This window comes from Oncorhynchus clarkii, chromosome 10 (assembly GCF_045791955.1).
Source record: "Oncorhynchus clarkii lewisi isolate Uvic-CL-2024 chromosome 10, UVic_Ocla_1.0, whole genome shotgun sequence".
Classification (NCBI taxonomy): domain Eukaryota; kingdom Metazoa; phylum Chordata; class Actinopteri; order Salmoniformes; family Salmonidae; genus Oncorhynchus; species Oncorhynchus clarkii.
Genome location: NC_092156.1, coordinates 41040770 through 41184948, shown reverse-complemented (window position 1 = coordinate 41184948; position 144179 = coordinate 41040770). Strand labels below are relative to the sequence as shown.

At 42.7% G+C, this 144179-nt stretch overlaps 1 protein-coding gene across 1 annotated transcript; it reads left to right on the top strand.

Moving 5' to 3' along the window:
• The first annotated feature begins 58831 nt into the window (after window positions 1–58831).
• On the top strand, window positions 58832–140138 carry LOC139419232 (protocadherin-1-like). Its single transcript, XM_071169203.1, has 5 exons — window positions 58832–58895; window positions 60215–61032; window positions 61620–63803; window positions 124484–124703; window positions 139558–140138. Exons 1-5 carry the CDS (start codon window positions 58832–58834, stop codon window positions 139926–139928), a joined length of 3657 nt encoding a protein of 1218 aa, XP_071025304.1. The 3' UTR covers window positions 139929–140138.
• Window positions 140139–144179: the final 4041 nt, after the last annotated feature.

The window sequence follows — 144179 nt, the reverse complement described above, 5'->3', positions numbered from 1 at the left end:
TAAACAATTACATTCTACATAAAATACATGATACTTTACAGAATACACAGAGTAGATGACTATCCCCTAAATAAGACTTAACGTGGTCACACGTGTCTTCAGTTCAGAATAATCTAAGAGAAAATAATGTGAGTCTGATACACACAGGAGCTTGGAAGCAAGATCTGATAGTATGAGCGAATTCATTGCCCTTTTCAACCCAATTTGAGCACAAAATCTCCCACAACCTGAATTAAAATGTATTTTCACTTTGCTAGTTAAAACAAAAGGCAGGAGAAACACACCCAGATTCCAATCGAATCACCACATCTTGAAACTGTATAATAGGAGTGTACCCTTGTGTCGCTCCTCTTTGAACTGTCCGCCGTCCGACAAACAGAATAACACAGTTTCCGTGTAACAATACATCCAAAGCACTTACAGTACAGTAGAATATATCAACATTCATAACTCTCTATGAACTCTTGAAACAATCCAAACATGACAGTTTAATTCACACAGTTGCATTAATTCAGTTGATAAAAATGTTCATCAGTTTTCACACCTCTCCTGGCGTCAGTGACACCAGGACTTCCGTGGAAACGTCTCGTCCCAGGAGATTGCCACAGCGAAGGTGTGTCTCTCTTCTGTGAGATGCAAATATACGGCCATCCATCTAAACAATGTATTGAGTCCTCATGCTGGGCCTCGTCACCTGTAAGTCGCTAGTCGTGAGTATCACCTTCTCTCTACACGAGTGGTCACTCAATGGTTTGATGAGCATGAAAACAATGTAAACCATATGCCATGGCCATCTCAGTCACCAGATCTCAACCCAATTGAACACTTATGGGAGATTCTGGAGCAGCGCCTGAGACAGCGTTTTCAACCACCATCAACAAAAAAACGAATTATGGAATTTCTTATGGAAGAATGGTGTTGTTTCCCTCCAATAGAGTTCCAGACACTAGTAGAATCTATACCGAGGTTCATTGAAGCTGTTCTGGCTAGAGGTGGACCAACACCCTATTAAGACACTTTATGTTGGTGTTACCTGTACATTACAGATCTATATATATTCTACCCTGCCTTTGAAAGCCAAGTTAACAAACAGATTACCGACCATTTCGAATCTCACTGTACCTTCTCCTCTATGCAATCTGGTTTTAGAGCTGGTCATTGGTGCACCTCAGCCACGCTCAAGTTCTTAAACGATATCATAACCGCCATCGATAAGAAACATTACTGTGCAGCCGTATTCATCGACCTGGGCAAGGCTTTCGACTCTGTCAATCACAACATTCTTATTGGCAGACTCAACAGCCTTGGTTTCTCAAATGATTGCCTTGCTTGGTTCACCAACTACTTCTCCGATAGAGTTCAGTATGTCAAATCGGTGGGCCTGTTGTCCGGACCTCTGGCATTCTCTATGGGGGTGCCACAGGGTTCAATTCTTGGGCCGTAGCTCTCGCTGCTGGTGATTCTTTGATCCACCTCTACGCAGACGACACCTTTCTGTATACCTCTGGCCCTTCTTTGGTCACTGTGTTAACAAACCTCCAGATGAGCTTCAATGCCATACAACTCTCCTTCCGTGGCCTCCAACTGCTCTTAAATGCAAGTGAAACTAAATGCATGCTCTTCAACCGATCGATGCCGCACCTGCCCGCCCATCCAGCATCACTACTCTGGACGGTTCTGACATAGAATATGTGGACAACTACAAATACCTAGGTGTCTGGTTAGACTGTGAACTCTCCTTCCAGACTCACATTAAACATCTCCAATCCAAAATTAAATCTAGAATCGGCTTCCTGTTTCATAACAAAGCATCCTTCACTCATGCTGCCAAACATACTCTCGTAAAACTGACCATCCTACCGATCCTCAACTTCGGCGATGTCATTTACAAAATAGTCTCCAACACTCTACACAACAAATTAGATGCAGTCTATCACTTTGCCATCCGTTTTGTCACCAAAGCCCCATATACCACCCACCACTGCGACCTGTATGCTCTAGTTGGCTGGCCCTCGCGTCATACTCGTCGCCAAACCCACTGGCTCCAGGTCATCTACAAGTCTCTGCTAGGTAAAGCCCCGCCTTATCTCAGCTGACTGGTCACCATAGCAGCACCCACCCGTAGCCCGCCCTCCAGCAGGTATATCTCACTGGTCACCCCCAAAGCCGTCTCTCCTTCCAGTTCTCTGCTGCCAATGACGGGAACGAATTGCAAAAATCTCTGAAGCTGGAGACTCCTTACCTCCCTCACTAGCTTTAAGCACCACCTGTCAGAGCAACTCACATATCACTGCACCTGTACATAGCTCATCTGTAAATAGCCCATCCAAACTCCCAAATCCCCATACTGTATTTATTTATTTTACTTGCTCCTTTGCACCCCAGTATCTCTACTTGCACATTCATCTTCTGCACACCCTACCATTCCAGTATTTAATTGCTATATTGTAATTACTTTGCAACCATGGCATATTTATTGCCTTACCTCTCTTATCCTATCTCATTTGCACATGCTGTAGATTTTTCTACTGTATTATTGATTGTATGTTTGTTTATTCCATGTGTAACTCTGTGTTGTTGTATGTGTCGAACTGCTTTGCTTTATCTTGGCCAGGTCGCAGTTGCAAATGAGAACTTGTTCTCAACTAGCCTACCTGGTTAAATAAGGTGAAATAAAATTTAAAAAGAAAACATTCCGTTTAGTAACTGGAGACGAACATTTCATTTACAGGATTACTCAAACTTGATCTATGAGGAAGCGCTAATGTGGAAGTATACAATGTTAACATTGGACACTAGCCTGGTCTTAGATGTGTATGTACTTAAGCCAAGTCATCTAGCTAATGCCAAAGAGGATAGTTGGCTAATCATTGTCAGAAGAGTTGGCTAAAGCACTTACAGGTCTAGAACCAAGCTGATTTGACAGATGCAGACTCCTCTCAGTGTTGTCTATTCTACTAGTAAATATAAACTATTTTCTCCATAATTTAACTTCTTTAATGCTCTTACAATTGTCTTGGATATTGTGGCCAGATAACAGGACTGTTGGGATAAAGTAACACTAATGCTGGCTTCTTCACACTGTTTCTTTCAGGCTTGTTTCAATTCATCAAAAGGCCAATAAGAAGCCAACTATATTAACAGCAACAGTAACCATAATTTCAATTGCACAATGCTATTCTGCAACATTTGGAAAATAATTTAGCTGTTGAGAATACAGAACTGTGCAACAAAGGACAAGGTAATTGGATGCACAGCAACCCTTCCATAGCTTTAATTAATGCTCTTAGTACACCAACATCAATGAAGACGTGGATTTCTGAGAAAAATACTGCTAATATCCCCTTGCTGCAGAGGCGAGAGCTGAGCTGCAGTTGGGCAGGCAGTGGCTTCCTTGGGCTCCACCCAGAAAGTCACAGGAAGATAAAGGCTCAGTGTTCTGCCTGAGTGGAATCATCTCCTCTAGGCCTCCACATCTGCCCCCCAGGCTCACAGTTTCTCATTAAAGGCAGACATAGAGGAAATATTTTTCAGTGTTTGATGGGTGCCAGACGGACAACATGAGAGCAGAAACAGACTCTCATTCCATCAGCAGCCAGCACACAAAGGGCAATGTGACTGAACATAAAATCAGAGAGAGAGGCAATAAAATAACATAAATAATCTGGGGTTTATCACTGATGCTCTGAATGTAAAGACTGAAATCAGGCCGTAATAGGTAATAATAGACATAGGCTACGGAACACAGTACAAACTCCCGCAGACACACACACGCGATGCCAATTTATCAAAGGGGTACCCGTCTGATATGGATTTGTGATTTACAGTGTCCTTCACACCTTTGTTGTGAAAAACAGCAAGATTTCATGTGTTCCTGTTGTTTTCTCACATTTTCAATTATTTTTTCATAGTGTTGCTTCAGAGTCACATAGAGAGAGACTGAAGCAACATGAGGGAGCGCTGCTCCATTGGAGTTTATGGACCATGACATAGAACATTAGCCTTTTATCTTTCCTACCAACCCAACTGTGCTGTGCTGGCTCAGATATTTTATTTCCACATTGTCCTTTTTAGCACGGATCCAGCAACTATGGTGGATTCGTAGCCAGTTCAACACCATTTAGCAAAGTTTGGCTTGGGTCAGTGGTGGGAACAGGGTATATGTATGTCAATCTTCAAATTGCAATGGATAGATTGGAATGCTTTACAAATATACACAGACAGGAAGTGACCCTAATCTGTATGTGTATTGCCTCTGTCCTCTTCAGCCCCACTGACTACAGAACCACTGTCAGACACTGAGTTTGTTCTAGACTGGAATGAGTTTGGCCTCAGGCTAAACTAGAGCTAAAATCAGTTAGATACTTCTTTAGTCTTTGAAAGGTTGACAATGTGTGGTTTCCACTTCTTTGGGCACTGGGTACTTCAGGAATTGTATTCTGATTATACTGTGATCGAAAGTCTTTAAGTTGAAGGAAAGACATGAAAAAGAAAAAGGAAGCATTTAGAGCGCTTGAGCCAATGACTTCTCCATATTATCAATACATTATAATTACAACATGGGCCCCTATCTGGGTCTGCTGTTGAAAAGAGGGAAGATACCCATGTGTCTAACTAACACCTGACTGTAGTTATAATGTAAAACACCTATGTGTAATACCCATCTATCTATTCTAGGTAGTCTATCATAGGGATTTAAACAAATGTGGAAGCATGCCCGACACACGGTGGGCCTTGATCTCAGTTCACTCTCATCTGGAGCCAGTCAGGTGGTTATCAAGGCCAAGATGTCCCAGACTAATGGCACATTTCCATATAGGATTTTCCCTGGTGTTTTACCCAAAAGGCTCAGGATCTACGTTGGCCGGCACCTGTGTCACACTGGGCTGCGGCTCCGGCAGACCTGCTCTCACTTGGGGCCAACTAAATGTGAACTTTAACACCTTCTCACAAAGAAACAGTTTTGATTATGCAGAGGCTGTTGATTCTGCTCTTCACAAGTCCTCGCTGTCAGCCCTAGCTATGGAAACACAATTTCCATAGTATATTTCCCTAGTGTAACACTGGTGTTCGAGTCGAAAAGCAGCATAACAGAACAAGCAAAACCCGCCTGTGAGCCAAGTCTAATTAAAAATGGGAGGCCAGATGTTTTGCCTCTACTGTGCCTTTTCCCAAATGCTTCCCCTTGGCAGCTAAAGCTTCCCTGCCAACCTGAGACACATTTTGAAGTTCATTAAAGCAATATTATATGCTTTTACTCTCGGGCAAGCAGAGACGCGGATGCTTCCAATTTTGTTGAGGACATAGTGTTCATGTTTCAAATAGAGCAGTTGATAAAACAGGTCTAGACTTAATCCCTTGATAAGATAATTCTGAAAGTTATTCACCATGGGAAAAGATGTGTTTCTTCCTCTTGGAATGTGTAGTGTCTGACAACAAGTGTGTAGTTCACCTGCTGACAAAAGTGGGAGAAAAGCCTAATATTATTCAACATTGTTCAACAAAGTTCCGTTACCTTTACTTGATGTCATAACCATGTCATAATATGTCATAACAGCTGATATATCTTGTCATGACCCATGTATGACCCACCTGTTGTGACATATATTGTGTTAAATCTTTGTTGTTGTAATTGATCATTTACAATCATGTTCTTTCATGATTTTAAATAACTTGTAGAAAATACACTTTATGACACTGTCATGAAGCGTTATGACCATCATAATCAGACCTATCACGTACAGGCCCTTATACCAGTCAAAGAGGATGTTTTGTCCTGCTCCTGGAATCTGCTCCTGCATTCATCCCAGTCATCAGCAGCAGTGCAATGGGGTAGGTGCATGTCTGACATCCATGTGTGCACAATTACAATGCTAATTGAATATGGCCAAAATATTTTTTTATTGTACTATGGTATTTTATTAAGGCTATTGTCGTGTCTTTGGCTATGCCGGATTAAGTGATATGACATGCTATTCTATAAAAATAATTTCTTCGTAATTAATATTACCTGATTGAGCTAATCATGTAAATGTAATTAACTAGAGAGTCGGGGCAACACAAAATAATATTTATAGAGCTGTTATCTTCCGAATAAACTCTTAAAGACCTAGTAATATTTTACATCAATAGCAGTCAATATTAATCGTCACCTTAATTCAGTCTCATCTGAAAGTTGTAAATTCTTGGTTATCTGCACGAACCCTGGCTAACAAGTTGAATCAGCAATACGAAATTGGGTTTAATTATTTATTTACTAAATACCTAACTAATCACACAGAATTACATATACACAAAATTAATCAACTTGATTACAAATTACGTCATAAAAGAAAACGTCCCTAGCGGGAGGAACAGATATGACAGTTTGTTACACAAAAGAAAAGGGGCTGGGCTTGAGTGAAAGAGCTGGAAGACTGAGGAACTAAGGGCGAAGCTGTGCTATTGTAAATACAGTATCTTATGCAATCTAAATTACCGCCCATTTGGAAAAGGAAAATGCAATAAATATTTACTCTGAGCTGCGCTTCGGTAGGTTGGTGGTAGATGGAAGGCCGTGTTACCCAACTGAATCCTTTGAAGAATGTATCTGCTGGTAAATTGGATACGCTGTAGTAACGTCGTTGTGTGGTAGACTGAATACTCTGTCTGTTCCTTCCTAACCTGCGTTTGCAGCTGATGTTGCTAACTCAACGGCTAGGAGGTATCACTTCTGTAGTGAATAAGAGTTCAAAGTTCATACCATTCGCAACCAAAGCTCACGCTGATGTTGGCTTCGTTCTGTAGTTATTATCTGAACCATTCTGACATCGGACCGTCGTCCTCACATCCTCATCCTCATATTGTCGTCAAGACTTTATATAGGAAGGGAGAGGAGGGCGTGTTTGAAAAGTTTTATAGCCCATGTCCCTTCACAGGGGCAGGCACTGATTGAGAAGAGCCCTTACCTTATGAAAACCCAAATCTAACATTTTAGAAGCTAAAATCAAATTTCATCCCATCTCGAATAATTTCATATTCAAATTCCATGTGAATCCGATAACTCTGATGTGTAGACTTTCCACTGTAGAGTTTATGTCATCATTGATGAGAATGTCTCAGATGACAACCGAACTGACATCATATTCATTAAGTACCACCGCATATGTTCAATTGGTCGGATTACCAGAATATAGTTAATTTCCCCGCACCTTCTGATGTTCCCAGAATCTCTATGTTAACCAAGAGTTTTGCAAATGTTACATCAGTAGGGTAGAGTGAGGAAAAAAGGGGGGAAGATGTATTTATGACTGTCATAAACCTACCACCAGGCCAACGTCATGACAGTCCCCCCATGTTGGGTTCAATCTTGCGATTAACCTCCATCTTGCAAACCAACATAAAAATGACCGTGGGTTGTCCTGGTTGTGGACCATCGTTGTGGTCCCTACAGTGCCTTGCGAAAGTATTCGGCCCCCTTGAACTTTGTGACCTTTTGCCACATTTCAGGCTTCAAACATAAAGATATAAAACTGTATTTTTTTGTGAAGAATCAACAACAAGTGAGACACAATCATGAAGTGGAACGACATTTATTGGATATTTCAAACTTTTTTAACAAATCAAAAACTGAAAAATTGGGCGTGCAAAATTATTCAGCCCCTTATTCAGTGAGGATCTCTGAATGATCCAATGTTGACCTAAATGACTAATGATGATAAATACAATCCACCTGTGTGTAATCAAGTCTCCGTATAAATGCACCTGCACTGTGATAGTCTCAGAGGTCTGTTAAAAGCGCAGAGAGCATCATGAAGAACAAGGAACACACCAGGCAGGTCCGAGATACTGTTGTGAAGAAGTTTAAAGCCGGATTTGGATACAAAAAGGTTTCCCAAGCTTTAAACATCCCAAGGAGCACTGTGCAAGCGATAATATTGAAATGGAAGGAGTATCAGACCACTGCAAATCTACCAAGACCTGGCCGTCCCTCTAAACTTTCAGCTCATACAAGGAGAAGACTGATCAGAGATGCAGCCAAGAGGCCCATGATCACTCTGGATGAACTGCAGAGATCTACAGCTGAGGTGGGAGACTCTGTCCATAGGACAACAATCAGTCGTATATTGCACAAATCTGGCCTTTATGGAAGAGTGGCAAGAAGAAAGCCATTTCTTAAAGATATCCATAAAAAGTGTCGTTTAAAGTTTGCCACAAGCCACCTGGGAGACACACCAAACATGTGGAAGAAGGTGCTCTGGTCAGATGAAACCAAAATTGAACTTTTTGGCAACAATGCAAAACGTTATGTTTGGCGTAAAAGAAACACAGCTCATCACCATGAACACACCATCCCCACTGTCAAACATGGTGGTGGCAGCATCATGGTTTGGGCCTGCTTTTCTTCAGCAGGGACAGGGAAGATGGTTAAAATTGATGGGAAGATGGATGGAGCCAAATACAGGACCATTCTGGAAGAAAACCTGATGGAGTCTGCAAAAGACCTGAGACTGGGACGGAGATTTGTCTTCCAACAAGACAATGATCCAAAACATAAAGCAAAATCTACAATGGAATGGTTCAAAAATAAACATATCCAGGTGTTAGAATGGCCAAGTCAAAGTCCAGACCTGAATCCAATCGAGAATCTGTGGGAAGAACTGAAAACTGCTGTTCGCAAATGCTCTCCATCCAACCTCACTGAGCTCGAGCTGTTTTGCAAGGAGGAATGGGAAAAAATGTCAGTCTCTCGATGTGCAAAACTGATAGAGACATACCCCAAGCGACTTACAGCTGTAATCGCAGCAAAAGGTGGCGCTACAAAGTATTAACTTAAGGGGGCTGAATAATTTTGCACGCCCAATTTTTCAGTTTTTGATTTGTTAAAAAAGTTTGAAATATCCAATAAATGTCATTCCACTTCATGATTGTGTCCCACTTGTTGTTGATTCTTCACAAAAAAATACAGTTTTATATCTTTATGTTTGAAGCCTGAAATGTGGCCAAAGGTCGCAAAGTTCAAGGGGGCCGAATACTTTCGCAAGGCACTGTATCTGGTGGTCGACCCGGGTAGGGTTTCTGCAAATTAAGAAGTCCGCTCCATGGCTGGGCAGCAGATGTCCAGTTGGTGATCGCTGTTGCAGTCCCCCCTCTGGTGGTCGACCCGGGTAGGGTGTCTGCAAATGAAGAAGTCCGCTCCATGGCTGGGCAGCGATGTCCGGATTGGGATCGCCGTTCCGGACCCGTCGTCTGGTCGTCCAGACTGGAAGATCTGAGCAGTAACTTAGGCAGATGTTAACAACGCACACACACACTCATGAAATATATCATTAAATTTCCTCCCAAATGAGCGGCGTTGTGGCACTAACTGATGGTTGTATGGGGAAGTTGTTTATGGCTCTATCACTTTCTACGTGCCGAAGAAAATTAAACAAAATGAATGAAAGCATAAACAAAACAAATATAGTTATGCCCCCTTAATCATCTAATTGGACTGTATTCAGTCCATGGTCTTGGCAAAATTACCCTATCCTGTCATTGTCTAATGTCATATCTATGGTTTTCCTAAGTTGATAACTATATGATAAGTCTACAGCTGTAAGGCACTAGTTTTAGGCAGTCTACAGGGATGACCTATAGACTTCTGGGAAGAAAACTGGTGAGTGCTATAGCTGTAGAGTTAAAGGCCTCAAAATAAATGTTCAACTTTACTAAGGCTGGAATTTTGCTTTGACTCTTAAGTGATCCTAGCATGAATCCTAATTGGATGTTCCGTTGAGCATGTGCGTTTATGCTTACGCAAGCTCACATGTCAAGGGAAGGAAACCAAGTATCCTGGCAGATTACAATTTGCTCAGAATGAGTCTGACGTAGTCAGGTAATTTTCAGGTCAATGCCTGGAGGTCAGTCAGAATTGGTGTCGAGAGAGTCTAGTGGTTTTACTACCAGTCACTGTCTTCCACTATTGTAGTGGCGGTAGGTATTCAGAAGTCTACTTCATAGCTATGTGATCCACGGAGGAGCTAACCTCATGACGGAAGTACTCTTTAAGTATTAGACCATTCGTACGTGGTGTGATCGTGGTTCATGACATCTAATAACTTTTCTCCTGAACGGAGGGTTCTATTTATTAGTGGCGTGTGTTAACCATTGGAAGAATGTAATGGAGATTCCCTTCCCCGTGTTGCACTCTGAGGGACTCCTATGTTGCTATTATCAATAGCAATTTAACTTGTGAGGTTACTAATCCTCTTACTGAGTGTTGCTGGACTGATTGTGGTATTGGTACTGGTACTCAAGGGGTCCAGTTGTCCTACTGATTTATTCTGAAATGTTATCCTACAGGTATACATGATTAGAGCATTTTACTAGTTGTCTTGTAGTGACTACTACACATGGCAAGGAATGATTATTGTTGCCATTTGTTTTGGAGGTGGACAAGTCCACTGGACTTCCTTTATGACCAGTGTGGTACACCTCAGTACTATCTTAGATGTGTTCTAAGATAATCCCCGTCTAGGGGCCTGTCTGCTCCTCACTGTTCTCATAGGGGAGTTTACAACTAGATTTGATTAATGCTCTGGCGGCCTCTTACGGTGTTTTCCGTAGTCTCGACCCCCCCACCGGCCTCGATAAGGCTCATCATTGGTCTGGGCTACTATTCCCCCTTTGTGTCTCGGGACCCCTCCACCAGCGGGTGGTGTTTGTATCCGAGGCGCAAACGAAAAGTTCTGACCCTATGTACGAGTTGTCAGTGACCGCGTTATTATGAGAGTGGCTGTAACCTTTCAACCAAATCTCCTGGTGTTTGTGCTTCAACACCCTCAGTGGCTGTAAAGGTCTGTCAGTCACCACCGCGTCCGCGTGTGGCAACCTCTTCAGTACCTCCGAACTGAGACGAGGATATCGGTCTGTGATATCGCAAAGTGTTTCACCAGTGGGAGACATCGGGTCAGTTGCTGGACTGACTCCATTAGTGTCATTGTAAGGGTTGACAGTCCCTCACAGAGCGTAAGGTGTGTCATCGGAAGCAGAGTATACTCTGCGCATCAATGTTTTTCTTGCTGAGACGGCCGCAGTGTTTGTGGAAGTGTCCGAAGGGCAAGAGAAGTCCATCTCAACTACCGTATTGCACGACTGCAAGGAGGAGGGAAGTTGCTCATTCACAGAGACAGCTGGCTTGAAATCTTGACAAGGATGGTCAATCAGATTGGCTGATGGAATGTGTCGAGATATCGAAATATCTCCTTGGATCAGATTCCGCCCCAAGAGGTTTCTAAACGTCTTTTTCCCAAGGGGTGTTTTCGACAGATACCCCTCGTGAATGACTGCGTTGCAGCTAGCGTTAGGGGAAGACAGTGTGGTCGGTGGAGAAGGCACTGTAGCCTGTGACCATACCTGAATGTTTTTCCAATCCATCAATGGGACTTACCGATCCAAGTCTGCTTCAAGTAAGGGGTACAGTTTTGAGGCTGGTAACATACACAGGGTAGATGAGCGATATGTCCTTGAAGTGTAGTTTCAGCATGACTCTCAATGTGAGAGGTGAGGTAGTCTGAGTGACCCCTCGAAGTGTAGTGTCGCATCGCTCCACTTTTAACCAACGTTTAATTGGCTTCAAAACCCTTTTTAGATCATCAAACAATGTTTGAGAGATGAGTGATATTGTCGCACCCGAATCAATTAGCGCATGACAAGTTAAGCAGTCCTCCAGGACTGTTTCCAGGTATGGTCGTTTCGATTCGTGTTTAGTGGCCATATTCCCCACAAAGTGGAGTGACCGTTCGCAACAACGTCAATTCTGTTCAAGGTGGAAGCAGATCGACTTTTCAGAATTTGAGTGGGCTTGACTTTAACTAAGCGTTTTACCTTTTTCTTCGCAACCTTTGTATCAGAGACTTTAGACAAAGCCCGTGGGCTTGTTTCTTGATCAAGCGGGCCCTGGAAAGGGTCTTGAATGAGAGCGGGAGAGATTTGATGGGTGTTATGGGTGTCCTGCGGAACTTGTGTCCGGTAATTCCCTGTCTAGTCCTTGTGACTTATCTTTTACCCCTTTCTCAAATGTTTCTCGCTTTAGTTCTTCACGTAGTGGAACTTCCGGAGAACATTGGTCTAAGTTTGATCATCCTTCAACCCTTTGTGACCCTTGTGCTCTGACACTTTGTGTGGGTTGGGTGCAGGAAAGTAGTGAACAGGTCGATTGTAGCGGTAGTCGTTTTGATGGCGACGTACTTTACAGTTATTTCGACCACAGAGGTTATTGGAATCATGGTTTCCTGGTAGAAACTGTTGTTGTGCGATAATGCACCCTCTAACTGGAGTGAGTGCTCCTGGTCAAACTTCAAAACCGAGTGGTCAGGGCTCTTAGCGTTGCGAGCTTTTGATGCCTCAAAAGCTGTGCTTGCAAACTCTCTAAGTTGTAAGATAGGCAAGCCAACGTGGGCTGCAGGGCCCAAGTAGGTAATGAAGGTGGGATACATGTTTGACAGGAACATTTGTTTAAATGGTAACAGGTCTTCCATACCTGTTTCAGTGATTAGGCCAAAGTAAGCTGAACGAAGCCTATGATAGTAAGCTTGTGGGTGTTCATTCCGAGCTTGTTTGAATGTGTTAGCTAGTGAGCTTTCGTGTTTACGAGTTGCAGAACCACTGAATTCTCATTTCAAAGCTGTGGCAAGTTTAGCGTAGTCATTTAGCACGTGTTGCTGTTGTAGGCGAATGAACCTTGTCACGTGCCTATTCGGCGTTCGCTTCAACAGGTAAACACTGTCAGAACCCGTAGCGTTCAGGTAGCCATCCAACACGTCCTCTATGTCAGCTAGGAACGTCTCAGTATCGTTTGGCTGACCTGGAACGGGGTCAAAGGTGGGGAAATTATTGACGAGTTTGTCAAGGTATTCTGCGTCAAGCGGGCGGAGAGGGTTGGCTTCATCCTGTGGGGAAAGTGGGGCCGAAAGGCCAAGAGGAGAAACCAAGCTTTGGCTTTGTTGGCCAAGAGGCGCCATATTACTCAGTGCCGAATGGCCGAGAGGAGAAGACTGAGGGACACTTAATTGTGACTCCCAAACCCGCATGCGGGAGCGTAATCATCGCCTGAAACGAATTAGCATAATGCAACGGACATAAATATCCCTAGAAAATATTCTTATTCATGAAAATCACAAATGAAATATATTGAGACACAGCTTAGCCTTCACCCTGTAATGTCAGATTTTCTAAATATGCTTTATAGCCAAAGCTAGACAAGCATTTGTGTAAATATATTGATAGCCTAGCATAGCATTATGCCTTGCTAGCAGCAGGCAACCCTGTCACGAAAATCAGAAAAGCAATCTAATTAAATTGTTTACCTTTGATGAACTTCAGATGTTTTCAATCACGAGACTCCCAGGTAGATAGCCAAAGTTCATTTTTTCCCAAAATATTATTTTTGTAGGCGAAATAGCTCCGTTTGTTCTTCACGTTTAGCTGAGGAATCGCCCGGAAATTGCAGTCACGAAAACGGCAAAAAATATTCAAAATTAGCTCCATAATATCGACAAAAACATGGCAAACGTTGTTTATAATCAATACTCAAGGTGTTTTTCTAATATCTATTCGATAATATATCCGTCGGGACAATTTGTTTTTCAGTAGGACCGATTGGAGTAATGGCTACCTCTGTCACGTAAAATACAATCTCTCTCGGAGCCACCATGTGACCACTTACGCAATGTAGCCGCCTACGGCTATTCTTCAACATAAATGCGTAAAACTACGTCACAATGCTGTAGACACCTTGGGGAATACGTAGAAAGCGTAAGCTCGTTGATGGCACATTCACAGCTCAACAGGGACTCCTGGGGCACTTCCAGATTGGATTTTTCTCAGGCTTTCGCCTGCAACATCAGTTCTGTTATACTCACAGACAATATCTTTACAGTTTTGGAAACGTTAGAGTGTTTTCTATCCAAAGCTGTTATTTATATGCATATTCTAGCATCTTGTCCTGACAAAATATCCCGTTTAAAACGGGAACGTTTTTTTCCCAAAAAGTTGCAACAGGTTAATGGAGGCAATGTCTGAAACCTATCATCTTCACTCCTTTGAGTGCAGGGCTCCGGTTGCTTGGATGGGTAGTCACGCTGTGGAGCGTGACCATCCTGGATTTCCTCCAGATGGTACCTAAGGGTGGTATTCTGCTGCATTGCAGAGTCCACTTGAGCGCTTAGAGTACTGATTTTGGACACGTGATTGTTTCGGTCTCAAACTTATCTGTCTTAGTTTGCAGATAGAGGTCTTGAGTATGGAGCGAGAGACTCAGTGATAAGATTTCTTCCTCTTGCTTAGAAATCAAGATTTCCATCTTCATCACCCAAGTTCTCTCATCATTCATTTGGTCAGCGACTTCAATGAGTTCTGCTGATTTGTCATCCAACTTAGTCATTGTGTTCATCAATTGATTGTCTTTGGTCTGCAGAATTTTGAGTAGAACCGTGTTACTCTGAGTAACGTTCAACAAAACTGCCTGCATGTTATCAAATTGCGTGCACCTGTTTGTAGATAACTCAACATATTTATCTAGTTTGGAGTGGACTACATCGTATTTAGTTTTGGCTAAATCGAGTTGTTCCTGGAGACAACGATTTTGTTGAAGAGTTTGTGCTCGTTCATCGTCATAAGTATTTGCAATTACTTTTAATTGTTCAGATTTCAAACGCAGTTCCTCGACTAGCGGAATGTTTTCATTTGCTGCTTTTGTCAATAGTTGCTCAGTTCTCTCCACCTGTCCCCTCATGTTAGCCATGTCTGGCATGTGCTTCCGCTGTGCACTGTGGTATTGGACTGATGCCACATTTGTATGGCGATACATCAGTGCAAAAGTGGGGAGAACCGTCACAAAGCCTGTGTTTGATGGTTGATTTTGGAGAGCGTTCGCAATTTCGGCTGTTTTTCGCTAATGGCATAATTAGGGTTGGTATCGCTGCTGAGGTCAGAGATCAATCCTTTTATGGGTGGAGGTTCACTCATTAGCGGAGGAGTAGTGACCACCTCCTTTGATAGCTTGCACATTATTAGAAAAATTTAGAGGAAAAATGTTCCTATTTTTCTTTTCAAAGTTTGGGTTTGGAATTCATTGGAAGCTGCAAAGACAAGTTTAATCTATTTATAGACGTTGACAAACCATCAGTACCGTACCAGTAATGTGGAAGTTGGACGTGAATGAATTTGCAAAAGCAAATAGAATTAATTAAACAATGCCAATGATTAATCCTACCTGGGTAGGCTATCTGGGTATTAAACTTTAACCTGAGAAGTTGCTTCATCTAGGTTAGTTTGGAAAAAGTTTACAATGTCTTATTTAGAAAACTCATCAATTTGGATATTATTTAAAATATATATTTCAGAATGTAAATTGCCAGATTTACACTTATTAGTTCAATTGGATAAGACGTTGATATCCATCTGGATATCATAAGGAATGACTTGAGTGTGGGCACACGTCAGCGGTCAATGATTTCACACACTGAATTCAAACGGAACTACCCGGGGCGGGACTTCCGTTCCGCAAGGCGGGGGAATTTCAACGTAAGACAAAGGAAACAAAATGGCTATTTTCCCTTGTTAGCTTTAGCATGCAATCAAAGGCACATAGGATTCCCTTGACAAGGGAAAGGTTTTACTTATAACGTATTATGTTCAAACGCTTTTCGGCGTTTTATGACGATGTTTTAACCGGAACACGCGGCAACACGAAATCTGCTGTGGTCTACTCGCGAGGAAGCGCAAGAGAGACAGATATATATATCGCTGGTCAAGCTTATATCTCCTGAATTTCAATCGGCTGGCTCTTTGTCGTCACTCGAGAAATGAATAATGACCGAGCCTACCCGCGTCTGAAACGCGCAAGGCCCTGCGTTTGGTCAAACGCTCTATTTCTCAGATTTCTATAATTGGCTTTCTCAGCCCTCATACAGAAATGTATTCGCTTACGTTACCCACTGATTACGTCAGCGAACAACACGGAGGCGGGGAATCTTCAGCACACACACACACACAAAATGCTTGTCATTAACACTCCAAAAATGTGTACAATAACTTGGTATATTATGTAATCTGTTTTTCAATTTTATACAGGCTGAAACAATCAATGTCACACATTTATCTTCATTCAGGCAATGAATACAGTAGCGTAGTGGGAGAGTTATGATTGGATATTGCAAGTGATGGTTGAACACATTGTCAGAAATTCACCTCTTGAACTGTGTTACAAAACATTTCAGAATTTCAGAACATTACAATCCCACTAATACTAGGATGAAAGTGAAGGAGCGTTATCCCGTTTCTTCTGCCCAATATGACAAATGAGCATGTTTGTGGTGGTGTGCTGTAAGTAACCCATGCCATCTGCCATCCCCACAGTCTCCTGTGGAGAGATCATTAATTACCCCCTCCTCTCAGTAGGGAGGTGGGAGGTAAACACTTACTTAAATAGCTTAAATGCTCGCCAAGATATCAAGAGTTATTTAATTCATTCACTCATTAATTATTATCAAAAGTATTGTTACAGTACTGAATTAAGTCCACATCCAAAGTAAGGCTATGCCCCATACTTAAATGTGTCATTTACATACTGAATGAGACGTTTACAATGTCTTGTCTTCTTTCATTATGCATTACAACTATTGCATTATAAGGCACTGTCTGTCTCGCCCAAAAAAACACACAAGGTAAAACTGCCATGCCATTCTGTCTGGTGGATCCTCTGTGACCCTGTTCTCCTCAGTAATAAAGTAGGCTATGCATACCATTAACTGGTTCATGTTGAACTGTGGAGACACAGTCCCAGTCAATGACAGCTACCAGTCTGTGGTGGAGTTCTACTCTGATCTGTTCCATGAGCATATTGAAATCTTATTGCCTGGAACGCTGGCTGAGGCTGATGGGAGTGTAATACATTGCATACCTCTGCACTCTGCAGTTCATTGTCTTAATTAGAGGCAGAGTTAGTGTCTCCATAACACAGCTCATCTTTCTTTCTAACACTCTTTTTTTTCTTCTTCATCTCTTTCTCTCTTTTTCTCCCAGAGAGGGGGGCCGGGCAGTGATGTCAGAGCAGGGCTGTTTCCGTGGCAATGAGTTGTCAGGGATATGAAGCAGGGCGCTCTTTTTTTCCCTCCACATATCCCTGCTTCCTAAATAAGGGCCGGAGACCAGAGAGAGCTTCTCTGGCACTAGTGTCTGTGGAGACAGTGCCCTGGGGACTCCGGAGTCACAGAGCCAGTGTAAAACCCAGCGAGTGGAGAGGTTCTCCCTAACTGCAGGCTGGGGGACTGGCGTAATTAGCCCTTTAGATGTCGTCTGTTGAATAAGAATGGGGCTCCGATGCGCTCAGAAGGCACTGGTCTGAAGGGTTTATTTAATTTGCCATGCACTAACGAGAAAAATAAATGCTCAACTCTCTGCTGTTGTGGGTGTGCCGATTTGTTTCCCTCTGATTGCTGTGTGCAGTTAATACCCTCTTTCATCATGCATTTCAGCAGGCCACAAAGCGGCTCTCTCTTTCTCCAGTAATGTGCAACGCTATTGAGCTTTTCCTACCAAGATCTCCCAGTTGTTTTCCCTCTAATCAAATACATTTTCTAAAAACAAGAGTAGATATAAGTCATAATTTGCCTTTCTGATGCTTTTCTCTCTCTCTCTCTCTCACTCTCTCTCTCTCACCCACACACACTTACTTTCTGTCAGGCGTACACACCTCTTTGCTGCCCATGCTTTATGAACTGTATGAAGGTTTGTCTGCTGTTCTTTGTGCGGAATTGAAGAGTAGTTCAAAGTAGCTCTCCATGGTGCTGAACTAACTGCTTGTATTGACCAAGGAGCTCTTTTAGTGTTCATTAAATTATGGTTGCTACTTGTATGTTAAAGAAACATCGCAATGCATCCATTGTGCATCAACAAAACATCCATAATCTAACTTTGGCGAAAGAGACTTCTACTTCTGTATTTTTGCCTGAACTACAGTAATACCAATTAAATTAATTTAAATAGCTAATGTTATCTATTGTCCCTGAATTTGTAAAAAAGGACAAAGCTGAGATATTTGTCATTTTGTTCCCCTGCTGTTAATTATGAACTGAAAATGTCACATTTTCTTTCTATTGATTTACGAAGAGTTTAATTGGTTTCTGTTCTAATTATCTGGTTCCATGTTGTGTTATTTCAGAAGCTAATTTACAGATAAGCCTGGGTTTGGGTGGGGAAAGGAGAATGTACCTGACTTAAGGAAAGAGAAGCTAATTACCAGTATTGTGTTAAGACTCTAACCCTTCTCCCACACATAAGTCTTCCTAGCCGCCCTATCAGCCTGTCTCACAGCCCTTTCTCATTACCCCCAACCCCCCTTTCCCCCACCCCTTACCTCCACCCCAACTCACTGCATTGTTTTCCCATTTAGACAACAAATCCGACTCATCAGACAGGATTTTACTGCCCAGTGCTGTGCTCCAGAGTCAGGACCCCAAATCAGCTCTTCACAAAGGAACCCAACACGTTCCATTTGAGTTCTCCATCACTCTCAGCTAAAGAAAATAAAACGGCAATATAATTATTAGGGGGGGCAGCTATATTGTTTTTACTCTCCAAGGTTGACTGCATGATTTCCCTTTTGGAGCTCTGGAGATGCACCACTTGCCATTTCCTACATAATGGCTTTAAAAAAAAATCAAAATGCAGCTTAAACAACGGATTCTGTCATTGTGTCATGATTTCATGCCTCCTCTGACAGGAGAGATGGCTCTTTGATGGTGTCTGTGCTCTCATGTGAGCATAATTGTTGGGATTATAGAGGCCTGTATATGTCACATGCAAAGTACACTCTACAGCCTGGGAGACGTGCAGCCTTTTTTCAGCTGGGAAGCAATATTGATTGTGCCAGATATCTGGGTAAAGAAAATTATATTCAACCCACCTAAGAAATGTGGCTAATAAACGTACATGCGTGTTGACAGGCCTCATTTTGACATTCATGTGGAATGAAAACTAAAAGCTGAAAACCTTCATCCACAGACTGTGGAATACTATCAAAGACGTTAACATGTACACAACGCAGGAATGAACTTTTCTCTCTGTGTCTCTCTGTTAATGTTTGTGTGTGTGTGTGTTGTCTCTCTTTCGTGCACACACATGCACGCAAACAAACAAAAGCACACACACACAAGCACGATACAACAGCCCACTCACCCACAAATTGTCATGAATCTCCATAGACACCCATGTTTGCAGATATTATACATTTAATTAAATGGCTCTTTTGCAGCGGAGATTAATTTAATGATCTGTTCATGTTTATTATAGGCGACTAATGGACCCTCATCCCACACACTTTAAATTAGATTCAACTGTTGGTTATACTTTCAAATGAATTCTGTGGTCAGTGTGGCTCTAATGATGTGTTTTTACAGCTCTCCATAGTGCCACAGTGTTTTGACAAAACTGCACTAGATAAAGGCGGCATACTCTGTAAGTGGGACTGTTCATCCCTGCGGATACAGTCAATCTTTCCCGTATTGGTTAACAGTGAGTGCTGACAAATAACCCCGAATGGGCAGTCCTACATCAAACCTTACACAGGCAGCACAAACAGACAGATAAGGGAAGGTATACCGTTTCATCCCAGAAATTGGGCAGTCCTGGCATTGTGATCATGAATATTGACAGAAAATACAGAAAATGTTCCTGCTGCTCATTTTACGATGTCCGTCTGCATTGGAAATCTAATTCATTCCTCCACCCTGGATAAACATCTCACCAGCCTGACAAGAGTGATGGATTGCACTTGATATTCATTTTCCCTCATGTTATGCAATCTTCTATTCCTTAAAAAATATATTTCTGCTTTGTTTTTGGGCACATTCTGTCTACCTTATAGTGGCACCACAAGGGCAGAAACATACACTGAACAAAAATATAAACGCAACATCCAACAATTTCAAAAGTTTTACTGAGTTACAGTTCATACCGTGTAAGGAAATCAGTCAATTTAAATAAATAAATTAGGCCCTAATCTATGGATTTTACATGGCTGGGTTGGAGTGCAGGGTACATCCAACCGGCCTCACAACCACAGACCATGTGTAACCATGCCAGCCCAGGACCTCCACATCTGGCTTCTTCACCTGGTGGATCAGAGCTGCTGTTGCCAGAGAATTGAGTGTTCATTTCTCTGCCACAAGACACCTTCAACATCATTTAGAGAATGGGGAATGCTGGAAAACTAATTATGAATGGCTGGGCCTACACCCACCCACTGGGCCTGGCTAATTAGTTTTTCCCCCCAAAAAAGGCTTTATTGCAAACAGAAATACCAGTCAGTTTCATCAGCTGTCCGGGTGGCTGGTCTCAGACGATCCCCCAGGTGAAGAAGCCAGATATGGAGGTCCTGGGCTGGTATGGCCAAATTCTCTAAACGACGTTGGAGGCATCTTATGGTAGAGAAATGAACACTCAATTATCTGGCAACAGCTCTGGTGGACATTCCTGCAGTCAGCATGCCAATTGCACACTCCCTCAAAACTTGAGACGTCTGTGTCATTGTGTTGTGTTACACAACTGCACATTTTAGAGTGGCCTTCTCTTGTCCCCAGCACAAGATGTAACAATCATGGTCTTTAATCAGCTATTGGATATCCCCACCTGTCAGGTGGCTAGATTATCTTGGCAAAGGACAAATGTTCACTAACAGGGATGTAAACAAATGTGTGCACAAAATTTGAGATAAATACAATTTTGTACATATGGAAAAATAATTTGATATTTAATTTCAGCTCATGAAACATGGGACCAACGCTTTACATGTTGCGTTTATATTTTTATTCAGTATAGTTATCATTATAGTCAGTATAACCATTCTCATTTACACAGAGACTAGATGTAGTACGTCATTCCTTATATTTTATTATTGTAATTTTTTTAATCCTTTTTCTCCCCAATTTCATGAAATCCAATTGGTAGTTACAGTCTTGTCACATCCCTGCAACTCCAATACAGACTTGGGAGAGGCGAATGTCAAGAGCCATTTGTCGTCCGAAACACGACCCTGTCACACCCTGAACTGTTTCACCTGTCCGCGTGCTTGTCTCCACCCCCCACCAGATGTCGCCCATCTTCCCACTCTGGGTATTTATACCTGTGTTTTCTGACTGTCTGTGCCAGTTCGTCTTGTTTGTCAAGCTTAGCCGCGGTTGTCCTGTGAGCTCATGTCTTTTCCCTGCCTCTCTTTTTTCGTTCTCCTGGTTTTTGACCCTTGCCTGTCCTGACCCTGTACTCGCCCGCCTGACCACTCTGCCTGTCCCTGAGCCTGCCTGCCGTCCTGTACCTTTGCTCCACCTCTGGATTACTGAACTCTGCCTGTCCCTGTCCCTGACCCTGAGCCTGCCTGCCGTCCTGTACCTTTGATCCACCTCTGGATTACTGAACTCTGCCTGTCCCTGTCCCTGAGCCTGCCTGCCATCCTGTACCTTTGAAAGGAAACAGCGTCCAACTGGCGACTGTGTCAGCGTGCATGAGTCTGGCCCACCACAGGAGTCGCTAGAGCACGATGGGACAAGGACATCCCGGCCGGCCAAACCCTCCTTTAACCCGGATGATGCTGGGCCAATTACACGCCACCTCATGGGTCTCCCGGTCGCGGCCGGCTACGACACAGCCCAGGATCAGTCCCCGGATCTGTAGTGATGCCTCTAGCACTGCGTTAGACCGCTGCCACACTCGGGAGGCCCTAACTTTTTTTAATGACTGGGAACCAAACTCATATATTTTATGTGGTCAGGTGAGTGATGATAAATGTCTCTACATATTTAATTGACATTGATTTTAGTTGGAAGGAGAGAGAGAGAGCAAGAGAGAGGCAGATAGACAAAGAGACGGACAGACAGACAGGTAGACAGACCCACGCACTCCTAGGTGGAGACGGGGTGTATTTTTCTGCAGGTGGAGTTTAGCAGGGTCATGGCTACATTAAGCTAGCTAATATACCCTTGGCTGGCTGTTGGTGAGTGCTGTTTTTTATGCTGACCAAACAAATTTCACCCCAGCCTGGAGAGAGGCAATCAGCAGTGAGGTCGACAGCACTAATCGATTACTAGACCCGAGTGGTTTTGGGTGATTATATATAATTTGTATGTATTGTGTTTACTTACTTAAGTGTATGAGACTCTAATCAAAGCCATTCTACTGATACACAATGCAGATGTTGCTGAGCTGAATGCTATGCCTTTTTTCCCCGAGTCACTGATTTTATGATCACAGATAACACTTCATCATTATTCTGACAAAACACTGACAGAACCGAAATGACTGGAGTGGAAACTTGATTCAATCTTGATATCATTTAGGCTAGTTGTCATATCAATCAAATGAAAGGGGTAATTTCATTCACTGTGCTCAGCTAACCGTCAGAAACATTATGAGTTCTAAGGGAAACAAAAGCAAATTCATTTCAGTTTAACTGAAAGCAGAATCCAATTTCAAACCCTGCAACTTTTTATTGATTTATAAACAATGTGATATACAAAAACATATTTTCCTATTTCCCATTCTCAGAGAGCATGAAAGACACGCCCACGTGTCCGGACAACAGTCTCACCCTGTAGGAGCTTTGTGTGAATGTTGGGGTCTGAGGTGTATCTGTTTGTGGGTAAGGGTGTGTGTATGTTGGGGTCTGAGGTGAGTCTGTATGTGGGTAAGGGTGTGTGGATGTTGGGGTCTGAGGTGAGTATGTATGTGGGTAAGGGTGTGTGGATGTTGGGGTCTGAGGTGAGTCTGTATGTGGGTAAGGGTGTGTGGATGTTGGGGTCTGAGGTGAGTCTGTATATGAGTAAGGGTGTGTGGATGTTGGGGTCTGAGGTGAGTCTGTATGTGGGTAAGGGTGTGTGGATGTTGGGGTCTGAGGTGAGTCTGTATGTGGGTAAGGGTGTGTGGATGTTGGGGTCTGAGGTGAGTCTGTATATGAGTAAGGGTGTGTGAATGTTGGGGTCTGAGGTGAGTCTGTATGTGGGTAAGGGTGTGTGGATGTTGGGGTCTGAGGTGAGTCTGTATGTGGGTAAGAGTGTGTGGATGTTGGGGTCTGAGGTGAGTCTGTATGTGGGTAAGAGTGTGTGGATGTTGGGGTCTGAGGTGAGTCTGTATGTGGGTAAGGGTGTGTGGATGTTGGGGTCTGAGGTGAGTCTGTATGTGGGTAAGGGTGTGTGGATGTTGGGGTCTGAGGTGAGTCTGTATGTGGGTAAGAGTGTGAGGATGTTGGGGTCTGAGGTGAGTCTGTATGTGGGTAAGGGTGTGTGGATGTTGGGGACTGAGGTGAGTCTGTATGTGGGTAAGAGTGTGTGAATGTTGGGGTCTGAGGTGAGTCTGTATGTGGGTAAGAGTGTGTGAATGTTGGGGTCTGAGGTGAGTCTGTATGTGGGTAAGAGTGTGTGGATGTTGGGGTCTGAGGTGAGTCTGTATGTGGGTAAGGGTGTGTGGATGTTGGGGTCTGAGGTGAGTCTGTATGTGGGTAAGGGTGTGTGGATGTTGGGGTCTGAGGTGAGTCTGTATGTGGGTAAGAGTGTGAGGATGTTGGGGTCTGAGGTGAGTCTGTATGTGGGTAAGGGTGTGTGGATGTTGGGGTCTGAGGTGAGTCTGTATGTGGGTAAGAGTGTGTGGATGTTGGGGTCTGAGGTGAGTCTGTATGTGGGTAAGAGTGTGTGAATGTTGGGGTCTGAGGTGAGTCTGTATGTGGGTAAGGGTGTGTGGATGTTGGGGTCTGAGGTGAGTCTGTATGTGGGTAAGAGTGTGTGGATGTTGGGGTCTGAGGTGAGTCTGTATGTGGGTAAGGGTGTGTGGATGTTGGGGTCTGAGGTGAGTCTGTATGTGGGTAAGGGTGTGTGGATGTTGGGGTCTGAGGTGAGTCTGTATGTGGGTAAGGGTGTGTGGATGTTGGGGTCTGAGGTGAGTCTGTATGTGGGTAAGAGTGTGTGTATGTTGGGGTCTGAGGTAAGTCTGTATGTGGGTAAGAGTGTGTGAATGTTGGGGTCTGAGGTGAGTCTGTATGTGGGTAAGAGTGTGTGGATGTTGGGGTCTGAGGTGAGTCTGTATGTGGGTAAGGGTGTGTGGATGTTGGGGTCTGAGGTGAGTCTGTATGTGGGTAAGAGTGTGTGAATGTTGGGGTCTAAGGTGAGTCTGTATGTGGGTAAGAGTGTGTGAGGGCATGGTGAAAAGATATGTTGTGATGGTGGTAAATACACTGAGTGAATAAAACATTAAGAACATCTGCTCTTTCCGTGACATACACTTTTGACACTTTGTAGAGTCCATGCCCTGATGAATTGAGGTTGTTCTGAGGGCAAAAAGTGTGGGGGTTGGGGGGGGGGTCTTCCTAATGTTTGGTATCCTCAGTGTATATAGACATTCACACTTGTCTAACACTGTTTGAGGGCGTGAAGGATTAATGCTACCCATGTACCAACTCTCTTCTGGTGGTTTTTAGTTAAAGGATCATACATTTATTTACTTGGCTTGCTCAACTAGATGAGTGCCATCCATTGATTCAACCATTAAGTCTTGGGGATATTCAAAGGCATATATGGCTATCATGAGTTGATGCATGCATGCATGCTTATGTATAGAAATGAGGTACTCCGAGCGTCAGTAGTGTTAAGGACGTTAACGGAAACTCCTTTCTGTGAATTCTATGTCTCGCTGTCGCTCATTGTCCCTGTGCCTTCATGCAGATTAATGTTAGGGTGAAATCAAGGTACAAAAGACAGGAAGAAGTGCGCTGCAGGCAGGTACTTGACTGTTCAACACTTGAGTCATTTTCCTCTAAAGTGGTGTTCCTGTTCATGGAGAGTCGCGGGGGAATGGAGATGGTCTTGTTTAGGATTATGGGAAAACGTGTAAATGAATTAAACAGCTGCCTAATGCATCTCTCATCTCTCTCCCTAATGGAGATGTATTGCATCTTAGTGGAGAGAATATCAGAGGGGCCGGGGCTCGGCGGTAGGAGACTGGGGTGTTTGGGCTGGTGTTGCTGTAAGGCATGTGGCTGTGAAGTGGGCAAGCAGAGCTGTCAGGTCAGCTGAGTTGGAATGTATGTACTGGGTGGATGAAATGTCAGGGAAGTGGCATCTAATGGGTGTTTCAACCTTAAGGCTGTGAAGTTTTCTCATGACGTGTTGGTGTGGAGGTGTTGTAGAGGTTTTGGATGATGTCCGTGTGTGAAGTGTTACTGAAGGTCCAGGAAGGGGTAAGAGATTGTGGCTGGTTGATTGGTATTCTTCACATGGAAGATTAACTCAGAAATCCTGCAAATAACAACAACAGCACCACAGAAAAGGACACTGTGTGTTGACTTCAGGAATTAGGCTGTCATGGACACAAATATGTGGCAAAACGAAGGCTCAATATATCATTACCCTATTGTGGTAATTGAATGCAGTGTTGTTATCACATGTTGGTATCCCAATAATTGTTTTTGCCCACTGCAAATGCAGTCCATGCACTCATAAATAAATCTATGCATAATGTGGAAAAATAGCCTTGCTTTTCAGCCAATTCCTTTCTTAATTAGCTGTATTACACTACTGTTTCTCAGCTTGAGGGTGTCCTGTTGTTATCAAAGCATGGAATTATTTCTTCACACATAACTAACACCTCTGTTTATTTTTAAGCTCCTCACTGAGAGACGCTAATTATCAAAGGATAAACTCTCCTTTCCCAGAATGCCTCAAAAATGGGGATAAATAGTGGACCTATTATTTTGTGATGTATGGAATTAATTATTTTCTGGTAAGGTCAGAATCAGCTTTGAGGTTTAACACTTCATAAAAAAGGCTATATTTTGTGGTAAAAAGTAATGCAGTTACACATTCGTTGGTTATAAAGGTTCAGTGAGTTTTCAACATTTTGTTATTATAAGCTCCCCTGATATTCTGTGAGTTTTCTCCATACAAAATGTTGAATTCCTCTGTCTTTTAATAATTCCTGAAGATCTGATCATATTTTGTAAAATAGTCTGGTTTTGAAGAGACCACAGACCACTTCTGGCTGTGACACTGTTTGATGGGATATACATTATTACACATTACAAAACATTTTTAGTGACAAAGACAGCTCACTTCACTTCTATGTGATAGGTGATTTTGTGGCTGCTTTACATGATCTGAGATGGAGATAGATATCACGTCAATGAATATAGGAATGATAAATGCTGTGTTATACTTCATAGGTATGGCGTAGAGGAGAGTAAGTCATGGAGAGACTGGAGGAGAGGATGATTGATACATCTTTGAGCGAGCGAGGGACACACTGGCAGAGAAAGACAGTGATTAAGATAGTCTTTGAGTGTTAGAGCATACAGTGGAAAGTGAAACGGAGTGATTTAAATTGAGTTAGAGTGTTGTTCCTAATGACGGCAAGACAAGTCAAGTGAGAGAGAGAGTGTACCAGAGAGATAGTATAGCTGCACCCCTAAACTAATCCTAACACTGGCCCTATCACCAGACTTAGTTCAGGTAGCGCCCTACCTCTTGTTGACGCTCTGACTGTAAGCCACGGGTAGGTAATCCTGAAAGGAGAGATACAGTATAATTAATGCTATTTAATTATGCATGCAAATCATTTTATTGGAAGGACCTGGGCACATCTGAAAGCTGTTTGCACTTTACATTACTGCATGCTTCATAAAAGTGCATTTGAGAGTAAAATAACTGCTGTTGAATATCTTAAATTATTCTCGTACAGTACTAAATCAAACATGGAAATATATGTACTGTATGACGAACATGTAAATAGCACCTCACTGTGCACTAGTCTGTCTCAAATAGGTTTACAACTTACTATGTACGAGAAGGAGGTTCCATTTGACAGAGGTTAATGGTCTGTAATGACCAGACGCTGGAATACTGTAGGTATGTCAGACCATTTGAGAATCCATCTGTCTTTACCTCGTGAATCACGAGAAGAATGTTCTGTCATTAAGTCAGACAACTCTAATCAACGATGTGCTTGACAATAAACAGGGAGCCAAAGTGGAAAACATTCATGTGGTTGTTGATGCGATAGAGCCCGTTGATTAAGATGGAACACACATCTCAGCAGTCAGACTGCTCAGTGTAGAACTTTCTTCTCACCTCCCTCGCATCTCCCCAAAGGCGCCCGCCCTCTCAGCACCAAGAGTAAGCCATCAACACACAGTTCACTACAGACCTAGAGACTCTCTGTACCCTTAGTGAACACTAGACAGCCACATAACGACACATATTCGCTCTACAGTGCCATAACATCGAAATGCTTATAAACTCAATCTTTCATTTCCCATGTTCTTCAATTCCAAGTAACAGAAGTATACCCTGTGTGATGCAATGAAAGCAGCTCTGTTCACAGCCTGTGTCTCTACAGGCTGCTGCTTATTGTGAAGTCTGAGAGGTCAATAGCATGGAGAGGATGAATGGGCCTATATGTTGACATAGCTTATGCAGAGGCATTGTCTTTTTCCCCAAGTAGAGTGTATCAGAATATCTGTTGGCTGAAAATGAAAGCAGGTTGTGTTGCTTTATTGTGCATCCAAATACATCTCTCACTGACTGAGAAGCTGTAGGCTGCCAAGGGGAAGCATTTGGGAAATGACACAGAGAAGGCAAAACATCTGGCCTCCACATTTTAATTAGAGCTGGCTCACCTTTGGGATCTCTTGTCCTTGAGGACCACCTGACAACAATGTGTTAAAATAACTGCTAATGTGTGCGTGTGTGTTTTGTGTAAAACTGCTTTACTCCTTTGCAAGAGTTTCATTCCGAAAGGTCAATTTGTGTTAAGTCATAAAAAATGCAAATCCCTGCCAGCAGCAAGCCTATCGACATTTTACTCACTGAAAGTGCTTTGCTGATCAATTTAAACAATCTTTGAAATTTCAACCAACCAGTATGGTGTGAGTTGTCATTTCCGAGCTCCTCAGATCCAACAAATGTCTCAAGAATGCTGCATAGGGCTCATGTGATGATAGGCTCACAGCAGCAAGCTGGTTTGGTAGAAGACAGGAATGGGAAATGCCAACGCACATCCCAGGCAGGGAGAGCAAGTACTGTAGATGGCAATATATATTTTTTTCACTTAGCTCTGTCCGGTTCAAAGATGAGGCCTGAGATGTCTGTATCAGCACTGACATCAGCTGGACCCAAGTCAAGCCAACTTGCAACTTCCAGAAGACAAATCAAATCCAAGTGCCAGGCTATATTGCCAAGTGCCAGGCTATACTGCCAAGTGCCAGGCTACAGTGTTCTCCCTCAGTGTGCTGAACTGGTTCAACACTTCTATATGCTTCACAAGTTACAGAAAAGTGGAATTAGAGAGGCTTTATTGAGATTGGATGAGGATGATGGCACTTCACAATTTGACTGAAAGTGAATAATTGTGGATTTCAGAGCTGTCCTCAGTAAACCCTTGGGCTATAAACCAGCACTCCTTTGACTGCCAGTCTTTTGTGATCCACTGCTGGAGTCCCAGACCACCTATTGGGATATTTTGTTGGTGGATGTTGTACAGTTAGAGTTTAAAATGGTTGCTCCCAATCTAACGTTGCCTTGGTTATACTGACAATGGGAGTCACACTGTTAAATAGTTATAGCTAAATTCATTTTTTGATCAATTCACAACTCCATGTAGTCTTTGAGGCATGATAACATGCCTTGTTTGAGGGTGAGTTTCAACGGTGCTCCAGTGAGAGCTGTCACTCAGTGCCGTTCTGAAGCAGACACAGACGTAGAGAGGGAATGAGGAACTTTTCATGTTTAATTAATAATGCTAATGAAACTTAATTAGCACAGCTTATGAAAAATGCATTCAAATGAGAGATGCGCTTTATCCTTAAATAACAAGCCTCCTGTGCTGGATTTGGTGTCCTATTTCATGCTAATTAGACTGCACTAGGGACCGTTAATTTAACGAGCGAAGATCATTTTAATCTCTGGCACAGTGGAGGGGCCTAAGACCTGTGATTGTGCTTGTGTGTCAATGTCTCTGTGAATGTCTCTGTTCATGTGTGTATGTCTCTATGCGTGTGTGTGTATGCATGTGTGTGTATGTCTCTGTGCATGTGTGTGTATGTCTCTGTGCATGTGTGTGAATGTCTCTATGCATGTGTGTGAAGGTGTGGGTAAGTGGTCGTGCATATGTATTATGTGTGACTAGTTTGGCAGGGAGCTGTATTTGCAGATATCATGATTCACACTGCCGTTCACAATTCTGACACTAACTTGGCACAATTCCGGCTATTTCTAGAAGGTCTAGAATATTTTCAATGACAGCCAATGTCTTGTACTCCAGTTGATTATGGACTATTTATGAAGTCAACAAAACAACAAAAGAAGCATATATCAGAATCATTACAAAACAATCGTATATGTGTGCATAAATGTCTAGCATTTGCTTTACTCTACTAAGCATGTACAAGTGGAATCATCTGCAAAAAATTTTTTTTTAAAGTTGTTTTTGTTTCACACTCCAATTAGTATTTTCATTAGTGAGCTAGGTCATCGGAGAGCTCTTTCAATGTGTGAATGAGACAAAAGCTGTCTTGAGCTCAAGTGAATTGGAAAACTGCTAAAATGGACCCGGAAGGCATTATATGCCCTAATGCTGCATAAATACTGTGGCTGTATTCAATTGTTCATATTTTAAAAAAAAAATCTTTATAGATGCAACTGCTTCTACTGCCATCATCAGTCTAATTATGGCAAATTACTGTCACACATGAAAAACTTTCTTTTGCAACTTAATCTACCCAGAAATTATAATTGATAGTCACCGACATTTTCACTTTCTAAGCATCCGTTGTGCAGAATCTTTATGCAGGGGTCATTTGAACATCTCCTAAGAAGTGGTTGGCAGGCAGGATGGCAGTTCACAATTTGTAGACCTACTGCAGAAGGTGGTAGACTGTCACATTGAGTGTGTCGTTGTCTCAAGTTTCCTAAAAGCGCAGCGACAGCCCAGCTCATCCGTGGAAAATGCCGTTACGCCCCGTAGGGAAGGGCTTGTGATCGGCTTCCTCTCTGTGTGATCCTACCCCCAAGGCCTGATTCTATCTCAACATAAAGCCATTAGCCAGATCTGCATCGCAAGATGTGCATTGCCTACGGCCATTTACGTCTCTAGAATTATTGCAAATTAGCCCTGGTTTAAGAATATAGCAAATACTGGCTTTATTACAAATATATGACAAATCCCAAAGCTGATGTGCTATCACTAAAATAACTTCACATAAAACTGCACAATTAAAGATATCAACTATCGATCGACTACACGACTATATGAGGGTGTGTGTACATGTGTGGGTGTGTGCATGGTGCACGCAAGTGTGTGCGTGTGTACTTCTGTGTGTGTGGGTGGATGGGTTGGTGGGTGAATTGGTGTGTGTGCGCTCTCTGTTACATGGACTGTCAGTTTGGCAGACGCCTGCAGGGGTTGGTGTGTTGCCATGGTGACATGAGGAAGGCATGAAAGAGCAGCAAGGTTTGCCCAACAGGACCAATTTCTATTGGACTGAAGAAATTAGAGGCTTTTCATTTACATCTCCTCAACTTCTTTGTTAATAATAATCCTCAGCTTTAGAGAAACTCTGCAGGATTTAAAAACAAGCAGTAGGCACGATACAGTACAATGGAATATAGCCTACCTTTGCTGAAATAAGTAATTAAAATGGCTTTACGGACCAGGATAACACATTATTCTGTTGCTGAATTATTCAATAACATCTTTATGTTACTGATGGACTTGCCCCTACCATGTTGCATAACATTGAGTAGATTCTCGCTCACGGGTGTAACAAATAGCCTCTTGCAAGGCACACCTCAAAATATGTTAATGAGCAAGGAACAGCAATACCATGCACCCACTAGTGGTCAAAAAGTTTTTGGCGCTCCAAAGATACGGTACGGCACTGTATTTTGTGGAGTGTAATTACTCTGTCCAGTGTCTGTGTTCTTTTGCCCATCTTAATCTTTTTTTTAATCGGCCAGTCTGAGATATGGCTTTTTCTTTGCAACTCTGCCTAGAAGGCCAGCATCCCGGAGTCGGCTCTTCACAGTTGACATTGAGACTGGTGTTTTGCAGGTACTATTTAATGAAGCTGCCAGTTGAGGACTTATGAGGCATCTGTTTCTCAAACTAGACACTCTAATTGACTTGTCCTCTTGCTCAGTTGTGCACCGGGGCCTCCCATTCTTCTTTCAATCCTGGTTAGAGCCAGTTTTCGTACTGTGAAGGGAGTAGTACACAGCGTTGTATGAGATCTTAAGTTTCTTGGCAATTTCTCACATGGAATAGCCTTAATTTCTCAGAACAAGAATAGACTGACGAGTTTCAGAAGAAAGCTCTTTGTTTCTGGCCATTTTGAGCCTGTAATTGAACCCACAAATGCTGATGCTCCAGATACTCAACTAGTCTAAAGAAGGCCAGTTTCATTGCTTCTTTAATCAGAACAACAGTTTTCAGCTGGGCTAACATGTTTGCAAAAGCATTTTCTAATGATCAATTAGCCTTTTAAAATGATCAACTTGGATTAGCTAACACAACGTGCCATTGGAACACATTAGTAATGTTTGCTGATAATGGGCCTCTGCCTCTGGCCTCCGTTTCCAGCTACAATAGTCATTTACAATGTCTACACTGTATTTCTGATCAATTTGATGTTATTTTAATGGAAATAAATTGCTTTTCTTTCAAAAACAAGGACATTTCTAAGTGACCCCAAACTTTTGAATGGTTGTGTAAGTTTACTGTTGATAATACCTCAAATTACCATATACATTACAGTTTTTGGTTACAGTGTATGTAAAAAATGTGCATTTAACTTTTATTGTCATTTAGCAGATGCTCTTATGCAGAATGACTTACAGTAAATGCATCCATCTTAAGATAGCAAGGTAAGACAACCACATATCACAGTCAAATATACAGGACACAAACATTCCATTCCAGCTAAACAATGTATATATAGCATTAAGCAAAAAACGTGTTTTCATACACATCTAAAACCTATGAATAAAACATTTGAAGGTCCCGCACCCGCCCCCTTAAGTAATTATTTCATTTGAAAAAAAATAATCAATATATTGTTTTAGAAAAAAAAAAAACTCTTAATTTACAGGGAGAAGCCATCATGTATGACAAATTCAATAATTGGTTTGCCATTTTGAATTTCTTGGGTAGGTGTCTGAAAGTGAGATTCATAATCAGGATTAATTAGGATGACGGGGAAAAAAGCAACACTTTTCTACCCTGTGTTGTTTTTTTTCCTTCCTGACAGGTCTCAGCTGTCTTTTCACAGCACCGCTGCACTTTTCTTTCTCTACCTAACACTTACCCAGCAGGCAGTACAATGGCCCTCGGTCTGGGGGCCGCAATTCCACATGCTTTTTAATAGGTGTTCTAATCTAAACTATGGAGAAAGTACAGTATCACAATGATGCTTCCGGGAAGTCCAACCATGCCATTATTTAGTCACCTTATTTAATTTGTTTTTTTTTCATGTAAGGATGGCGATGACAGCGTTTTACATTTACATTACATATGACATTTTAGTCATTTAGCAGACGCTCTTATCCAGAGCCACTTACAATTAGTGCATTTATGGGAGCGTCGTGAGAGTTATTTTAAGATACTCCTATTTTCTAGAGGTTATCATATGACTCCTCTGTGCCTCCTAATCAACAGGCTTTTCAGGACTTGATAAGGATGCCCATTGTCTACAGGGCTTGGGTAAGAAGCAGGCACAGAGGCAGAAGAACAGTCAGGGTTATTTATAGTCTTCCAAGACGATACATGAATAAAGGCTGCATGGTCTGATATAAATAAGACATAAATACTTCCAAAACCGAGACGTTCTCTTAGTGGATGTGGATGTGATGTCTGCGACAAGTAAGCATTCATACTTTATAATGCTTTTATTGACACATGCATTTGGTCACAGTGTGATTGGCGGCTAAAACTCATTTTTAGTAAGCCGGTAGCCAGGTGCAGGTCTGTGGATGGTGCTTCGGCACAGATCCTTGTGCAATTGCATCATTTCCTTGTTGCGGACCCTTGCGGCTATGCAGACACAGCACCCCTCCTCTCCCCACCTCTATCCCCACCACTCCATTGCTATAGGGCAGCCATGTGTGTCTGGACAGGGGGTAGCGAGGGCCCAGCACACCTGGCCATCTTCTCCATCAGCTGCCATGTTTACGGAAAGGTGAGAATAAGGACATTATCTCACATGACGTGACTACATTTATCAGGATTACTGGAGTGGAATTTGATAGCTTTGACCCTTTTCTCCTTTTACAGTGGAAATGAAGGCCTAAGACACAACTTTGGATGTGTTTGTGTATTCATTAACCTGTAAGTGTAAGGATGACTTTTTTTAGTCTGACAGGGGATTTCTTTTAGGTAAACAACCGTTTTTTAAAATAGGAGTGGTCTTGTTCAGATTGATACTCTCTCTGTTAGTGTGTATGAGGTACATCCCTAAGCAGTAGGTAATACACTGACAGCCCGCTCCAGACTGTTCGCATTATGAGATCAAAGCGGTATTGCGCAGAGCACACAACATCAAAGCAGTAGCTTCCATGTACTTTACCCCCGTTATCGCCAAGCACGCATTACCCTTCTGTGTTCACACCTCTTTATTTCACACACAAATATCTGGGTCTGCCGTACCAATCTTTCCAACGACACATTGTAAGTGAAGGGTTATCGGTCTGAAATTAGACATGGCACCATATTGGTATTCTCATAGGCAAAATCAACACGCATAGAGGGGTATACGTTATGAACATGAACCAGGCATGCTATTGTGTACCCCAAAAATGGGTTATTATGGCATTGTGATCTTGTTATTGTTGATGTGCCACAGAGACCACTTGACGGCCAGAAAAGTTTACAGTTGAACAAAGTTCTCCGTCCTGAGTCACTACATTCAGGAGATTAACAGCGAAGCATAGAAGTTCATAGATGTATGTGGTAGCTGTAAAGCTTTCTGCAAGCTTATGAGTGATAATGCAGAAGCAGGCTGGCATGATGCTATTTTGGAATCTGTCAGTGATAAGGTGTGGCATATGTCAGAGACAGGGATGTGTGGGAAAATGATAGACCCCTGCTGATGCGGAAATACACATAGGTGAGAAATTAATTGTTAGAGTTTCATCTGTGCCTAGCTTATATGGTTGTTGTTTTTTTGCCAAGTTTATACTGCATGGAGTTTAGTTCACTTGTAAAACACCACAAGAGGACATTACCCAGTATTCAATACAGAGACCTATTTGTTTCTCTGCAGTTAGCCATCTACAGTATTTATCAATATATAACTACCAGCACCCAAGGATGATACACACTCCATAAATTAATAGGGTTTCCAAGGGGCAGTATTAATCCAAGGCAAAAAATAGGCTTAGTAAGACTAATGATATCCAGAACTACAAGAATGTTATGAAAGACACTGTATTTACTAATCCATTCAAATCTGTGCTATTGATATAAGGGTTCTGCTGGCAAACCATTTTGAAAAGGAGGACCAAAACGTTAAGCGGCTTAATTTGCTGTTCCTTTTTTCTGGGTTTGCGCAATGTTTGGTGTATGAGAGTAAATGAGTGCAGGAAACAAAAGAGCCCCACTGGTTCACTATCAGTCATGTTTCTCTTTTCGCTGTGCATCAGTTGCTGTGGGGATCATGGAGATTTAATCCTACTAAACAGCCCGGTGGCAGATAGCCCGGCAGCTAAAGAACAAACGTCTGTGAGACGAGTAAACACATAGCTAAAAAAGGAAGGGGAGAATTAGCTTGCAGCATGTTCACACACTTACAATACATTATTGCACAACACTAACCCGAAAAGAGAGTTATGTATGCATTATATATAGTATGCAGCACAGAGGCCTACTGACAAAATTAAAGTTGGTGAGAGCAGAGAAGAATACGAGAGGAGAGAGGAGAGGGGAGGCATCACACAAAGGTTTCAGGGGCTGTAAAGTGCGGCCTTATCATCTCCCATGTCTTTGGGTTTTAAGTAGCATTTTTCCGATCACTGAAGGACATACCTGATGGAAATGTGTCTTCTGCATTAATCCAATACACACACACACACACACACACGCACGCACGCTGAACTAAACGCTCTGCGTGTGTGTGTTTCCCCTCTTTGGGTGTTCTGTTTAGCATAGGGTCTCTGAAAAACCCACTGATCACAATGGGACTGCTGCTTTGTGTCTCTCAGAGATGCCTTGTGTTATGTCATATGTACATATTTCTTTTTTGGGCTCCCGAGTGACGCAGTCTAAGACACTGCGTCTCAGTGCAAGAGGCGTCACTGCAGTACCTGGTTCAAATCCAGGCTGCATCACATCCGGCCGTGATTGGGAGTCCCATAGGGTGGCGCACAATTGGCCCAGCGTCCTCCGGGTTTGGCCGGGGTAGGTCGTCATTGTAAGTAAGACTTTGTTCTTAACTGACTTGCCTGGTTAAATAAAGGTTAAATACATTTTTAAAAAATTAAAATGTTCAGATCCTTTCCATAAGCCTCAGGACTTCATTCTCTGTGCCCCCCCCTCCTCTCCAGTTTCTTATCCACATTTAACCCTGTTTAGTAATATGTGGTCTTAGTGGTCTAATGCCCCTCTCACACCCTTTTAATGAGCCACTTATCTGACTACCCAAAGTGGCATTCCACCGAGCCTTTATAGGTGTCTTCGATTGGTCTAAGATCTCCCCCTACTCTCCACCAACATGGTCCTATTAAACCACTCCTCTTCCTGTTCAAACTCCTTCCAACAGCAAGTCCACATTAACTAGGCTATTTTTCATCAATTCTGATGTTCTTCCCAGATTCTCCAGATTTTCTCCTGTTCCTGGCAGAGGAAATGCCCAGTGCTCATTAAAGCTTAATACATTTTTAAATACTCAATCAGAGGTTGGGTGGAGGAGCAGCACAGTGTTTTATCCATTCCAGTGTCCTAGTGCCTATGTTAGTACCACAGCATCACACTCCTGATTAAAGTCCCGTAGATCACTGCATTGTTCCCTTTTGGTTTTCAAAGCTCCACAACACAAGGTTCCAACTTTCCTAACTGTTAGCCCCCTAGAGTCGATGTCCGCGCCCCTCTGAACTCTAATCAGCATAATAATACAAATCCCTATAAACATCTGTCAGTTTAAGCAAGAGATATCTGCATTGGATGTGTCTCAATCCACCGCATCCACCGATGTCGCACCTCCGCATCTGCAGTGAAAGGTGACAGAGCGAGAGTGGTGTTTGGCAGACCATGAAACATCCAGAAAATCGCTCTTCTTACAAAATCGCCTGTAGAAAAACATGAAAACTCGTTCACGAGGTTGGTTAACTCTTGAGGTTCCTCGGGTCTCCACCAAACTAGGTAAATCCGCTTTTAGTTTTGAAGTACCTCATTGCTGGAACAAATGACACAAAACATTTACATTTGGATGTTATGGTGTTGCTCAGGCAATTTAAAAATATTGATTGGGGACCTACTTATTGAGGAAGGTAACTGTTTTTCTTGAATATTTCTGTTGTGCTGTATTTGACTGGTTTATATTGTATTACATTTTTAATGTTGTGTATGCAAGGCTCCCTTGTGAAAGAGATCCCTGGTCTCAATGGTGACTCCCTGCTTAAATAAAGGTGAAATACAAATAAATAAACTGGCCACACCACGACAAGGCCAAACCTGCCCCCCTGTTTTTATCAAGTTTATATTCTGGCCCCATAAAGGAAAGCAGCCGGAAGCAGAAGCCGTAAATAAAATAAATGGCTATAGGATGCCATAACACGAGGCCATTTGAAATAGAGGAGGACGTGACAGTCATTTAAAACCTCATCTGGCTGCCCTGACATGACATTTCTCAGCAAGAGTAATGGTCAGGGGATGCTGCCTGCTGGTAAAGGTATCACCCCTGTCTAGGGAAACCTGTTTCAGATATTAGAGGAAAAATCCCATACACATCTATCTCCCTGCTATAGACTAACACACGCTCATTGAGTCTGTTGGCTCCTCCTCCTTATTGTTTTCCACCCCTGTCTTCTCCCATCCTTCCTCCATTCTTTACCCCATTGTCTTTTATTCACTACCAAGCTTCTCTCACCAAGGCTCTGTGCTTTTCTCTGGAAAAAGGGAGGCACATGTGTGAGTGGGCAAGCGTATGTGAGGAAAGGTGATTACTGATCGACAGCTACTGAACAGATTAGAGGGTAGCCTAAATCCTTCAACCCTTGAAGCTGTCAATCAGGGATTTCCCTGCCAAGTCCCCGTCTGTAGCTCTGCCTAAGCTTGATCTGGCCAAAGAATCTCTGCATCTAATCAGATAATAAGGTGTCATATGAGGAAATAAATCTATAGAACATTCACACATTGCATTTGTTTCTTCATGACATCACAGGGTGTATGATTACCAGTAGCAACTCCTACATTGATAATCAACCTGGTATTGTCGTGCATGATCCATAAGGAGGATTGGCATGCAAGACATTTAATCAGTGTGCTGAGTGCTGACAGCCCGCTCATGTAATGATGCTATTGATTTTTACAGACCCTCCATGGTTGGCTGCTTGTAAATCATCTCTTGTAAATCATCTTGTACATTTGCACAAAAATGAAAGCAATATAATCATCACTAAGAAACATCAGTGTCTCCACACCTTCAGAGCTCTAACCACCGCTAGCAACTCCCGGTCCCCCACATCATAGTTACGCTCCGCTGGGCTGAGCTTCCTTGAGAAGAAAGCGCAGGGTCGGAGTTTTGGTGGCGTACCCGAGCGCTGTGATAGCACGGCACCCACCCCAGCCTCGGACGCGTCCACCTCCACTATGAATGCTAGAGAGGGGTCCGGATGCGCCAACACGGGCGCATCAGTAAACAGCGCCTTCAACTTGTTGAATGCTCCGTCCGCCTCTGCTGACCACTGCAAACGCACCGGGCCCCCCTTCAGCAGTGAGGTGATGGGAGCCGCTACCTGGCCAAAACCCCGGATAAACCTCCGGTAGTAGTTGGCAAAACCCAGAAAACGCTGCACCTCCTTTACCGTGGTCGGAGTCGGCCAATTACGCACGGCCCTAATGCGGTCACCCTCCATCACTACCCCCGAGGTGGAAATGCGATATCCCAGAAAAGAGACGGCTCGTTTAGAGAACACGCATTTCTCAGCCTTGACGTATAGGTCATGCTCCAGCAGTCTACCAAGCACCTTGCGCACCAGAGACACATGCGCGGTGTGAGTGGCCGAGTAGATCAGAATGTCATCGATATAAACCACCACTCCCTGCCCGCACAGGTCCCTGAGAATCTCGTCTACAAAGGATTGGAAAACGGCTGGGGCATTCTTTAACCCATGCTGTTTCTGTTTCCTATTCTTATTATGCCGGATGACAATGAAGGGTTCGTTTTCTAATTGATCAGACTATAAACAATATAGCTTGTAGTCATCCAAACACAATATAGTTGGTGTCTGATGTCTCTCACCTGCCAAAACCAATGAGCATTATAGACTGGCATGTGTACTGGGTATAATAAAGAGTGCCATTTTCAGTGATAATCAACGGATGCCCTCTCTCCTCTTCCTCTCCTGTTTCAACAACAACCTTGTTTTTTTTACCCAGGCTGTTCGACACTACTTGGAGCACAACAACATGACTGTTTGGGCATGAGACATAACACAACCTTACGCCAGTAGTCCTGAGGTAAACAGAAACACCAACAATAACACCCAGCTCTACTGACTCCTACCATACATAACTTGACATAAGACAACCCCTGCATCCCATCTCCATTTCCCTCTAACCATTTAGCAGGAATCAAGGATAGTCTTTCTTTGCATTTAAACTACACAGGTATTTAAGCACACAGATTTGTGAAGGCTATTCGTTGGCTTACATACAGTGCTTTCGGAAAGTATCCTGGCCCTTTGACCGTTTCCACATTTTGTTACGTTACAGCCTTATTCTAAAATTGATGAAAGAAAACATGTTCCTAGTCAATCTACACACAATATCCCATAATGACAAAGCAAAAACAGGTTTTTAGAAATGTTTCCAAAAAGCGAACTACCTTGTTTGCATAAGTATTCAGACCCTTTGAAATGGAGCTCAGGTGGATCCTGTTTCCATTGATCATCCTTGAGTTATTACTACAATTTGATTGGAGTCCAGCTGTGGTATATTCAATTGATTGGACATGATTTGGCAAGGCACACACCTGTCTATATAAGGTCCCACAGTTGACAGTGCATGTCAGAGCAAAAACCAAGCCATAAGGTTGAAGGAATTGTCCGTAGAGCTCAGAGACAGGATTGTGTCGAGGCACAGATCTGGGGAAGGGTTCCAAAACATTTCTGCAGAATTGAAGGTCCCCAAGAACACAGTGGCCTCCATCATTCTTAAATGGAAGAACCAAGACCACGACTTGTCTGCCTAGAGCTGGCCGGCGGCCAAACTGAGCAATAGGGGAGAAGGACCTTGGTCAGGGAGGTGACCAAGATCCCGATGGTTACTCTGACAGAGCTCCAGAGTTTCTCTGTGGAGATGGGTGAACCTTCCAGAAGGACAACCATCTCTGCAGCACTCCACCAATCAGGCCTTTATGGTAGAGTGTACAGACAGAAGCCACTGCTCAGTAAAAGGCATATGGCAGCCCACTTGGAGTTTTCCAAAAGGCATCTAAAAGACTCTCAGACCATGAGAAACACGATTCTCTGGTCTGATGAAACCAAGATTGAACTCTTTGGCCTGAATGCCAAACGCCACATCGGGAGGAAACCTGGCCCCTATCCCTACGGTAAAGCATGGTGGTGGTAGCATCATGCTGTTTTTTAGTGGCAGGGAATGGGAGACTTGTCAGGATCGAGGCGAAGATGAACGGTAAAGTACAGCGAGTTCCTAGATGAAAACCTGCTCCAGAGCGTTCAGGACCTCAGACTGGGGCGAAGATTCACCTTCCAACAGGACAACGACCCTAAGAAGACAGCGCAGGAGTGGCTTCAGGACAAGACCCTGAATGTCATTGAGTGGCCCAGTCAGAGCCCGAACTTGAACCCAATCGAACCTGACAGAGCTTGAGAGGATCTGCAGAGAAGAATGTGAAAAACTCTCCAAATACAGGTGTGCCAAGCTTGTAGCGTCATACCCAAGAACACTCGATTCTGTAATCACTGCCAAAGGTGCGTCAACAAAGTACTGAGTAACGTGTCTGAATACTTATGTAAATGTGATATTTCAGTTATTTAAATAAAATACATTTGCAAAAAATTATAAAAACCCGGTTTTGCTATGTAATTATGGGGTTTTGTGTTGTGTGTAGATTGATGAGGGGAAAATAACTATTTATCTGTTTGAGAATAAGGCTGTAATGTAAGAAAATGTAGAAAAAGTCAAGGGGTCTGAATCATTTCCGAATGCATTGTAGCTCTGGTGAGTGTATGCTGGTTGAATGCTGAGGTCAAACTCATCTGGAAAATCACAATTTCTGTTTTAATGTCATGCCCTCTTTCTTTCCTTTGGGCCTTCTCTTATAATATGCAGATACTGTTTGGGCCGTCAGGAGAGCTGTGTGGAGAATCAAACAGCACTGTAGTCTTTCAGCTGGCTAATCAAGAGATCAAACCAGCCACTGTCTCATCCCACGTCCTGTCAGACCCAATTCTGCCTGGACCGTCGGCTTTGGTTTCCATTTCTGCACTCATCTCTCTCCACCTCCTTTTGTCAATCCAAAACAATATCTTCATTTCAGCTGCGATCACTAATGCCAAGAGGGATTGCACAAATTGACGTTGAATGACTAGAATCAGCAAAAAGTGCACTTTCAAATCAAATCAAATTGTATTTGTCACATACATGTGTTAATCAGATTTGATTGCAGGCATAGCATAATGCTTGTGTTTCTAGCTCTAGTAAAGGAATGGAATTAAGAATATATACGTATTTGGGCTGCTCAAAGGCGGTCAAAACATGCAGACGAATACATCCTAATAATACCGGTAAAGTTTGTCAAAACATGTCAAACGATGTTTATAATTAATCCTCAGGTTGTCAATTGTCTAAATAATCAATAATATTTCAACCGGACAATAGCGTATTCAATAGAAAGGAAAAACAATGAAGGGTGTGCACTCGGTCACACGCGCAAACCAGCACTGCGTGATTCTACAGTCCACTGACAGAAAGGTCTCATTCTTCTTATTTTTTCAGAAAACAAGCCTGAAACAATGTAAAGACGGTTGACATCTAGTGGAAGCCATAGGAACTGCAATCTGGGTCCTAACCCATTAGATACTCTATAGGCATTCAATTGAAAATACATTTTAAAAAATCCCACTTCCTGGATGGATTTTCCTCAGGTTTTCGCCTGCCATATCAGTTATGTTATGAGCACAGACATTATTTTAACAGTTTTGGAATCTTTAGAGTGCCTTCTATCAGAATCTACCAATTATATGCATATCCCAGGCTTCTGGGCCTGAGTAACAGGCAGTTTACTTTGGGCATGCCTCTCATCCAGATGTCGAAATACTGCCCCCAAGCCATAAGAAGTTAAACAAATCATGAAATAGCCCTTTGTGATAAAGACACATTGCAGAAGACCATCAGACATTTTGTCATGCAGAAAATCCATCCTCCTTTTCTATAGTACAAAGTTAGTGTGCTGAAATGGCAAACTCATGTCCTCTCTCCTAACAAAGGCATAATCAAACACCTTTGTTTGTGATTCACAGAATATTACTGTACAATGTTCCCCTCCTCTCTTCCTCATGCACACGAGGAATGTTTCCCCTCCCATATACACACCCACACATGCGTGCACACACACACACACACACACAGACACACACACTTTACAGTACATCATTAGAAAGTATTTTTAAGTAATAAGGCCCGAGGGGTTGTGGTATTTGGCCACGGCTAAGGGTTGTTCTTATGCACAACGTGGTATATTGGCCATATACCACGAATCCCTGAGGTGCCTTATTGCTATTATAAACTGGTTACCAACGTAATTAGAGCAGTAAAAATAAATGTTTTGTCATGCCAGTGGTATACGGTCTGATATGCCACTGCTTTAAGCCATTCAGTATTCACCCATTTTATAATTACATTTAAAGGCTTAACTACAAGTGATTGACAGTGGGGTTGGCTGCCATTACCACACACATTGTACTGAGAATGAGTCACCAGTGAAGCACAATCAGGAAACAAAAACTTCCTGATTCTAAGAAAGTGTCACGCGGTGGAGTAATTTGTGTTCAGACATTATCACAACCATTAATTCATCTGTTAAGTGGCTGCTCTAAACCAAAGAGACGTCCACTACAGTAGATCTTGAAGAAATCAACACCTGGCCAAAGAGTGGGATTGTATATTTTACATACGTAGGAGCTCAAAATCTTTGAACGTCTCGGGGCTGTAATCAGTGAGCATTGTCACCAAATGATTGTACATACTGTGCCTTCAGAAAGTATTCATACCACTTGACTTATTCCACATTTTGTTGTGTTGCAGACTGAATTCAAAATGTATTATAACTATTTGTCTTTCACCCACACACACTACGCTATACGGGCAAAGTGAAAACAGGTTTTTGGAATCTTTTTTGAAAATGAAATACAGAAATATCAGATTTACACAAGAGTTCACAGCCTTGAGTCAATGCATGTTGGTAGCTATTACAGCTGTGCGTCTTTCTGGGTAAGTCTCTAAGACCTTTGCACACCTGGATTGTACAATATTTGCCCATTATTTTATTCTAAATTCTTCCAGCTCTGTCAAATTGGTTGTCGATCATTGCTAGATGATCAAGCAGATTTAAGGCAAAACTGTAACTCAGCCACTCAAGAACATTCAGTGTCTTCTTGGTTATTTAGGTTATGGTCCCGCTGAAAGGTGAATTAATCTCCTAGTGTCTGGTTGAATGCAGACTAAACTAGGTTTTCCTCTAGGATTTTGCCTGTGCCATTCCATTTATTTTTTATCCTGAAAAACTCCCCATTACTTAACGATTATAAGCATACCCATAGCATGATGTCGCCCTCACTATGCTTGAAAATATGGAGAGTGGTACTCAGTAATGTGTTCTATTGGATTTGCCCCAAATATAACACTTTGTATTGAGGACAAAAAGTTTTGCTTTCCAAAATGTTTTTGCAGTACTACTTTAGTGCCTTGTTGCAAACATGATGGATGTTTTGGAATAGTTTTATTCTGTACAGGCTTCCTTTTCACTATTTAAATTGGGTTAGTATTGTTGAGTAACTACAATGTTGTTGATCCATCCTCAGTTTTCTCCTATCACAGCCATTAAACGTTATAACGGTTTTAAAGTCACCAATGGCCTCGTGAAATCCCTGAGAAGTTTCCTTACTCTCCGGCAACCAAGTTAGGAAGGACACCTGTGTCTTTGTAGTGATTTGGGTGTATTGGTACACCATCTAAAGTGTAATTAATAACTGCAACTTGCTCAAAGGGATATTTTATTTAATCTTTATTTAACTAGGCAAGTCAGTTAAGAACAAATTCTTATTTACAATGACGGCCTACCCCAGACAACGCTGGGCCAATTGTGCATCACCCTATGGGACTCCCAATCACAGCCGGATGTAATGCAGCCTGGATTCAAACAAGGGACTGTAGTGACGCCTCTTGCACTGAGATGCAGTGCCTTAGACTGCTGCACCAAATCTAATTAAACAATAGTTTTGCACACAGAGATAATCCAATTCAATTTATGTGACTTGTTAAGCACATTTTTACTCCTGAATTTATTTAGGCTTGCCATGGCTTTTCAGCTTTTCATATTTTATTAAACAAAAATATTGAAAAACATAATTCCACTTTGACATTATGGGGTATTGTGTGACAAAAATCTAAATGTAATCAATTTTAAATTCAGGCTGTAAAACCAAAAAATGTAGAAAAAGTAGCGGGGTGTGAATACTTTCTGAAGGCACTGTAAATGTCCACCTAACCATAAAAGCTCAGGTGTTTAATTGCTTTAACACTGAACACAACCGGCACAGAACCAGTTGTCTATTTCCTTAATATGGATGGAAACTATTGTGAAGTACTTGGGAAAGTGAGAGATCGCCAGGCAGGACCTACTGTATCATGTCCACACACAGGTCTTCCTGCTCATCAACGCAGTCTACATTGCTTTCGGAAAGTATTCAGACACCTTGACTTTTGACACATTTTGTTTCTTTACAGCCTAATTCAAAAATTGATTAAATTGTTCGGGTTTTTTTCAGCAATCTACACACAATACCCCATAATAACAAATCACAAACAGTGTTTTAGACATTTTTGATCATTTATAAATATATATATATATATATATACAGTATATCACAACATTTTGTGTTAATGTTAATGTTAATATTTGAGTATATCTTTTCATGTGACAACACTGAAGAAATTACACTTTGCTACAATGTAAAGTAGTGAGTGTACAGCTTGTATAACAGTGTAAATTTGCTGTCCCCTCAAAATAACTCAACACACAGCCATTAATGTCTAAACAGCTGGCAACAAAAGTGAGTACACCCCTAAGTGAAAATGTCCAAATTGGGCCCAATTAGCCATTTTCCCTCCCCGGTGTCATGTGACTCGTTAGTGTTACAAGGTCTCAGGTGTGAATGGGGAGCAGGTGTGTTAAATTTGGTGTCATCGCTCTCACACTCCCTCATACTGACTGGTCACTGGAAGTTCAACATGGCACCTCATGGCAAAGAACTCTCTGAGGATCTGAAAAAAATAATTGTTGCTCTACATAAAGATGGCCTGGGCTATAAGAAGATTGCCAAGACCCTGAAACTGAGCTGCAGCACGGTGGCCAAGACCATACAGCGGTTTAACTGGACAGGTTCCACTCAGAACAGGCCTCGCCATGGTCGACCAAAGAAGTTGAGTGCACGTGCTCAGCGTCATATCCAGAGGTTGTCTTTGGGAAATAGACGTATGAGTGCTGCCAGCATTGCTGCAGAGGTTGAAGGGGTGGGGGTTAGCCTGTCAGTGCTCAGACCATACGCCGTACACTGCATCAAATTGGTCTGCATGGCTGTCGTCCCAGAAGGAAGCCTCTTCTAAAGATGATGCACAAGAAATCCCGCAAAAAAGTTTGCTGCAGACAAGTAGACTAAGGACATGGATTACTGGAACCATGTCCTGTGGTCTGATGAGACCAAGATGCTTATTTGGTTCAGATGGTGTCAAGCGTGTGTGGCAGCAACCAGGTGAGGAGTACAAAGACAAGTGTGTCTTGCCTACAGTCAAGCATGGTGGTGGGAGTGTCATGGTCTGGGGCTGCATGAGTGCTGCCGGCACTGGGGAGCTACAGTTCATTGAGGGAACCATGAATGCCAACATATACTGTGACATACTGAAGCAGAGCATGATCCCCTCCCTTCGGAGACTGGGCCGCAGGGCAGTATTCCAACATGATAACGAACCCAAACACACCTCCAAGACGACCACTGCCTTGCTAAAGAAGCTGAGGGTAAAGGTGATGGACTCGCCAAGCATGTCTCCAGACCTAAACCCTATTGAGCATCTGTGGGGCATCCTAAAACGGAAGGTGGAGGAGTGCAAGGTCTCTAACATCCACCAGCTCCGTGATGTCATCATGGAAGAGTACTCCAGTGGCAACCTGTGAAGCCCTTGTGAACTCCATGCCCAAGAGGGTTAAGGCAGTACTGGAAAATGATGGTGGCCACACAAAATATTGACACTTTGGGCCCAATTTGGACATTTTTACTTAGGGGTGTACTCACTTTTGTTGCCAGCGGTTTAGACATTAATGGCTGTGTGTTGAGTTATTTTGAGGGGACAGCAAATTTACACTGTTATACAAGCTGTACACTCACTACTTTACATTGTAGCAAAGTGTCATTTCTTCAGTGTTGTCACATGAAAAGATATACTCAAATATTAACAAAAATGTGAGTGGTGTACTCACTTTTGTGATATACTGTATATATACACACACAGCTGAAGTTGGAAGTTTACATACACCTTAGCCAAATACATTTAAACTCAGTTTTCACAATTCCTGACATTTAATCATAGTACAAATTCCCTGTCTTAGGTCAGTTAGGATCACCACTTCATTTTAAGAATGTGAAATGTCAGAATAATAGTAGAGAGAATTATTTATTTCAGCTTTTATTTATTTCATCACATTCCCAGTGGGTCAGAAGTTTATATACACTCAATTAGTATTTGTTAGCATTGCCTTTAAATTGTTTAACTTGGGTCAAAGGTTTCGGGTAGGCCTCCACAAGCTTCCCGCAATAAGTTGGGTGATTTTTGGCCCATTCCTCCTGAGAAGGCTGGTGTAACTGAGTCAGGTTTGCAGGACTCCTTGCTCGCACACACTTTTTCAGTTCTGCCCACAGATTTTCTTTAGGATTGAGGTCAGGGCTTTGTGATTGCCACTCCAATACCTTGACTTTGTTGTCCTTAAGCCATTTTGCCACAACTTTGGAAGCATGCTTGGGGTCATTGTCCATTTGGAAGACCCATTTGCGACCAAGCTTTAACTTCCTGACTGATGTCTTGAGATGCTGCTTCAATATATCAAAATATTTGTCCTACCTCATGACGCCATTTATTTTGTGAAGTGCACCAGTCCCTCCTGCAGCAAAGTACCCGCACAACATGATGCTGCCACCCCCGTGCTTCACGGTTGGGATGGTATTCTTCAGCTTGCAAGCCTCCCCCTTTTCCCTCCAAACAAAACGATGGTCATTATGGCCAAACAATTCTATTTTTGTTTCATCAGACCAGAGGACATTTCTCCAAAAAGTACGATATTTGTCCCCATGTGTAGTTCCAAACCATAGTCTGGCTTTTTTATGGCGTTTTTTGAGGAATGGCTTATTCCTTTTCTGAGCGGCCTTTCAGGTTATGACGATATAGGACTTGTTTTACTGTGGACATACATACTTTTGTACCTGTTTTCTCCAGCATCTTCACAAGGTCCTTTGCTGTTGTTCTGGGATTAATTTGATATTTTTACACCAAAGTACTTTCCTCTCTAGGAGACAGAACACATCTCCTTCCTGAGCAGTATGATGGCTGCGTGGTCCCATGGTGTTTATACTTGGGTACTGTTGTTTGCACAGATGAACGTGGTACCTTCGGGCTTTTAGAAATTGCTCCCAAGGATGAACCAGACTTGTGGAGGTCTGCAATTTTTTTTCTGAGGTCTTGGCTGATTTATTTTAGTTTCCCATGATGTCAAGCAAAGAGGTGTTGAGTTTTGAAGGTAGGCCTTGAAATACATCCACAGGTACACCTCCAATTGACTCAAATGATGTCAATTAACCTATCAATAGCTTCTAAAGCCATGACATACATTTCAGGAATTTTCCAAGCTGTTTAAAGGCACAGTCAACTTAGTGTATGTAAACTTCTGACCCAGTGGAATTGTGATACAGTGAATTATAAGTGAACTAATGTCACGTCCTGATCCTTTTTTATGTCTCTATTTTGGTTTGGTCAGGGCGTGAGTTGGGGTGGGCATTCTATGTCAATTCATAAATAAAGATGAACACGTACAACGCTGCACCTTGGTCCTCACCTTTTTCCACCAACAGCCGTTATAACTAATCTGTCTGTAAACAATTGTTGGAGAAATTACTTGTGTTATGCACAAAGTAGATGTCCCAAACCGACTTGCCAAATCTGTGGTTTGTTAACAAGGAATTTTTGGAGTGTTTGAAAAACATGTTTTAATGACTTCAAACATCCAACTTCAACTGTATATATATATATATATATATATCTATATATCTATTTATATATCACATTTACATAAATATTCAGACCCGTTACTCAGTACTTTGTTGAAGCCCATTTGGCAGCGGTTACAGACTGGAGTCTTCTTGGGTATGACTCTAAAAGCTTGGCACACCTGTATTTGGGGAGGTTCTCCCATTCTTCTCTGCAGATTCTCTTAAGCTCTGTCAGGTTGAGTGGGGAGCATTGCTGCACAGCTATTTCCAGGTCTTTCCAGAGATGTTCAATCTGGTTCAAGTCCGGGCTCTGGCTGGGCCACTCAAGGACATTCAGAGACTTGTCCCGAAGCTACTCCTGCATTGTCTTGGCTGAGTGTTTAGGGTCGTTGTCCTGTTGCAAGGTGAACCTTACCCCAATTTGAGGTCCAGAGCTCTCTGGAGCAAGTTTTCATCAAGGATTACCATCTTTGCCTCGATCCTGACTAGTCTCATAGTCCCTGCCGCTGAAAAATATCCCCACAGCATGATGCTGCCACCACCATGTTTCACCGTAGGGATGGTGCCAGGTTTCCTCCAGATGTGATGCTTGGCATTCAGACCAGTGTTCAACCTTGATTTGATCAGACCAGAAATTCTTGATTCTCATGGTCAGAGTCTTTAGTTGGCTTTTGGCAAAATCCACGAGGGCTGTCTTTTACTGAGCAGTGGCTTCCATCTGGCTACTCTACCATAAAGGCCTGATTGGTGGAGTGCTGCTGAGATGGCTGTCATTCTGGAAGGTTCTCCCATCTCCACAGAGGAACTCTAGAGCTCTATTAGAGTGACCGTCAGGTTCTTGGTCACCTCCCTGACCAAGGTTCTTCTCCCTCGATTGCTTAGTTTGTCCGGACTGCCAGCTCTAGGAAACGTCTTGGTGGTTCAAAACTTTGATGGAGATTGATGGAGGCCACTGTGTTCTTGGGAACCTTCAATGCTGCAGATATGTGTTGGTACCCTTCCCCAGATCTGTGCCTCGACACAATTCTGTCTCGGAGCTCTACAAACAATTGCTTCCAACTCATGGCTTGGTTTTTGCTCTGACATGCACTGTCAACTGTGGGACCTTATGTAGACAGGCGTGAGCCTTTCCGAATCATGTTCAATCAATTGAATTTACCACAGATGGACCCCAATCAAGTTGTAGAAACATCTGAAGGATGATCAATGGAAACAGGATGCATCTGAGCTCAATTTCGAGTCTCATAGCAAAGGGTCTAAATACTTAGGTAAATAAGGTATTTCTGTTTTTAAATGTTAATACATTTGCAAACATTTATAAAAAACAGTTTTCACTTTGTCATTATGGGGTTTTGTGTGTAGATTGCTGAGGAAATTATTTAATTTGATCTATTTTAGAATAAGGCTTTAACGTTACAAAATGTGGAAAAAGTCAAAGGGTCTGAATACTTCCTGACTTCCCTATGTGTCTCTCCTCCTCGAGATGTCTTCACCACCAGCCAATCATTAGAGGCTTGGAGTAACACATGCAAATGTTTAAAGAAGAATAGTGTGAGAGCCACAGGCATTGTTGAAGACCTGCATCTTGGCGACGTGTCACTTTTGACCCCTCAGGTGTGTGTGGGCGGGAGCTCCGCCGTGATTGGCTACGGGCTGCTTTGCGTTTGAGTGGCAGCCCCTAATGAGAACCCTGGAGAGGTAACCCGACAGCTGTTTGTTTGCAGCTAATGAGAGACTGGAGGAGGAGTGTGGATCAGAGATGGGAACTCTCTGATAAAGGCTACCTTTACCAGGGCTGGAAAGAGGGGAAATAATGTTTCCTCTAGAGGAAGATGTTCGGGGCTCTCCTTTGTGTCAGAGCAGTATGTTTGAGTCATTGCTCCTGGGCCATTGCTTATGCTCAGCAGCTGCTGTCGGGGTTGGGGGGGTGGGACACGGAGGCTGGTTCGTGGAGAGGGACATGGTGTTCCCAGTTGGGTAATGATGATTTATAGCCCAAAGCTATGCCATGTTATATAACTAAACCCACCTGCATCTTCTAATTGATGACACACATTATTAGGAGTTTGTGAGGTGCAGCACTGCAATGCCTTGGTCAATAAGCTGTTGCTAGATGCCTGTTCACAGAGGCCACTGATGTCCACCCCCTTAATCAAATGGGGAATAGGATACACATGAGTAGGCAACTATAGATATACTTCGCCAACAAATCATCACATCAAATAAAGATTTCACGTTTACAGTAGCCTACAGTACAGTAGCCTAGCCTATTATTTCAGACGAGATGTCAGACTGGTTTATTCATATTATTTTTTTTTTTACAGTGACAGAGATGTTTCCCCCTGTAAACTAGTCGCCTGAGGGTGGCGCCAAAAGAGCAAATAGTGCCCCTTGTGCTTTCCTCTGTTGAATTGGATTCCATTACAATCAAACGAATGCCCAAATATGATACATTGAATATATCAACAACTAAATAATCACCTATGTGAGTAGATGGTTTTAGAAGTTTGAGAGATAAAAAAATATCATGAGGTTAGGGTACTGACACATAAAACCACACCTGAAACCTCTCCATAGAAACTCCCATCGGGAGATCGACTAACACGTTTGTGTATGAGCTCAAGTAGCCTAAAATCAATATTAATTTCAGTCACCCTCGGTTTTAACATAAATTGTCTAAGTCCCACCGTTCTGATTTAGGTAGTAAAACCGTGTTTACGTCTCGAGTGTTCAGCCTGTGGCATCCAGTGATGTGGATGAGAAGTTGCTGAGGCTGAGACAGAGAGCGGAGTTCGGTGGAGCCCCACCTCCTACCACGCTCTTGTGCGCGGTCTGGAGAGCAGAGCAAGTGCTGAAAAATTATCCTCACTTGATTTCTCATAACAAATACGTGCTTCGTTTACTCTACGCGGTGACATATTCCGTTTTGTGATTAAGACACGTGTGACATTTTAAATACTTTTTAAAATATCGTTCAATCTGTATTTCGTGGTGTGTGGGTTTTACGCACGACATTCGCAAAGCTTGAGAAACTTGGACTAAAGGGATAGATAGATAGGTTGAAGATGAGTGCATATCTTCGCTAAGGTGCAGTTGCAACAGGATTTTAGAGTGGAGAAAAGCAATTGAACGTCGTGGCCAGAAGCATAGAGTTCATAACTACTGGTTATTATCTGTAAAAACGAAATGAATTAATTCAAGCTTGATTTGTGTTATTTTTCGTGGTCAGAAAAATAGCGTTTTTTTTTACAGCGGTAGAATGGAAGGCTGCACAATGACATGGGAATGGATTCATCGAATTTGAGGGTAAAGTTATCAATGGTACTAATGGATTTGCTCTCAACTGGTGATTTTTTTCGTCGTCGTGATACAGTATTTGGATTGAGTCATTGATACTGAGGTTTGAGGGTTATATACCTGCCTCTGGGACGACAGAAGGAAAAAACCCCGAGACAATCGCACCCTAAGAAGTCTTTGGCAAAGGTAAATTAAATATATTGACATACAACCAGAATAGTGCTTTCCAAGATAAACGCATGTGCAGTATGTCATGTTTAAAAGTCAAACGTTTCTTAGTAAAGGTTAATTGCCTCTTTCTAAATAGGAAAGTATGTCTGATAATATATTTTGTTGCTGTATGTATAATTTCTAATACAATATACACTCATTCATTAAATAGCCTTGTGTACATTTAAACACATTTAAAAGACGGGTAATTCAAACCACTCCCCAATAGTTCGTTTTCCTGCGAATCCGATTAACCAGGTGCAATAGCTTGAATCGGACACTTGTTTGACTAAAAGCCCTTAAACGTCTGGAGTCGTCACTCTCTCTTTCTCTCTCCCTCCCCGCAGTGAAAGCAAGAGATGCTCTTATCGACCAACTATGCATACTGACCAGCCATACAGGCTATATTCGTTTAGCATCGTCTATCAATATTTCGTTCCCACTTCCCACATATTAAACGTCAGTTTGACAGTCTATATGACTCCAGACGCAGCTCTTTTCAGTGTATATTTACATTTTTCAGAGACTGAGCGCATTTCTTTAGTGATACACGCCTATGCTTTGTCCATACCCTCCCAAATATTGACAAGCAGTACACATGGGCAGGGTATGGATAAATATTGCTCATCATGGTGATTAGTATTATTGTTGTCTTGTCATAAAAAGTAACTATGCATCTAACTTCATATAGATTATTAGAGACTACTGAGAGGCAAGGGAGCAGTATGTTATGCAGCCTATTGCCTTGCTACTCAAATCAATGTGAAGTGTATAGACTAGCTCTTCTGGAGATAGATTCTCAGACTAAACTATGACAGGGTTCCCTTTTCAAGAATTGTGTTTTAATAATTATATTTGTGTTTATTGGTGAGCTGCTTCTTGTATGTTTTAGAGTCGGCCTAAAGTGATGTATTTCTGCACATATTAGATGTTAAGCATGGGTATGGCTTGAAGCTAAAGCCAGTGCTAGGGAAAGGATTTTCATCTTGGGCCATTCACACACATTGATTCAAACAGACCGCCATGTCTCTGATGTGCAATCTTCAGACATTGATTTATCAAATTACTTCGAATTTCCATCCATTCCCAAAAACGCCACTCAACTACAATGCATACTTCTAAGTTAGACAGTTAACGTATGTTTGAAACACTTTGCGGGATGAAGGCCTACTGTACGTACACATGCTTATTCATGACTTAGCTCAAGCTTTCAATGTATGATATACACAAGCCTTTGAGCTACACTCACATTCCTCAAATTCAGCTCTGTGTGTTTGTGACAAAGTGATTTCAGCCCTTATACTCCTACGGTAACAAGGTGATTTAAAGAGACATGTGTTGCCATATGGCATGAACCCAAGGAATGAAACCATTAGTGGCATAGCAATATAGGCCTACTGTACTGTGTTTGAAATGGAATCATTGTGAGACAGAGGAATGATGAGTCAGTTAATGATGAATTGCTGCTGAGGCTTATCCCAGAACCTGTTGCAGTCTGATGACCATGATCTGTCAGTGACCAGGCTGTGGGGAAGAGAAAAGGTCACTGCCACACGGAAGGCTGATGTCACCAGGATGCCTTGTAAAAGCTGTTGATAAAAACTGCTTGTGCTGCAGCTGATAATGACAATGGCGGACAAACATCAGGATTAGATCATTCTTATGTCTATAATTGTTCAATGCATGCCAAAGGTTATATTCTCTATGGCATTTTGATGAATGGAGAGCCATGATTCTAGGGCACTTCAACACACAGAATCCCTGGGCTGCAATTATGACCCAGTAATGGCTTGTGCTATGGTTCTTCATACATCTGAACTGGGTTCTTTATACATCTAGGAATTAGAATACTAGAATGGACATTAACCTTCTTATGATGGTTCAAAGGTCAGCCATGTTGGTCTGGGAGTTGGTCAACCATGGGTTGCCAGTGCTGTAGTAAGATATTGTGTAAAACAATGAATGTGAAGAATGCATCTGCAATGTACATGTAAGTATGTTAGCTAGCCAGCCAGTTTTAGAGGAATGATTCCAGAATGTTAAAAAAAATTCTGCCAACATTCCATTCAAATAATGCAGTCAATCCACAGCCATATACTGGCTCAAATCAGTTCATGTAAAGACAAATTGTAAATGCAACAACAAGTACTGATATTGTATCATATAATAGCACTCACAGCTTTCCAAGAAAACACAATCTGAGACATTTATGGTCTGTTTGTAAATATTTGAGAAGCTATTTGTACAGAAAATGTGTATTAAAACCCATATTAACTGTATTTATAGTTAAATGGCTATGCTAGGTGCACAATAATTCAATTAGACCATTTCTGATACATCACATGCCTTACTTTTATTTGCCTGCATATGTAATGCAGGAAATGCATCAGCTATGCCTCTACTGCCATTCATTTCAATAAAACTACTTTTGGACTTGTCACTGACCATGATGGCTGCTATTTCGCCCCATTGTGGAACTTTGAGGGTTTTTGACGTAGTAATTTAATAGGATCTCTATGGAGTACTTGATATTCTTCTTCACATATTTTGTCTCACTCAATACGATAGCAATCCAAAATTATGCATATTCTGAACTCTTGGATTATGTTTTATTAACGTTTACTTAGAAATATGCTGGAACTGCATGATTCATTTAATATCACAATTACATCAGAATTATTATTATTATATTATGTTTTTGGTGGTGAAAATAACACAAGCCATTGACCTCATTACTCGTTCTGGCTTTTCCAAAACCCCAGTGCTGTTGAACTCACCCTCTGTTGAGGAGATACACACAACTTGCAGTGCTGCAGCCCTCAAAAGCACACGTTATTACAGTCCAGGTTGAGTTGTAATTGTGTATCTGCTCTTATCCGTTACCTGAAAGTATACGGACTCTTATCTCAAATGGAAACTGGGCTTAGACTCTTCAGTGGAGTAGTCCACTCATAGGTATGAATAAGCTATGTATGTTACTCTGTATATTACTTCTGTTATTGAGGCTTCCATAGACTCTTATCTGACGATGAACGTGTGACTATAATCTGAGTTGTGTATGTGTGTACCTGATCTGGAGACTGTTGAAAGAATATTGTTGCAATTATCTCCCTGGAAGTGATTATGTGATCACTTCTAAATGAGTGTTTGGAGTCTCTTATCTAGAGGAAAGTGTGGTTATGGCTTTATTAAGGAGACATTTTAAAGAACCTCTGAGAGACATTCATTCACTGTATGGAGACTCCTGAAGGTCCATATGACACTTACTGGGAGTGAGTTTTATATGATTAGCCTAACTGGGTGAGTGGTATCTTTTTTCCCCTTTAGTATTTAGAATCTCTTGGGATCTTTTTTAGATACTGTATGTCATCTGAGAAGCTTTTGAATTGTTTTCATGCAAGTCAATACAGTTCTGCAGTCCAATGCTGCTTTAATCATGCTCCTTTGTAAAGCAACACTTTCAAAGGAGATCTTGTTTATGGGTCATTGCTGTTGAACTTGATGACTGTCTTCCTCAGCAATGGTGGACATGGAGGATGAGGATGATAATGTGCTCTGGGTTAACTAGCTGTCATTGAGTTTATTTGTCTCCATATGTTTGTCACCACAAGCTCATCACATTAACAGGACTATAGGCTGGAAAAGTAATGTATTCTCTGATCTCCTCCAATTGAGTTTATTTATAAAAACTTAATAGATGGCAACATGTTTAGTTTCTATGTAGCTGTAGTCTTAGGTTTTTTTTTTTTAAAACGGTGCTTTACGATGTACTCTTTAAACATGCTTTTACTCTACGTGCTATCATTCAAGCCACATCGACTGGAGGCTGCCCTGCAAATGTAAAAAGGACACATCAATAACTAAGCAATTAGTGCATCAATAACGTGCACTTCCAATCTTAACGGATTCAAAGGAATTGGATTTCTAATTGGTATTCTAGACATGCTCATGTTTTGCTGTTTAGTTTTAACATGTATTTGCTTTGCAACATTGTTGCATGCAAAGAGGGGCAGAAAAATACTGGCTTACGGCCAAAAATATATGCAGCTATAGGATCGCTAAATTTGTTCACCGATGCTTTTTGGCACACACTCACCCACATACTGTACACACAGTTTTTCTATTCTTGTTGGGTCACAGTGTAACATTTATTTCCATTCAAAATCCAATTTTAACCCTAACCTTGACCCCTAAACCTAACCCAAACCCCTAATTCTAACTCTAACCCAACCGCTAAGCTTAAAGCCTTGTCCTCGTGGGGACATGGGAAATGTCTCCATGAGGAAAAAATGTCCTCCATGAGGAAAAAATGTGACTAACAGAAATGGAATAATGTGAACAAAGGGGGGCCAAAATCAAAAGTAACAGTCAGTATCTGGTGTGGCCACCAGCTGCATTAAGTACTGCAGTGCATCTCCTCATGGACTGCACCAGATTTGCCAGTTCTTGCTGTGAGATGTTACCTCACTCTTCCAAGGCACCTACAAGTTCCCGGACATGTCTGGGGGGAATGGCCCTAGCCCTCACCCTCCGATCCAACAGGTCCCAGACGTGCTCAATGGGATTGAGATCCGGGCTCTTCGCTGGCCATGGCAAAACACTGACATTCCTGTCTTGCAGGAAATCACGCACAGAACGAGCAGTATGGTTGGTGGTATTGTCATGCTGGAGGGTCATGTCAGGATGAGCCTGCAGGAAGGGTACCACATGAGGGAGGATGATGTTTTCCCTGGAATGCACAGTGTTGAGATTGCCTGCAATGGCAACAAGCTCAGTCCGATGATGCTGTGACACATCGCCCCAGACCATGACGGATCCTCCACCTCCAAATCGATCCCGTTCTAGATTACAGGCCTCTGTGTAATACTCATTCCTTCGACGATAAACGTGAATCCGACCATCACCACTGGTGAGACAAAACCGCCACTCGTCAGTGAAGAGCACTTTTTTGCCAGTCCTGTCTGGTCCAGCGATGGTGGGTTTGTGCCCATAGGCAACATTGTTGCCGGTGATGTCTGGTGAGGACCTGCCTTACAACAGGCCTACAAGCCCTCAGTCCAGCCTCTCTCAGCCTATTGCGGACAGTCTGAGACTGATGGAGGGATTGTGCATTCCTAGTGTAACTCAGACAGTTGTTGTTGCCATCCTATACCTGTACCGCAGGTGTGATGTCCAGATGTACCAATCCTGTGCAGGTGTTGTTACACGTGGTCTGCCACTGTGAGGACGATCAGCTGTCTATCCTGTCTCCCTGTAGCGCTGTCTTAGGCAACTCACAGTACGGACATTGCAATTTATTGCCCGGCCACATCTGCAGTCCTCATGCCTCCTTGCAGCATGCCTAGGCACTTTCACGCAGATGAGCTCGAACCCTGGGCATCTTTCTTTTGATATTTTTCATAGTCAGTAGAAAGGCCTCATTAGTGTCCTAAGTTTTCATAACTGTGACCTTAATTGCCTACTGTCTGTAAGCTGTTAGTGTCTTAACGACCGCTCCACAGGTCGTTCCACATTGAACAAGCATGGGAAACAGTGTTTAAACCCTTTACAATGAAGATCTGTGAAGTTATTTGGATTTTTACGAATTATCTTTGAAAGACAAGGTACTGAAAAAGGGATGTTTCTCTTTTTTCTGAGTTTACATACTAACATACAATAGCAGTCAAACGTTTGGACACACCTACTCATTCAGGGGTTTTTTCTTTAGTTTTACTATTTTCTACATTGTAGAATAATAGTGAAGACATCAAAACTATGAAATAACACATGGAATCATGTAGTAATCCAACAAAAATCGATTTTAGATTCTTCAAAGTAGCCACCCTTTGCTTTGATGACAGCTTTGCATTCTCTCAACCAGCTTCACCTGGAATGCTTTTCCAACAGTCTTGTAGTTGTAGAGTCTTGTAGAGTTCCCACATATGCTGAGCACTTGTTGGCTGCGTTTCCTTCACCCTGTGGTCCAACTCATCCCAAACCATCTCTATTGTGTTGAGGTCGGGTGATTGTGGCGGCTAAGTCATCTGATGCAGCACTCCATCACTCTCCTACACAGCCTGGAGGTGTGTTTAGGGTCATTGTCCTTTTGAAAAGCAAATGATAGTCCCACTAAACACAAACCAGATGGGTTGGCATATCGCTGCAAAATGCTGTGGTAGCCAAGCTGGTTATGTGTGTCTTGAATTCTAAATAAATCACCAGCAAAGCACCCCCACACCATAACACCTCTTCCTCCATGCATCACGGTGGAATCCACACAAGCGGAGATAATACGTTCACCTGCTCTGCATCTCACAAAGGCACGGCGGTTGGAACCAAAAATGTCAAATTTGGACTCATTTGACTGAAGGGTAGATTTCCACCGGTCTAATGTCCATTGCTCGTGTTTCTTGACCCAAACAAGTCTCTTTTTCTTATTGGTTTCCTTTAGTATTGGTTTCTTTGCAGCAATTCAACCATGAAGTCCTGATTCACACAGTCTCCTCTGAACAGTTGATGTTGAAATGTGTCTGTTACTTGAACTCTGTGAAGCATTTATTTGGGCAGCAATCTAAGGTGCAGTTAACTTTAATGAACTTATCCTCTGCAGCAGAGGCAGCTCTGTCTTCCTTTCCTGTGTCGGTCCTCATGAGAGCCAGTTTCATCATGGCGCTTAATGTTTTTTTTGACTGCACTTGAAGAAACGTTCAAAGTTCTGTACATTTCCCAGAATGACTGACTTTCATGTCTTACAGTAATGCTGGACTGTCGTTTCTCTTTGTATATTTGAGCTGTTCTTGCCATAATCTGGACTTGGTCTTTTACCGAATTGGGCTATCTTCTGTATACCACCCCTACCTTGTCACAACACAGCTGATTGGCTCAAATGCATTAAGAAGGAAAGACATTCCACAAATTAACTTTTAACAAGGCACACCTTTTAATTGAAATGCATTCCATGTGAGCACCTCATGAGAGAATGCCGAGAGTGTGCAAAGCTGTCATCAAGGCAAAGGGTGGCTACTTTGAAGAATCTAAAATCTATTTGAATTTGTTGAACACTTTCTTTGGTTACTACATGTATTATTTCATAGTTTTGATGTCTTCACCATTATTCTACAATGTATAAAATTGTAAAAAATTTAGAAAAACCCTTGAATGAGTAAGTGTGTTCCAACTTTTGACTGGTGCTGTACATACATACATACATACATACTTAATTACATCAGCATGCAAAGGCTATAAGGACCTGTGCTGGAGCACTACAACTATATAAACCACCCCAATGAACTGTCTCATCCTCTTTCAAGTTACAGCGAGAACTCTTCTCACACATGAAATAATTCAAGTCTAAAATCATTTGCAGTCTGAAAAATAGTGTATTCTTTAGCTTGCGGAATATGGATCAAAGCAGAAGCTAAACTAGCGGGGTAGTGATTAATGGGGTGGCGTAGCAGGTTAGAAATCAAACATGAACATTACAGTGTGTAAATTAGCCCAACAGCAGAGTAGGATGGAGATCTCATCTGCTCAAAAGTAAAGCTGCATTTTGTGATAAGGCGCAGGCCAGGTTACAGATCAGCAACATGTTCCACATGAAGCCAAACACTGACGTGCTGCTGCCTCTGGGTGCTGCAGCTGGAGCCTTAGGTGGGTCAGACCTCTCTCGTATTAGATCAGTCAGATTATGCATTTTCAGTCTTGTCTTTATATCATATCGTCAAGGTTTCGTAAACATACTGTATGGTTTGTTCAACAGTGTTATTTTTTTTGTGGCGTTGCATTCACAAGCTGCTTCTATACACATTTAATGATGTCTAGGAGGCTCAACCTTGAACCGTGGCACTGTACCCTGTCTTTGAGGCTCTGCATTGGATTATACAGCTGCCGTAATGCACACTGGGCCGCTCTCACTTTATCTTCTGTGTAAATTCTGTCTGGAAATCAATTCTTTAAAATATATATATATATTTATGTAGCGCTTAAACAAGTTTTCAATACTGGCTGTTGCTGTTTTCAATATCCTCAGCACTGTGCTGAAGATCTGATTTAGTGAATGAAAACAGTTACAAACTGTCTGCAAAAGCTCAATTTGGTTTAATTAATGTAGCAAAAATAAGGAGGGGAAATCACCCAACATGTCGAACTGTTGTTACACGATTCCACATTTAGATGAATGACATTATCATCCCTATTTGTTAAATTGTTCCTTTCAAATAGAAGATTGGGTGCTTATTGCTTTATAAATTCCCTGTAAGTCACTAAGTCAGTGGAGACATTCTCCAACATCTGAACCATTATTTTTCAAGCATGGCAAAAATGGTCCTTTTGAGAAACATGTTATGCACATTGTTCATGTTTCCTGGGTTTTGTCCCGTTGACAGGGGAAAGATAATCCTTGCTCTCTTAACAAGGATATTATCTATTCCAATGTGGAGAGCTTGTTTTTGGTAAATATGCCACATATGATGAATCGTTCCTTGTATTGTCATTGCAGAAGAAACATTATTTTCACATACCTGGGAGAATAATTTTTTTTCACTAACGTTAAAACCCCTAGAATTATAAAATCTTAATTAAACCCCAATGAAGATACTATATATATATAGTATCAACGGTTTCCCGTGTGTATCAAGAATAGTCCACCACCCAAAGGACACCCAGCCAACTTGACACAACTGTGGGAAGCAGTGGAGTTTAAATGGGCCAGCATCACTGTGGAATCCTTTCGACACCTTGTAGAGTCCATGCCATGATTAATTGAGGCTGTTCTGAGGGCAAAAGGGCGGAGAGTGCAACACAATATTACAAAAATATTCTTAATGTTTTGTACACTCAGTGTATATACATACCGTAGATTAACTATGTTGTTTCAGAGCACATTCAACATAACCAATAAACCTTAAGCCCAAGTATAGTTTTTCATCTTTAATGTGTTATTATTATATTTTTATTTTTTTTGCTGGCAGGTAATCTGGTGACGGACTTCATGGAACTGCACTTGGGAGCAGTTCTGTTGTGGGTCCTGGTGTTGGACTGCTGTGGTTGGGCTGAGGCTGGTATCCTCTACCGGGTCCAGGAGGAGCAGCCCCCCAGCACGCTGATTGGCAGCCTGGCATCAGACCAGGGCCTGCCAGACTCTGGTCACTTGTACAAGCTGGAGGTGGGCTCTCCGTACCTGCGAGTGGATGGGAAGACAGGGGACATCTTCACCACAGAGATCCCCATAGACAGGGAGACACTGAGGGACTGCCGCAGTATTGTCAGGGGCAAGCCCTGCTTCCTGGAGTTTGAAGTGTCCGTCACAGACCTAATCCACAACCAGAGCCCCAGGCTCATTGAGGGCCGCATCGAGGTCCAGGACATCAACGACAACACGCCGCAGTTTCCCTCCCCCGTTCTCACCATCTCTGTCCCAGAAAACACCCACTTGGGAGCTCTGTTCTCCATTCCCCTGGCCACAGACAGGGACTCGGAGAGGAACGGGGTGGCCGACTACGCCCTCACAGCTGGGCCAGACGCGGTGACGCTCTTCGGCCTGCAGGTGGCGGAAGACAGGGGGGAGAAGCTGCCCCAGCTCATCGTCCTGGGCAGTCTGGACCGGGAGCTCAAGGACTCGTACGACCTGACAATCAAAGCTGTGGACGGAGGTAACCCCCAGCGCTATAGCAGTGCCTTGCTGAGAGTGGTGGTTGCTGATGCTAACGACAATGCTCCGAAGTTTGAGAAGGCCACGTACGAGGCAGAGGTTTCAGAAAACAGCCCTGTGGGACACTCTGTTTTGCAGGTAAAACATTATTTTAATATTGCAGAGTGATCAAGGTGTTGTGTACGCTACCGTATAGATTGGATACAACTTTGACTGTGAGAAGACTAAGTGTTTTATATCCACAACTCATTAGGGTCCAACATGCGGTGCTGGGTTTCTAGGTTTTTACCATGATGAAATGCCTGAATGAAGTTACTGAATTTGCAATTTCACAGTGTAGTCTTATTGAACTGCTGCCAGAAGCAGCAAAGCTTAGCCAATTTATTGAATGTTTTTTGAACAATTAGCCCACTCAATAAAGTTTCTTCCCGAGCGGGTATTTTGGTTGACAGTTTCTAAGTCAAATAAACCCTCAGTGTACATTTATTTTCATTTCACATGTGTCTCTCTGAAGCTAGGATGGTGTGTTTTCATATTATTGCAAGATATGTTTATAATATTCACATTTAGACTCCCTTGCTTATCGCCCTCTTGCTGTAAACTAACTTCAATGACATCGGGCTGTAAACCTAAACCCCTTACCCATACCTCCATATGCTAACATTTATCCCTGAATTCTTACCCTGATTCCAACCTCTAACCTAATCCCTTGTCTCTGATTTCAGGTGAAAGCCAATGACTCTGACATGGGCCCCAATGGAGAGATAGAATACACACTACACCAGGCATTAGACCCAGTGCCAAAACTCCTGCGAATTGATCGCTCCACTGGCATCATCTATGTCAAAGGGCCCTTGGATCGGGAAGAAATCAGCGATTTGACATTCTACGTAGTGGCCAGGGACAAAGGTCCCCAACCCAAAAGCTCCAAGACCTTTGTGACAATCCAGGTGACTGACCAGAATGACAATTCCCCTGCTGTGGAGATCCGTGGGATCGGCCTGGTGACCCACAGTGACGGGGTGGCCAACATATCAGAGGACATGCCAGTGGGCACGGCGGTGGCCCTTGTCCAGGTGTCTGACAGGGATGAGGGGGAGAATGCAGTGGTCACCTGTGTGGTGGCGGGGGACGTGCCGTTCCAGCTGCGCCCGGCTAGTGACTCGTCCACTAACAAGAGGAAGTATTTTCTGCAGACTACAACCCCCTTGGACTATGAGAGGGTCAGGGAATACCGTGTGGAGATTGTGGCTGTTGACTCTGGCAACCCAGCTCTTTCAAGTACTAACTCATTGAAGGTGCAGGTGACTGATGTTAATGACAACTCCCCAGTGTTTTCCCCAAACCTGTTTGAGGTTGCCTTTGCAGAGGAGAACCAGCCAGGGGACAAGGTTGTGGACGTGGTTGCCACGGATGCTGATAGCGGAACTAACGCCGAGCTGGTCTACAGCATCGTAGCAGACACATCTACCAGGGGCCTGTTTGAGATTGACCCCGATTCAGGGGAGGTGAGGGCACGGAGCTCACTGGACAGAGAGCATAAAGAACGCTATGAGTTCCGGGTCACTGCGTCTGATAAAGGTTCTCCCAGTCACAGAGGAACAGCCACGGTCGTGGTCAAGGTGCTGGACCGCAATGACAATGACCCCAAGTTCATGCTAAGTGGCTACAGCTTCTCTGTTCTGGAGAACATGCCCCCACTCAGCGCCGTTGGCATGGTGACTGTGCTGGACATGGACCAGGGAGAGAACGCCAGAGTGCAGCTCTCTGTGGAGCCAGACGGAGGGAAGTTTGTGATTCAGAATGGAACAGGAACCATCCTGTCCAGCATCTCCTTTGACCGGGAGAAGGAGAGCAGCTACACCTTCCGTCTGAAGGCCGTAGACGGGGGAGAGCCTCCCAGGTCCTCCTATGTAGGCGTTACCATCAATGTCCTGGATGAAAACGACAATGATCCTGTGGTCACCAAGCCCTCCAACTCCTCCTTCAGACTCCTGTCCCCTCTAGCTGCCCCAGAAAGCCGTGTGGAGCTAGTGGAGGCTGAGGACCTGGACACTGGGCCCAATGCAGAGCTGGTCTTCAGCATCACTGGAGGAAACCCTTATGAGCTCTTCAGCATCTCCTCCACTACTGGGGAGATCACCCTGGCCAAGGAGCTGACCCGGAAACATGGTGGGCTCCATCGCCTGGTGGTGAGGGTGAGTGATGCGGGCAAACCCGCACGCCACGCCACTGCCATGGTACACATCTACGTCAATGAGACCATTGCTAACGTCAGCCTGGTGGAAGCACTGGTGGGACACAGTCTCTACACCCCTCTGGAGACAGACATTGCTGGTGACCCTGACTACGGCCTGGCGGCCCAGCGCAGTAACATTGTCTACGGAAGCCTGGCGGGAGTGGCGGGCGTTGTCATGGTGATCGTAGTGGTGGTGTTTATCCGCCACCGCATTCAGCGGGAGACGAAGAGCGGCTACCAGGCTGGCAAGAAGGAGACCAAGGACCTTTACGCCCCTAAGCAGGGGCCAAAGAATGGCAAAGGCAAGAGGGGAAGGAAAGGAAAGCCCTCCAAGTCCCCCAAGCCCTTGGGAGAGGAGGAGGAGGTCAGTCTCCAGAAGAGTCTCAAGTTCAACCTGGATGGGGTCAACGACAGCCCCAGGATCCACCTGCCCCTGACATACCCCCCAGGCAGCCCTGACCTTGGCAGACACTACCGCTCCAACTCTCCCCTACCATCCATCCAGCTGCAGGCCCAGTCTCCGTCGGCCTCCCAGAAGCACCAGGCAGTCCAGGACCTCCCTGCAACCAACACCTTCGTAGGGACTGGAGGAGATGACAATTCAACAGGCTCAGACCAGTACTCGGATTATAGCTACAAGGCCAGCCAGCCAAAGTACAACAGCAAGCAGGTAAGAGCCAGAGCTTCGAAAGCAAAACAATAATTTGTTTAAATTGCCTGTGACAAAGGTAGGAGGTGGTGTGTTATTAGTGGAGTGGCTGTGATATTTAAGGATATGGATGGGGGCCATTAACGTTGGAAATTCCACCCCAAAAACAATCAAGCAGCCATTTCAGAATGCTGTTGGCTACCTGCTTTTCATCACCTGATTTAAACACACAATCAGTAACTAAAAAAGGCTTTAGTAATTAGGAAAACTTCCATCCACTTGGGGGGGAAAGGGCACATGGGAGTAATAAGAAACTGCTTTTGGTCTCCACTTTTACCGGGGTGGAGACGAGTCTCCTTCCCCTTCTCCCCCCCCTCTTCCCCCTCTTCCCATGGGTTCATTAATCTAGCTGGTGAACGGAGGAGGTGAGGTAGAGGGCGAGGTTCATGTCTGAGTGACTTACTCTTACACTTCTGCTTGACCTCACGCCCTGTGGTCCATACAGGTCACATGCTCTTATCTTCTCACTGCACTGCACTCCACTTCACTTGGCTTGGCTCTGACCCTTCTACCATTGCCATGGAAACAGAAATATTAATAGGCTCAGAGAGGATTAGAATGCAAAAATAAATTAGGGAGAGTATGTCTGTATGTCTCTGTGCATATATGCGTGCTTGCTTGAATGACTGATTGTGTGCCCGTGTGTGTGTGTGTGTATCTACAAGTGTCTATTAGCTTAACCTGACCTGCGCGGTACAATATGTTCAAGAAATTATCCTATTCTTCAAGGGAAATGGGTGACTGGGCTCTGAATATGTGTGGGACACTTTGAGGATAAGAAAGCCTATCTCCAGAACCCAGTCAGTCACCACTGGTTGGCTAGTGGCTGGTGGGTAATTTCAGCAGATGTTGCCTGACAGCTTGGACAATTGCGAGCCCCTGTGGGTTAAGAGAGTCAGTAGTGTGTACAGTCACCACTGTCTCAGTGATGGACAGCATATACGAGCAAAGTGACAATGAACTGTAGCCCTGCAGTGGGTTTGCATGTTTGGGTCTATGTGAGTAAGTCTGTGTTTCCAGGTGGGCTTTGTGCTTGGGTTGTATTTGAGGACATACATGTCTAATCTAGCTATATGCTACTGCTAGTGTCTGTGCTGTGTGCACCTGTACATCAAGCTAGCCTCCTCACCTCTCTCTGTTTGCGTGTCTCTGCATGAGTGTGTAAAGTGTTTCAAAACATGTGTGAGTTGATGGAAAGGTGCCGCAAAAACGTGGACAGATGTTAAAACTCATGTGACATACCTCAGCAGATGTTACCTCATGTATGGCATCCCCTCTCACATCAGGAAGAACAGATTGACCAAAATAAATAATAAAGTTGCTGCCTATTGGAGTGACAGATGTGGAGTGGAGAGCTTACTCTAGTCAACCATGCTGGTCTAAACAATGACTCACATTTTCAGTGGGGATGTGCTCAGGTGTCTGTGACTAGAACTGAGCTTCTCAATGATTCTTGGCAGTGCTGAATGTAAACACACTGGTGCTACCATTCGCTGTCAGCACATATTCATGTCTCTGGCAGTTTCACCTCTTCTCTTTTTAGACCTAGCTCCAATAACTGGATGTAGGAGGGTGTTTCTCAATATGCATACTACCATGTTCTGAGCATGAAAATTGGAGCACGGGAGTGTCGTAGTATGTCCAAATCAAGGTACAGTATGCGAAACGGAGCACGGCTAGCACTTTAATGCGTACTCCGTTTCTACATATTTTGCAGCATGCATCAATTCAAGCTTCAACAGAAAGTATGCACAGAAAAATGACGCAACCAAGTAAAAAAGGCCGGACATTATTTGAGCTGAAGTGAGAGACTTCGGAATGAAATGTTGTCTATTCACATCTCATATGATGCCTGACTACAATATTTTATCTTGATACATTATCTTGATACCTGCCTACAATAGCTATGGACTTGCGTAAATTGCAAGCCCATAGTAAGTCAATAGGGCTAACTGACTAGCTACTACTGTTAGCTAGCCAAATAGCCACAAATAATTATTAGCTAGCTAGCTACCCATGAAGAATCTACCCATTCATTTTAGGTCCTGTTTGCCTGTTAAACTATATGGTTAGCTACATTATTATGATTCACATATAGCTAGCTGATAGTTAAACTTTTGCTTTGTGTATATCTTGTTTCGTCTCTATTGCGATTTTCCTGGCTGGAGGAAGGTTCAGGGAATGGGTAAGTCCATAGTAAATCAATAGGGCTAGCTAACTAGCCACTAAGATGTGGCAGCTAGCTACCCACAAAGAATGTACATCTAACTTGCATGACATAAGTTTTAGGTAATTTGTGACGGTTTAAATAGCTGGCTAGCTAGATTATTGCGATTCACATAGAGCTAGCAGATAATTATGAAGTAAAACATTTGCTTTGTGATATGTTGTTTTTTCCCTATTGTTGCCATTGTCCTGGCTGGAAGAAGGTTCAGTGAATGGGGAGATGCAGCGAGAGTGTGAGTGCTTTACAAATGTAATGTTTTATGCATTCTCCACACTCTTATCCTCACAAGAACGTGCTCAAGAGAACATCCTTGGAGAATGCACTTACAGCATGAGAATGTGGAGCAGGGTAGTATGCATATTGAAAAACACCCTTAGTGCAAAAATCATTAGGAACGTAGACTGACCAGGTGAAAGCTATCATCCCTTATTGATGTCATTTGTTAAATCCACTTCAATCAACATAGATGAAGGGGAGGAGAGAGGTTAAAGAAGGATTTTGAAGCCTTAAGAGAATTGAGACAGTTTCCTGTGTGTATCAAGAATGGTCCACCACCCAAAGGACATCCAGCCAACTTGACACACCTGTGGGAAGCATTGGAGTCAACATGGGCAAGCATCTCTGTGGAATGCTTCCAGCACTGTGTAGAGTCCATGCCCCGACAAATTGAGGCTGTTCTGAGGGCAAAAGGGGGTGCTCAATATATAGGAAGGTGTTCCTAATGTTTGTACAATCAGTGATCAAGTAAACAACCACTTAAATTCCCAGTGGCGTGATCTGGTCTGGACAGAGCTGTGTGAAGCCTATGGCTATGTCCCAATCCAAATGCCTACCTGCCTCACCTACCTTTGTAGGTTGCCCTTTTCCAGTAGGCAACTGCTGATTGGGATGGGATTCTAAGGCAGCATCCGCGAGACATTTAGTTACATTGTAGCCACTGTAGCACCGTGAGCAACTAGTGCTGGCAATTCAGTGAACAACTATCCCAAAATGGAAATATCTGACACAAATAAAAAGTAAACAAGTTACAAAATTGATCTCCTCAGTACCAGTTCATGAATTAAGTTGACACTGACGAGAATACTTAGCCTACAGTATAGGGTCCTCCTCTAGCATATTGCTTGGTCTGCAGCTCCATCTTTGTGGAATGTGGACATGACAGGTAAGCTTGCATGCATGATACAAACTACAGTTTTTTGAGATAGCCAAGCTATTTTACTGACTGTTTAAGAATGATTATTAGCCAGAATAGTAGTGTTTCACTGTGAAGCTATTACTGCATTAGAACTGCTAATGTTTTATTCTAATGAGTAGGCTTGCATTGTGATTCCTAAACTATCACACCCACACATATTATTAAATGACTCTAATCTCAAGAACATCATTTTATATTTGTTGATAACTAATATTGAAAGGTGATATGATGCAATCTAACTAGATTAGAAAGCTACTTCATCCTAATGTTAGCTAAATGCATTGGATACCAAAAATAAAATAATTATATAAATGCATATCAAACATTGCATTTGGAAAGTATTCAGACCCCTTGACTTTTTCCACCTTTTGTTACATTACAGCCTTATTGGAAAATTGATTATATTGTTTTTTTCCCCTCACCAATCTACAAAAAATACCCCATAATAACAAAGCAAAAACTGTTTTTTTAGAAATGCTTTCAAATATATTACAAATAAAAAACTGAAGTATCACATTTACATAAGTTTTCAGACCCTTTACTCAGTACTTTGTTGAAGCACCTTTGGCAGCGATTACAGCCTTGAGTCTTCTTGGGTATGATACCACAAGCTTGGCACACTTGTATTTGGGGAGTTTCTTCCATTCTTCTCTGCAGATCCTCGCAAGCTCTGTCAGGTTGGATGGGGACCGTCGCTGCACATTTGGAGACTTGTCCCGAAGCCACTCCTGCATTGTCATGGCTGTGTGCTTAGGGTCGTTGTCCTGTTGGAAGGTGAACCATCACCCCAGTCTGAGTTCCTGAGCGCTCTGGTTCAGGTTTTCATCAGGATCTCTATACTTTGCTCTATTCATCTTTCCCTCGATCCTGACTAGTCTCCCAGTCCTTGCCGCTGAAAAACATCCCCACAGCATTGTGCTGCAACCACCATGTTTCACTGTAGGGATGGTGCCAGGTTTCCTCCAGACGTGGCGCTTGGCATTCAGGCCAAAGAGTTCCATCTTGGTTTCATCAGACCAGACAATGTTGTTTCTCATGGACTGAGAGTCTTTAGGTGCCTTTTGGCAAACTCCAAGCGGGCTGTCGTTCCTTTTACTGATGAGTGGCTTCCATCTGGACACTCTCCCATAAAGGCCTGATTGGTGGAGTGCTGCAGAGATGGTTTTCCTTCTGGAAGGTTCTCCCATCTCCACAGAGGAACTCTGGAGCTCTGTCAGAGTGACTGTCATGTTCTTGGTCAACTCCCTGACCAAGGCCCTTCTGCACTGATTGCTCAGTTTGGCCTAGGAAGAGCTGGCCTTCCTAGAACTTTTTCTGTTTAAGAATGATGGAGTTCAATGTGTTCTTGGGACCTTCAATGCTTCAGAAATGTTTTGGTACACTTCCCCAGATCTGTGCCTCCAACACGATCCTGTCTCAGAGCTCTACGCACAATTCCTTCGACCTCATGGCTTGGTTTTTGCTCTGACGTGCATTGTCAACTGTGGGGACCTTATATAGACAGGTGTGTGCCTTTCCAAATCATGTCCAATCAATTGAATTTACCCCAGGTAAACCCCAATCAAGTTGTAGAAACATATCAAGGTAAATATGAACAGTGTAACGTAAACAGGATGCACCTGAGCTCAATTTCAATTCTCATAGCAAAGAGTCTGAATACTTATGTAAATAAAGTATTTCTGTTTAATACATTTGGTAAATGTTCAAAAACGGTATTTTCACTTTGTCATTATTAGGTATTGTGTGTAGATTGATGATACTTTTTTATTTATTTAATCAGTTTTAGAATAAGTTTTAAAAAAGTCAAGGGGTCTGAATACTTTCCGAATGCGCAGTATATTCAATTAAATGAATGCAGCATTGTAATATTATTGATGTCTTTCTCTTGCAGAGGATTAGTCAGATGAACTGCAGTCACCAGATGCCCAAGACTCAAAACATGTGGAGACATCAGCACTTGTCATTTTCAATAAATGTTAACATTTGTATTGGTTTTCCTGTATCTGTGCATGAGTCCTTAAAACACATGCCATTGTACAAAATAAGCAATTCCCAAGTGAGGGACATCAATGAGATTAACTTCCAACATGCATAAGCTTGTTCAATACATGAGGGCACATTTTGTCATGACAACCATAGGTTTTTGTTTTTATAGACAGGCCAGGAGTTTACAGTTTTTTTTGTTTTTATAGACAGACAAGGAGTTTTCAGGTTTTTGTTCCCTAGCCCTTCACTAACCTATGTCATCTAATTGTGGTCTACATTGGAAACTTGCACACAGTGCATTCCCCTGGGACAGAAAATCACATCTGTATTTTAGAATGAGCTTCAAAAGTTACAATTTCCTGACAAATCTGCATGATAAACCATAACATGGGTGAATCTATTTATCTCTAACATTGTGATGGTGCACACTCCTGAATAAAATCCTGGAATATGGTGATTATCCTGTTTGCTGATAGGTTCCCGACAAATTATTTACATCTGTAGGGTGTCAGGGTGGGATGTCCTTCAAACCCGGAACAAGCAGAGACGAGAGGGGAGAAATTAACCTCACTGCTCAAATATCAGTGCTGGTTCAAGTTGCTGAAGCAACAACTACCTTTATTAATGTGCAATAGTTTTGTTAACAGTTTTGCATATTTTTAAGCTTGATCAAGTTGTTTACACTAAGAGTAGAATAACTTAGCCTCTAATGTAAACTAGTAACACCAACCCAATGGTGCAACCAAATAGGGGAAGGGAAAGTGACGAGAGAAAGTTAGCTAACATTAGGTAAACAGACACTGTATGCAGCTTGCTAGCAAAACAGAGTCATCAACGGAATGCACAAATGATTTGGCTGGCTAACAAGCCTAGTTTGAACAGAACACAGCTGGCTGCATTTCCTATCGTTTCCATCAGATGTTGTTAATAAAATGTCTTATCTCCAAACAAGTCCAGAAACGTTTTCTCCTGCCAAGCCATTGCAATGTGGTGCCCACTTTAGTCCCTGAAAACAGATGGGAAAGCATTATTTGCTGCATGTCTTCAGCTGGCTAGAAAGTTCACCAATTCATTATTTAAAAACTGTCTGGGTCTTCACAATTGACGCAATGCTCAATCTATGATTAGGCCTAGTTAGTTTACATGTTCACCTCTAAACAACCGATAAACAGGACGAGTTCGACTACTAGCTAGCTATCGCGTCCGGCGTGTTGGCAATGGGCTGATAAACACCAGTTGATAAACATCATATGAAAGTGATCTGTTGATCATTTTAACAAAATGTTGATGTTAAATAAACATTATACTTACATTAAGTTATTGCTTATTCTTCTGAGAAATGTTTTCCCAAGTGGGGACAACATTTGGGGAATTTTGGGATGCTGCCTTCAAAATCAGCCCAATGAAGGCACCTTAGAAGGCAGCATTTTAAGTTACTTTAGGATTGGTACATGCCCATTTTGATGTCCTGCCTAGAAATTCTGCCTCAAAGGGCAGCATTCTTGTCGATTGGGACACAACCTATACAGCTTACGTGTGTTTGTATTTGTGTAGGTGATTGAGCTTGACGTTAAGGCAAGGTGGGGTCACGAGGTTGGGTTCAGGGATGCATTTATAGGTTTTCCCAACGTGTTCTCCCTCACTCCGAATGTGTGAAATTACATGATGGTTGCCGGGGAGACCATTAGCTTACATTGAGCCCAGTGTTGATAATTAGCCCATTCAGGCCAAAGATTGGACACCTTTTTACATAGCATTTTAATGATGTGTCCCTCCTCCTTAGGAGAGAAAGAACCAGTGTGAGAGATATTAGCACACAGTGAAAGATCAAGGGAAAGGCCTTCCCAGTTCATTTTTAAGTGGGCGTGATGAGCGCCTGTGAAGCCGTAAATCTGTACTTAAATTAAATCCACACAATTAAAATGCCTTATTAGTCAGAGATAGCTGAGTGTTGTCCCCCTGTGGGGCTCCGCCTTCATCTCGGCACTGCAGTGGGCAGCTAGCTAACTCCATCTCCAGCCAACCTGAAGGATTCTCACAGAGGATTCAGGGCTAGCCTTAATTAACCCTACTTCATTGTTCAACTGGCCATACACTGGATGAACTCTAGGCATCCCTGTGAGCTGGGATTAACCCAATTTGGGTTCGCTATCTGAGAGGTGCAGAGATGCATTTCAGGGGGCGAGGCCACAAGCAGAATCTCCTCATCTCCACAGATGGTTTACAACACGGTCATGCCTAATACTCCGTTTCTTGCTGTCTTCCTGAGACCTCAGAAATCCTCAGATCAGAGCACATCCATGATGTATTTAATTGCAGTCGTTCTCTCACTCTCTTCTGCTCCCTCGCTTATTCTCTCTCTGTTTTTCTCTCCTCTAACTATTTCTCTCTTGATCCATCCATCTGGAAGTCACCCTTATCAGACACATAGTCACACACCCACACTCAGACACATGGTGCAGATTCATCTTCTACTATCTGATTCAGAACACTCCAGACACTTCCCACTCACATCCTCTGTAGCAGAACTTAGTCAGGGAACAACGTAGAATTAGGAGGAAGTATTTGGTAGCAGACGAAGACCCGCCTTCACCCTGAGGGGAACAACAGCAATTATCTGCAAATATTTTGTTCGTAGATACTGGAGAGACATGTCCCACTGAGGGAAATCCACCATGTAATGACTAATTCTAATACACCTGGAGCTACAGCAAGACTCCCACTGGGGTGATAGAGTCAACACAGTGAGGACAAGGAAGACAGCCGAGAAGCAAACAACTTCAATTAGCACACTGGCTCTAATGAAAGTGGGGGTCTTTGAACCAGGACAAAGGGATTGATTTCATTGGCATAGGATTTTTAGACAGAGTAGTCTAGGTTTGCCATCTGAGATTGCCTGGCCTGGTCTTGCATTAAGGGATTAGCAAGTGTGCAACCTCTCTGAGATGGACTTGTCTGGGCTGGGTGGACTCTGAGACGGTATGTTGGGTGTGAATGGTGAGAATGTAAAGTGAAATCACAGTGCACTCTGCGCTGCCGCTGAGTTGAAGTGGGCAATTTAAAGCTAACTTTCCCTTGATTACCTGTTAAAAGAGATTACAGCTGGAGACCAAGTGAGACACTCGGGGCACATTCAATCCAAACCAAACCCACAGGCAAGCTAGAGCAAACCTACAGATGGGTTGCCATATAACATCTACAGTGGGGCAAAAAAGTATTTAGTCAGCCACCAATTGTGCAAGTTCTCCCACTTAAAAAGATGAGAGGCCTGTAATTTTCATCATAGGTACACTTCAACTATGACAGACAAAATGAGAAATAAAATCCAGAAAATCACATTGTAGGATTTGTAATGAATTTATTTGCAAATTATGGTGGAAAATAAGTATTTGGTCAATAACAAAAGTTTTTCTCAATACTTAGTTATATACCCTTTGTTGGCAATGACTGAGGTCAAACGTGTTCTGTAAGTCTTCACGAGGTTTTCACACACTGTTTCTGGTATTTTGGCCCATTCCTCCATGCAGATCTCCTCTAGAGCAGTGATGTTTTGGGGCTGTTGCTGGGCAACACGGACTTTCAACTCCCTCCAAAGATTTTCTATGGGGTTGAGATCTGGAGACTGGCTAGGCCACTCCAGGACCTTGAAATGCTTTTTACGAAGCCACTCCTTCATTGCCCGGGCGGTGTGTTTGGGATCATTGTCATGCTGAAAGACCCAGGCACGTTTCATCTTCAATGCCCTTGCTGATGGAAGGAGGTTTTCACTCAAAATCTCATGATTACATGGCCCCATTCATTCTTTCCTTTAAACGGATCAGTCGGGTCCCTTTGCAGAAAAACAGCCCCAAAGCATGATGTTTCCACCCCCATGCTTCACAGTAGGTATGGTGTTCTTTGTCCTCCAAACACGACAAGTTGAGTTTTTACCAAAAAGTTATATTTTGGTTTCATCTGACCATATGACATTCTCCCAATCTTGTTCTGGATCATCCAAATGCTCTCTAGCAAACTTCAGACAGGCCTGGACATGTACTGGCTTAAGCAGGGGGACACGTCTGGCACTGCAGGATTTGAGTCCCTGGCGGCGTAGTGTGTTACTGATGGTAGGCTTTGTTACTTTGGCCCCAGCTCTCTGCAGGTCATTCACTAGGTCCCCCCGTGTGATTCTGGGATTTTTGCTCACCGTTCTTGTGATCATTTTGACCCCACGGGGTGAGATCTTGCGTGGAGCCCCAGATCGAGGGAGATTATCAGTGGTCTTGTATGTCTTCCATCTCCTAATAATTGCTCCCACAGTTGATTTCTTCAAACCAAGCTGCTTACCTATTGCAGATTCAGTCTTCCCAGCCTGGTGCAGGTCTACAATTTTGTTTCTGGTGTCCTTTGACAGCTCTTTGGTCTTGGCCATAGTGGAGTTTGGAGTGTGACTGTTTGAGGTTGTGGACAGGTGTCTTTTATACTGATAACAAGTTCAAACAGGTGCCATTAATACAGGTAACGAGTGGAGGACAGACAAGCCTCTTAAAGAAGAAGTTACAGGTCTGTGAGAGCCAGAAATCTTGCTTGTTTGTAGGTGACCAAATACTTATCTTCCACCATAATTTGCAAATAAATTCATAAAGAATCCTACAATGTGATTTTCTGGATTTTTTTTCTCATTTTGTCTGTCATAGTTGAAGTGTACCTATGATGAAAATTACAGGCCTCTCATCTTTTTAAGTGGGAGAACTTGCACAATTGGTGGCTGACTAAATACTTTTTTGCCCCACTATATGGCACCTGTACACAGAAAAACATGATTCTGGCAATACCACTAATGTATTCATATCTGTGACGCAATGGAATTCTTTTCCCTTTTCCCCCAACCATAACCTCTGTTGATTTTATCAAATTACCTGACTTGCTTGTTGATGCATTTGGAAAATATTTGGGAAATAATATTAGAAAGCGACACTCCCAGCATCTATCTGAACCCAATGGAAAGCTGAGCCTTTGGTTCCCTATGTTCTCTGCTCACTTCTCTGCAGACAAAGATGCTTTCTGCAGGCTGCCCATGGTCAGATTCCCACTTTTATGTAAACATTTAATGAGAAGCTCCTTTAGGTAAATCTGTGTGGAGGCTCAGCTCCCTGATGGCATTGCCTTTAGCTCAGATATTTTATCACCACACATCCCAGCCTCCTTACCTTCTGCCAGGCAGATTAGTGCTTTTATCAATAAGCAGCTTACCGCCAAAGCGTCCCTCAATAATGTGCCATGGTATTTTCTCTCCTGCTGCTATAACTCTGAGGCTCCTCTCTCTTCCCCAGCTCCCTCTCTCTATGTCTTCCCCTCTCTCTCTCTTGCACTCTCTCCTCTCTCTCACTTTCCCACTTTCTCTCTAACTCTGACTATTGTTAACTATCCTCTCATCTGTAAGTGTGAGCAGTGTGAAATCTCCCTGTGTGTAGTTAAGCAGGGTTTGGCTAATTGTAAAAGATTGTCGTTTTCTGAATGCCAAATCACTATCATGTTTATTTATAGGGTGGCGCACAATTGGCCCAGCGTCACCCGAGTTTGGCCAGGGTAGGCCATCATTGTAAATAAGAAGTTGTTTTTAACTGACTTACCTAGTTGAATAAAGGTTAAATAAAAAATGTAGTCCGAGTAATCGCTCCAACCTATCCAGTGTGGGACTTGATTAAGATAAAAACCCAGACTAGACTGTCACTAACCAAGCATTGGGATGGTCAAACCATTGGAAATGTACAGAACCTCCAGAATGTTTAACATTGTAGAGGTTTTTAGTCCCTGAGAGAGAGAGAGAAACACACAGAGAGAGAGAGAGAGTGAAAGAGAGAGAGAAAGAGAGAGTGAAAGAGAGAGAGAGAGAAAGACAGACAGAGAGTATATTATCTACTTCACTTGCTTTGGAAATGTTAACATATGTTTCCCATGCCAATAAAGCCCCTTGAATCGAAATGAATTGAGATAGTCTACAGGTCAGATAAGGAACCCATACAGAGCCTGGGAGAGACACTAGGAGAACAACAGCAGACTCATCAACATACAACATACAACAGACCCATAACCCCATTAGAGGTCCTGTATAGAGCACCAAAAAATACATTAGGAAAGTGTACACCTTTAATGCTACTTAGCCACAGAGGTGCCCAGTTACACAGATTCAATCAAGTTTATTTATTTAATTGTAGATTAAAATGTCATGTTTTGCATAATACCCACGTCAGCCAAAGGCCACATTTCATTGGAAATCTTTAGACCCAATAGATTTTTATGCGTTCTGCTGTGGTTACACGAGGCTCATTTCAATACATCATTATTAGTATGATAATTCCAATTTACACAATGTTTCAGTAGGTTAACAGAGACATGGATGTCAGCAATACTTGTTGTGAAGTTGATTTTATCGGTAACCGTTATGCACTGATTCATTTTTTCATGTGTTTACGGTGTTTCTATCGCTGAATGTTTAAGATGGCGCCGGAGCAGAAGGCAGACGGCAGACTTTTTATTTGCCCCCAACCGATTGTGTTTTTTTGTTTGTTTATCTGCGCTGTTTGTACCTTCCTTTTGACCAAAAATAATTTCTAGACATCAAGACTGCGATTACTCACCACCGACTAGCAGAATCCTTTTTCTTCTTTCACTACTCTGATAAACCCGAGGCGGAGGATATATGGCTCCCTCGTGAACAAGTCCCGACCCCAGTGATCTGCGTGAAGAGGAGACGGAGAAAGAGAAGCCGGAGAGCGGGCTACCTTCTGTGAAGTCGGAGGCCATCCAATAAACCCCCACTTCCCTCAATTCTACTAGTAAACATGCAATCTTTGGACAATAAAATGGATGAGTTACTGGGAAGATTAACTACAAACGGGATATTAAAAACTGTAACATCTTATGCTTCACGGAGTCATGACTGAAAGACGACAATATCAACATACAGCTGACTGGCTATACGATGTACCTTTAGGATAGAACATTGGCATCTGGTAAGACAAGGGGCGGCGGTCTATGTATTTTTGTAAACAACAGCCGGTGCACAATATCTAAGGAAGTCCCGAGCTATTGCTCGCCTGAGGTAGAGTTTTGCATGATAACCTGCTGGCCACACTACCTACTGAGAAAATGTTCATCTATATTCTTTGTAGCTGTTTACATACCACCACAGTCAGAGGCTGGCACTAAGTTAGCATTGAATGAGCTGTATTCCGCCATGAGCAAACAAGAAAACGCTCACCAAGAGGCGGCGCTCCTAGTAGCTGGGGACTTCAATGCAGGGAAACTTAAATCAGTTTTACCTTATTTCTATCAGCATGTTAAATGTGCAACCAGAGGGAAAATAACTCTGGATCACCTATACTCCACACACAGAGATGCATATAAAGCTCTCCCTCGCAACTCCATTTGGCAAATCTGACCATAATTCCGTCCTCCTGATTCCTGCTTACAAGCAAAAATTAAAGCAGGAAGCACCAGTGACTAGATCAATAAAAAAGTGGTCAGATGAAGTAGATGCTAAGCTACAGGACTGGAATATGTTCCAGGATTCCTCCAATGGCATTGAGGAGTACACCACATCTGTCATTGGTTTCATCAATAAGTGCATCGATGATGTCGTCGATTACGTACATACCCCAATCAGAAGTCATGGATTACAGGCAGCATCCGCACTGAGCTAAAGGCTAGAGCGTCCGCTTTAGTGGGACTCTAACCCAGAAGCTTATAAGAAATCCCGCTATGCCCTCCGACTAACCATCAAAACATAACGATGGTCATTATGGCCAAACAGTTCTATTTTTGTTTCATCAGACCAGAGGACATTTCTCCAAAAAGTACGATCTTTGTCCCCATGTGCAGTTGCAAACCGTAGTCTGTTTTTTTATGGGGGTTTGGGAGCAGTGGCCTCTTACTTGCTGAGCGGCCTTTTAGGTTATGTCGATATAGGACTCGTTTTACTGTGGATATACATACTTTTGTACCTGTTTCCTCCAGCATCTTCACAAGGTCCTTTGCTGTTGTTCTGGATTTGATTTGCACTTTTTTCACCAAAGTATGTTCATCTCTAAGAGACAGAACACGTCTCCTTCCTGAGCGGTATGGCGGCATTGTCACGCCCTGGCCTTAGTTATCTTTGTTTTCTTTATTATTTTGGTTAGGTCAGGGTGTGACATGGGGGATTTATGTGTTTTGTCTGGTCTAGGAGTTTTGTATGTTTATGGGGTGTTTTGTATTTTGTAGTGTTCTCGGGTATCGTCTATGTTGAACACTAACGACGCTGCATTTTGGTCCTCGTCTCCTTCAGCGGAAGAAAACCGTTACACCCGCGTACTATTGTTTGTACAGATGAACGTGGTACCTTCAGGCATTTGGAAATTGCTCCCAAGGATGAACCAGACTTGTGGAGGTATACAAATTGGCTGATTTCTTTTGATTTTCCCATGATGTCAAGTAAAGAGGCAGTGAGTTTGAAGGTAGGCTTTGAAATACGTCAGGTACACCTCCAATTGACTCAAATTATGTCAATTAGCCTGTCAGAAGCTTCTGAATACATGACATCATTTTCTGGAATTTTACAAGCTGTTTAAAGGCACAGTCAACTTAGTGTATGTACACTTTTGACCCACTGGAATTTTGATACAGTAAAATAATCTGTCTGTAAACAATTGTTGGAAAAATTACTTGTGTTATGCACAAAGTAGATGTCCTAACCGACTTGCCAAAACTATAGTTCGTTAACAAGGAATTTGTGGAGTGGTTGAAATACTTAGGTAGAAGTCATTAAAACTTATTTATGTAAACTTCCGACTTCAACTGTATTGTTATTTTCTTACTGCTGCTCTTTAATTACTTATTGCTTTTATCTCCTATTCTTATCCGTGTTTTTTGAAACTGCACTGTTGGTTAGGGGCTCGTATGTAAGCATTTCAGTGTCAGGTCTACACCTGTTATATTCGGCTAATACAGTTTGGTTTGACTTGATTTTAAGTTGATGACTTGTTCTTCATTAAGGCTGATTGTCTTACATGAGGTCTAGGCTTTATAAGGTTTATATTGTTACTGTAGTAAAACATGTATCCAATAAAAAGTCTCAAACATTTCCCAACAGAAATATTTCATGACATGAATAATGTAGAACAGAATGGAACATAAATAGTGTATTGTGTGCCTGTCCTGAAGTTTATCCCACTAAACTGCACTCCAACACACAGCTTCCCCTCTAGCACCTCCTCTATAGCATCATGTCTAGGGAACACTGTAAGTGAGGGTTCTGCACACTTAAAAGTGTTCTACCTGGAACCAAAAAGGGTTCTCGTATGGGGACATTCAAAGAACCCTTTGTGATTAGTGCAATTGTAACGGCTGTCATGGGTCGAAGAAGGTGAGAACCAAGGTGCAGCATGGTACTTGTTCATCTTTTATTATGAATTGGAAAAACAACAAAAGAGAATGACCGAAACAGTTTTGTCTGGTACAGAATACAAAAACAGAGAACTACCCACAACCCAGTGGGAAAACAGGCTGCCTAAGTATGGTTCTCAATTAGAGACAACGATTGACAGCTGCCTCTGACTGGGAACCATACCAGGCCAAACAGAAATCTAACACACAGAACAAAACACAGAATGCTCACGCCCTGACCAAACTAAAATAGAGACATAAAGGAACTAAGATCAGGACGTGACAGCAATGCTGATTACGTTTTTATGTGTTTGACCCAAATCTTTAATAAGAGGCCGACGTGTTTAGAGAGTGGGAATTTCTTAAATCCAAAATAAAGTCACAGCTGATTCCCCCGACTTGGCCATCAATTATTGTTTCCTAGTGTATTGCTGTGGGTAATAATCCACTTTTCAAAATCCCCTAAAAGCCCTGGAAAAAACACTCTGAAATAAGTTATTGCATAATTCCATTTCCCCTGCTGACCAACGCTAGCTGACATGAGAAGTGATCATTACTCTCTGTGTCTTCACCACACTAGAGACCAAGGATATTAGAATATTTCATGAATATTGAACCCTGCTGGCTCTTGGGTTGCTCCAAAAAGATGTTCACTGCTGTTTCATGTTGGCACTGTAGAAGAACATTGCTTAATTGCATAAATCTCAGAAAATGGGATGAGGGGAGAACTCAGCATCTATGACAATGGGAATTGTTCTGATGGCTCGGCCTGCCAGTATCAGAGTTATACACAGCTTTGTTGAACTCAATATGTTCCAGCATAACAGATGAAAAGAAGCCTTGGAATAAATGAAGACTAAACCTTGCATTCTCAGCTTTAATGGCCTATGTGACCAGGCTTTTAATTGTGTTTTTTAGTCAAAAGGAGAGTTTATTGTGCATACTGAATAGTTCTCTGAGCCATGTTAATGTACTGCGATCTCTTTAGGTTTACGATGCAGGACTGTGGATCTGAATGTACTTAATGGTTTAGCCTATGGTGAAAAATAATGATCAGCTCATGCTTTAGGTGTAGGCCTGTATAGCATGCAGGTGTCATCAGGGTGTTTCAACTCTTTCCTTATTAACCTTTTGAAGATAACTGTCTATTGATTAATTGGTATGCAGCAAAATTATGATTTTATTGGGGAATACTGATTTACTGTAGGTGTGATAGAACCTGAAGTCTTTAACATTTCTCAATGTTAAAGATTTCCCCCAATGTTAGAGTTTCATCTCAATATCATGTTTGGAAATATTTTTGATACAATACTAAGTACTTTTGTGTTATATATTCCTTCTGCTTTCCACTATATTGACATTCCAAACCTTTGCCTGCTCAGAAGTTTGTGCTTTTCCTTTTTCTTAGAAGAGATTTGTGCGTCAGTGAACCAAAGCCTACTGAGAGATTATTATTTTCATAGTGGTTTTACAAGATTATCTCCAACATTAAGGGTGTTTAAACACATAGGGCAAATGGAGAGGGATAAAAACAGAGATGGAGTGGGTTTGTGTGTGAGAGAGGTGGACGAAGCACCAGTGATAATTATCTGTCTAAAAGCACTTGTCCGAAATTCCAATTAAAGTGCTTTAAAACAAGCAAGAAATTTTGATAAATTGTATGTGAGGCGATAGGGAGATTTAGTGAGTGAATGGGAGAGAGAGGCATGAGAGGGATAATTTGCCATAGTGTCTTTGTGTGTTGGTGGTGAAATACTCCCCCTCTCCCACAGTAGGACTAGCTCTAGATTGCAGGAGGCTGACCACTATAGAAGACCCAACCATGAGACATCACAGACACACAACCTCTGATAATACTCATACTATAAATCATAATAAAAATACTACCGTAGTTGTTTACTTTCTCAGCAGATGTCTTTATCCAGAGTGGCTGGATAACATATCTCTGGGTTTTTCATATTACACAGTTGAGTGCATTGCGCCAGGGCCGGTTCCAGGCATAAGCAACATAAGCAGTCGCTTAGGGCCCCCTGCCACTAGGGCCCCCAGACCCCAAAAAATTATAAATTAGGATATACTGTATAGATTTTTAGGTACTCAGTCAGGGTCTCAACTTACTATTTTGAGTAAGAATAGTAGATTAGCCCAGGGGCCCTGACCTCCAGTGGGCACTCTTTGCTTTTGTTATTCATTCTCACTCATATATCATATTAACATGGCGTAAGTCATTGCAAAATGGGAGAGTTGCAGGGAATTAGCCGTAAAACGTATTTTTATTTTTATCTCTGCCCCATGGCAAAATGAGTAGAATGGCAGGAGGCATTTTTCTCTCTACCGTCAAGAAGGGTGCCAGAAAAAGGATTTTCCGCGAGGTGGGGGACCCCCAACCAAATCTCGCTTAGGGCCCCCAAAGGCTTGAGCCGGCCCTGCACTCCACAGACAATTAAGGTTAATTACCCTCGCTGAAGAATACACAGCAGTGTCCCCAACTGGGGATTAAACCTGCAGCCTCCAGGTCATAAGTCTGCTTGCCACTACTCAATGCTTCCTGAGCCATATAAGGTTTTTTTCTGCTTTGAAAGAGAGGTTTTCACTGAGGAGGCAGACTGCACCATTCATTACATGGAGGTGGTCGCAGTGGACACACAGCCAATAAATGAGTTTGTCCAATTCTGCCTGCGATGCATCCAGGAGTGCTACATCAGCGTCCACTCTGCTCCCGGACCAGGGATACATACAGGGAGGAGGGAAGAGGGGTCCAGGGGTGCAATGGGCAAGCACAACCGCTGTGTTTTTCCAGCATATTAGCTACCGCTTCACCAAATCAAAATGTCCACTCATCCTCTCCAACCGCCGTTGTAAGAATTAATATGATTATATGAATGTACTTTGTTAACCTAGCACATAACACACTCCATTATGATAATTCTGCAAATTATCTCTTTACATTTGTATTCTAAATAAGATTTCAATAGCATTAACATCCTTTCATCTATTAGCTGTAGAGTATTTTATAGAGACTAGGGCTTTATACATGGAACGAGGCTAAACAGACTAGGGCTTTATACATGGAACGAGGCTAAACAGACTAGGGCTTTATACATAGAACGAGGCTAAACAGACTAGGGCTTTATACATGGAACGAGGCTAAACAGACTAGGGCTTTATACATGGATCGAGGCTAAACAGACTAGGGCTTTATACATGGATCGAGGCTAAACAGACTTGGGCTTTATACATGGATCGAGGCTAAACAGACTAGGGCTTTATACATAGAACGAGGCTAAACAGACTAGGGCTTTATACATGGAACGAGTTGGCAGAAGGATGAGTGGGGGAGGTGGGGGGATGGGTGAATGAAGTGGGGGCGGAGGGTGGATGTAGGGGGGGTCATGGGGAAGGCCCTGTCCTCGCTCTTATGAAGGAGAAGCAAACCGATCTGACAGTGACAAATGAACCATCTCCTCTCCCCCCAGCCTCATCCCTCTCAAACTCCCCCATATCACCCTTATACTCTTTCTCTCTTTCTTTCTTTCTTTCTTTCTTTCTTTCTTTCTTTCTTTCTTTCTTTCTTTTTCTCTCCCTCCCTCAGTCCCCTCCTGCCTTACATCCACCTGTCCTACATTTTCTCCCGCTTTTATTCTCTTGCTATTGCTTCTGCTCTTACCCTCTATCTCTCTTTCTTTGAGCTTCTCTCTCTCCTCTAGCTTGCTCACATTCTCCCTTGTCTTTCCTTGCTGTCTAAGCACAGGAAGCTATTACCATAGAAAAGGTCTCTGTGCATAATAATATTTTGTTGACGTTAATTTCTGCACAAAAAAAAGCTTATGATTCAAGCTTGCCTAATATCAGAGCCTCTAATACGACATTTAAATACCATAGACTGCCTAGGGATGTATCAACATTTTTATTGCTTTTGAACAGTATGGTCACAGTCTAGCGTTATTTAACTGAAGTGATGATGAAGCGATACACTGAGTGTACAAAACATTAGGAACACCTGCTCTTGTCATGATGTAGACTGACTAGGTAAATCCAGGTGAAAGCTATGATCCCTTATTGGTGTGTAGGGGAGAAGACAGGTAAAAAAAATAAATTAAGCCTTGAGGCAAATGTGTGCCATTCAGAGGGTGAATGGGCAAGACAAAATATTTCAGTGCCTTTGAACGGGGTATGGTAGTAGTTGCCAGGCGCACCGGTTTGAGTATGTCAAGAACTGGAACGCGGCTAGCTTTTTCACACTCAACAGTTTCCCTTGTGAATCAAGAATGGTCAACCACCCTAAGGACATCCAGCCAACTTCACACAACTGTGGGAAACATTGGAGTACACATGGGCCAACATCCCTGTGGAACACTTTTGACACCTTGTAGAGTCCATGCACCGTCGAATGAAATCTGTTCTGAGGGCAAACGGGGATGCAATTCAATATTAGGAAGGTGTTCCTAATGTTTTGTACACACAGTGGTTTGTTGGTTTCTTTAATGATCATCCTGCTTCTCTAATATACTTTCTTTGCATGAATGTTTAAATGGGATGCCAGGCAAAGATAATTCATTTCTTGGCTTCCTTTGTTGTTCTTATTTCCCCAGTCCTGTTTAAAGGTCAACCGATTAATCGGCATGGCCGATTAATTAGGGCCAACTTCAAGTTTTCATAACAATCGGTAATCGGCTTTTTTGGACGCCGATTATGGCCGATTACATTGAATCGTGGCAGGCTGACCACCTGTTACGCAAGTGCAGCATCAAAAGGACCTTGTGGCTGCAACGAGCCAAGGTAAGTTGCTAGCTAGCATTAAACTTATCTTATAAAAAACAATCAATCTTCACATAATCACTAGTTAACTACACATGGTTGATGATATTACTAGGTTAACTAGCTTGTTCTGCGTTGCATATAATCAATGTGGTGCCTGTTTAATTTATCATCGAATCACAGCCTACTTCAACTTCGCCAAATGGGTGATGATTTAATAAAAGCACAATCATTGCAGTAATGTACCTAACCATGAACATCAATGGCTTTCTCAAAATCAATACATAGGTATATATTTTTAAACCTACATATGTAGTTAAAATAAATTCATGTTAGCAGGCAATATTAACTAGGAAAATTGTGTCACTTCTCTTGCGTTCAGTGCAAGCAGAGTCAGGGTATATGCAGCAGTTTAGGCCGCCTGGCTCGTTGCGAGCTGTTGAAAGGCCATTTATTCCTAACAAAGACAGTAATTAATTAGCCATAATTTTACAAAACTATGACATAACATTAAAGGTTATGCAATGTAACAGTAATATTTAGACTTAGGGTTGCCACCCGTTCTTTAAAATACGGAACGGTTCCATATTTCACTGAAAGAATAGTTTCCGGATTTGACCATATTAATGACCAAAGGCATCTATTTCTGTGTGTTTATTATATTATAATTAAGTATATCATTTGATATTTGATAGAGCAGTCTGACTGAGCGGTGGTAGGCAGCAGCAGGCTCATAAGCATTCATGCAAACAGCAGCTCTTAGCAATGCTTAAAGCACAGCACTGTTTATGACTTCAAGCCTATAAACTCCCGAGTTTAGGCTGGCAATACTAAAGTGCCTATAAGAACATCCAATAGTCAAAGGTATATGCAATACAAGTGGTATAGAGAGATAGTCCTATAATTCCTATAATAACTACAACCTAAAACTTCTTACCTGGGAATATTGAAGACTCTGGTTAAAGGAACCACCAGCTTTAATATGTTCTCATGTTCTGAGCAAGGAACTTAAACGTTAGCTTTTTTACATGGTACATATTGCAATTTTACTTTCTTCTCCAATACTGTGTTTTTGCATTATTTAAACCAAATTGTACACGTTTCATTATTTATTTGAGAGTAAATGGATTTTATTTATGTATTGTATTAAGTTCAAATAAGTGTTAATTTTTCATTCAGTATTGTTGTAATTGTCATTTATTGCATATTTATATATATATAAAAATCGGCCGATTAATCGGTATCAGTTTGTTTTGGTCCTCCAATAATCGGTATCGGTATCGGCGTTGAAAAATCATAATCGGTCGACCTCTAGTCCTGTTATTCTATGTATTGGCCTGAAACCTGATGAGAGAGAGAGGAGCAAAGCCACCCTGATACCCTTCCCAGACCCATCATGTCCATGCTAATACAGTAGCCCCACTCTGCTGAAGACTACCCATTGTTATGCACTAGTAAGAGGACTATAAAAGGCAATACTCAATATTAACAACACAGTAGAGCAGTTACGGTACAGCCTGCACAAAGCCTACACATTCTTGTTCATAAATGGAATACAGCACACATGCAACTGACAGTATATTATATTGCAAATTGTAGGGCCTATACAGCAGTAGTATACAGTGCAGTCCATACAAGATGAATGCAAATCTATCAGAATCGCCAGAGAAAATATTGAATATATAAAGAAATTGGAATAACAAATTGTGTATATAAATCAACATATTGTCAAGACCACATCGATTATACAGACGGATTCGGACAAATATGTAGCTTTATCAGCCCATTTCCTCTCTGCTGGCACACTATGGAGTGCCATTAAGAGAATGGTCCGCTGTGAGTAATGGGAGGCATGATAAATAACACAAAGATCACGCAAATATTGTTAATCAATTTTGGGGCAATTTAGCATTGCACAAATGTGTTATTGCAGGGCTGATACATTATTTTGTTCATACCTAAGAAGTAGAAAATAAACCATATTTGCTTCCTACTTTCTACATTGCACAGTCAATATTGCACAGCGCTAAATGGATTTATTTCTTGTGTTTTTAGTATTTGCAATTTGCAACCGTTTCCATATAAACCAACATTATGTTGACATGCCTACCGATTTAGGAAATCTGATTGTATCTCTCGCCTATCCTTTTTTGATAAATGTCAACGTAAACAAAGCACTCCCGTGGGATTTTTTTTCTCGCAACAAAATGATTATCAGAACTGCAGGAGCTCTCCCCGGGACGGATTTTCTCTGATTTACAGCCATATGAAATGGCACCTGGGATTTGACAAGTATTATATGAATCAGCCAATCCCCTTTGGAGATTTCCACTGAGCCGCAACATTTGTCTGCTATTGTTCTACTGATAGAATTATGCCCTTCCGGGTGACCCGTGTCATTGTGTGATAAAGCTAATTATTATCCACAGAGATGATTGTCGCCCTCTGTTGATACATGACTGGAGGCCTCATTATGCTGTTTAGCTGTTGGCACAAAAACTGTGTTACAAGTCAACAGGGTTCATATCTCTCATTCATACAGATCACAGGACGGTTCAATTGTCGTTTTTCACCTTGGCATAGTTTCACCCTGGGTTTAGTCACACTGTTCGCTTACCCCTCCCTCCGGATTTGACTAGGGGAAAGTTAAATTGCCATGTTGTGTGAATGGAGTAATCAGTGAAGCTAGTTTCCACAGCTGCATAAAGTACGGGTTATCAAAACTATTGTCATCAAAATGTACCTTCTGTGTTGGACAGCCAAATAGGCACACGTTCATATTGAAGCTATTGCACATGAGTTTAGAAAGATAAGAGTGTGCTATTGAATTTCACAACACATGGTTAGGTCACGGTAGAACTTCGAAGCGTTCCATCTGTACGTCGATATTGGTATCAACAGGGAATCCCAGCTGGGGCTGAAGGCGGAATGCACTTCTAGTTCCTTAATTCCGCCATTGTCTTGGCAGCACAGCCAGGGGGTTCAAATGCATGTGTACTTCCCATGTCCTGCATTCTGCCATCGCCATGGCAGCACAGCTGGAGATCAAATGGGTCTGCTGGGCTCCTGTCCTGGGTTCCAGCTGCTCCGAGGTTTACTAAGACAGTTGGAGTGTGGACTGTATCTACTGTAAGGCCTGCGGTCCTGCACCCTGGCATCTCCATGGCTGCACAGCAGGAGCACTAAGGCATCTTATGCTAGGATGCACTGCTTCCATTATTCTACTATTATCACAACACTTCTGTGCTCATACAACAGCATCATTGTCAAGTAAGAGACATTTGAAAAACCATCGCAGAAATGTACTGTGTGCCCATATAGTCAGTCTTGATTCTGTTCCCAATCAATGTGTATCTGAGACTATAACTAGAAACACTTACCATACACCTTACCTACTGACCTAGAATCAGTGGCGATTTTAGCATGTCAATATTGGTGTGGAAAACGCCAACATTTTTTTAGATGCATGCCAGCCAAGCCACTACATAACACAATACTAAACAATACATTAAATGCACTATAACTGTGACGAGCAGTTAAGACATTAATGAGCGCTTTTTGCAGACGTAGTCAATATAACAGAATTCAGAACATGGGCCGTACTGACAGTATTCTTCCTGTACACAAAGACAGAACCAAAGGATAAATAAAGGGGGCATATAAGCAGACAATGAAAGCTCTTAAAACATTTGATGATTACTGTAATGAACATGAGGGGAGACAGAGCTGGTTTCAAGTGCAGGGCGAAGCAGGTGTTTATTGCAAAGGACCACAGGAGGAGGCAGGTAGCTGGTTCCAGGGGTAGGCAGAAGGTCATACACAGGGGGACCAAAAGAGCAACAGTACAGGCAGGGAAAAGGCTAGTAACGTAGTCTGGGATCTCAGGCAATAGGTAGATAACAGGAAATCCTGTTAAAGTACAGGCATTGAATAGCCAAAAGGTGTCATTAGTGAGGCTGACAAAAACTATCACACAGGGGAGGAGTAAATCACAGGAAAACCCAGAGCTCTGAAAGCCGTGTGTCACAAAACAAACAATACCTCACAGTGATGGGGTGCAAAGAATTTAACTAAATAGTGTGTGATAATGACATACAGTTTGAACAGGTGATTATAATCCAGGTGATTGGGATCTGGAGAGTGAGCTGCGTTCAGGGGATCTAGGTGTTTGAGAGTGTGAGCTGGAAAGTGGTCTGGAAAGTGAGCTGCGTTCAGGGGATCTACGTGTTTGAGCGTGTGAGTTGGAAGCAGACATTTATCGCAAACTGTCTGTAGGCAACATGTGCACCACAAAGTCAGAACAGTAGACTAAGTTATGAGGGGGCAAGGGGCCAAATTATTAGGGTGAGGGACAAGGGCTACTAACAGCTTGCTACACAACATACACTTAGTATTTCTTTCTTAGTACAGTATACATACAGTTGAAGCTGCAAGTTTACATACACCTTAGCTAAATACATTTAAACTCAGTTTTTCACAATTCCTGACATTTAATCCTAGTAAATATTCCCTGTTTTAGGTCAGTTAGGATCACCACTTTATTTTTAGAATGTCAGAATAATAATAGAGAAAATTATTTATTCCAGCTTTTATTTCTTTCATCACATTCCCAGTGGGTCAGAAGTTTACATACACTCAATTAGTATTTGGTAGCATTGCCTTCAAATTGCTTAACTTGGGTCAAACGTTTTTTGTAGCCTTCCACAAGCTTCCCACAATAAGTTGGGTGAATTTTTGGCCCATTCCTCCTGACAGAGCTGGTGTAACTGAGTCAGGTTTGTAGGCCTCCTTGCTCGCACACGCTTTTTCAGTTCTGCCCATAGATTTTCTATAGGATTGAGGTCAGTGCTTTGTGATGGCCACTCCAATACCTTGACTTTGTTATCCTTAAGCCATTTTCCATTTGGAAGACCCATTTGCGACCAAGCTTTAACTTCCTGACTGATGTCTTGAGATGTTGCTTCAATATATCCACATAATTGTCCTCCCTCATAATGCCATCTATTTTGTGAAGTGCACCAGTCCCCCCCGCAGCAAAGCACCCCCACAGCATGATACTGCCACCCCCGTACTTCACGGTTGATATGGTCTTTTTCGGCTTGCAAGCTTCCCCCCTTTTCCTCCAAACATTATGGCCAAACAGTTCTATTTTTGTTTCATCAGACCAGAGCACATTTCTCCAAAAAGTATGATCTTTGTCCGCATGTGCAGTTGCAAACCGTAGTCTGTTTTTTTTATGGGGGTTTGGGAGCAGTGGCTTCTTCCTTGTTGAGCGGCCTTTGAGGTTATGTCGATATAGGACTCGTTTTACTGTGGATATAAATACTTTTGTACCTGTTTCCTCCAGCATCTTCACAAGGTCCTTTGCTGTTGTTCTGGATTTGATTTGCACTCTTTGCACCAAAGTACGTTCATCTCTAGGAGACAGAACACATCTCCTTCCTGAGCGGTATGGCGGCTGCGTGGTCCCATGGTGTTTATACTTGTGTGCTATTGTTTGTACAGATGAATGTGGTACCTTCAGGCGTTTGGAAATTGCTCCCAAGGATGAACCAGACTTGTGGAGGTCTACAAATTCTTTTTTTCTGAGGTCTTGGCTGATTTCTTTTGATTTTACCATGATGTCAAGCAAAAAGGTTTGAAGGTAGGCCTTGAAATACATCCCCAGGTACACCTCCAATTAACTCAAATGATGTCAATTAGCCTATCAGAAGCTTCTATAGCCATGACATCGTTTTCTGCAATTTTCCAAGCTGTTTAAAGGCACAGTCAACTTAGCGTATTTAAACTTCTGACCCACTGGAATTGTGATACAGTGAGTTATAAGTGAAATAATCTGTCCGTAAACAATTGTTGGAAAAATTACTTGTCATGCACAAAGTAGTGTCCTAACCGACTTGCCAAAAACTATAGTTTGTTAACAATAAATTTGTGGAGCAGTTGAAAAACGAGATTTAATGACTCCAAACTAACTGTATGTAAACTTCCGACTTCAACTGTATCTCCCTGGCATATTACATAATTTATGCAACAGCATACAATACATTTTTGAACTCACCTTTCTGTGCTGTGCTCACTTGAACAGGAAGGTGGCGCGGTGCTCCTTCTTGTGGACATATCATGTCATCAAACTTTGCCAAGTCTGACATTCTCTGGATTTATGGTGCTTTCAAGACAACTAGGAAGTCGGAAAAAAACAAGGTTGAATCATAACGTCAGTGATCGTCATGTTGGAGCTCTGGAAAGAATTCCTGACTTGGAATTCTGAGTTGAATGACCTTTCAAATGGTATTTTCCCAGTTGAAGCTACATTTTTTATCCTTTTATACTTGGAAAATAAACCCTCATTCCCAGACTTGGACCACACACCCACTCCCTTGAATAGCAGGCTAGTGATTGCTTTGCAACGCTTGCATTTAGCCACTGATTCCTTCCAAAACATTCATTGTTGTATTTGCGATTTCCAACTTGTTGTGCAATGTTTATGTCCAATGGCCGATGAGCCCTGATACGTTTTATCTATAATTTATGACAAGGATTGAAAAAGACTTGCCAGTAGATTGTCGACATGATTCATGATAATGACTGCTTGTCTAGCTTGCTAACTAAGATTTTGATGTTGATTTTGATGTATGATGTTGACATGATCAGTCCAATCAAAGCTATGTTAGATATAACGTGATTTGACGTAATTTTATCTGTGGCCAATGACCTTGAGCCTTATTGGATGGGCACTTTGAATGTAAATCTATGGCATAATTTTTTAGCTCTCCCCATAGATTTTGCATTGATGTAGTGTCCACATAAGTGATAGAACACTGAGCCAATCACAGCGAAACTAGATAACATTACCAACCCCTACGCTACGTATTTTCCGCCGGCTGCCCCACCACCACCACAGAAAGCACTGAGCTAGGCTGAAACACCTGCATTTTGGAGCTGCAGGTGTTGCCTTGATAAAGGTTAATTTGTGGAATTTCTTTCCTGTTGGATCCAATCAGTTGTGTTGTGACAAGGTAGCCCTAGTGGATAAAAGACCAAGTCCATATTATAGCAAGAACAGTTCAAATAAGCAAAGAGAAACGACAGTCTATCATTACTTTAAGACACGAAGGTCAGTCAATCCGGAAAATGTCAAGAACTTTGAAAGTTTCTTCAAGTGCAGTCGCAAAAACCATCAAGAGGTATGATGAATTTGGCTCTCACGAGGACCGTCACAGAAAAGGAAGATCCAGAGTTTCCTCTGCTGCAGAGGATACATTATTTAGAGTTAACTGCACCCCAGAAATTGCAGCCCAAATAAATGTAACAGACACATCTCAACATCAACTACTCAGAGGAGACTACGTGAATCAGGCCTTCATGGTCGAATTGCTGCTAAGAAACCAATACTAAAGAATAGCAATAAGAAGAGACTTGCTTGGGCCAAGAAACATGAGCAACGGACAATAGACTGATGGAAATTTGAGATTTCTTGGTTCTAACTGCTGTCTTTATGAGATGTAGAGTAGGTGAGGGATTGATCTCCGCATGTGTGGTTCCCACCGTGAAGCATGGAGGAGGAGGTGTGATGGTATGGGGGTGCTTTTCTGGTGACATTGTCTGTGATTTATTTAGATTTCAAGACATACCACAGCATATGCCATTTCATCTGGTTTGTGCTTAGAGGAACTATCATTTGTTTTTCAACAGGACAATGACCCAATACATACCTCCAGGCTGTGCAGATGACTTGGCTTCCATAATCAATAAACCTCAACCCAGTTGAGATGGTTTGGGATGAGTTGGACCACAGAGTGAAGGAAAAGCAGCCAACAAGTGCTCAGCATGTGAGAACTCCTTCAAAATGGTTGGAAAAGCAAACCTCATGAAGCCGGTTGAGAAAATGCCAACCGTGTGCAAAGCTGTCATCAAGGCAAACGGTGGCTACTTTGAAGAATCTCAAATCTAATACATATTTTGATTAGTTTAACACTTCTTTGGTTACTACATGATTCCAAATGTGTTATTTCATAATTTTGATGTCTTCACTATTATTCTACAATGTAGAAAATAGTAAAAATTAAGAAGCCCTTAAATGAGTAGATGTGTCCAAACTTTTGACTGGTATATATTTATTTTAGCTAAACAGGTGGGTTCTGCCCCGCCTGCCCTGAATGACGGGTCGCCACTGCCTAGAACTTTTCAGGAAGAATGTGTGAACTGCCCATAAAAGCAACTTATTTCCAGAAGAGCAGCAGCATTATCAGAAAACGTCTCTGACTTAACACCAGATAATGGATACGGCCTCAATGAGCTTCAATATATCAGTGTTGTCCCACATTCAGTCAATTCTGTCAACAAGCACAACAGCTACTCCCAACAGGTTATCTGTGTATTTTCAGGCTGTCTTGAAACCATGTCCCCCTGATATCGATCAATCAGCTTAATCAAATGTTGTTTTTGTAGAGATCGTTAACACACTAATTTGTCACAGAGAAGAAGCCTTAATAGAACGATTCAGAGCCATGATCAACCACATGCCTGCCTGTGGTTTCTTTGACTGCTTCTGAAGCATCTTATTCATCACAGTCATTCTCATTGTTTGCTGTCACTTCTCCCGGTGGCAAAAACGACTGTGCTAACAATGACTGTTAACTTAAGTGATTTAATATTGATGTTGGCCTTTATCCATGAAGGCAAATAGGAGATACACTACCATTCAAAAGTTTGGGGTCCCTTAGAAATGTCCTTGTTTTTGAAAGAAAAGCACATTTTCTGTCCATTAAAATAACATAAAATTGATCAGAAATACAGTGTAGACTTTGGTAATGTTGTAAATTACTATTGTAGCTCGAAACAGCAGATATTTTATGGAATATCTACAGAGGCGTACAGAGGCCCATTATCAGCAACCATCACGCCTGTGTTCCAATGGCACTTTGGTTAGATAATCCAAGTTTGTCATTTTAAAAGGCTAATTGATCATTATAAAACACTTATGCAATTATGTTAGCACAGCTGAAAACTGTTGTGCTAATTAAAGAAGCAATAAAACCGGCCTTCTTTTGACTAGTTGAGTATCTGAAGCATCAGAATTTGTGGGTTTGATTCCAGGCTCAAAATGGCCAGAAACAAAGGACTTTATTCTGAAACTCATCAGTCTATTCTTGTTCTGAGAAAATAAGGCTATTCCATGTGAGAAATTGCCAAGAAACTGAAGATCTCATACAACGCTGTGTACTACTCCCTTCACCGAACAGCTCAAACTGGCTCTAACCAGAATAGAAAGAGGAATGGGAGGCCCCGGTGCACAACTGAGGAAGAGGACAAGTACATTAGAGTGTCTAGTTTGAGAAACAGACACCTCACAAGTCCTAAACTGACAGCTTCATTAAATAGTACCTGCAAAACACCTGTCTCAACGTCAACAGTGAAGAGACGACTCCAGGATGCTGGCCTTCTAGACCTCACTACACCTATGTAGATATTCCATAAAAAAATCTGCTGTTTCCAGCTACGATAGTCATTTATAACATTAACAATATCTACACTGTATTTCTGATCAATTTGATGTTATTTTAATGGACAAAAATGTGCTTTTCTTTCAAAAACAAGGAAATACTAAGTGACCCCAAACTTTTGAACGGTAGTGTATGTTGACCAGGGTTTTGTCATATCGGAACAATTCCAGAGTCAAATAATGACATTTTTTTTCCAGAGAGTTTATTCTGTACTTATTACATAACATGAACTGTGTGTAGAAACCCAAATCTGACAGATTAGTATTGCACACACAGATTTGTGTGTGTTTGAGGGAGCCTATGTATTTGACAGGGTTGGTCCCAGAGTGTGTTTGGCAGAGTGTGTGTGTTTGATAAGGTTTCTGTGTGAGTTTGATAAGCCCGTGTTTTTAATCGCAGCCCTGTGAGAGTGTGATAAGCCAGTGCTTTTGATTATTGCTCTTCATAAAGTGTGTGTCTTTGATCAAGGTTCTCTGTGAATTGGTTAAAACTGTATATTTGATCCTCACTCTGTTTAATTGTCTTAAAGCCTATGTACTGTATTAGGCCACCTCCCTGCCTGTAGTGTATCTGTAATCATGGTGCGTGTGCGTGTTGGTTTAGCCTGTTCATTAGGTCATGTTCTTTGCGTTTGTATTTGACAAAGCCACAATCCGACTGCCTGCGCGAGCACACATGGCCCGTGAATCTGATGATGGCTTTTGGTTTTTGTCATTAAGTTTTTTGTTTTGATACAATCTGTGTATCTGATAGCGTCTCAGTGTGTGTCTAGGACTCTGTGCACATTCGATACAGCCTGCATATTTGATTATAGCTATTTATGTACTGCTTGATTATGGTTCTGTGACTATGTGCCATTTATTTTTCCAGCTGAGGGCTTGTTTGTGTCTCTCAGCCTGTGTGATCTGCTGTTGGCCATGGTCACTGACTCAGAAACAATTACCTATGAGGGACCCCGATGACTTGAACATAATTCAATTAATTCTCCTTGATTTCACTGGTAATAATGCTTACCAGACAGTAGGGGTTATGGCTGCTTGGAAAGCTACCTCCAGAGAGCCCCAGTGAATGCTACAACTTTTCCCTTTAAAGGGCAACTTCACCTCTAGCTCACCTGCTGCAGAGCATTCCAAGAGAGACCGAGATGGGAATGTGTGGTATTACTTGATCGATAGAGACGGGCATGTACAGTATTTTGAAAATGAGACTTTAATACACTGCTCAAAAAAAATTAAGGGAACACTAAAATAACACATCCTAGATCTGAATGAATGAAATATTCTTATGAAATACTTTTTTCTTTACATTGTTTATTGTGCTGACAACAAAATCACCAATGGAAATCCAATTTATCAACCCATGGAGGTCTGGATTTGTAGTCACACTCAAAATTAAAGTGGAAAACCACACTACAGGCTGATCCAACTTTGATGTAATGTCCTTAAAACAAGTCAAAATGAGGCTCAGTAGTGTGTGTGGCCTCCACGTGCCTGTATGACCTCCCTACAATGCCTGGGCATGCTCCTGATGAGGTGGCGGATGGTCTCCTGAGCGATCTCCTCCCAGACCTGGACTAAAGCATCCACCAACTCCTGGACAGTCTGTTGGTGGATGGAGCGAGACATGATGTCCCAGATGTGCTCAATTGGATTCAGGTCTGCGGAACGGGAGGGCCAGTCCATAGCATGAATGCCTTCCTCTTGCAGGAACTGCTGACACACTCCAGCCACATGAGGTCTAGCATTGTCTTGCATTCGGAGGAACCCAGGGCCAACCGCACCAGCATATGGTCTCACAAGGGGACTGAGGATCTCATCTCGGTACCTAATGGCAGTCAGGCTACCTCCGGCGAGCACATGGAGGGCTGTGCGGCCCCTCAAAGAAATGCCACCCCACACCATGACTGACCCACCGCCAAACCGGTCATGCTGGAGTATGTTGCAGGCAGCAGAACGTTCTCATGGCGTCTCCAGACTCTGTCACGTCTGTCACATGTACTCAGTGTGAACCTGCTTTCATCTGTGAAGGGCACAGGGCGCCAGTGGCAAATTTGCAAATCTTGGTGTTCTCTGGCAAATGCCAAACGTCCTGCATGGTGTTGGGCTGTAAGCACAACCCCCACCTGTGGACATCGGGCCCTCATACCACCCTCATGGAGTCTGTTTCTGACCGTTTGAGCAGACACATGCACATTTGTGGCCTGCTGGAGGTCATTTTGCAGGGCTCTGTCAGTGCTCCTCCTGCTCCTCCTTGCACAAAGGCGGAGGTAGCGGTCCTGCTGCTGGGTTATTGCCCTCCTACGACCTCCTCCACGTCTCCTGATGTACTGGCCTGTCTCCTGGTAGCGACTCCATGCTCTGGACACTACGATGCAGACACAGCAAACCTTCTTGCCACAGCTCGCATTGATGTTCCATCCTGGATGAGCTGCACTTCCTGAGCCACTTGTGTGGGTTGTAGACTCCGTCTCATGCTACCACTAGACTGAAAGCACCGCCAGCATTCAAAAGTGACCAAAACATCAGCCAGGAAGCATAGGAACTGAGAAGTGGTCTGCGGTTATCACTTGCAGAACCACTCCTTTATTGGGGGTGTCTTGCTAATTGCATATAATTTCCACCTGTTGTCTATTCCATTTGCACAACAACATGTGAAATTTATTGTCAATCAAATCAAATCAAATCAAATCAAATTTATTTATATAGCCCTTCGTACATCAGCTGATATCTCAAAGTGCTGTACAGAAACCCAGCCTAAAACCCCAAACAGCAAGCAATGCAGGTGTAGAAGCACGGTGGCTAGGAAAAACTCCCTAGAAAGGCCAAAACCTAGGAAGAAACCTAGAGAGGAACCAGGCTATGTGGGGTGGCCAGTCCTCTTCTGGCTGTGCCGGGTGGAGATTATAACAAAACATGGTCAAGATGTTCAAATGTTCATAAATGACCAGCATGGTCGAATTATAATAAGGCAGAATAGTTGAAACTGGAGCAGCAGCACAGTCAGGTGGACTGGGGACAGCAAGGAGTCATCATGTCAGGTATTCCTGGGGCATGGTCCTATGGCTCAGGTCAGTTGAAATCAGTGTTGCTTCCTAAGTGGACAGTTTGATTTCACAGAAGTGTGATTGACTTGGAGTTACATTGTGTTGTAAGCACAATGTTCCCTTCATTTTTTTGAGCAGTGTATATTTTTTAAGGGTTTTCATGGCTCTAGACTTTTTCAACTAGTGGCACTGGTGCTACCGATGTTTTTTTTTTCAGTTGATAGCACCAGCACGTTTTGGTCTCACCAATATTTTACAGCAGCGCGGCGAGAATGACCTGCCTGTGTCCCGTAATGTGCCTGCATTCCATACAGAACCAGGCTAATAATGACTAGCCATCTTTTACATTAGCATGCCCTTGTGTTCTAATATTGATTTGGATAGATTTACTCAGGGTTCAATGTTAACTTTTTATCTTACTGGCAGTTTATAAATTGGGGTGTTTTCTTTCTATATTCAGCTAGTAATAGGCTACATTTGATTATTTAATTATGTACTAAAAAGCGGTTTGATATATATATTTTTTTTAAATGTAACCTTTGTTTAACTAGGCAAATCAGTTAATAACAAATTCTTATTTACAATGATGGCCTAGGAACAGTGCCTTACTGACTTGTTCAGGGGCAGAACGACAGATTATGCTCTGGGATTTGATCTAGCAACCATTCCGTGACTGGTCCAACGTCCTAACCACTAGGCTACCTGGGTAGAGGTGTGATACAGAGTAATGGGTAAAGATATGCAACAGGGTAATGGGTAGAGATGTGTAACAAGGTTTTATTTGTTCATTGTTTTAATTGAAATAGGCAAGTCAGTTCACAACAAAGTCTCATTTACAATGACGGCCTACCTCGGCCAAACCCAGACGACGCTGGGACAATTATGCGTCAACCTACGGTATTCCCAACCACAGGCAGATGTGATACAGCCTGGATTTGAACCAGGGACTGTAGTGATGCCGCTTGCACAGAGATGCAGTGCCTTAGACCGCTGCGTTACTCTGGAAACAATTTGGTTCAGCAATGTAAGACTACTCTATTCTTTAAAATGACATTGCATTATTTGGATACATTTTTGTTCCTGAAGTAGGCCTGTCAATTAAAGATGTTTTTTACATTTCAGAATTGGACGTTGCCCCTTTGAGACAGACTGCTTTTCAAAAGAGATGTTGAAATCCCAGACTTTCTAAAACCAGAGTTGCAACATCACCAGACTTCCCGTGAACGCTTGCGAAGCAGACCAAGCAGGCCAGACCGGGGTTTAAGAGAAGACAAAAGAGACAACCGTTAGACCTGATGACGTGTTTCTGCACATGAGCTTAGCTAGCCAACATCATCATGTGTGTCATAGTTCCTTTTTTTTTGTTGAGTGACTCGTTCACAATAGTTATTCGTTTGACCTGCTGGTGTTGGCCGCAAGTCCAACGGCAAGATTAATGCATACTCCTCTGGCTCAACGGCTTAAGAGACGTCCACCAACCACTAACTGTCTGTCATATGCAGACAGAAAAATAGACCATGACCATAGAGAAGAGAAAGACATGTTTAGATTTGATAATTGATCGCATGGTGCAAGAATTAATTGCTTATTGAATGTTATTATGAATACAGCTTTGTATAACCAAAACATACACAGCATATTTTCAACAAAGTCAAACTTGAGAACGAATCGTTTGAGGGGCTGCAGTTCGCGAATGACTGTGATTATAAATCTCATGGCAGTCAAGCAATGCATTCTGCCAAGAGTCACAACCATACCTTGTTTCAAGTGTATCAATAAATAAGATTTTTTTTATGCCTAGCAATCAACACACGTTTTCAAGGACATATATGTATCAGTCACAAATGACAGCTCCAATAAGCCCCAGTGAATGGCTTGAACAAGAGGCTTGTAGAATCATGACTCTTTCAAGTTTTTAGTTCATCGTTCACCGGTAGGGGGTCCTGGGTGCTCTGGGCGTTACTGACTCAAATGAACGAAATGAGTCGAAAGATTTGTATTTTAAATGTAAAGATCTGAGTCAGTAAAATGAGCCGAACTTCCCATCACTACAGGTTTAGACAGATGAATGAAACCATCTAAACTGGAACAACCATTTCAGTAACGGGTGGAATAAGTCCAACTAACAGACTGGATAAGTTTAGAAAAATCTATGTTATGTATCTTTATGTAGCATAACATATATTCATTGATTAATGAATCAATCAATCAAAATGCAAACATTTTGCAGACCAGCAAAGTTCTAATTACTTAGGAGTCCAATTCACTTGGGATTTGAACTCACAGCCTGTTGGTCACTGATGTAGCAAGAACAAGTAAATGTTGTATTATTTCATTATTGGAGTCCTCCAGGTGTATGTGTTAATATGCACCATATAGAATGATAGAGGCCACTAGTGGCCAAATGGCCATTATAGCATGGGCAGCGCCATTGAGGGCTTCCACCGTGCTTCCACCATTTTAAAGTAGTCAACTGAGTGGGAATTCCAATGGGTTGTAGCCTCAGTGGCGCTGCCCATGCTGTCACAGACTCTTTAATGGCACAGACATAAAGATGAGTCCTCTATCTATCTCTATGATATGCACTGAAAGGTGTTGATACCACTAGGTGGATGTTACGTTTGAATCAGATGGAGTGTCAAGTGGAGATGAGAAGAATTGGATTACAGTGTAGAATGCAAAAGGAAATAAGAAAGGTAAAGTGGTAGTGGAATCGAGTAAATCGAAGGGGGGGGGGGGGGGGGGTCAAAGTAAGGGTTTTAGATCGATGTTGTTGCCTGGGAGGTCCAATTTGAAGTGTCTATAAAATTGGTGAATGTGTTGGATGAGCTGCCATCGATGAGAGTAACGATAAGTGGACTTATTTGAGATGTTTGGGGTATCTATGCGCCTCAAGAAGATATCGGATTGGAATGTATTGCGTTTGTGGATCTTCGAAACAGGGCACCTATCAAGGATGTTATCTCTGGGGTGGCGCTAGAAGTAAAAGCAAAGGATATATGACTGAAGGAATGGGATGCTTTTTGTATTTATTTTTCTTATTTTGTATGATGTCGGGTTCCCTCCCCTCTTCCCAAATTGTTTTTTATTTTTTCAATCTCCCGCACAGTAGGTGGAAGCAATATACCAATAGGTGTAGTCTGCCATAAAACCTTAAAGAAGAAGAAGAAGGTGGAGCCAGCAGATCTGTTGGTTGGTGGCCTTTACACTGGTGATAGTGACCACACTTCCTCATTCTATTGAGAGTACTTTTCCTGAAACCAACCAGGTTTCCCTTGTCTCAATATAAACATAACATGCAACAATTTCAACGATTTTACTAAGTTACAGTTCATATAAGGAAATCAGTCATTGAAATGAATTAACCCTAATCGGGCCCTAATCTATGGATTTCACATGACTAGGCAGGGGTGGGCCTGTGAGGGCATAGGATCCAGGCCCACCCACTGGAAAGCCAGGCCCAGCCAATCAGTTTTCTCCCACAAAAGGGCTTTAATACAGACAGAAATTCTCCTCAGTTTCATCAGCTGTTAGGGTGGCTGGTCTCAGACTATCCCACAGGTGAAGAAGCCAGATGTGGAGGTCCTGGGCTGGCGTGGTTACACGTGAGGTTGGTTGGACGTACTGCCAAATCCTTGAAAACGACTCTGGCTTATGGTAGAGAAATGAACATTACATTCTCTGGCAACAGTTCTGGTGTGCATTCCTGCAGTCATGTCAATTGCACACTCCTTTAAAACTTAATCAGCTTCTTGATATGCCACACCTGTCAGGTGGATGGATTATCTTGACAATGGAGAAATGCTCACTAACAGGGTTAGTTTGGGGGAAGTAAGCTTTTTGTGCGTATGGAACATTTCTGGAATCTTTTCCCACACACTGTTAAAGCTCCCAATTCACAAATGTATTGACAATGTTTCGGTCCGAAACGGATCTTCATCAGTTTAAACAAAATGAGTGCTCAAAATATACACATTTCCCCTCACATGATTATTGTGGATATGAGGCATGGTAGGTACACAAATAGTTTTTGCATCTCTAATAATTGAATAACAATGAGATGGATATATGTATTAGTCCCAGAAAACAATATATATTTACAAAATGACCAGGTGGGTAACCTGGAAGACAGGTCAAAGTGACATATTCATATAAGAAATGGTCTATCAAACTCTCGGTTCAGACCTCTAGGAGACATGGTGCACAAATGGTGAATCCAATACAATTCTCTTCTCAAAAATATATTTTATTTCAGCTCATGAAACATGGGACCAGCACTTTACATGTTGCGTTTATATTTTTGTTCAGTAAACATGGCCGGCACTGCCCGTCCCCCACTGAAATGCTTGAACCCCAGCTTGGCTAGTTGCTCTTCAGCGAGTGGACTTGTTTTGGTGGAAGACTCATTCGGGCAAGCAAGGAATGGCCTTAACTACGCATTTGAGCAAGCAAGGGATTCTGCTCGACATTACTTGAAGTAGCAACATAGGATATTTGTATTGATTATTGACATGGCTAGAATATGTAGTTATTGCTATAATGTTAGTTACATACTGCGTTCGGGTTTTGTAGGACACCACTGTAGCCTGTGTAGCTAGCAGTTTAGCCTAAAGAAAGGGCTGAAGTGGTAATGTAAGGCACATTATAATGCAAAAAAAAATGTTCTGATTGAAATACACTCACCAGACAGTTTATTAGATGGATCGCTCCTACATACAGTGAGTAATGTGGACATGGTTTGCTATATAAAGCAGGCATACAGGCATCAAGGCATTCAATTACTGTTTGATTGAACTTGTTATAATGGGAAAAATTTGTGACCTATGCAACTTTGAGTGTGGTATGATCATCGGTGCCAGGTGCATCTCAGAATTGGCTGCCTTCCTGGGCTTTTCATGCACAACACTGTCTAGGGTTTATCGAGAATGATGAGACAAACAAAAAACACCCAGTCAGCGCCTGTGGGCGAAAACAGCTCATTGATGAGAGGTTGAAGGAGAAGAATCGTGCAAGCTAAATGCCGGGCCACAAACAGACAAATAGTGGTGTGCAGAAGTACGTCTTGGAACACACAACTTGTTGATCCTTGTCATGGATTGTCTATTGCAGCAGACCACCACACCGAGTTCCACTCCTATCAGCTAAAAACACGAAGAAGTGGCTGCTGTGGGCACACGAAAACCAACACTGGACGATTGAGGAGGGGATAAACATTGCCTGGAACATGTTAGTGAGTTCAGTTTACTTGAGTGGCCTGCGCAGTCCCCAGACCTCAACCTAGTCGAGCATATTTCATATAAGATTGAACGGGCTGTTCACGACATGAATGTACTGTCGTTCAATCTGCAGCAACTGTGTGATGCCACCGAGTCAACATGCCCCAAAGAATGCAGGCTGATCTGGAGGCAAGGGGGTCCGGACCGGTACTAGATGGGTGTACCTAATAAACTGGTCGGTGAATATATATTATAGAACACTATGCGTCTGTTTATGATATTTCTTTGTCATTGAAAATGTATAACTTTTGACGCCAGAGAAACTTTAGTCAGAGATGCTAGTCCACCCAGGGACTCAACTAGTGATGACATTACTTCCTGTGATTTGCGTGTGTGGAAGGAAGGTTCAGACAGACAATGGAAAGTTGTCACGTTCTAAGCTACAGGGAGTAATTGAATTTTGAGTCAAATGTGGGTCAAATCATGTTTTTCTATTTGGCTTAGCTTGCACAAGTTGAGGCTCCTTCTATCGACTATTTTCCATTTCATGCTCAGTTAATAAGCGATATAAACAAAGTAAATCACTAAAGAACACGTTTTTGAAGTTATTTATTAGTATTTTGGCCTGTTCAATGTGGATTCTTCAATAGCATAACCAGTTTTGAAACGTATTTTATTGGGAACATGTTGTTGTTATGATAATGTTACAGTATATGTCTTAGTTGTCGCTTTCATGGCGTAGGAAACTAATCCAGACAATTATAAGAAATCCCTCTATGCTCTCAGACGAATCATCAAACAAGCAAAGCGTCAATACAGGATTAAGATTGAATCCTGCTACACTGGCTCTGATGCTCGTTGGATGTGGCAGGGCTTGAAAACTATTATGGACTACAAAGGGAAACCCATACACGAGCTGCCCAGTGACGCAAGACTACCAGACGAGCTAAATGCCTTTTATGCTCACTTCGAGGCAAACAACACTGAAGCGTGCACGAGAACACCAGCTGTTCTGGATGACTGTGTATTAACGCTCTCGGTAGCCGATGTGAACCAGACCTTTAAACAGGTCCACATTCACAAAGCTGCGGTGTCAGGTGGGTTACCAGGATGTGTACTCAAATCATGCACCGACCAGCTGGCAAATGTCTTCACTGACATGTTCAACCTCTCCCTGACAAAGTCTATAATACCTACATGTCTCAAGCAGACCACCATAGTCCCTGTGCCCAAGGAAGCGAAGGTAACCTGCCTAAATGACTACCTACCCGTAGCACTCACGTCGGTAGCCATGAAGTGCTTTGAAAGGCTGGTCATGGCTCACATCAACAGCATCCTCCCGGATACCCTAGACCCATTCCAATTTGCATACCGCCCCAACAGATCCACAGAAGACGCAATCTCGATCACACTCCACACTGCACTTTCCCACCTGGACAAAAGGAACACCTACGTGAGAATGCTGTTCATTGACGACAGCTTAGCGTTCAACAACAACAGTACCCATGAAGCTCATCACTAAGCTATGGACCCTGGGTCTAAACACCTCCCTCTGCAACTGGATGCTGTACTTCCTGACAGGCCGCCCCCAGGCGGTAAGGGTAGGCAACAACACGTCTGCCACGCTGATCCTCAACACTGGGGCACTTTAGGTGGGTACCTAGTCCCCTCCTGTTTTCCATGTTCACCCACGATTGCGTGGTCAAACACGACTCTAACACCATCATTAAGTTTGCTGACGACACAATGGTGGTAAGCCTGATCACCGACAACGATGAGACAGCCTATAGCGAGGAGGTCAGAGAACTGGCAGTGTCAATGTGAGCAAGACAAAGGAGTTAATCGTGGACTACATGAAAAGGCAGGCCGAACAGGCCCCCATTAACATTGACAGGGCTGTAGTGGAGCGGGTCGAGAGTTTCAAGTTCCTTGGTGTCCACATCACCAACAAACTATCATGGTCCAAACACACCAAGACAGTCGTGAAGAGGGCACAACAAAACCTTTTCCCCCTCAGGAGACTGGACAGGAGAAAATATTTGGCATGGGTCCTCAGATCCTCAAAAGGTTCTACAACATCCCCACCGAAAGCATCCTGACCGGTTGCATCACCGCCTGGTATGGCAACTGCTCAGCATCTGACCGTAAGGTGCTACAGACTCTAGTCACTCAAATCATGGATTGTTTTCTCTGCTACCGCACAGCACGCGCTACTGGAGCGCTAAATCTAGCACCAAAAGGCTCCTTAACAGCTTCTACCCCCAAGCCATAAGACTGCTGAACAACTAATCAAATGGCCACCGGATTATTTACATTGACACCCCCCTCCATTTGTTTTGTACAGTGTTGCTACTCGCTGTTTATTATCTATGCATAGTCACATCACCCCTACCTACATGTACAAATTACCACAACTAACCTGTTCCCTGCACACTGACTGTGTATAGCCTCGTTATTGTTATTTTGTTTTACTTTTTTATTATTTTTTACTTAAGAAAATATTTACTAAATAAACTAAACTCCTCTTGAACTGCACGGTTGGTTAAGGGCTTGTAAGTAAGCATTTCACGGTAAGGTCTATACTTGTTGTATTCTGCGCATGTGACAAATTTGATTTGATTAGGGCTGGCTAACGCTACCACACATTAATGAACGTGTTTATGGCTATTTTGGATCTTTTGAATAGTATTACTTTTTTTCTATTTTACTTCAGGAATGATGTTGAGCCCTGCTCTGATGTAACATTTCTCCTGTATGAAACAATTGGTCAGTCACTCTCCCCCATCCTCACCTTCAGGTACTCCTGGCTGGCTGAATTAGTGTTATATACCCTGTAATTGTATTACCTATTTGAGCCAATGCAAACATAGCACTATTTAGGATATTTAGTTTACTCAAATGATATACTGACTCGCGTTTGAACAAAATCCTGAACATGGTGCACAGGAAGCCTGTTTATAGTGTCTGTATGCCATCTAGGCTTTAAAAAAAATACATTCTGAATGCACATTGTGAGTGAATAAACGATTACATTTTGGAATATCCTCAGTCAGGCTGGATTCCAATAGGAATTAGACATCACTTTGCAAGCCAGCATAATGTGACTTGATGCTGGTTTAGTGGGTGACCAGCATACTGTATGTATTCAAAACACAGCGAAGGCTGGGTCACTAGGGCTGTTGCAGTAACCGCATTACCAGCAGTCATGAGTCATGACCGCAGTAAAATTCTACGTGACCGCTGAGTCACAGTAATCTCCCTTTATGCACTCAGGACTTGCGTTGGTAGTATCCAACTCGCTAATGGCCTGGTACTCAAGGCTCTATCTGTCCTTCTTACCACTCTGACAATCAATGCAATCGAAAATCACATCAAACACTCAAACACAGTATTGTGTTTTTAAAACTCACCTCACTGTGATTGATCAATTTGAAGAAAGAAGTTCAACAACAGGTTGAAACTGAGTGGAAAACATGGTCATTGTTGATGTTGTTTCAAAGCCTAACAACGAAATGGACAGTACTTTATAAGGTGATGATTAACACATATTAGAGCTTATGCATAGGCCTATTTATGAGCCCAAGTCCCTCCAAAAAACAACATTAGAATAATGATTGTGCTATTCGTTACACGATACATATCCTACCGCATATTACACAACGCAGAAAAAACATTTAAAAAATTATTTAAGATGTCTTTAATTGGTCTAGCCTATATTTCAAAATTAAACAAATTCTAGTAATCCCCTTTTGAGTGTGGACTGTATTATGATGCATACTGGATGGAGTGGTTACCTTATGCTACGCTCCAGACTTTCTATCCATGAGTTTGGGAGAGAACGTATAGGCCTAGGTGATGCTGTTGGTTCATTGATTGTGCAGGGCGGCTTACAGAGTTAGCCTACAATAGAGAATTCATATTTGATTTTGAATAGCCTAGTCTTAGTGAATTTGTTTATAATTTCCTAATTAACAGGGAGACACAGTAGGCTACCTGTAGCTACAGAATATCTCACCACCGAGCGTTTCCATCTCCTCCCCTCTCTCCATGACTTTCTCAAGCACACAGAGAGTGGAGCTGTCAACAGTTTAATTACATAGGTTTCATGTGAAAACATGTTTCGTTCGATGTTCCCAAACAGATTTCACAGATTTCACAAAATCAAGCACTTGGTAGCTTCAGGAACAGGGATGGGGAGTCCATGGCATACAGAGTATCACCTGTTCCGCAGCGAGAGGCTGAATGCTCCTTAAACACTGATTGGTGTGTGGAGTGAAACAACCAGAGTAGCCTTCCGCTCGCTATTCCAATGCATATAACCTGTATTTTTTTCCTCTGCCCATTTGATATTGGCCCGTTCTAAATCTAAACTATTTTAACATATTAGTAAAGAAAATATTAAATTGAGAATAGTCTGATGGGCGATAATATGATGACTTGATGAGAGAACAGTAGCCTGAGGCTTTGTGTGCAACTTTCTCAAATCATCAATAGCCTGTAGTTGGATCACGCAGCCCATGTATGTTTTGATTTCTAACACATTCTAAGGTTTGTTTCATTCACAACTAAAGTTTCCAAATAACTCCAAATCTAGCGTAGCCTATAGGACCTGTTTCTTATGATCACTTTTACGCTCAACATAGCTTTCATATGCACACTCGCTCCGGAATGGGAAAAATCAAGTTCAATTATATTCTTCTTACTATTTAACAAAAAAATTATTACCTTCATTTAACTAGGCAAGTCAGTCAGAACAAATTCTTATTTTCAATGACAGACAAGGAACAGTGGGTTAACTGCCTTATTCAGGGGCAGGATGACAGATTTTTACCTTGTCAGCTCGGGGATTTGATACAGCAACCTTTTGGTTATTGGCCTAACGCTTTAACCACTAGGCTACCTGCCGCACTATAAAATAATATCATATAAAATAATGACAAGGGACTAATATCTTGTCTGCTAAATGAACAAGCCTACAGCCTATGGCATGCCACATAGCCAGATAACATACAGTAATAAGCCAACTCATATTCTGTTCATCTTAAAAACATTTTCTTCATATCAGAATGTTTCTTTAAACCTACCTACCTAAAATAAATAATGGATTTATTGTGATGTTGTATATTAAACTGATTTGTTAGACTTGTTCACTTGTAGATTTTCCAAAGGCTTGTACGTGTAGAGGCCATGGAGATGTTTAATAAGGTATATATGTTTGCGCGGCATGTAGCTAGCTAGTGGTTAGAGCGTTGGACTTGTAACTTAAAGGTTGCAAGATTAAATCCCCAAGCTGACAAGGTAAAAATCTATCATTCTGACCCTGTTCCAAGGCTGTCATTGACAATAAGAACTTGTTCTTAACTGACTTGCCTAGTTAAATAAAGGTTAAAAAAATTCAATTAACGGTCAATTAAATTGCCACCGGCACTCTTTTGCATGAAAACAACCAGCTGACAAAATGTAATGACCGCCACAGCCCTAATGGTCACCAGCGAAAACACAATGAAGGATGGTCACCAGCGAAGGCTGGTCACCAGTGAAACACAAAACTAAGGCTGGTCACCTGCCTATTCTGGTCTATGTTGTTTTTTTCAGCAGTGATATCAAGGGAATACGTGTCAAAATATATTCAGAATTATCCAGACATTTGTGTGCATTGGCTATATTATTCACCACCTGAGGATAGTGGGAACTCAAAACACTGAACTAGATTGCTAACTCTAAATGTGATCATGATGCTACATAGACATGCAGACTTAATTGATTACTCTAAAGTCCTACAACAACTTTCCAGCTATAGGCCTATAAAGGCTACTTGATGTAGGCCTATCCACTCAAAATGGTGCACTCTGCTTGGCTCCGCTCTGCTGGCGCATCAAAACCATACTACATAGCCTACTCTGGTTGTAAAGTGGTGCTTTGAACTCAATATTGAGATGTAAGAAGTACATTATACAGTATATACACAGAACAGTGTGACTATTCTCTCTGTAACTAGAGCAACAGTACTTTAAGAACTGTATTTTTCACGCAATTGCATTTTGAGCAACGATCATGTGGTTGTGTTTATTAGAATGCACCTCTCTCTCCTCCGTGGGCACAGTAGGGAGAGGGAGTGGCTCGCTCACACAGCAGCCGACAGCGAAACAGGGACAGGCAGATACTTTCATGTGGTTTATTTTTGGTCAATTGCACATTACTGTTTGAATAAATCATGATAATAAAAAAAATAAGCAAATTGTGAACAAAAAACTAACGTGACCAGCTACATATTTTTTCCACTGGCACACTAGCGGCCAATAAAACATTGGTGTCGCACTGCCAAGTCCAAGTGTTGTAAATGCAAGTGTTTTGGTTGCGGTTTTGAGGCCTGGATTGTGTGAAATGATTGAGAAGAACCACCATGTAGAGTGGGGGGAAGATGGAGACAGACACGGCCATGTGGAGCAGTGGACCTACAGTAGTTTTTCACCTGAGGGTTGAGGTCAGCTAAAGGTAGAAGGATGGAAGTCAAAGGACAGCGAGAGGAGGCGAGAAGCATCGTGACTGGGAAGGTGCAGAAGTGCATCCCTTGTGTCTGAAATGGAGGGGTTGCTAGGATACAGGGGAACAAGAGAGGGGGGTGCTTTCTCAGAGCATACAGAGAGACTGGGAATTTTATGTTAGGCAGACTAGGGCAAATGATTGCAGAATACTTTAGCCTAGGATTGTATCAGTGGAGACTCCTCGGAGGAGGAAGGTGAGGACCATCCTCCTCAGTGTATTTCATAAAAATATAAATTATGAAACGTTAAAAAGTTATCATTTTTATATAATACTATGCTACATATATTCACATCACCAAATAATTGTTTAAAACACACTGTTTTGCAATAAAGGTCTACAGTAGCCTCAGCAGCAATCTGTAGGGTAGCACCATGGTGTAGCCGGAGGACAGCTAGCTTCTGTCCTCTTCTGGGTATATTGACTTCAATACAAAACCTAGGAGGCTAATGGTTCTCACCTCCTTACATAGACTTTCACAGTAATTATGACAACTTCTGGAGGACGTCCTCTAACCTATCAGAGCTCTTGCAGCATGAACTGACATGTTGCCCACCCAATCAAAGAATCAGAGAAAGAATCTAGTACTGAAAGCATAAGATACAGCTAGCTAGCACTGCAGTGCATACAATTATGTGTAGAGTTGACTCAGAGTGAAAGACAATAATTTAACAGTTTTGAACATTAAGCAGAAGCAAAAGGGAGAGAGAGAAAGAGCTAGCTAGCTAAATTTGTTTGTATTTTTTTAAACTTCCACTTTTTTTTAGCTGCAAATTTGCAGCTAGCTAGTTTAGCCTATTCAAACCCCCAACTCAAATAGAGAGGGATGTTATGTTAGCTAGCTGGCTATTGCTATCTAACACTGGATCTCTTCCAAGTCAAAGTAAGCTTTTGGTTTTATTAATTTATTGCCAGCGGTGCCCGCAGGTGTAACTGCTAAACTGTTTTCTGACTACACTGTACTGCATGATTGTAGCGTGTTTACTAAAGCATTAGTTCAGCTGATGTGTTGTGCACTAAAGTCCGCAAGCGAAGAGAAAAGGTGACAGGAGGAGAGCTCGTAGATAGTTGTGAGAAGGAATGATATATACAGCGAGCAAAGTGATCATGCTGTTTTTATGTGTCTGCTTTGAAAGTGCGTGTGATCTGCATGTGATCAGGGGTGTATTCATTCTGCAGATTCTGTTGAAAAGCATTTGTTAAAAGGAAGAAAACAGAACGAAACGGGGATAAACGTACCAGAATTTGGAACTGTTATATCAGCTAGATGCAGGCAAGGCACTGTCTATCACCTTGTTTACTAAAACGTATCTCGACCTGTGCATCTACATTGTAAACTTTAATTCATAGGCTCGGATGTATCAACCTCATGATGGGTACATGGAGAATTTGAGTATCATGTAGTAGCCTAAATGTATTGATGCTACATTGAGCTGGGTGAATGGAATATGAATGACAGTCATCCAATATGCTGTAATAGAAATAAGGCCATGCTCATTAAAAAAATATACCTAGAGTAACACACAGGGTTTTGGGCTATATAGTACTGGTGCATCATGGGAGCTGAAACAGACATCAGATTTCCATGAGCCTCTCCCTATCTCACGGGCGAATTGAACCCGACACACTAGAACACACTAGGATGGTATCAAAAGGAGAAAATCATTACACACCACCTTAGCAGCTCTGTGTATGCATAATTTAAAGGGAAGATGTATCAGTAATTGGCAGGGCTTAAACATCTTGAGCTGAGGTAATTGAACAGTCTCCCCTCTAATGGAAGTGTGTCAGACATGGTCTTCCACCCATCAGACAGTGAGTGACAGAGAGCCAAGGAGAGAGGAAGGAGGGGGGGGGGGAGGTTGAGAGAGGGAAAGGAGAATAAATACAATTCCCTCTTATTATTCACTGGTCCTTGTAGCTGTGTATATGAAAATGTCATGATGAGCAGGAGCTGGGTCATGTTGCTCGACTGTCTAGCTACTGTGGCTTATTCCACTCCTTTTCTTCAGTATTCATCTTAATGATAAACCCGCTGTTAAAAGCTCCCGAGCAGTATTATTGGGTTTTCTGCTATGATCTTAACCCCCTTGACTATTACAGCAGCACCGTTAGTTCTAGTATTTCAAGCATCCTCCCATCTTCTTTTCTGCCCTAAAAGTGTAACCGTGCCTTCCTGCCTCAGCCGAGCAGTCATGTATTAACACTAGATGGGTGCTGTGCATTTCCAGTGAGGATTAATACATGAAAAATTGCTTCCAAGATACACCAAAGTGGGGTAGTGTCTCGAAGACAATCTTATGGCGTTGCTACCCTTTTCAACCACTCAGAAATGCTGTTGATTGGAGTCACATGGAGAGTTAAAGGGGAATAGGAGAGAGTTGTTGTTGGTCCCTCATTAATAATTTGATGGGTGCTTATATTTGTCATATTTGTGTATTGACAATGTTTATTTTGCAGATGCCAACACTCCGGTGGGGTCACGGCAAGGGTCTCCCATTATTAATGACGATCCTAGAACAATTAGGGGTATGTGCCTTGCTGAAGTGAACATAACATATATTTCATCCTTGTCAGCTCGGGGATTGGGAACTAGCGACCTTTTGGTTATTGGCCCAACGGTTTGACTACTAGGCTACCTGCTACCCTTGTTGAGGATGGTCCCATTGCACCTCTACTCTAATGCAGGCCGGGGCTGTCCAGTCCATTCATGAATCACTGGGGCAGGGAGGGAAGCGCAGGAGAAAACCACCAGCTCTCATAAATAAAGCAGGAAGCTGCTAGCGCCTGCCACTGAGTCACCCAGCACTGCTCCGTCTCCCTTACATAACCGGGGGGAAAATAAAGCCTGCAAACCTACCGCAGAGACCAGAGAGAACCTGCCACCACTGCATTCAGTCCAAAAATGAACCACTCTCCCACTGTTTCTGTCCACCTGGGAGTTACCCGCTCTATATCCGCCAAATGCTGCACAATGAGGAGAAATGCTCACTTTATTCATGAAAGGATGGGGGAGTTAATATAATGAAATGTTAAAGTACATTTCATTTCTTCCTATTGATTTAAGATGGTCATCTGGATTTGGGTTTAGCTATTGATTTGAGATGTTAGGGATGGGATGGTTATCTAGTGCAGGGAAATCGTTATATGTAATGTCTATATTGGATTTCAGCACACCCTCCTGGGGACACTCCAGACACCCTCACATCAAAATGCCACTAAAATGCCAGCAGGGAAATGGAGGCATTTTTCACAGACTCTACACTCTTAGAAAAAATGCTTCCTAAAGGGTTCTTAGGCTGTCCCCATAGGAGAACCCTTTAGGGAAAAAAGGTTGTTCAAATGGTTATCCTATGGGAACAGCTGAAGAACTCTTTTAGGTTCTAGATATCACCTTTTTTTCTAAGAGTGTACCAACGTTTAAAAAAAATAATTGGCAGGATTGCTCGAGTGGTTCTTCATTATCGCCAGCAAATATCACCGGTCTCCGCTGAGCCACACCAGTAGATCTGCTTTCACTCTTAGAATGTCAGCTAGCAGTACAATGGCAGGAAAACAAATGTAGATTAAAATGAAATTATTTAAAACAAGCTGATTGTTTGTGCAGTTTTTTTTATAGTATTGTCACACGTAGTGGAGTTGGAGCAGAAACTTTATTTCAATAGTGGGAACAACATCCTCTATATTTGATAGTATATCAAAGCACTGCCACACTAGCTGACTTGGGATGTGTTCCTCTCTTTCTTTTCATTATTTATTTCCATCCTGACAAGTTAATGTGGGGCCCTTTGATATGAACTCTTGCAGCGTGTTAGGAGTCTTCTCGTATGTCTGCCTTATGTGTTTATGGTGAAGGCAGATGTCAGGCTGGTACGCAGAAAACACTTCTAGAAATGTCACACTGACTGGTTTCATCCTTAAGTAGGATTCTTCTGGAAGAGAAGATTGTGGTATATGAAAAAGTTCTGTAGTTTTAATGAAAACAGAAGAATCTTGTCAATAAACCCAACCGACCTTCCTCTAGTGAAACCTCAGTTGCACTCTCTGTGTGCGCGCACGTGTGTGTGTGTGTGTGTGTGTGTGTGTGTGTGTGTGTGTGTGTGTGCGCACACGTGTGTGGATGTCTTCGCCCACACAGTTATTGTGGGTGGTGAGGCACACCCTGCTGTGTAACATTGTCCAATGTGTTTCTTTCTGTTTCTACCAATAAAAGTGGAACTCTGTCACTTTTAATACCACTGATGTGCATTTTTTACGTTATACTGGTATTGTACTGTACATCCACATCCTATTTCCCTATGTCCTCACTGTGTAGCCTAACATAGCTGTAACAGACAATATAATACTTTATGATATGGCAACAATCCGTACAATTTATACAGAACTGAAATCACACATGGACTCTTGCAAACAAACACACACACACACACTCACGCACGCGCACACACTATCACTTCCAGAAATCCATATCATCCTCACATATTGAGGCACTTTTGTGTCAGTTGGGTGGATTCCAAAGAGTCCCAGAGTGATATCCGAGCTTCTATTTCCATCTCCATAAAAATGCAATGGCAGCCTAAATGACTGAGGAGATTTATGAAGAATCCAAGCAGCCGTAGTTCAGTTAAATTGGCCCTTGTTTTTCTACGGGTATCAAAACTGGTGCTGTTATTGAGAGTGAGTACAGTGTAGGCCCGTGAATCCGGCCCTGTTAGTTTGCACTGACACCCACCCTGTAGTCTGTGACTGACTGACATAGGAAACACATCAATCTATACTGAACAAAAATATAAACGCAACATGCAACAATTTCAAAGATTTTACTGAGGCACAGTTCATAGAAGGAAATGAGTAATTTGAAATACATTTATTATGCCCTAATTTATGGATTGCACATGACTAGGCATGGGTGCAGCCATGGGTAGGCTTGGCTCCCAAGTGGGTGGGCCTACGCCCTCCCAGGCCCACCCATGGCTGCACCCATGCCTAGTCGACCGGCGAGCCAGGCCCAGCCAATCAGAACACATTTTATCTCACAAAAGGGCTTTATTACAGACATGCATCCTGGGCTCTTTTGTTTCAGCTCATGAAACACTGGACCAACACTTTACATGTTGCGTTGATATTTTTGTTCAGTATACATGGCTGCAGTGGACAGTTAAGAAATCAGGTCCTGTCAATGTGCTGATGGACAGGGTCTAACACCACGGTCTTTATTTACGTGACTCCTCTGCTCTGCTGTGGTTGGCTGGCTGCATGATGCTCCTGGAAATGTGATTTTTAAAGCCTCTTCTATCCGCTTTTTAGGATTTGCAGTATAGCGGATCACATCCATTTGAGTCTCGCCACGCTTAAGCTATCAGCAGCCCAATGGGATGCCCCTAACACAGACAGCCCTCCCCTTTTCACTCTGACATCATTTAGACTGGCGTAATACTCCCCGGATACCTTTCAAACACCTAAATCCATCTGCTAAGTGTCTTACCGTCGAAACGTCTGAACTGCTGGTTTAAGTTAATGAAATGTCCTAGTGTAAAAAAGATGAGACAGACGTTGCATCTCTGTCCTTGCAGCCTAACAGGCTATTTCACGGATTACCTGCTCACTCTGAAAATGATCAGGTAATTGGAGATAACACCACTCCAGTCTCCAGATAGTAGCATGTCAATGCTAATATTAAGTTGGCATAATAATTGGGCTTCAGATTGTCAAGGCACATTTAGGACTTCATAGCATCCAAGTTGTATTTTGTAATGCACATGAGAAAATGTAACCAAATGGAGACTTGGGAGAATAGGATTTTTTAAATAAATCCATTTGATGTGAAAAACAGCTCATAGACATTGATGATGTTTGAACGGTGTGAGGCAAGGACAAGATTATAGTTCCTGTGTGGTTGATAGGCATCAAAGTGAAGGCTAAAGACAGCGTCTTTTTGTTGCTTAATTCATGCGGCCACAGCAAGCAACCCTGTTTAAAATCCAATAGTTAAATCCAATAGCATAATAAAATCATTGTAAATGTGAAGGGGGAAGGGGGCACTTAAGCCCAGTATTTATAGGGTAACAGGCCATGGAGTTGCCATGGTAATTATAAAGCATTTCAATGCTGTTGATATACTAATGAGTGTCCATTTCATTAGGGTTGGTTCCAATAGGCCACCTGCTCTCTCCATTCACTGGCCTGTTTTCAGAAGAGACCTTGTTCACTGCTGCTTTACAAATGGTTAAAAGAAAAGCAGCCTAATTGCACAGGGCACACTGTAATTTAACTCATTCAGTGTATGTTGATTTGAGCATTTTGATGGATGGTGAAATTGCCTTTCCAAGAACTGATTACAGATATACCACTAGCGCAGGGTATTCATAAAGAACATTGTTCTAAATAACCACTATACAAATAGGATGTAGCATTCCTACAATAAGGCGGTGTTGATCAATGCATGTGCTTATTGATTGTTATGTCTCTGGAGTCTACATAAAGCCCTTCGCCACTGTCATCATGTTGTATGGTTTGCTTTCTAACTTGACATTATACAAGCTTACAAAAGCGAAGGTAATACGTAAGTGAATCTAGTTTGGCAGCATGTTCTGTAACCACCCATATACAGTAGACTTCATAGGGAATAAAGAAGCTGGTGAAGCTGGAGGGGGAGGCAACAGCGACTGAGGAATCATGGGCTGTCAGAACCGTGTCTGTCTAAGCTTTAGGAATCCAGGAAGCTAATGCTGTTTGATGTATTAACCATGAGGGAGGGGGCAGTGTGTGTGTGTGTGTGTGTGTGTGTGTGTGTGTGTGTGTGTGTGTGTGTGTGTGTGTGTGTGTGTGTGTGTGTGTGTGTGTGTGTGTGTGTGTGTGTGTGTGTGTGTGTGTGTGTGTGTGTGTCCATGTTCATACTTGTGTGTATGTGGGTACTGTGTGTGTGCGTGCGTGTGTATCTGTGCGTGTGCGTGCGTCTGTGTGTGTGTGTGTGTATCTGTGCGTGTGCATGCGTCTGTGTGTGTGTGTGTGTATCTGTGCGTGTGCGTGCGTCTGTGTGTGTGTGTGCATGTGCGTGTACAAGTAAAGGGAGGGGAGCTGATACTGTTTGATGTATTAATCATGCATTTGTGTGATTGAGAGGCTCTGTGTTGGGTTGGTTGGGCACTGAATACATCTTCAATCAATGTCTTATTTGGGTCCCTTTGCGTAAACACTTTATTCATAACGCATTATTCAGTGTGAAATAACATGGCTTATTTGTGAGCAGCATAGAATGAGACAGGTGTGGGTGTGCTTGGGTGGGTACACACGTGTGTGTGTGTGTGTGTGTGTCCATCACTTGTCAGCTTGTCAGTTCTATATTCATTTTATAGACAACAGCCTCATTGACAGACGTACAGTTGTGTTTTCTGATGCAGCCATGTTTTGATGTGTAATTGATGGGCTAGTTATTGGGAGACACACACAGAATGAAAATACAAATTAGTTTTAACTCTAGAGCTCTGATCAATTATTTAAAAGAATGGAGGGGCAACAGCCATTCATCCTACCCTGCCTATCACTTTCCACTATCTCTTACAGTACATCCCCCCCGGATCATATTCGTTATCTCATGCTATATAATCCTGTGTGATGACAAAAACGGTAACCCTGCAGGCCTAGGTGCACAATAGGTAGCAATTACTGCCAGCTACTGAAAGCCAATTATTTCTGTTGCTGCGTTGCTTTGCCACCTACAACAGCAAAGGCAATATTGCTTTGCTCCCATTATTAATAAGCATGCAGAGAATAGAGGATTCTCTTTTTTGAAGTCTTTGCCCACCTTAGCTAATAGTTTAAAGGCTTCAGTCTAAGGAATTCCCACTGTTTAACAGTAAATCAATGTTGTAGCCTGTGGGTTACAGGGACGTGTTTATAGTTTGGCACTTTAATTCACTGTAAAGGAATTGGATTTATGAGCGCTGTGATAACTTGTACCTCTAGAGACCCTAATGCATCCAACGTTGTTCATTAAAAGTTAAAGGTAAACTTGACATGCTGGTTATATCAACTTCAATGTTATATCGAATCAAATCAAATTGTATTTGTCACATGCACCGAATACAACAGATGCACAAGCCCTTAACCAATAATGCAGTTTTAAGAAAATAGAGTTAAGAAAATATTTACTAAATAAGCTAAAGTTTTTTTTAAAAGTAACACAATAAAATAACATTTACGAGGCTATATAAAGGGGGTACCGGTACCGAGTCAATGTGCGGAGGTACAGGTTAGTTGAGGTCATTTATACATGTAGGTAGAGGTAAAGAGACAATGCATAGATAATGAGCAGCGAGTAGCAGCAGTGCGCGGGGTTGTTCATACACAGTGAACTCGGATAACAACCTTTCCCCCTTATAAAACAGTACGTTTTGGCATCTCTACATTGGCTTTGTCTTATGATCCTGTAAACTACAACCCTTATACACCATAGACAGTACAACATGTTTTAACCTCTCAGGACTACAGTCCCTGTCCTACTTGACCCTACTAACCACTAAATCATCAGCGATGAAGTTAGCTTCTCACGCATGCAGTAGTCTGAACATCAGACACTCAAGTCGTTCCAGAAGCATCAGCAGTGTTTTTCTAACAGGAGATGACAGAATGGCCCTCAGTAATTATAGGGTTCATCGTTCTTTGTCCTCTGATGACCAGAATTTGACACGATGAGCCATGAATATGTCACATAGGTTTCAAATGTGCTGTGAAGGGACATTGGGATATTGTGCTTAGGGACTTCCACCAACAGTGTTATTAGTTCAGCCATCATATAATCAGATCTGTCATCAATCTTATGCTGGACCTATTTCAACAATAACACATTATCCGACGGCCTAGCCTGGGCACTGTTATTAGTTATTGTATCCAACTCAATACTACTCTCTTTAAGACATACTGTGTTTAATTTTTAAGACCATAGCAATGCTCTCAGCAATCTTTTTAAAAAGACAGTATTACTGCATGTCTCTCCAGTTAGGTTGCTTGTGGCTTTGTGGCCAGATGATAAACCATTGGCGTGTTGGTGTGAGTTTATTTAACATACTCTGGGCACATCACTAGAGAAAAAAAGCTTATGTGATTTATGTTTTAGAGAGAGATATTCAAAATCCTGTCTTATTTACCATCAGAGCTTTACTGCACCCTGCTAATACCGCGAGTGAGCACTTCTCCAAACTTTTCACCCCAACATCCATTCCCACTTAATTGGAAATGCTGGATCAATGTTTTCTGATTACAAGGCTTCATTGGATAGTTTGTTTATTGTTTACGACAGTGGTTTTCAACCGTTGACCTGTGGTTTTCCTCACAAAACCTCTTCTTCTATGATGTGGCCTTGCACCCTTTCCCCCAACAGCCAACCCTGTCCCTATCGATCACTAATCAGCTTTTAATTCATTAAGTGGAGAAAGTTGCAGATTCATCAGCCTGGCATCTATCTGAGCCTGGCCTCTTCACAGCGTGCTGGATAAACAGTGATGCGCGGGTTGACTCATAACCCACAGTCCCCGCGGCTATATCCACGGGCGGGTTTAGTGTCATGAAATATTGTGTTGATGAAAGAAGGGTGGATGGCGGCGGATTGAACAAAGAGAAAACAATACCTTAAAAAAGACATACATGTATAGTTCTTGTGCAATTTATATCCATAGGCTACATTTAAGGTTTTTCTTTCATTATCTTAGGCTATCTGGCATTAGTGTGTCTGCCTGAGATTCAGGGCCTAACATTTCGTGCTCTAAATATCCTACACATCCAATCACCAAATGCTTTTGGGAACGGGCAGAAAAAGTGAACGTTATCGATCCAAAAAAGGACAATGTTGGAATTGAATTCAATAAAAGAAAAGCTGTGAATTGGAGAGTTGGAAATAAAGAGACGGGAGGGACAGAAAAGTCAAGTTTGAGAAAGAGTTGGTGAAGTTGTAAAAGAGGATGATAGCAGGCTATGTTATGTGTGATGATTGTGAGGCGCTATACAAATTCAACAGTCCCAAGACGGGGACTTGAAAAAGGCCTATGGCATGTCAAGGGAACTGTAGCCTACTGTTCAGATGGGTTCAACGGAAAGAAATCTGGACAATGACAATAGGTCTATATTCTCTCGCATAGCCTTAATATGAACTCCATTTCTTGCTTAATTTCATGCTTAATATGCCGAACTGAAATCTTATCAAAACATGTCGTTTTTAGAGCTTTCTATTTCATTACAACCAGTCAAACTAATGTCGTAAGTATTTTTCTCCCCAAACACTAAACACGAAAGATGCGCCACAAAAGATGACAGAGAACTTTACTGATGTCAGCTAGATTGAAGCATTAATTTGATCGATTTATGACATTATTCTGCTGAGCAAGGGTTTCTGTAGTCTTCTAGGGCATCATACTGTATAATGACAGAAGTGAAGATGCATGTATCTAATTATAGACAAGTTGACTAACAAATAGCCTACCAAAATGTTGGAAATTATAAGCGGAAACATATCTAAATCAGGCAACAGAAAATCATGCACCCTCTGTCAAATAAATCAAAAAGCGGCCTGTGACTGTAGCCAACAGCTCGTTTTATATTTGCGAGTTAGGGTTGGGCGCGGGCGCGGGCCTCAGATTTTCACTTTATCACATATAGTTGGGGGTTGCAGATAGGTTGGGATGTTTGCAATTGCGGTCAGATGTGGGTGAACAAACAGCTAACCCTCACACCACTAATAAACACTGCTACAGTAGACATTTACCACGGGATCATTTGGACTGTTTGTTTCCTAGGCTTTGATGCTTCTCAGCCTTTTGATACCTTTAGATTTTTTTCCCCGACTACATTCTAGCTAGCCTGCCAAGCAATGTGATTGAGAGGCAATAGAGGACACACAGCACATCTCGCTAGCTCAGATAGAATAATCTATTGATCTGATGATTTTTTGGTATGTCGTTTTTTTTTCCTGCCTCGTTTCACAGTGTTAGGTCCCTGCTGAATCCCCTGGTCTGCTGAGATAGATCAATGGAGGGAACATGTCCCACTGCTTTGGCAGTGGCAGGGTGCTTGTAGCCAGAGATGAAAAAGGCAGCTCCGGATCTAATTAAGCATGATTTTTTAATGTCACCAGTTCCTTGATTTGATCAGATGAAGGGACACATGGAATGCCCGTCAAGTTGTTTCCAACGGATTACTTAGAGCGCAGGAATGAGATGCAGATGCATTTCCAAGATCCTCTTCCTCATAAAATGACTTGTCAATCAGAACTTCCATCTCCTATGTAGGCTAACAAATGAAGACGATCACCAAGGATATGAGACGCTATTAATAGACATTCCGGGGGGGGGGGGGTGAAGGAAGAGGAAGCCCAGAAAAAAGTTTTAAGCATGCTTGAAGGCTTTGTCATCTCACTTCACAACCCCATTATGTTCCACTTCTTTTAAGCAATTGGAGCTCCATGCATGCCTCCCAGCCGATAGCGCAGGAATAGAGATATTCACCCTGAAAAAGAGAACTTTGAGGGGGACTAAGGTACCCACTAGGGAGTGGATATTGCGGATTAATTTCTCTGGTGTCTGGCTTTCTCCATCTCTCCTCTCCTCCACACCCTCTTTATGGCCTGATTGACAAAGCCTTGTGTGACTATATTTCATATTCTACAGGGAGGTTTTTTAACATTTCTCATTACTTCGAAATGGGTGAGTTATTGTAAATGATGACAATTACTGTCATTTTCTCATTATGTTAATGTAGGCAGCATTTTCTCATCTTCTGTAAAAGCCTACCTTGTTTGTCAATTCAGCACTAGGTCTCTTAAAACAAAAGGAGTGGAGATTGAATGAGACCCATTTCCTCTTTATTTGTATACAGTACAGTTTAATATAGAAAAAAACACAGAAAGCCTCACATGCCCAAGGGAGAGGCAGAGACAACATGAGTGGGAGAGAGAGAGTGAGGTTAGGAATAAGACACTCAGCTCCACTAAGGTTTGAATGAAGTGCTCCAAATGGGTTGTGAAGGCAAACATATACAAATCATAGTACTGGTATGCTTTTACCTTTTCAAGTTGCAGAGATCTATGCTGCCCTTTGTTATCATTCAGTGTTGAGGAATACATACACTGCTGTTGGATGTAGAACTTTTCCCCATTGAATCACAGTTTGTGCCTTTCTGATGTTATGAAATGGGTTTGCTGCCCATCTTAAAGGAAATGGCAGATGTCTCCGTGGCCTGGTGATATGAAAAATTCAATTTAAAAGGATGAGAGAAAGAATTGTGCACGGCCTATTTTCATTCTCCCACACCGAGAGATATGAGAATGATGTTTTATTGTGAGGGGGGAAATTATGCCAATCGTACTGCAGAGAAATTCCTTCATAATTCAATTCAATTTCCTCTAAATCCCAATGGCAAGCTACTCTGCCAAAGAGAGGGAGAGTGACAGAGAGACAGAAAAGGATGGATAGAGGAAGATGGAGGGAGAGAGAGCAGTGCGGAGAGAGATTGAGACTGAGACAATGGGGAGAGTATGGTGGGAGAGTAGGATTTTTCCATGGAGGTAGAGAGAATTGCAGGGAGCATTGAACAGACAGCAGAGAAAGAGAGAGAAAAGGGGATAGAAAGGGGTAATGGTCTAGCTAGGACAATCAGAGCCATGGTAGCGATTTAGAAGGAAGTGGGGGTAAATGGGCTTGTAACAACTACCAATTGCAGTAAGAGGAGTTTTTTTTAGAGACGGGGAGTTTAGCAATTTACCTCTTTTCTAACTGATCAAAGTCAAATGCTTTACTGCAAGGCTAGTTCTAGTATGGGAGATGCCTCTTGTGATCTATTTTGGTTCACAGTATGTGTAAGGGAGTCAAGGATTTCTCTTGAAAGTTAATCTGGAGGTTCATTACATAATCATTTGACATAGTTTTGCCAAGATCAATTAAATCCTGGCATAACAAAATGCAATGCATGTGTGTCTGTAACTCTCTATCCAATACTGTCGTATAGGTTTATAGCAGTATAAACAGTGCCTTGTTCAACTCAAGCTCTGGCGTTAGTTGGAGTCCCTGTATGTTTTGTAAACTCTTGACAGTTTATTAGCTGCCCTGCATGTAAATCCTAGCAGCATTCCCAGTTAGTTACAGTGTGTTGTGAGTGCGCTGTGGCTCTGGCAGTCTGGGCGTGTACGCGGGGATCAATGAGCCGCGTTCTCTGAAGGCGTGGAGGAGAGCACAGGAAAGATGAGCTGCACGAACAAATATGACAATGAAGGAGTGCACCTCTGAAGAGATGCAGCAAGCATAAAATCATAGAAAGTGAAGCAAAGTGAAAGAATTGCATTCAGATCTGTTTTTATTTTTTCGATTTCACTCCGTCTCCTCTGTTGCTGACCGAATCCCCTCTTGTTTTCTCTCTTGCTCTCTCTCTCTCTCTCGCTTTCTTTCTCTATCATATAGTTGTTTTTGTATTGTAGGTGCAATAGCTTGGAGGCAAGTAGTCTGGAACTGGAGTCTTCAAAACTGCAGGCTTATCAAAGAGACACAGCTACCAGAAAACTAGAGGACAAGAGACAGAGGGGGAGGGAGGGAGGGGGACAGGGGCAAGAGGCAGACACTATACGGGGGTCAACATGAATTAGGGAAGAGGGAGATGAGACTAGATAGGATGGAGAACAGAGGATAAGGATGAAGGAGGAGAAAACATTATTTTTTATAAAGAAGGGGATAGGGACAGAGAGGAGAGAGGGAGCACATAGATGGCTAGATTAACAAACCCTTATATATTGCCATTTGGTGAGTTGTATTCATGCTCTTCACTGTCTCTGAGACTACCTTTCCCTCCATGGGAAAACCTTTCTATACCCAGGAAATCATGCACTTAACAATGAGTGCAGTGGCCTTGAAATGCCGTAATGTTGTCACAGTGAAGCCCTGCATTATTGTAGCCAGCATCAGCCAGTGTGAATGTAGCTGCCACTAATGACGAATCTCACTGTTCACACCGTTTCAAATGACAGGATGCAGGAGTAATGGTGTGAATGAATCACTCACAGACAACAACAAAAAACGCGCTCCCACTGGCCTCAACAGGCCCATGCTGAACTGAGAATGTCTCTCCTTCCATTAGAGCAACACTTCTCACCAGACCACACCTACTGTGAGAAGAACAGCCAGCTCCATCAGCCAGCTACAGGGCTTAATTTACGCTCTACTGTGCCAGGCCAGACGAATCCTCAGTCTGGGCATCAAACTCTCTGATTCAGACAAATCCCATCTGTATATTCTTTTGCACTCATATCATGATCAAACCATGTGACATTGCGCAAGGAAGGATAATTCTATGTGACACTGATCAGATTGATTAGATATTCACATTTACATACAGTCCTCTCGGATTTTGCTTTAGCCCCACCCCCAGCTCTAAGTCTTTCTGAGTTTCCAGCTTCCAGTCCTCTAGAATCTCCTCCAAGTCGCCTCTAGCCCCAAGCGTTGATCCCTCTACTGCTCCCCCCCCCTCTGTCTCCTCTTTGTAACTCCTCCAGGCTTGATGGAGTAGTTGTGTTCAGACTAAAAGGGAGAATCTTATTTCCCATCTGCGTAGCCCCAGCCTCTCGGCCTCCCAGCCTACCAAAATGCTGACTCTGTAGCTATGCCTGGAGGAGCAGTTTAAGCAAGAATCCATATTTAAACAACTAAATGCCCCCTTACATTTAAATAGTAATGTGTCTGCCTTGGAGACCTTTAATCACAGTCTGAGAGTTCTCCTTGAGAATACCATTACCTCGGTTCGTCCTAGTAAAGCAAACCAGCAAAGAGGGGTTGTCCTAAGGACATTAGATGACATTTCGATTAGGTCCCATTAAGTCTTGGCCAGACGTTGTCCCACTGACGTTCTGAGAACGTTTTGATGTCAATTAGACAATGTTGCGAAAAGGTTCCTATTTGGTACCTACAGGACGTTATCTGTGGGACATTCGATGACCACAAGGGGACGTTTCATGATGGTCCCAAGGGAACATTCTCTGGGGAACCTTTGTCTAGTTACCTGTAAGTTTCCAGGTTGTCACTGAAGACCATGTCATTACCTTTTTAGGTTGTTTTCAGGAAATTGCGTGAATGTCCCAAAGGAACGTCCCTGCAAACAAAATTTGCTGTTAAGATGTCCCTAGAACGTCACAACATGGTCACCAAAAGTAGTCAGGACGTTATGTTATGGTTGGGCCAGTAACCGATAGGTTGCTAGATTGAATCCCCCAAGTTCTGCCCTTGAACAACCCACTGTTCCTAGGCCGTCATTGTAAATAATAATTTGTTCTTAACTGACTTGCCTGGTTAAATAAATCAAAATAAATGGTCCCCTGGAGCTTTTGTCTAGTTCCTGGATCATTTTTAGGATGCCAGGGGACCATGACACAACATTCCGAGAATGTCATAAAATGTCCTTGGGACATCCCTGTAACAAAACTGGGAACTAGACAAAACCTCCAGGGGACCATGACACAACATCCCAAGAACATCCTAAAAACATTATTGGGGATATCTCCGGGACAAACTGGGAACTAGACAAAACCTGCAGGGGACCATGACACAACATCCTGACCACTTTAGGCAACAATTTTGTGATGCTCCAGGGATGTCCTAACGATACATTTTTGTTTGCAGGGGGGGACATCACGTAATGGTCCCAAGGGAATGTTCTCTGGTGGACCTTTGTGTAGTTCCCTGTCAGTTACCAGGACGTCGTTAAGAAGCATGTTAGGATGTTTGTAAGAGGTTCTCAAGACATTTATTTTACCAGTCGTCAAGACGTCACATTATGGTCCTTATTGCAAATCAAATAATGTAATTAAGGGAGGAAACACATAAAAGATTATGCTCTAAGACACACACACAAACACAGTGCGAGAGAGAGATTTTAGAAGTAGTAAACATCTCGTTCAGTAAGGCTTAAATTCATGGATAAAGCTCACTAACTTTTCCCGTGCAAATGTTAACGATGGGCTTTTTGTATGGCCATGACCATTTGCACTGGGGCATGTGGGAGGAGGAAGTTTACACACAGCATATGTTGGCCAGCACTTCAGAACACAGATAGGAAGTACTGATTGTGAGTGAAAGAAAGAAAGAAAGAAAGAAAGAAAGAAAGAAAGAAAGAGAATGAATTAATGAAACAGAGGAGAGAGTAAATTAAAAGTTGCTAGATAATTTATGATTGATAATAGCAAAACCATCGTGGCAGCATTAGTGGTCTGGTAGGCCTGATTAACAACCCAGTGTTGATGGTAATGTATGCTCTAAAAGCTGGTTCCTGTACAGTATACGTGCTAAAATGACTGTCCAAATGCTTCCAATCACTACTAAAATGGATCTGTTTAGTTTGCCTGAAAGAAGAGGGGAGGATGGAGAAGGGGAGAGTGGAGTACAGACCTGGGTTATTGATCTCCACCACAGACTTTTAGCAGCACAGAATAGGCAATAAGGCATTTTCTGCTGTATCAGTGGTTTCCTCAGTTTTACGAGGGGTGTGCGTGGGCGAGGGAGTGTGCTTGTGTTTGTGCCATGAGAAGTCATCTTTCCATTGTTGAAGATGGCAACTGGCCATTTAGTAAACTTATCTCTGTAAGAGAGAGATTCCCCCTGCAGTCAACTCCATTACAGCTAATAGAGTTGAGTCTATGCTTTTATATAGGACATGGTCTTCTGTCGTTTATCATTATGCTCCTCTATTAAGAAGGTTTCTGTTAGACTTTTATGTTGATGGAGCTCTACTCTGGTTTCAGCTCCCCCATCGCAGAGTGACATTCTCCACAGCCAATCCGGTGCAGGATCTGCAGGATGCATCTCAGCACAGTTACTATGACAGTGGCCTGGAGGAATCCGAAACGCCCAGCAGTAAGTCATCATCAGGCCCCCGCATCGGGCCACTGACCCTGCCTGAGGACCACTACGAGAGGACCACCCCGGATGGCAGCATCGGGGAAATGGAGCACCCTGAAAACGGTACGATCCTGAATTCTCTGTGAGTTGCAGTGTGTGTGTTGTATCTAATAGTAGTTTGTAGTCTGGTGTTTTGTGTTTGTAAAGTGTTTTGTGTTTGTAAAATGAGTGACTCAGGGTTGTGAACTAAGGCAGGGATTTGTTTGGGCTATTTGTGTGTTTTTTTAGAGGGTAGACATGTGCAGACAGTGTTGGTGACAAATCAAATCAAATCAAAATCTAATTGTATTAGTCACATGCGCCGAATACAACAGGTGTAGATCTTACCGTGAAATATTAATTACGAGCCCCTAACCAACAATGCAGTTTAGAAATAAATAGCAAAAGCGAGACTATATACAGGGGAGTACCGGAACAGAGTCAATGTGCAGGGGCACAGATTAGTCGAGGTAATATGTACATGTAGGTGGAGTTATTAAAGTGACTATGCATAGATGATAACAACAGAGAGTAGCAGCGGTGTAAAAGATTAGATGTTCAGGAGTCTTATGGCTTGGGGGTAGAAGCTGTTTAGAAACCTCTTGGACCAAGAGCTCCGGTACTGCTTGCCGTGCCGTAGCAGAGAGAACAGTCTATGACTAGGGTGGTATAGAGGTCCTGGATGGCAGGAAGCTTGGCCCCAGGGATGTACTGGGCCGTACGCACTACATTCTGTAGTGCATTGCGGTCAGAGGCAGAGCAGTTGCCATACCAGGCAGTGATGCAACTAGTCAGGATGCTCTCAATGGTGCAGCTGTAGAACCTTTTGAGGATCTGAGGACCCATGCCACATCTTTTCTGTCTCCTGAGGGGGAATAGGTTTTGTCGTGCCTTATTCACGACTGTCTTGGTTTGCTTGGACGATGTTAGTTTGTTGGTGATGTGGACACCAAGGAACTTGAAGCTCTCAACCTGCTTCACTACAACCCCGTCGATGACAATGTGGGTGTGCTAGATCCTCTTTTTCCTGTAGTCCTTAATCGTCTCCTTTGTCTTGATCATGTTGAGGGAGAGGTTGTTGTCCTGGCACCACATGGCCAGGTCTCTGACCTCCTCCCTATAGGCTGTCTTGTCATTGTCAGTGATCAGGCCCACCACTGTCGTGTCATCGGGCAAATTTAATAATGGTGTTGGAGTCGTGCCTGGCCATGCAGTCATGAGTGAACAGGGAGCACAGGAGGGGACTGAGCACGCACCCCTGAGGGGCCCCTGTTTCGAGGATCAGCATGGCGAATGTGTTGTTACCTACCCTTACCACCTGGGGGCGGACCATCAGGAAGTCCAGGATCCAGTTGCAGAGGGAGGTGTGTTTAGTCCCACCTTATTGATTGATGAGCTTTTAGGGCACTATGGTGTTGAAAGCTGAGTTGTAGTCAATGAATAGCATTCTCACATAGGTGTTACTTTTGTCCATGTGGGAAAGGGCAATGTGTGGTGCAATAGAGATTGCATCATCTGTGGATCTGTTGGGGCGGTATGCAAATTGGAGTGGGTCCAGGGTTTCTGGGATGATGGTGTTGATATGACCAGCCTTTCAAAGCACTTCATGACTTCAGACGTGAGTGCTACGGGTCAGTATTCATTTGGGCAGGTTACCTTAGTGTTCTTGGGCACAGGGAGTATTGTTGTCTGCCCTAAACATGTTGGTATTATAGACTCAGACAGGGAGAGTTGAAAATGTCAGTGAAGACACTTGCCAGTTGGTCAACGCATTATTGCAGTACACGTCCTGGTAATCCGTCTGGCCCTGCGGCCTTGTGAATGCTGACCTGTTTAGTGTCCCGCTAGCGGGTCAACTTCCGTTGAAACTGGAGGGCGCGTATATTCAAATAAATTCTCATAGTTATTATAGCGGTTAAACATTCAGGTACATATAAGTGTCTTATATCACCCGAAATATTAAAATCTTGTTAATCTAACTGCACTGTCCAATTTACAGTAGCTATTACAGCGAAAACATGCCATGTGATTGTTTGAGGACGGCGCCCCGCATCAAAATATTTTTCCACCTGCACAGGTTTCATACATAAAGATTAAATATTTTTTTTAAATCTTCCTCTGATTTGTCATCCAAAGGGTGCCAGAGATAACATGTAGTGTCAAGTCTGTATATCTAGTTGAGTAATCCACTCATTCAACTTGCAGAGAAAGGAATCCGAAAATCTACCCCTAAACTTTGTTTCAACAAGTCACAATACATTTGTATTTACTCTACACCCTAAAATGTAATCAAAATATGATATATCCTTCGGAAAGAAGTATGTTCAATAGGAAACCGATTTTAGCAGGAGCTCAACAGATTTTCAAGACTGTGTCCTCATACAAAAACTTTTATTTCATATTTGTTTTTTACAAGCCTGAAACTTTGAACATAGACTGCTGACACCCAGGGAGCTATTTTACATTATGAGCTTTCTCTTGCATTTTTATAAGAGGATGGTCTCTAAAAAAAAAAGAAACCAGTTGGTTTTTCTTTGGATTTTCTCCTTCCATGTCTATTGTGTTATATTTTCCTACATTATTTAAACAGTTTTACAAACTTCAAAGTGTTTTCTTTCTAATGGTAGCAATAATATGGATATCCTGGCTTCAGGTCCTGAGCAAACAGGCAGTTTGCTTTGGGTACATCATTCAGGCGGAAATGGAGAAAAAGGGGCCTGATCCCTAAGAAGTATTAAAGGTCTTACTTACATCTGCTGTGGAGAGTGTGATCACACAGTCTTCCAGAACAGCTGGGGTTCTCATGCATGTTTCAGTGTTATTTGCCTCGAAGCGAGCATAGAAGTAGTTTAGCTCGTCTGGTAGTCTCGTGTCACTGGGCAGCTCTCGGCTGTACTTCCCTTTGTAGTCTGTAATGGTTTGCAAGCCCTGCTACATCTGACGAGAGTCAAAGCCGGTGTAGTACGATTCGATCTTAGTCCAGTATTAACGCTTTGCCTGTTTGATGGTTCATCAGAGGGCATAGCGAGATTTCTTATAAGCTTCCAGGTTGGAGTCCCACTCCTTGAAAGCGGCCGCTCTAGCCTTTAGCTCAGTGCGGATGTTGCCTATAATCCATGGCTTCTGGTTGGGGTATGTACGTACGGTCTCTGTGGGGACGACGTCATCGATGCACTTATTGATGAAGCCAATGACTTATGTGGTGTACGCCTCAATGCCATTGGAGAAATCTCGGAACATATTCCAGTCTGTGCTAGGAAAACAGTCAAAACAGTAGTTTAGCATCTGCTTCATCTGACCACTTTTTTTTATTGATCGAGTCAATGGTGCTTCCTGCTTTAATTTTTGCTTGTAAGCAGGAATCAGGGGGATAGAATTATGGTCAGATTTGCCAAATGGAGGGCGAGGGAGAGCTTTGTATGTGTCTCTGTGTGTGGAGTAAAGGTGGTCCAGACTTTTTCCCTCTGTTTGCACATTTAACATGCTGTTAGAAATTTGGTAAGACAGATTTCAGTTTCTCTGCATTAAAGTCCCAGCCGCTAGGCGCACCACCTCTGGATGAGCATTTTCCTGTTTGCTTACGGCGGAATACAGCTCATCGAGTGCGGTCTTAGTGCTAGCTTCAGTCTGTGGTGGTATGTAGACAGCTACGATAAAAACAGATGAAAAATCTCTAGGTAGATAGTGTGGTCTACAGCTTATCATGAGATACTCTTCCTCAGTTGAGCAAAACCTTGAGACTTCCTTAGATATCATGCACCAGCTATTGTTTACAAAAATACATAGTCCGCCGCTCCTTGTCTTACCAGACGCCACTGTTCTATCCTGCCGATACAGTATATAACCAGCCAGCTGGATGTTGATAACGTCGTCGTTCAGCCACGACTCCGTGAAGTATAAAATATTACAGTTTTTAATGTCCCGTTGGTAGTTTAATCTTCCGCGCAGGTCACTGATTTTATTTTTTGCTAGCAGAATGGAAGGCATTGGGGGTTTATTCGATCGCCTTTCAATTCTCAGCCTTCTCTTCACACAAATGACCTGTTTCTGGCCCTGTTCCCGGGAAAGCAGTATGTCATACACGTCGGGCTCGTTTAAAGGAAAAAAAGGATTCTGCCAGTTCGTGGTGAGTAATTGCAGTTCTGATGCCCACAAGTTATTTTCAGACAAAAGAGACGGTAGCGGCAACATTATGTACAAAATAAGTAAAAACATAATCGATTAGGGACACGTAAACCGTCAGCCTTCTTCTCCGGTACCATCTTATGTGTGTTGTGTTTGCACAGCGTTGTATTGACATTTTTGCTGTTGTTTTGGCTGGTGGCACAGATGGATAGAAGGATAGATAGATAGATACCCACTGGGCACACACTGGTTGAATCAACGTTGTTTCCAGGTCATTTCAATGAAATTACATTGAACCAACGTGGAATAGACTTTGAATTTACGTCTGTGACCAGTGGGTAGATAGATCTTTGTGTTGTGGTGTCAGAGGTGGAGTCAGCAGTGTTTCTGTCTTTTCCCTTAGCAGGCCCTGTCATCCCTCTCTCAGAGCTGTAAGTCATTCCTAATGACCCTCCCTCACAAGTGTGCTAATTAAAAACCCCAACTAATGGAGCGTTTGGCCTCCAAATAAATCTGCCCTGTGATATCTGTGTAGACAACAGTGTGTTTGCCGTAAACATTTTCCCCTCCTTACGCCAAGCGTTCTCTCTGCAGCCAAGTGTACTTAGGTGTGCCAGTTACAGAGATATGCGTTTCCCTTTGCTGTGTATAGAGTGCTCAAACCACAATACTACATCCATATATGCTGTGCAACAGTAGAGGCTGTTGAGGGGAGGACGGCTCATAATAGTGGCTGGAACGGCGCAAATGGAAAGGCATCAAACACATGGAAACCTTGTGTTTGATGTGTTTGATACCATTCCACCTATTCTGCTCCAGCCATTACCGTGAGCCCGTCCTCCCCAATTAAGGTGCCATCAACCTCCTGTGCTGTGCACTATGCCTAATACACACAGACATCTCGGTCCATGGAAAAGCCTTTACCCATAGCAAAGAGCAATAACCCTATTAAGATTATCCATGCATGCACTGACAGTAAGAACCACGGGTCCTTAAGGCTCAGCGTAGTGCATTGTTAGTCCTGTACCACAATGCACTAAATCATACACTGGATGCAAGCACCAGCCAGAAGGGCACTGCTTCAACTCTGTTTGCTTGCCAATAGTTTACTGTTCCACAACATGTCCTCATTGGTTTCGTCTCCAATATTAAGCCTTTTACCTATTCCACTGCTTTTACTCCAAAGCATGGCTTCGTCTTTGTTTCCTTTTTGTCTGGGTAAAACATGGCTTCCTGTGGCTTTCTCCCAGAGCCTCAGTCGCCCCATGTGGGGAGTGGCTGTCAGCCGCCCAGCAGCAGACAGGGAAGAGAAAGGAAACGTTAGGGAGAGAAATGTCAGCTCCACCCGGGAACGATGTGTGTTGGGGGAGAGGATGAGTGACACGCTAACAGGTGGGGCCAGTCTCCTGCTCTGTGCGTTCACAGCCACTTCCCTCACATATGATATATTATGCATGCTTTATTTTCTGGCTCTGTTGTTGTGTTGTATTCTTTCCAAGGAAGCATCTTGGCTGAGCAAAAAAAAAAAACTCCATTTAAAGAACAGAGGACTTTGTTGTCTGGTTTGTTGTTGGTGGCAGGAGGACAAGATTGTGATCGGAGCTGGAGCGGTTAAAGAATGAAAAGACAGAGAGAGATGAGGGAGATGTTGGATGCTGACAGGGAGCTGGGACTGTGTCGTCTTTGACAGAGATGCAAAGCCAACAGGGTGAGCACGTAGCAGCATGTAGGGACTGGGAGCTGGGAGATGAACCGCTAACAATGGATAGACCTAATTAAAATGTGATTCTCACTTCAGGGAGATTACAGAGAAGGCCCACAGAAAATGATGGATGTGAAAGGAATGGAGCGAGACAGAGGGATTCCTCCCTCCCCATTTCCACCTGGTCTTTTTCCTGCTCTGTTAGAACGAAGTTGAGCGACAGGGTGACCGACTGTACCAATGCGGGGATTTATTCACGTCTACTGAGATGATTGACAGGTGGAAAGCAGGGAGGTGAGCACTCTGTGTGTCACTGCATTTAAGCTGGATGAAAAGCAATATGTGAACTCGAAACATTCAGCGTGTGCGTCGTTGGCCCCGCAGATGGAATGACGTGGATGTGGTTTATGATGCAGGCTGGCCTTTTGTTATGGGAAATCTACATTTTAAAAGTGTGTCTATGGCCCACAGCAGGAGGAACTGTGGTTTATGATTCACTCTGGCCTTCTGTTCTATGAGCTCTGGATTTCCTGTATCTGTCTGTATCAGTGCTGCTGCCTGCTGTAATGGTTGATGTCCTGCTCTGTCCTTCGCTGGGTGGACTGATAGTCTGTCTGTATCAGCAGATTGAAGTTAGGATGACTCAGTGATGTTATGGTTCACTATTGTCTTTTGTAACACTTCCCCCTTTGTTCAGGATGCCTTGAAGGTCGGATGAAGTTCATCTTTCTGGGGAAAAAAACAAACTAGACCTTCAATTAACTTTGCTAACCCACACTACAACAATCACAAATCTGTTTGAGTGCCAACGTGAATCCCAAACTACTCTGGTAGAGTTCTCAACACCCTTCAATATCATAAAGCTATCTTATACAGAAATATCTCTCCTGCTCACCATATGTGAGAAAATGTAATGCAAAAAACTAATTTCCTAGGTTTCCCTGTCTAGTCTGATTGACCTAAGAAACTGTGTGGTAGTTTCTTGTGGCTTTTTAATTAACCACTATATTAACGCTAGTTTTGTGAAAGCAATTGGGGTTGATACTGTGTAATGGAATGTGTTCTCTTGCTCGGGTGGTATAAGCCTGTGTGGTGTGGGTGGGAGTGTGTGGTCTTTGACTCAGGCTCTGGATCACTGATAGAGACGGAAGCATGCACTTCCCTGGCGCTAAGCCTCTTGTCTTCAGAGAGCAGGTTCAGACAGCGTTCGGAAGATCTGTGATATTTGATTTGTATGCTACATGATCTGCAGCTATTGATTTCTCCAGTTCCTTTCTTTGTAGGCCTCCTCTGTATTTCCATTCTTGACTCCAGGCTGTGTTGGAGTGCTCTACATTAGGTTTCGTTCTCCCATATGCATTCTCCACTGTGGGGTATACATGTGCATGAATTCTGCTTTATTCAAATGCCTTTTTCACCCTTTCACACTTTAGCACATCTGCAACAAGCGTCTAAAGCAGTGGGAGTGACTGTTTGAGTGTGCATGTGCACACACGTGTGTGTTAGGAGTACGTGTGTGTGTGTGGTGGGGGTGTTCACAAGCTAAGTCTTTGCAGATGTAAAATAATATCTTAATATTTAGATTTCTGAATAGTCTGATAGGCTTCCTAATCCTAAAGCCAAACATCATCACTGATCTACCATTGTCTAATTGTGACTTTTCTCAGTTATCATTAGTCATATTAGACATCTTATTTCTGTCAAAACAAAATATGTGATGAAAGTTAGAAAACAGCGTCCAGCTACTCTGAGTGACAGCAGTTCATTGCCACTTCCTTTAAGCTTAGTTGAGTCGTTTTGATTCTGCTTCATATGAGTTCTGAAATGCCGCCAGTCTTTCTGTCATGACTATGAGAAGCTATGCTCATCGCAGCTTCTATTAGCTAATTTCCATCATATCTAAACCAATGAGGCAGTAACCCAGACCAGTAACGAGCCCCAGCGCAGCCATTGCCTCACATTATCAATGACCTCAAGTGTTTGACACTCCACTGTCCCCATTACGTCCCCTCTGTCCGGGTCACTGGGGACCCTGAATGGGCCCACAGCCCCCACTCATAGATGATACACTCTAGGTCAATGACTGCTGCAGCATACTCTGGGTTAGTGGTGACCAGCAGTATAATTAGGATGCTCATAAACTCTGGTTCAGTGAAAACATTACTCCCAGTCCCAGTGTTCTAGTCATGTCCTCTTTCCCCCGGGTTGGTGATGATTCCCACTAGGATCAGTGCTCAGCCCCCTGGCTGTGGTGGCGTGGGCACTGGCACAGTTGGGACCCCTTGTGTATTGGAGACCGGTACCAGGGCATGCTCACACACACTGACACACACAGTCTCTCTGGGCACCCAGATGGAGTTATTTCCATGTGGCTAGATGCTCAGCATGGAGCCTCACTCTGTCTGCCTCTGTGCGGACTCACTGCACATATGGGCCAGTGAGAGAAAGGGATAAAATTGAATAAAATGGCATTTGCATAATAATGAGGACCATTAGCGATGCTGTGTGATTTTTCTCCCTCAGATGTCTCCGATGATGCATGTAGCCTTGTATTTCTGTTCTTTTGAACTCCTAGCAGAGATTGTTTTGTTCTGTGGTTGTTTCAAAAGCTCTGCACCCACCTTCTGCCCAACAGACTACATGTAACTAATTAATGTCACACTATGGTGCCATACATGGATGCCACTGAACACCTGTATGTGTGTCTGTGCGTGGGTGGGTGGGTGGGTGGGTGGATGCATGTTTTTCTGTCTGTGCGTGTATGTGAGTGCAGTGTGTGCGTGCGTGCGCGCGCGCGCGTGTGTGTGTGTACTGCACTGATTTTTGTTGTGTTTGAGGGAGAAAGAAGGAGAACGAGGGGGACATGGAGAAAGAGAATGAGACAGACTGAGAGACAGTGTGAGTCTGAGGGGGCTTGTTTGTCTTGCGGGTGCCAGTTTGGGCTGCTGCCCGGGTGCCAGTGTGGCGTGGCGATGGTTTTGCCCAGACAGATGGTGCTGGGCCTTGTCAGAGTCCCTGCCTGTTAGTAGAATTGATTGCAGAGGCCTGTGCCAGCCTCTCCCAGGACAGTGGCCTATGCAGGCATATCATGGGACTGCCACCACCTTTGAGGCGATAGGTCATGTGACTCACAGCTTATTTTGGGCCTGGTTGAAAATGTGTGAACAATGCAGTCCCATGCAAAGGGTCCCCCTGAGGCAAGTTGTCATGAGCAATCTGGCCTTAATACAGAGCACATTCTGGCACAGCTATTGTGCTCAGTTCCAATCAGCTGCTGCTGTTTGTTGCCCCCAATTCTTTTAGTTGTTGTTGGTATCTTTACTGCAGAGCCAGCAGGTCAGTGGTAGAGAAGTTTCTTACTGTAGTAGAATTGCATTCTTTAACCTGCCACGAGCTTTGACACTATGGACAATGTTTCACAATATCCCTTTTGGTGATGCGTTTATGAGGCAATGGAGCTGAAGACAAAAGGCTAGTGTTGTGATAATATTTTAGGGTGTCATAGGTGTCTCTAGAGGCCCCTCGGCTCCCGAGTGGCGCAGTGGTCCAAGTCACTGCATGTCAGTGCAAGAGGTGTCCCTGGTTCGAATCCAGGCTGTATCACATCCGGACATGATTGGGAGTCCCATAGGGTGGCGCACAATTGGCCCAGCATCGTCCGGGTTTGGCCGGAGTAGGCCGTCATTGTAAATAAGAATTTGTTCTTAACTGACTTGCCTAGTTAAATAAAGGTTAAATAAAATATCAATCTGGAAAACTCCTATCTGTCTGTGATCACTGGCAACATGGCCTATTCCACAACACAGTCAATGCATCGACCCATTCACTGCAATGGCTGTAAAATGATACCCCTAAAGAGAAGAGAGACCATTGGGATGGACTAAGTGAGGACAGGGTATCAAGGACCAAACCATTGACCGTATCATATAGGAGATTGGCTTATTGTCCTTTCTGGAGAATTGGCATGGAAGCTTATAAAACAGATTGCAGCCACAACATGCAGTAGCATCCACATTACGATGCTGTCCTTATTATTCTACTACCCAAATTCTACCCATTGCCGGCAATTTCACAAATGTTTTCTTCCACTTAAAAAGATTTCCCCAAAGTTTCATCATTCAGTGAGGCCAGTCCAGTTCACTGTAAGGCTTTGATAATACTGTTGATAACAGCTCTGCTTTGACAGAAACTTAAATTAATTTTGGCTATATTCCATGTCGCATTTGAAATGGATGTCAGGGAGATTGTTCTGTATTTCCATTTCTTCACTGTTGTGTTCATCAAAGTCACTTTTGGGGTTTCAGCCACAGTATTATGAGAAGAGCGTAAATCACGAGGGACATGATTGAATCAAACAGTGCTTATTAACATACTCATATTATTCACATTTTTGACATTCTTTCTGTTTCTATTGACAAAATCCCCAAATCCTTTTCACTTGAAATTAAAACTGGGTGAATGAATAAGCCTCTTTAAAGCCATGCCAGTGCTGTGAAACATAGATGATCACTATGAATTAGTGTAGCTATTTGTCAGAGTCAGAGCACACGGATATGAATACACATTAGGTCCCTTAAATAATCTTTCTAACTACACTCTCCAAGTATTAAATGACTGCTCTTAATACCACGCACTCACTGTAAATGTACGGTTTCACAGCTAAGCTTGCAAAGTGGACGAGTGTGCCAGTATCTCGAAGCTCTATTTACAATGTGTGTGCATGTATTACTTTAATAGAAATATATCATTCTCTGTCCATAGAGAAATCTCGGATAGGATTGCGCCTGCTCGCACCTTATCAGCAGGAACCGGCGAGCTGAAGCTGCAGATTTGGAAGTGATGATATCTGTGAGAGCTGGGACCTGAGAGTATGTGGTTGTAAAGAGAAAGGCATAACAATGTCTCCATTAGCCTATCTCTGCTCTCAGCCACTGGAGAGGGCCCATTCAGCTGGGGGTCCCACCGCAGCAACAGGGGGTCCAGAGCAGACAGGGGTAGGCATGGGAGGGGGTCATTAGAGGATCAGATATAGAAAGTGGTGATGGAGTTCTGTGGGCCTTAGAGGCGTTGGTTTGCCCAGTCTCACCATCCCTGGGTTCATAGAGCAGGTAACACACAGTAATTTGGGGAGGGGAGCTGGCTTGGGGCCACATCGTCTTCCGCCCCAGTTGGGCTGCTCAGACGGGCATTAGAGAGAGGCCCCGGGGGTCATCTCTCCATCACAGTGCGACGGGGACCGAAAGCCGCTTAACAGCTCTCGAACTAGTGCACTGCCCTTCCATGATGGATAGCACTTGAGGGACTGGAACTGTGTGGGTCTGACATGTACTTCCTTATTTCCAGCGAGTCACTATGGAATGGAGCCGCTGTGGCCTTTAAGGCTTTCTCACAGCCAGTGGAGTGTGTCCCTCAATTCACTGGGGTTCATGGCCACTGCCTCCTCAACAAGGAACAGCACAGCATTGCAGTCACACAGAAGATCTCCCCAATTGCTCTCCAAACACACTCAAACAAAGCTCTCACCAAACTGACAAATATTACTGAAGCATCATAAAACCAAAACATAGGCTACTATCATAGCCAAATGTAAGTAGCATTGATCTCAAAGATCCCAAGATACCATATTAGGCAAATATCAGTATGATAAGCCTCAAGTTAGAGCCAGTGTCCTTACTCAGCCAAAGCACATACAAATGTTTTAGGACAAAACAAACCATTCCAAACATCCTGCTAGTGTAATAAGGCCAATGTCATGCCAATACTAAAAATAGCATGCAGCATTGAATGTAGGCCTATATTAAACTACACTCTATAGTGCATGATTTCTTGCAGCAGTAGACAGCTGATCCCACAAAACAATCAGTGAAGGGCAGTTGGGAGCTCTGTTATGCACTTTAAAGGTCATTTAACCAAAACATTTGGCCTCACAGAAACACCTGAGCCTTTGTGTCTCTCCTCTCTTGCCCATTCTGCCACATCTGAGCCACTCTTAGATCTGCCGTGGTTTTGTACATTGGTTATGTCTATCTAAGGATTCCAAGGCTTTCTTCAAAGGGCCTTTGCGCTGACCTCTCTTCCTCATAGGTAAAAGTTGGTCAGAAACACAGGAAGCTGAATGAAAGGGATTAGTCCACAGACAGGAACAACTGGGGAGGGTGGGAGGGATAGGCCGGGGCCGACTGACCTTCAGAGAAGCTCTACTGACGCTTTCTCTCTTCAAGGAGATCGTTATCGGTGAGAAAGTAAACCAAACACAGGTTCAATAATTAATCAAATATTCTCTTGAAATGTACCCACTTCTCATTTTTTTGGTGTAAAAAATTCACAAGCTGAGATTTGCTTCCTTAGCCCGAGGAAAGGCTCCACAGAGCAGCTAAAGACTGGAGGATGGGCAGGGATGATCACTGGGAGGATATGCTGTTTGCCTCTCCTTTCACTCGAGTGTCAGCCTCTCAAAGAGAATCCCCACAATTCCCATGACAATTTGACTGTTATATAATGAGTGCGTATGCAGAATGTATATGCTAAATGATCCCAAACACGTCAAAACAATATTTATAGAAAACAAGGAAAAGTCCCAATTTGATTTGTGAAAATGGTGCATTCCTTCTGTACGTGTGATATATTTAGTGTTTTGTTGCGTTTCTGTTTAGCCACATATTTTATTTCCGTCTTGTTTTCTCACTCCCTCTTTTTGAGGAAGACAAAGTGTCAGGTATCACTGCTTACCGAAGGGAACTGTTGTGAATGCTTTAGTAAACACTCTCAATATGTCACTGGAAAACAAACACGACCCCGGAATTGTATTTATCCTACTATGCATGAACAGATCACTATCGAATCACTGCCTGTTTTGATAGCACGCTCCATCTCTATTGAGAAGGCCTAGAGTATGTAAAGATATATGAATACATTGGGTGTTGTTTCCACTGTCCGTGGGGTGCCTTGAATAAATGTTTCATTCATAAATTAACATTTTAGCATTAACCACAATTATATAACCACAATTTCCAGCAATAATGACTTTATTTTGTTCTCCTCCATCTTTCTATGAACTGCGGGTCTCTAATGTCTGTTCCCCATCGATCACAAGCGCTGTGGCACACACTGGAAAGCAGCCGGTGGGGAGAGGGAGGATTTGCAATCAAACAGAGAGGAGCAGTGTGAAATCTCAGGAAGAGCAGCTTCCCCCCATGCCCATGGGCAGGGGATCAGACGGAGAGGAAGCCTGGCTCAGACAGCCAACACCTCCCACTGGCACCCTGATGCAAGCAGCATGCAAACCCACCCCTCACATGTGTATCAGCTGGGGGGGTTGAATTCTGCACGTACTCCCCTTCTCCTCTCCTCCGTGGTCGTGGATGGTAGAGTGTGTATTACAAATGTGTGAAGGAAGTGCATTTGAAATCAATGATGAAGTTCACTGGGAATCAAAAAGTGAGAGGTGGATGGGATATTGAATGTTGCTCGGCAGGGTTTCCTGTTGTTCATGGCTAAGTGTGTCTGATGTAATGAATGGAATATATGAAATAGATATGCTTAAAAATGAAACCGACTATAAGTGAATGAGCGATAGCTACATGGGCTGCACTGGGCTGTCTCCAGATCTGGAGAGTTCAGGACTTGCTGTGTAGGGAGAAAAAATGGCATTGAGTCACCTTTCTTCAAAACCCAATCACCTGCTCTCTAAATCCAATCACCTCCCTGTTAAAGCCAGTGCCCTGCCAGTGCTGCGGCTCACCCATCCACTCTCTGGGCTGCCCGCTCTCTTCCTGCTCCCGGCCTTTTGGAGCTGCACTCTCCAAACGTGACACATGAGACTGTGAACTCTTAAAGGGTTTGTTTCAGGCCTAGAGCTTGATTTATTCCAGGCTCCACTCCAGGAGAAAAAAAATCTTCCTTTTCCCTCACCTTTCTTTTTGCTGCTCCTTTAAGTTAACCTACTGTGCAACTTCTTTGATGTATCTTCCATGTCCACTGTGTGTTTGGGGTCTGTTTATTTCAGCAGTGTGAGCTGTGCTGAGCTGAATGTGCACAGTAGGTAAAAGGGTCAATACTGTGGCTTTGTGTTGTGCAGGTGGAAGAGCCCAGAAGTCCTACATAATGGTTGTATTAGAGCTAGCTGTGTGTACAGACACAGAGAGACCAGTGGGGAACAGGTCCCCTGGGCTGCTAAGCAGGCCTACAGGCTGCCGCCTCCAATTTCCAGGCAAGCACATGTAAGGGTTGCTCTGCATGCTTGTTTCCCTGTGAACTGCACAGAAAGCTGAACTGACAGAATATCTCCGTTGTTTGTGTTTTGAGATTCATAGGTGCTATCAAGTTACTGTACATATTGACCGAGAGGGTGTTCCCTGTGACCCAGTCACCATACCTTGTATTTTCTGTGACTGCCCAAGAAGGGCGTAGGTATGCAGTCCAGCTATTGATTTGGATCTGTGCTGTTTGGAATGAGGTCAGTAGGTCGTGGACCTATTTAATTAATTAGGAACGGTAGAATGGAAAATGTATAACAATCAAGGACATGGACTCATTTCAGACCTGCCAGTCAATAACAACCATACCACAATGGGTTTACCCTGGGGCCCTGCAGGGATCCCTGTGGAGCCACATGCAGCATTGTGTGTGGGTGTGTTGTCTGATCATGCATGCGTGTTTGTGTGTAGAACTTTTTTTCTCTCCCTGGAAACACATTGGGGGCGCCATTTACACCCACTGCATACTAGATGGCAACCTACATACAACACAGCCACGCGGCAGCACAGAACATGGCAACAACAGGAAAATTATGGCAACTATCAATCACCACTAGACACACGGTCGTAACCTTTGCTCAATGCTTAGCAATGATTGCCCAAATCAGTGAAAGGACTTCATAGAACACACCACTGGACTGCAACTACTGTAGCATCAATGGCACAGTGCATAGCAACAGCTACATAGCAACAGCTGTACTGTGCATAGCAACAACTACAAGGGAAATAGCAGACAGAGCAGGAAGGTTTTCACAGACTGGGCGTTGTTATATCAGCAGTGAAACTCCCTCTATTGTCTTTCTTGTCTGTTAACATTTTAACCTCTCTGAACATGGGTGTTCTTCTCTCCTTGCAGATATGCGATCCATTCCTGATGTGGCAATGACGGGGAACTGTACTCAAGAGTGCAGCGAGCTGGGCCACTCTGACGCCTGCTGGATGCCTGGGCAGCCCTCCCCAGTGCGCAAGACCAGAAACCCCCCTAAACTCTCCACCTTCGTGCCTTACCAGGAGAGAGGCAGCCTGGGCCGCTTGGCCAACGGGAGCGCCAGGCTGGGTGGAGAGGAGCACCGAGCCCACCTTCCACCTTCCCGGAGTGCCTATTCCAACAGTGGCCACGCCCCAAGTCAGGACTTTCCCCTGGAGGAGGTGCCCCTGAGCGTGGCCACCGAGTTCCCGTCCACCTCTCCTCCTAGCCACACCCCCAAACGAGAGATCTACCTGTGAGAAAGCCCCATCTCCCATGTCTGATTGGTGCACAGATAGAGGAGCCACAGAGACACACCCACTTTATAAAAAGAAACATGCTCTTATGCTGCATTCATAACAAAGTGGGAAGGTGGTAATTACCTCATAAGATTGGTAAAAATCGTCTTGAACGCCCCTCCACTGGTAATTACTAGTGGGAAACACATCTATCATCCCTAAACTCCGACTTCTCCCACATGCTCACCTCTGTCACTTACTAAGGAAATTACCTTGATAACAGCATTTTCGGCAGTTAAATGCAACAACACAATAGTATTTATAAAAAGCAATCTATTCATATGGTTTTTTAACACTATAGTTTGTTTACACGCATGATAGCTGTACTTTGAGTTTATGGTTGAAGCAGCTTGTTGGCCTTTAGCCAATCTGCATTTTTCAAAAGATTTAAAGCATGTGAATGCATCCAACTGGTATTTACAACTTCACAACTGGTAATTAGCACCTTCCCATTTGGTTAAGAACTCAGCATGTCCATTTATTTAAATAAATATCCGTTCTGTAGGAAATATGGTCTGTAATTCGTGGAACCATTGGTATGTGCAATAGGAGTTTTTCAGTTTATTTATTTTATTTATTTACATATTTATTGGTTCAATAATGTATTAATTAGTTAATGTATTCATTTATTGATGCAGCTTATTTGAAAGCATTGGTTGAACACTTGTGGTAATATCACACAAAAAAATATACAATCAATCCCTCAAACGCTACTGATTTACTTAGCTTAGCCCCAGCCTGTGGAATGTTCTCTGGAACTTTTAATGTGTGATCAGTGCTTTAGTGCCATAACCAGATAACATTCAACTGACAGGCAATACATCCCTAGGGTAGACTTAATGCTTTTGATTACAAATCAAATTGAATGGTCTTTCTTAATGTACAGTGCTGTAAATACATTTGAATGGTGTACACTGTATCCTGTATATATTTCTGTCTGGCTCAAGCTGATAACAATAGCCTCAGAATTTTTTGCAGTTGAGCTTTTCTTTCATTTGAGCTGCTGCTGTTTAAAACTTGATTGAAATGTTTCCCTAAAGCTTGGACAGACTGTGTGGAAAAGCTCTTGATTGAATTCTACACATACACACCCGTGACCCCCAATCATGATAGAACCATGGCCTTGTACCTCATGCTCTCTGGAGAGCTCTTCAGCCAGTGAAGAGAGCTGTGTGGCAGCATTTAATCGGACAATGTGTGTTCCACTGAGTCTCAGCACTGTGACTTGTCTCTTTTCCTGGAAACAGTACACTTAGAGGCCACCGCACCTGGTCGCCCTGACCATTCCCAATCCTTTCCCAATCCTTTATCCAATCCTTAATACTTTAGTTCCTTTAGAACCTGTGGTTCTCCACCTAGATGAGACTATATTCTCTGTCATGTGTGAAAAGCTCCTCTCCAATGCTAGGCCTCCCTATGCCGAAACAACACTATGCTAATCAGTGGCTTTCCACGTAGAGGTCACCATTAACTTCAACCCTGTGTCTCCAGCCTCGTTAGGGTTTCTCTTCACGATCCGCATGAATTTCAATGGTTCTGATGAATGCATGAGGAGTTATTCACACGAGTTTCGGCACAGAACTCTTCAGTCCTGAGAACCACTGAAGTGACTGAGAGTGCTGTGACTGAACTCCCCTGTCTCACAGAAACTAAGCTTTTTACATTCCCAGGCTGACTCCTGAACGGCTTCAGTAATCTGGGACTAAGAGACATTTCAATTTGCAAAGAAGGGAAGCGGTTGTCAATGCCTTAGAAAACACTCTGGTCACCATTTTGTTTGAATAGACCTGTTGCATCCATTGGTGCATGTTATAAACAATGGTGAAATGGTGCCATTTCAAATAAAGTTAAATATTGGTAGCAGGAGTGTATTTACTGTCCCATATTTCCAGTCCATTTCCAGTTGACTTTCATTGAGGCCAACAGGTTATATTAGCTTGTTAGCTGTTGTTCCTCACTCTTCAATTGAGTATGATGTAGATAGAGGACATTCCTGTAGGCTGCAGCAGCTATCTTTTACAAATACACAATTTCAAAGTCATTTAAAATCAGACGTCTGGAGGACACAGGAATATTAGTATGTAATTGGATGATGATTATGCCACCAGCCCGCCTCGCAGCACAGTAGCATTACTCATAGCTTTTTGATTTGTACACTGATTCAATTAGATTTGTACCTTAGTTTTGACCTCAGTGTATTTCTATAGAGAGAGAAATCGTGGGTATGGTCTGAGTAAGGGTGGAAGGGCCTAGAATTGATGCTCCGCTCCCCTAATTACTGTGAGTAATGAGTCCTGAGCCAGGGCATATGTGAGCACTGAGCACACACCCTGAGGACAACACAGCAGCCAGATAATCCAAATCCATCCGCAAAATCAGTTAAAAAGGGGTATTTTTATCTGCACTTACCTCATCGCACTGCCGTCGGCAGCACATGTAGAATAATTAAACTCAGAACATATGGAATTTACTGGACATGGCAATGACTAAATAAGGTGGGTGATTATCCTAGCCTTGAGGGAAAAATTCACATTATGCTGTTTTCAAAGCCATTCCTTTACGACAAAAAATCCCATGTGGAAAAAAACATGCTTTCGGACACGTGTGATTAAGTCACATACAAAATGTAGATGCTAAGCTGCAACTTGTACATGTTTTTATTTTGCAAGGGTTTAGCCGCTGAAATAAAATAGAGCGAGTCATGATACACTGTGATGAAGCCCCTTCGCGGCCCCCCCAACCCCTTCTCAGTGTGGAACAGAGCAGCTTTACACAGCTACAGCTGCGGGTGAGTTCACTGACCTGGAATTAATGATAAGTGTGAAAGATGGCGATGAGTGATAAAGCCAACGTCACACAGACTCAATCACTGGCTTTGGCTCCTACGCTATGTCTGACTCCTTTCAGATTCACTGGCGTTGACTCGTCTGACTTACTGCGATTCACCGACTCCTCTGACTCGAGCCTGAATCTCCTGAGTGATCTGGCATGAATCACCAGTTATATCTCTTTACTAATGAGAGTCTGAATCACTTCTCTCTGGCTGGACTGAATCACCAGTTATATCTCTTTACTAATGAGAGTCTGAATCACTTCTCTCTGGCTTGACTGAATCACCAGTTATATCTCTTTACTAATGAGAGTCTGAATCACTTCTCTCTGGCTGGACTGAATCACTGGTTTTATCTCTTTACTAATGAGAGTCTGAATCACTTCTCTCTGGCTTGACTGAATCATTGGTTTTATCTCTTTACTAATGAGAGTCTGAATCACTTCTCTCTGGCTTGACTGAATCACTGGTTTTATCTCTTTACTAATGAGAGTCTGAATCACTTCTCTCTGGTTTGACTGAATCACTGGTTTTGACTCAAGACCATATTAAAATCAAACCACTGAGTTTGAGTCCTTACCACCACCGGTCTTTGCATCCATTTTCTTGTTTTTTTTTTTCAGCCTGAATAACTGTGTTCTACTCCTTTTCTCCAGCCTATATCAATTGTTCTGAGTCGTTGAATATACTGAATCACATGGTTTTACCTGTCGTTTGAACTCATGCTGAATTTATTATTTGCGTCGACTGCTCTCTAGAGAAAGCAGGGTTGTTGTCCTTTATCAAAGTAGAGGACAGCATGAAAACCTTTTGATACACTCCACAGTATGTCCAGTCCTGTTTAGTTTGTATTTTTGATATTTTATTTTCATGTGAAGTTCACCTGAGTATCCTCTGCCTCTCTGTAGTGGTATTATATGGTGATTGTGGCTATAGATTGTTGGGACATTATGAAACACTGGAGAATGGGCAAAGGATTTTTCTTGCAGGTGTTACATAAGACTAAGCCTCCTGACATAGTAAATCAAAGTGAGCTGTATGTGGCAAATCTCTCCTGAAGGTGAACTGTACATATGTAGATCTACACGTCCCCGTGTGTGCTGTCAGGCAGGCTATGAGTTTAGCATGAATTCCAAAGATAATTGGTAGAAATTGTTTACTGTTTTTGCTGGGGTGTTAGTGCTGGTTTCTGTTCAAGACCCCTCTCCCCAAATGAGCTGACATTCACTTCACTGCACATTTCATCACTGTCACAGACAGTTCACACTAAAATAAAGACAGCTACCTTGAAAGTACGTCTTAGCAGGAGAGTACCAAGTTGTTATCCTAATTGTTGGTTATATTTATATAGGACAAAATGCTTGTGATGCCATGTTTTTGTA

Coding starts and splice junctions, on each gene's coding strand:
- LOC139419232 (XM_071169203.1), top strand. CDS start 58,832: ATGTTCCACATGAAGCCAAACACTGACGTGCTGCTGCCTCTGGGTGCT. Junction 61,033..61,619: donor TGGGACACTCTGTTTTGCAG/GTAAAACATTAT, acceptor CTCTGATTTCAG/GTGAAAGCCAATGACTCTGA. Junction 124,704..139,557: donor AATGGAGCACCCTGAAAACG/GTACGATCCTGA, acceptor CTCTCCTTGCAG/ATATGCGATCCATTCCTGAT.